This window comes from Ceratotherium simum, chromosome 29, assembly GCF_057802395.1.
Source record: "Ceratotherium simum simum isolate JZ-2026a chromosome 29, ASM5780239v1, whole genome shotgun sequence".
Taxonomy (NCBI): domain Eukaryota; kingdom Metazoa; phylum Chordata; class Mammalia; order Perissodactyla; family Rhinocerotidae; genus Ceratotherium; species Ceratotherium simum.
This window is the reverse complement of record NC_141928.1, coordinates 14661823-14782140: the sequence shown is the minus strand read 5'-3', so window position 1 is coordinate 14782140 and position 120318 is coordinate 14661823. Positions and strand designations below refer to the sequence as shown.

General features: G+C 44.9%; 2 protein-coding genes across 6 annotated transcripts; one reads left to right on the top strand and one right to left on the bottom strand.

Annotated features, from left to right (window-relative positions):
- The first annotated feature begins 22945 nt into the window (after positions 1 to 22945).
- PTGS1 (prostaglandin-endoperoxide synthase 1) lies at positions 22946 to 57192 on the top strand. 5 transcript variants are annotated; one of them, XM_087419152.1, is made up of 11 exons: positions 22946 to 23033; positions 35766 to 35861; positions 42550 to 42666; positions 43092 to 43232; positions 43428 to 43571; positions 45598 to 45779; positions 45905 to 45988; positions 48201 to 48447; positions 50938 to 51224; positions 54578 to 54725; positions 56061 to 57192. In XM_087419152.1, the coding sequence occupies exons 1-11, from the start codon at positions 23027 to 23029 to the stop codon at positions 56414 to 56416; spliced, it is 1809 nt and encodes a 602-aa protein (XP_087275278.1). In that variant the 5' UTR covers positions 22946 to 23026; the 3' UTR covers positions 56417 to 57192. The 5 variants fall into 5 exon arrangements, with proteins under 5 accessions (XP_087275278.1, XP_087275277.1, XP_087275280.1 ...); XM_087419151.1 differs by lacking the exon at positions 22946 to 23033 and adding an exon at positions 35605 to 35672; XM_087419154.1 differs by lacking the exon at positions 22946 to 23033 and adding an exon at positions 46070 to 46075 and having other exon boundaries at positions 35714 to 35861; positions 45905 to 46000.
- A 26767-nt stretch (positions 57193 to 83959) lies between these two features.
- Positions 83960 to 84892, bottom strand: LOC101387622 (olfactory receptor 1L1-like). The gene is given in 1 exon segment (XM_014782388.1): positions 83960 to 84892. A coding segment is annotated over 1 exon segment (933 nt).
- Between the last annotated feature and the right edge of the window lie 35426 nt (positions 84893 to 120318).

The following is a 120318-nucleotide window of genomic DNA, read 5'->3' as shown; positions in this document are numbered from 1 at the left end:
AACATAAAATTTACTGTCTTAACCATTTTTAAGTGTGCAGTTCAGTAGTATTAAGTACATTCACATTGTTGTGTAACCAATCTCCAGATCTCTTTTCACCTGGCAGAACTGAAACTGCCCGTTAAACAACATCCCATTGTCCTCTCCCCTCAGCGGCTGGCAGCCACATTCTACTTTGTGTCTCTATGAATTTGACCACTCTAAGTACTTCATATGGGTGGAATCATACAGTATTTGTCTTTTTGTGATTGGCTTATTTCACTTAGCATAATGTCCTCAAGTTTCATCCATGTTGTAGCATGTGTCAGAGTTTCCTTCCTTTTTAAGGCTGAATAATTTTCCATTGTCTGTATACATGAAACTCTTTTAATAGGTGACAGACTCATTTACATTTGTTGGTAATACTGATATGTTTAGTAGAACCCATTTACTCTTTCTTTACATGCAATATTAACACTAGGTGACTTGGTTTCTAAACCTTTAGCAGCTTAGGGACTAGCGATTAGATTGAGGAGAATGGTTTCTTCTGCAGAGAGGAAGTTCACTGTTCGCTGAATGAACAAATAAGTGATGGTCCCTGTCTCTTATAGTCCTTTCTGCTAGTCTCTGTTTCAGTCCATCCCGTGCTGTTAGGTGAACCTGAAACACAGCCGTTATCGTGTCACTCTTCTGCTCAGAAACCTTCAGTGGCTCCCCACTGCCTGCTGAATTATGTGCAGACTCTTCACCCTGGCATTCAGTAACTTCTGCAGTCAGGGCCCGATGGATCTCTTTAGTTGTGATATCTCTCACAACTACCCTGATGCAACCAGTGCTTAAGCTAAATGGAATTATTAGCTTTTCTGAAATTTTGTGCTGCTTTCTTCCACTTTCATGTCTTAGGCTATTTTCTTTGCTTGATATGTGCTCCCTTAAATGCCTGCCCCACCCAACAGGCAAAATTTATGTAGCCTTCAAAGCCCTTCTTGGTCCCACGTCCTTCTTGCACTACCTCATTCATTTCTTTGTCTTGACGTTTATCCTGATCCCCAGACCTGCATATGCCTATTGAGCATCTCCACTTGGATGTGCCTCAAGCCCCCCAGTCAGCCGGCCCCGCCTGGAGTACATGTCCCCCCAGGCCTGCTCACCCTCCTGCGTGTCCTCTCGGAATGGCGTCACCATCCACCCAGGTGCCAAGCCAGGACGTTGGGAGCCACAGGTACTTTCCTTTCGCCTCATCCAGTAAATCACCAGGTCCTGTAAGTTCTACCTGCAAAGTGCTCTCCTCTCCTTTAAGGCACAGCCTTGAGTGGTGCTTACCAGAGAACAGATGTGGCAGATGTTCCAGGCTGGCCTCGCCCGTGTCTCTGGCCTCACCTCAGAGGTAGAACACCACCAGCACTGGATAAGCCTTGTTGAAGTCCCTTGAAAGAATTCTCTTTTGATCTTTGCATCCGCTGACTAGCACAGTGCTTGGCCCAGAGCAGGTGTCAAGGAAACGTTTGTCCAGGTGTTAACAGGCCTGCCAGGCCTTGAATACAAATGAAGTCAATTTACATCAATAACCCCAAGTTTCTCTAATTACTGTCACCTGCTTGCTCAGACCTCCAAATTCATCTGCTAAGTCGGCTTCAGGAGTTTCTGGTCATCTAAAGACTGCCTCCCATGGTGTCCACAATCATTGGCATCTACCATCCTCCTCCTCTCCCACCTGGGCTCCCCCTCGCTGGTGTCTGTGGGCATGAATACCAGTTGAGGGAGCTTCACCTTTGCTCCTACTGAGTGTCAGTGTCTGTGACAAGAGTGCTGGTTCCTGGGCTTGCAATGCCTGAGCATGCTGGGTGGGGTCCCTGAAGAGGCAGGGAAACGGTCTCTTCCCTAGTCACATGCCACCCTTGGCCACCTGAGCTCCAGAGCATCCTTGCTGCGGTCCAAGTCCCTGAAGTCTCCCAGCACAGTGGCTCCTCCACAGGCTGACTGCTGCCCCTGACATGGGGTGCACAGCTGGCCCACGGGGCAGGGCACCTGTGCTTCTACTGTTCCTTCCAGGCTCTGGCCTCAGCCCAAATCACCCCCTCTTCACAGATGATAATAGTGGCTAGCAAGTCTCAGACCTTTGCTATGTATTAGGCAACTCCAGAAGCTAGTTATTGTTTTGCTCATTTTGCAAATGAAGAAACTGAAGCACAGAGAGATTAAACTACTTGTTCAAAGACACACGAGACCAGAGGAAGCCTTGGAACACAGGAGGTCTGGTGTCTGACTCCCAACTAGAAAGCCTTAACAACTTATTTTAACTAAGAGACCAGGGGGCTGGAAAAGGCCTTGTGAGGTGCTGAAGCGGCCCGTGAGAGCCATGGGCCCTGTTTTGTCCTTTCTCCCCGCAGTAAAGGTCAATCCGCGTCCCCATGGGTACCAAGGACAAGACTAGTGGTTTCCAACTGGGCCAGAGACCTTTGCTGGCTCCTGACGGCATCTTCACCCATTGGGGGCAAAATAGGTAGAAGAAAGACAATGTAGCAAATGTTTTCATAAAATTATTTAACTTAAAGGACTATTCTATATTCTTGTACTTTGCTCTTCCTATTTTTGTTTTTGGTGTTAAAACATTCTTTCTATTATGAAATCACAAGAAGTTGATGATTCTTAAAAATATCCTCATTTAGAAAGATAAATAGTTGGTGACCTTCTGTTGGTCCCCTCCATTTTTTTTTTTAACTTTACAGATGCGTGAATCCCAAAGTCTGGGAGCTGTGGGACCTCACGCCTACTCCCAGCGCTGATGTTCCCAAGGCTGTCATCCAAGGGGAGCTGGAGCTGTAACCAGGGAGAGATGCAAAGGAGGGAGGCGGTTTGACCTGTGTGGGTGTCAGGGACCCGGTGGGTGAGCAAGCCGTGGCAGTGAGGCAGGGGTTGGAAACAGGACAATAGTCAATCAGGAGGGTTCAGAGACCCACAAGGGAGGAGGGATGGGTAGGGAGAGGTGAGTCAGAGAGAGGAGAGAGGGAAACAGAGAGGGAGAGAGAGATACACACAGGGCCAGAGGGAGGGAGCAAGAAAGAGGCAGAAACAGAGACAAAGACAGAAATATACGTGCACACGTGCACACACGCATGCACACATACAAGCACAGAGATCAGCACGTAGAGACAGAGAGATGGAGACAGTCACAGAGACAGAAACGGGTGGTGACAGAGACAGTTACTCCGGAGAGATATTCTGAAAAAGACACCTAGAAAGAGAGACACTAAGATAGAGACAGAGGCACAGAGGGAGATAGATAAATACACAGAAAGAGAGAAAGGGACAGAAATCCAGGGAGAGAAACAGAGACAGTTTTTTTAAAAGGAAGAAAGAGGAGAGAGTGAGAGAAAGAAAAGAAAAATGGAAAGAGACACACATTTAGACGGGGACTGAGTGAAACAGACATGGAGGGAGGGAGCGAGCCAGGCTGATGGCTCTGCACAACCCCAGGTTCTGCAGGGGGCGCAGGGTGTGGGTGGAGGAAGAGGCAGCACCAGCTGGGGCCAGGGCTGCAGGGACCAGATAAGGACGCCTGCCAAAGGAAAGCAGGGGAAGGAAAGACGTTTACAAATCCCCCGGGGGAGAAAGCCAGGGAGGCTGCCCCAGGCCCTGAGAACAATGGGTACTTGACTTCAGTGGGTCATTAATGAGACAATTAATGGAAAGAGTAACATAGGCCTCCCCAGGGAGGACTTGGAGAGTGGAATTATTGTGGAGGGCGTGCGGGTGGTTCTAAGGGGGGGCCTCTCCCCACAATCCCAGATATCCAGCATGCTAACTGCAGATTCCTGGCCTGAGGCATGGGCCGTCCCCCCACCCACCACATGCCCTGCGCTCCCTCCACCCTGGCCCCTTGCCAGCCCCCAGATGCGTCCTCAGCTTTCCTATGTCCCTGCCTTTGCTGCTGCCGCTCCCTCTACCTGGAATGTCACCCCTTGATTATCTCCATCCGTGGAAACCCTACCCATTCCGGGGGTAAATAAATATGGTGCATCCATACGATGCAGTGGTGAGCCAGGGCCACATGTTTCAACAAGAACAGAGCCCCTGAAACATAATGGGCAGTGGAAAAAGCAAGTGGAGTCATATATAGAGTGTGACACCACTTATATAAATTAGAATGACACAAGCACAAGGCAATTGCTTAATTATTCTTGCCTCTGTTTTGCATTATAAAATTATTTTCTTAAAAGGGGGGGTTATGAAGGGCTGCTTACCACATTCATAATGGTGATTGTACATAAAGGTACCCTAAAGTCATTTCATATATCTGCATATCTATATCTATATATGAAAACTTGACAAAATGTTAATTTTGGGTCGTGAAAATAGGAGTGGTTGTTACCTTGTTTATTTTTTCTTTTTTTCCCCTATGCTTTAAAAATTTTTCCAGAGAGAGAGAGAAATATCCTAGCTATCCTCCAGACCCAGCTCAAAGGCCATCGCCTGTGGGAAGCCTTGCAGGAAAGCATCCACCAATGAGATGTGGTCTCCCTTTCTCCTGGTACCAAGCTCTCAGGGCTCAAAGCACTTTCCCGCATGTGTTTCCCTTTGTGATGTTCACGGACTGCTTCCCCTCTGGACGGGACCCCCTCGAGAACAGGGACTTCCAGCACAAGGCTGGCACAGAGATGGTGCCCAGGGGTGTCTGGGATGCTGAACTTACCTCTCCCATTCCACCACTGTAGGAGGCAAACTATGAAGGCTCTGATCACATCTCAGATCCAACACACACAATAATTATGAGGGAAGGGGGGAGTGGGCTCCTGAAATTCAAAGCATGGCTTCCAGAATGGGGATCTAGGTGTGGGGTGGATGGCAGCTTCTATTCAAAAATGTTCAGGGAACAAGGAGGAGGTCTTGTTTGTTGTGACCAGGAAATCACCTATTGCTAGTTAGCTGATTGGTTGTGGCAACCTTGCTAACCAAGTTTCATGCTAGAGTCCCAGCAGAGTTCCCCTCACCCACCCCAGTGGGGCAGAGAAGCAGGTAGCTCCTTCCACCCAAATCTACCTATTAAAAGAATCCTGAGGGCTGGGCCCGTGGCTTAGCGGTTAAGTGCGTGCGCTCCGATGCTGGCGGCCCGGGTTCAGATCCTGGGCGCGCACCAACGCACTGCTTCTCCGGCCATGCTGAGGCCGCGTCCCACATACAGCAACTAGAAGAATGTGCAACTATGACATACAACTGTCTACTGGGGCTTTGGGGGAAAAATAAATAAATAAATAAAATTAAAAAAAAAGAATCCTGAATCCCACTGGCCCCCAGTGAATCCCAGTTGTTTGTAAAATGGAGCCATTGTAGAGGTGGAAGGAAGAAGGACATCAGTCCTGGTCCACCTATCCAGGCAAGCATCGGGCCCATCTAGAACCACTTACTGAGCGTTTACTCGATGCCCTGCCCCCGAGCTACGTTATCTAGTTAATTCTCGCAATAGCCCCTATTTTATAGATGAGGACTCAGAGAGGCTCAGTGACATGCTCAAGGTCACAGGATGGCAGTAACTTGGAACTAGGTCTGACCTGTTTGCTGGTGGGCGTGTCTTGGGTTTGGGCTGTGGGATGCATGGCTCTCCTTCTAGGCAACTCCCCCATTGCACAAAAGGGGATACTGAGGCACACGGAGGGAAGAACTCATCCATTGACAACAAAAGTGAGTGGCAGAGCTGGGACTTGAACCCAGATTTCCAGGCTGCTTCCGGCTCCCCTGGCTGCCCAGTGGAGTCTACCACATGGCAGGGCAGACTTCTCACGACTTTTAATCCATGGGCCTCTGCGGTGTCTTATGCCTTCATAGGACATAAAACTGTAGGGTTTGGGGAGCAGGGAGGGAACTTAGAGATCGTAGAGATCGTCTCCTTGGGCTCCCTCTTTGTAGTGATGAGGAATTTAAGGCCTAAAGAAGGCAAATGACTCACAAGGCCCCTTTGATGTCAGGAAATCCAGGCCAAAAAAAGCAGCCTCCTGATCCACAGAGTTCCTTGGATTCTCAGATCCGATTGACTCCAACTTTAGAACCCATTTTAGTACTAGGTAACTTGGTAGGCAAACCCAGAGCAGAGTGGAGACTATAAATTAGAATGTAGAGAAGGGCAGCTTCTGTTGAATGCTGAATACACGAATGAATGAATGAATGAATGGCTGCCAGGTGGATTTTTGCTTCCTACCTGGTTTCCCTTCCTCTGCTCCATCTCATGCTGTCAGATTACTCCTCTGAAAACAGCCTTTGCCATGATGTGGCCCTGCTCAGTTGTGCCCAGGAGCTCCCCGTGGCCTGGAGAACTGAACAGCCTCCTAACCAATCTCCTTCCTCCATAGCTGGCCCCTCTGACCGCTTCTTCATATGGAGAACTCTTCAAAATGCAAATCATGCCACTCCCCTTCAAAGGCTCTCTGTCACTCCCAGGAAAAAGCCCCAAATTTGTACGTCAAGGTTTTAACTGTAAGGTTTGACCTGGACCACCTTTCCAACCTCATCTCACGCCAGGCTCTCCCTTGCTCTGGCTCCAGCCACACTGTCTTCTCTCAGGTCCCCACCTGTGTCTGTCACTTCAGGGACTTTGCACATGCTGTTCCCTCTGCCTGGGGCATTCCAGACCCTACTCTGCCTTGCTAACGCCTATACATCCTTTAGATCTCAACCTAACGTCACTGCTTCCAGGCAGCCTTCCCTGACCACCCTAGATTGGGTTGGCACCCTCTGTCAGCTGTTTCCACAGCCACTGGACTGCCCCCAGCATCGCACTGTCCCATTTGATTATGTGTAATGTCTTCAGTGTCTGTCTCCTGTCCAGACTGTGAGCTCCAAGGGGGCAGGGACGTCCTGTTCACCATCACAAGCTCAGTGCCTGGAACACAGCCTGGCACACACTATGTGGAGTGATTGAATAAATATATTTGGCTGCTCATTGAAATTGATTTATTCATTCAACAGGTATTTGTTGAGCATCTACTAGGTGTCAAGCCTGGCTCTCCACACTCCACAGTAGGGAACAAACCACCTCAAAGTCCCTGCCCTCATGGTGGTCACAGTCTACTTCACATTGAACGGATAAAGAAATACCACGATGCCAGGCATACCTATGAAGGACAAAAAAGCAGGGATAAGGGGTTAGAATATCGTGTGTGTGTGTGTGTGTGTGTGTGTGTGTGTGTGTGTGTGGTGCAGAGTTGCCAATTTAGATGGGGTAGTCAGGGAATGCCTCATGGAGGCTGTGACGTTTCAGTGATGAGCCAGGGTTCCTGAGGGACACAGACTCTCTCCCCTTCTTGGGCTGGCTGGGCCCTAGGTGTGCCCAGGTATGACAGTTCCAGATCCCCAAAGGGTCCCAGGATGGGAGAGCAAGGAACCCAGAAGAGGCCTTTGGCGAGGCTTTTGAGGCGGGTTCGAAAGCCTGAAGCTGCTCTTCACAAGAGCTGTGATTGGGTTTTTTCCGCATGGCGCCGGCGGCGATTGCTTTGTGCACGAGGACTCGGCTGATTGTGGCCGGGCGATTGGCACCCACAGACCGCGGCCGCCAGGGTTTACCGCGCACCCCCAGCGCCGCAGCGAGCCGTGCGCAACGCGCCAGCCCAATCTCGCCTCCTATATTCAGAGTTGATTAGACGCTATTTCTGCCTGGATTTTCAGAAGGCTCAAGAGCTTTTTTAATCACTACAGTGGCTCATTACGGTTTTGCAGTGACACTCATGTCCTTCAGTTCTCTTCTCAGATTAGATTCTATAGTCAGATGAATATTGGATGATTTCATTACATACAAATGCAATCAACAGTTTTGCATAAATTTCTTCTCTTTTCTTGAGTTTCAATTGACCCCAGCACCCATGGTGGCAGGCGCGATCCACATGCAAATGAGCTGGGTTTGCAGCCGCGAGAGGGCCCGGGAGGAGGCGGGCACTCGCACCAGCCCCTGGAGGGAGCCGGCCTTGATTGCTCAGGTTCGGGAGAGGGGCCTCGGAAGATGGGGCGCCGCCTCAGGGGGCAGCTCTGTGGCCGAGGGCACCCCCATTCGGCGTGGTGTTCCTGCAGGTGAACTGGCGCAGCGATGCTCCGAGTGGGGCAGACTCGCTGAGCAGACGGGACCGGGGAGTTTCAGCTCTGGCGGCTGGGCCGGGCGGAGTGTGCGCCGGACGCGTGGGACAGTGACTATTTAACAACTGGTGTGGACGCAGTCGATATTTTAACAACTGGGAGGTCCTTAGTGCATTCCTGCTGAATGTTAGCTCTGACCCGACAAGTGCCTTTTTGTTATTATTATCATACTCATCATTATTTCTTCTGGAGGGCTTCAGCTATGGCCATGACCACGATCAACAAAAGTCAAAAACCAGCCCGAGGCAGATGGGAAAGTTCGGAGCCTGGGGCAGTGGCTCTTGCCTCACTTTCTTGATTTCTTTTTCTGGTGGAGAGGCAGGACATTCTCAGAATTGGGCCTCAGAAGGCTCCTTATCCTCCTCTATCTGATGACTGAATCCTTCCCACCACATTCCTGCGGAGAGGATGGCAGCCCATGCTTGTTCTCCCTTGGGGGTGGGGAGCTCCCTCCCTACAGCCAGTCTCTTCTGGCTTACTCGGCTCCTTGCCCACAGCCCACCTCTGCTCCCTTGGCCCCATGACACCCACTGAGGTCCCTTGACCCCATGACACCCACTGAGGTCGGCAGTGGGGACGGTGCTCTGTCGAGTCTCCTTTCCTAGAGCTGGTCTTCTCCATTCCTGCAGCTTCTCCTCCCAGGAGGAGCCTCCCACCCGGATCTGTCCTCCAGATGCTCCTGGTGGCTGTCACTATCCATAGTCCAGTCCTGGGCTCAACACCAGGCATGAGGCTGGAGGGTAATGTGGGGAGTAAGCTGTGCGTGGTCAGGAGACCCAGGGCTAACAGCTGTGCACCTCCTGGCGGGCAGGAGCACCAGGACGGGGACAGTAGATCTGAGTCTGCTAGGACAGGGGTCTGTGCATCCCAAACTTCACTTCTTTCAGGCAGGTTCTTATAGAAGCTCCCCCTGTAGACACAGACATGACATTGTGTGGGTCAGGGACCCAGAGAGAGACATGTGGGTGCACAGGGAGTCAGGGACCCATCAGGGATGTGACCAGAGCTTCAGTTGTCATCATGGACACTTCAGAACCCTGAAGTGGATAGAGCCAGAGCCACAGCCATGGGCATGAATGAGACCCATCTGTGCTGCCACAGCCCAGGCCTCAGACCCGTGCGTCTCACTGCCCTTGGCTCCCTACATCAGGATTAGAGAGATCCAGGAATGTGAACTGAAGCAGGGGCACGGGGTATTGCTCCCACGTTGCTGGTGGGGCTACTGAGGTCCAGAGAGGGGAAGGTGGGGCAAAGAGCCACACAGCATTGAAGCCAGAGCTCCTGACACAGTCTGGGAGCTGCTTCCCTTTTCCTCTGGCTGTCCCTGAGGACCAGTCCCTCATCATTCTGTCCTTCTGTGTGCAGTCACAAAGGTCCCATCCTCCCAGCTGCATGGACCACCCCTCACTGCCTGTGTGGCTGCCTTCTGCTGCTTCTCAGGCTCCCCACACTCCTCTTTCTGTTTGCATCTTGTGTGCATTCCTTTTCACTGTCTCTCCCTGTCTCCATCCTTGAGTCTGTCTCTGTGTGCCTTCCTCTCCTCTCTCCCTCTCTGCCTCCCTGTCCCTCTCTCCATCTCTCTGTGTCTGACTGCCTGTTACCTTTGCCAGGCCACAAAACTCCTTTTCGCTCAGCTGCCTGTGTTACCAGAGCTGGCCTCTGTCTGAGACTGAGAGATCTGAGACTGCAGGGCTGCCCCCCTGAGAGCTGTGGCCCCTGGAAGGAGGAGGTTGGGCATGGGGGTTGGTTTCTGAACTCTGTGGAGCCTTCCTGCCGTGGGCAGCACGGGGCCATCCATTTTCTCCCCGAGTCAAGGACAGCAGGAAAACAGCCATCTCTCTGTCATCACAGACCAATCTCACACCGGCCTGGAAAAGGGGGCTGGGGGGGGCAGGGGTGAAGAGGGTTCCTATTGACTCCTCAAGCAGGCGGGGTCATCCTATCCAGGCCCCTGTCTTCAAGCCGGGTTCAAACCTGCTGCTGTCAGTGGCAGGTTCCCCCCAGGGGGCTCCCCTCCTGCCCCCCCCATTCTCCTCCTAGCAGAATGAACCTTTTCCCCTAACCCAGTCAAAATCTGGTCCCCACTCACCTCGCCACCTCCTTTCCTTTCCCTACTCACCTCTCTGTCGCCAGGCACAGAGGACTGCTTCCCCCTGGCTCCCCTGCTTTCTGACCCTGTGCCTTGGCACTCGCAGGTAGAGACCAAAGAGCTGGCCTCCAGAGGCTGGCAGGTCTGTGCCAAATTGCAGCTCTGCCACTTGCTAGCTGGGTGGTCTCAGGCAAGCGCCTTAACCTCTCTGAGCCCAGTTTCCTCCTCTGTAAAATGCAGATAATGCTCCTTCCCTTGCGAGGCTGGCATGAGGATTAAGTGTGATAACTTATGTGAAAGTAGCTGGCACAGATCTGGGCCCAAAGTAGGCGTGGGATAAAGCATTTGTGTTGAATAAATGAATGAGTAAATAATGAATGAATAGTAGCATTTAGACATGTATAAATGGGGCATGGAGAAGGAATGCTAAGTGTCAGAAATGACAGAAAGAAGGGCATGGAGATAAGAAATCTCAGAGGGGGAACAGGGAGCCATGAGGGCTCAGTATGAATGCAAAGTCTGGAACTCAAATAGGGGTCTCAGGAGGTGAGTCTAGATGGGCCTGGCAGTCTTGAGGGCCAGGCTCAGGGCTGTTTGTTTGTTTTCATGTTAAATTGAGCATCCCTGTAGCAGGGAAAGGAATGGCCAGAGGATAAGAAACTTATTGGGTGTCAACGATGCACCAGGCAGTGAAGAGTAATTGTAGCAGCAGGGGCCGGCCCAGTGGCACAAGCGGTTAAGTCCGCGCACTCCACTTCGGTGGCCCAGGGTTCGCCGGTTCAGATCCTGGGTGCGCACCAACGCACCACTTGTTAAGCCATGCTGTGGTGGCATCCCATATAAAGTAGAGGAAGATGGGCACGGATGTTAGCCCAGGGCCAGTCTTCCTCAGCAAAAAAGAGGAGGATTGGCATCGAATGTTAGCTCAGGGCTGGTCTTCCTCACAAAAAAAAAAAAACAAAAAAAAAGTGTAATTGTAGCAGCAGCTACTAGGAATAGAGCCCTGTGCTGAGGCATTTTACAGGCATTATCTCATTTATTCTTTCAGCAACCCTATGAGGGAGACACTATTATTATTCCCACTTTACTGATGAGAAAATTGAGACCTAGGAAAGTAAAGTGATTTTCCTGGGTCACGCAACTAGTAACTGTCCTAGCCAGGATTTGAACCCTGGTCTAGTCTGGCTCCAAAGCCAGCCCTCAGTCCCCTTCCAAAGGGAGGACCCCCGTTAATCTCTGGGCAGGTGGTGCCATGTGAACAAATGGCTTAAAAACACTTTCAGTTAGTGAAGGAGAGTCAAGAAGGCATGATTAGGGGCTGGCCCTGTGGCTTAGAGGTTAAGTGCACGTGCTTCACTACTGGCAGCCCAGGGTTCGGATCCCGGGTGCGCACTGATGTACCGCTTGTCCTGCTGTGCTGAGGCAGCGTCCCACATACAGCAACTAGAAGGATGTGCAACTATGACATACAACTATCTACTGGGGCTTTGTGGGGAAAAAGGGCGGAAAAAAAAGGAGGAGAATTGGCAATAGATGTTAGCTCAGGGCCGGTCTTCCTCAGCAAAAAGAGGAGGATTGGCATGGATGTTAGCTCAGGGCTGATATTCCACACACACACACACACACACACACACACACACACACAAAGAAGACATGATTGGAGGGCCCATATATCAAGAAGATAGAAGTAGAAGCTTGGCTCAGATGAATCAGGGAAAGCTTCCTGGAGGGGGCTGGGCATGGAGGCAGAGACACAGTCCAGAAGTGAGGCTGAGGCAGCCCTGGTGGGGGTGGAGGTGGGGTGGGGGTTGTCACTCCCGGGTGACACTGGGGTGCTGGGGCTCTTGACTTGGATCTGCCTTTTCCTGGGGTCCATTTCCTCGGCCCCACCTGGTGCAGCTAGTGACTTCTTCTTACCGGTCCCTAGAAAAGTGGGAAGGGCAGGTTTCCAGTGACTGCAGACCTGAGCCCCATTCCCAGCTCTGCTACCCTCTTGCTGCTGGACCTTGCCCAAAGATGACTGCCCTTTCTGATTTACTTTCCCCACCTGTGAAATGGGGCTAACAATGCCCACAAGCCAGGTGCAGCTGAAGGTCAGAGGCGAGCAGAGCTGGCACAGGGCCAGGTTCAGAGCACGTGCTGAGCAATGCCAGCTCCTTCTCTCTTCCCCAGGGCCCCCTTACACCTAAGGCAGGCCGGGACCCCCATCTCAGAGCATCAAAAGCCACAAGACAGCATGTGTGCTGCAGTGGTCGGACTCTGAAGCCAGACTGCCTGACTCCATCTTACTGTGTGATCTTGAGCGAGTGACTTAACCCAGCTCTGTAGTTTCCTCATCTGTAAATAAGGATTATGGTACCAGCCCAGAGTCCCTCATCTCAGACCTGTGAAGTCGGAAGGTTTCAGAGCTTTTCTGATTCTGAAGTCTAATACAATACATATCCTATATACTGTACAACCTCCCAGTGGGGGCATTTCTTATAATCAAACTCATGCATTTTTTTTTTCAACCAGACATACAAATATTCGCACCAGGTAGAGAAATGAAGACCGAAAACAGCTTCTTCTTAGTTCAGGTCAGTTTTGGCACCAAATAATTTGGCACCAACCTCTGTAAAACCTTTTGGTCCACCAAAGCTTTTAGGGTTCAGCACTGTGGGCCTGGAGTATTTGCCTCTTGGGGCTGACATGTGGATAAGATGAGTTACTACACACAGGCCTTCAGAACCACACCTGGCACACAGTGAGTGTTCAAAACATACGTGCCATACGATGGGTCCCTCCCCTGCTCAAAGCCCTCCCATGGCTCCCATGTCCTCAGGGTGAAGTGTAAGCAGTTTCCACTGAGGCCCTTTATGACCGGGGCCCTAACTCCAGTCTCAGGTCCTACCTCTGCCCTGCACGCTCTAAACTTCATTATCTTTTTTTAGTTCCTCAGACACACTGGGCTCTCTCTCTCTGTGGGCTGTTCCACTTGCTGTGTCTTCTGCCTGTAATGGCCCCTTTCCCCAACCTCCTTACTTTTTTTTTTTTTTTTATTATTTTTTTCCCCCCAAAGCCCCAGTAGATAGTTGTATGTCATAGCTGCACATCCTTCTAGTTGCTGTATGTGGGACATGGCCTCAGCATGGCCGGAGAAGCGGTGCGGTTATGCGTGCCCGGGATCCGAACCTGGGCCGCTAGCAGTGGAGCACAAGCACTTAACCACTAAGCCACGGGGCCGGCCTCCCAACCTCCTTTCTTAACTGCTTCATCCTATAAGTCTCATAGCCCTCACCTAAGCATAAATGATGGGCTAGGGAAATTTCTGGTCTCCCCCGCTACGCTGTGATCTCTGGGAAAGCAGTGGCCATGTGCATATTCTTCTCTGGCATCAGTCGGTGTTGAATGAGTGAAGGTCCTCACCCATCAATGGCGTTGCCATTCACTCCGGGACTGAATACAAGTTTGTTGAATGAATAAATGACACAGCTCTGGAAGGAGGATCCCACCCCCCCATGCACCCCTGGTGAAGGTTCTTGGAATGCTCTTCCCTCCCTCTCTCCCTCTCCAAATTCCTTAAGTGATTTTTTTTTTTTAAAAAAGAGACTCAGTCCATGCTGGGGGCCAGGGGGCCTCCAGGATCACAGGGCATGGGGGAAGTGGCTTCAGTACATTAGGCAGAAACCACTTGTCCGGGGTTGGTAGAGGCCTCTGGGGCCTGGGGAGCAGGGGGTAGGGCAAAGGGGGTCTCCAGCACTCTGGAGCAATTGCTATAAAATAAACTCCATAATCAGGTAAATGCGTTCGTGTGGGGGACGGTTCTCGTGCAGCTGCAGGCGTCCTCCTGGCCGGAGGGGACCTGTCTAATCTCAGGGTAATGAAAACGTGGGTCCAATTATGATGGAGGGCCGAGGGCTGGGCCATGGCCGGAGTTGGGGAGCTGGGCCCCTGGCAGCGGAATTAGAACATTTAAGCTGTCAGGCCGAATCCGGGTGAGGCCTGATTACCTGGTCCGCGAAGGGGCCGCTTTGGTTTGGTGTCGACTATAATTTCCTGGCCGCCAGCCGTGAAGCCAGGGGCCACCTTCTCTCCCCTGTGATGGGGGTCCAGGCCCTGCCTCTCGGACCTCCGCCCCTCTAGACCCACCCAGAGGGGCTGGCCTGGGCCTTCCAAGCTGCCCATGTGGGGCAGAGAGAGGAACAGGTACATGAGTGACGCATGCTGGGTATGTGTAATATGTGGACACAGGTAAGGAAAGTGTGTCCACTGACCATGTGTGAGTGACACGTGCACAGGAGGCGTATATGGTACATGTGGTACGAATATACTGGATGTGTGTAAATGATATAAGACGTGTCTATGTGGATTATGTGCTGCTGATTCAGCAATGAGGTGTGCGGTGGCTCAGGCACACGGGCTGTGTGTACAGACACCTGCGTTGGACATGTGCACATAGCGGGGCCGTGTGTATGCAGGTTATATGTGGTGTGTGTTCACAGTTGTGTGTGCTGGTCTGTAAGTGCCACGAGAGCAGGATCAAGTCCGCCTTGCTGACTGCTATACCCCTAGCATCTAGCTGGGTGCCTGGCTGGGGGGATAGGTGTTGATTATATAAATGTGGGATGAATTTACGTCTATGCAATAGGTACATGGGATGCATATATGAAAGGTAGGAGCATATGGAGTCTGCATGGAATGTGCCGGGTGTGTGTGTGTGTGTGTCACTGTCCCCCATTCTGTGATATGGGGGCATGAGTAGTGGAATGCTTCTAGGGCCTGAACTGTGTGGTCACACAGACCTGCGCTCGAGGCCTGCCTCCTCCACCCCCAGATTGTGCGACCTCAGGCAAGTCACTTAACCTCTCTGAGCCTGACTTTTCTCATCTGTAGGATAGATAATTGTAATAATCACAACTAACATTTATTGAGCACTTACTCTGTGCCTGGTTCTGTACTATATGCTTCTCATGCATTTTTATCTTACTGACTTTCCCCAATAACCCTGAAAGTAAGTACTACTCTCATCCCCATTTTACAGATGGGAAAACTGAAGCTCTCAGAGGTTAGATAATGGTGAAGCCAGGATTCAAATCTAGGCAGTCTGCCTGCTGTGTGAGCTTTTAGCTGCCAAGCTAAACGGATAGTACCTATTGCATAGGGTTGTCCTAAGGATTGAATGAGATAATCCAGGTAAAGACCCTAGCACTGTGTCTGGTGCATAGTAAGTACTCTGTAACTGTTATTACTATTATTTGCACACGATACATGTATATGGGCTGTATAAAACAGGTACAAGGGAATGTATGGGAAGTGTGGACATATTTTTGTGAGAGAGAAAGCCATGTGTAGGTGTGTTTGTGGGTGTGTATAGTACAGGCATATATTTATGCAAGGTTTATGATACCTGTACTTGGGTGTATGCATATATGATATATTTTACATAATGAATGCAACACAAGATGTAAATAAATGTATTAGGATGTACTATATTGACAAGTGGCTTATGAAATTAGAAAAAACACATACTTGAGGTATATGATATATATAAATCTGCACAGGGCTCTGCATTTGTGAATTGAAGAATATATGTATATGGGGTAATCGATATTGGAGGTGCAGGCATGGTCATAAATGTGCACATGTGTACACAGCATGGCACATTTGTGTGTGCATAGAGGTGATACATGTAATAAAAATAGACAGATATGCATGTAGTGGATATACATTCTGGACGTATACAATGCGTTATATGTGGTCTGGTGTGTGCACGGGTGTGAAGTGCTTATGCATGGGGTCTATATGGCCACATTGATGTAAACAGTGTGTGTTTGTGTAATGCATATACTTGGGGGTATGTTGCATATCCTTTTGAGACATATATATTTGTGATTCATGTTCTGTGTGTCTTTGCTCAAATGTCACCTTCTCAGTTAAAATACCCATTACCACTCTGTTTAAAACAGACCCAATTCCCCATCCCAGTCCCTTCTTGATTTTCTCCAAACAAGTATCACTTTTTCATATACTATATAATTCAGTATTTCTGATGTTCATTGTTTTCTCTCTCACTAGAACGTAAGCTTCAGGAGGCCAAGGGCCTGTCTCAGTTTTGTTCCCTGCCGAATCCCCAGCGCCTAGCACAGGGCCCGGCCCGTTGGAGAGGCCACCACAATTTGTCAAGTCAACAAGTGGCGTCTGCGCGCAGGCCGTGCAGCCGTGGGGCCCATGCAGGATGGAGAGGAGCTTTAGGTGCATGGCACGGCCAGGCGGGCGTGCGACCAGCCTAAGCCGCAGGCGCGCACGGTGGACACACGGACGCACGAGCTGAAACCGTGTGCCCTGTGCACGTGTGAATGACGGACGGACGCCAGCTGCCGCCGGGCCAGCGCTGGGTCACCTCCGCCCCTGCCGGGGCCCTGGGTCGGCACGGAGGCCGCTCCCGGCCCCTGCCGTCTCCCGGGGCCCGACCCGGTGTACCGGCGCGGCCGGCGGGGCTCCGGCCCATTTCCCGGCGGCCGCAGGGCGGGGAGCGCGAGCGGGGCCGCGGCCGGGCCGGGCGGCAGGAAGCGGCGCATTGTTCGCGGGCCGCGGCCCCGGGCAGGGAGTTCCCGGCCCCGCGCGGACATAAAAGGAGAAAGCAGTGCCCGCCGAGCGGCCGGCCGGCCGGTGGCCCCGCGCTCCGCCGACCCCGGCATCCGCTCGGCCGGCAGCCCGGGAAGGATCGCGCCCCGCCCCTGCGGCCCGGCAGACCCGGGTTCGAATCCCGGCTCGCCGCCTCCCCGAGATTGCGTTTCCTAGTGTTAAATTAAATTAGCTGCTGGGCTCCCACCTCAGTGAAAACCCCCACCGTTCCCTTCATCCTGCACCCCCCTCCAGTTTGCTTGTCCCATTAAAAGCCTAACCCTGTGCCGCAGTCCCTCGAGAAGAAAAGGGACCCAGTGAAATCCAGGCTGCAGGGGGCGTGTTTTACCTACTACAGGAAACCCGCCAGTGTAGCTTGAGCGACACCCCTTTGTGCAAACCGGGCTGCCCGTGGCCCGAAAAGACACTCTTCAGGGTGGACCTTTGGTTGCAGGCTCCGTTATGGATGGGGAAACTGAGGCCTCGAGGGGGAACCACTTGCTCAAGGTCGTCAATCACAAAAACCATATCATGCAGACTTTTTACAAATGCAGGTTTTTTCTTCCTATGCTTAGAAGTACCGCCATTTTTGTGCTTGTTGTTGATTGTAAAATTAATCAAATGAACACGGTTACTGGTGTGTATCTTTGTAAACCGGCCTTAGGCTTGTTGCTCATTTGATCCTCACCTCCCCTCTGGAGGTGGGCATGGGTAAACTGAGGCCCAGAGGTATCTGAGCAGGTCAAAGGTGAGGGGCTTATCCCTGGTCAGTTTTAGGAGATGTTCATCACGACAACTCTGGCACCATAATCTTGGGTGGGGATGTATTTGCAGGATGATTACAATCTAATCAAGGCAGGAAAGAGTAAGGGATTCGCAACCCCACCCCATTCCAGCCCAGCCCACCCCAGCCCACAGCACTGAGCCTTGCCCTTCAGGCCTGGAGGGTACTCTTGCCTCCACGGAAAGGAAAAGGAGAATCTTCACCATTTCCACAGGGGCCCAGAGAGGTTACCTGATTTACACCAGGTCGCACAGCAAAGTGGCTATGAAGCAGAGGCCCTCCACCCACAGCCTGCTAGACCTCTCCTTCTGGGGAGAGCCCCCTCCCTGAGTCCTGAAATTCTGGGGACCTGTCCTGGGGTGCCTTCACCCGCTGGGCCAGGAGATTCTGATTATGGAGAAATAGCCTTCCCTCCACCCTGGCCCCCGCCCAGCCCGGGAACCCTACACCCGGGGTAATTGAGATCAGATGCGGCTGTGACCCACAGAATGCTCTCCGGGAACCTGGAAGCATTTATTGTCTGGAAGAGAATCCAGGGCCCATTCTAGGCCGCCCTCCCTCCCTGGCTGTCTCTTCCCCAGGCGGCTGAAGGTGGATAGGGGCCCTGAGGAGCCTCTGGTGCTGCCCGCGGGTTAGTGCAGCCGGTCTTGATGAATACGACTGCTGAAAGCACCTTCCTGGCTTCCTCCTTCCTGGGGATATGGTTACAGGGGGCCAGACTTCCTGCCCAGCCCGCCCAACTTCGCAGGGTGGATCTGCAGCTCTCTAGGCCAGCAGCTCTGCCACCTGCCCCCCCTCTCAGCTGGGGGCATTGGCGGCCCCATCTCATTCAGGGCTCAGCGCAAATGTCACCTCCTCAGGGAGGCCCTCCGTGACCACCCTATATGAATTAGCCCACCCACCTGCAGGCTCTCTCTCTCACTCTGTTTAATTTTCTTTGTGTCACTTATCTCTAGCTGGTTGGTTCTTTATTTTTCATGTAATAATGTTTATTTCCTGACTGTCCCCTCCCCCCAAGAATGTGAGCCCTGTGAGGCCAGGGACTTTGTCTTGTCAATTCTGTATTCCAGAGCCTGGAACTGTGCCCGGCATTCGGTAGGTGCTCAGTAAATACCAACTGAATGAACAAAGCAATGAATGAACCCCTACCTTTGGCTTCTAAACTTGGAGCTTGACCTTGAACCTCTGCTCTGAGCTGGGATTTACCATCCCTGATCTCCATCCTCTGGTTAATCTCGCCTCCTCTGCCTTGATTTCATGTCTCTGGTATAAAACTCTGGTATAAAACTGATGCTCCCTCTTCTGCCTGTCTTTTATTGCCTCTCTCATCTGGGAGCTCCCAGCTGACTTCTGACCACACATCTCTGATCCCTCTTCTGTGCCCTCGTCTCCCTAGCCTGTGCTGTGTGACTCTGGGCAAGTCTCTTGCCCTTCCTGAGCCAGCAGAGTGCTTCTTCAAACAAAAGCTTACTTGAGAAACCCAGTATGTGAGACAGGTAAAAGGGTGAAAGGTGGGAAGGGGACCTGATCCCTGAGTGCCTGGCTTTTCCTGTGTCCCCTAGTGTTGTCCCCAACGCACCTTTAGGGCTGAAGAACATAGTTTGAAAACCCTAGATTTGATGATTTCTGTCTCTTTTAGCTCCGTAATTCCACAATGCCATTACTGAGAGGTTTGGTCTTAGCATTTACCTAGTCATTCATTTACTCGGTTATCCAGCATTAATAGGCCACAGTTGTGAGCCAGGCTTTCTCTCTGATTTCTTGTGTCCAATTTCTGGTGCCTCTTCCTCATTTGACAAGCAGTCCAGGAGCACATTTCTCTTGCCAGGACTTGAAATCTCAGAGAACTTGGGCAGGGTGGCTGCAGGCCAATGCCACACTTTTGTGTGACTTAGGAAAAGGCGCTCTAGAGCTTCTGGGTGAGTTCAGCCTTGCTTCTGGACCCCAGCTTCACCAGCAGAAAGTGCCCTTGAGTGAAGAAAAAGGTGACTATCTTGGCAGAGAAAGCCCCACATTTGGGCTCAGGCTGGCTGGATTTCAGACCCCTCGTGTAGTGCACAAACTTCAGGGTGGCTCCATGGGTGTGAGACCTGTGCTTGGTTTAATGTTCCACTATCATTGTCTCAAAATTAAAAAAAAATTTGAGCCAGGGTCTGCACATTTTCATTTTGCCCTGGGCCCTGCAAATTACATAGCCAGACCTGATCCTACACACAGTCCTGGTTAGATGATAGCAGCCCCCATTATACAGAGGGGAAAGCTGAGACCCAGGAAAGGTGAACCATCTCTTAATGTGTCTCAGTGAGGCCTGGTGGGGCAGAGGCTGGTCTGCCAGCTCCCGGTGGGGTGAGACGGGGCACACTTGGCTATGGGGGAATCAGCCATTGTCCCCACCTGCAGGCACTCAGGAGCAGTGGGGAGAGACGCCTGAGAGTGTATTTAGAACATGAGATCTGGGGAGCCAGAGGAAGTGCTGTTGGCTTGTTGGAAGCGCCTGACCATAGCAGGTGCTTAGTGACAGAGGTCTGGGGCAGTGCGGGGGAGAGAGTGACTCTTTCCATCAGGGGCTTTGGAGAAGGCTTCTGGAAGTTGGTTCCAAGGGACCTGACATTAAAGGATGAGTAGAGTTTGAATCAGGAGGGGAGGGAAAGGCAATCCCAAGGGAAAGTCCAGCACGCGCAAAGACAAGGACGCTGGTAGAGTGGTCCCAGTGGGAGAGTGGGGGCGGGGGAGTAGTGCCGAAGGCGCTGGACAGGTAGAGAGTGAGGGCCTCGAATGCCAGGGTGAGGAGTCTAGATTTTATCCTCTGTGTGGGCTTGGGAGTGTCCCCAACCTCCACACCAGCTGCAGCAGATCCATATAAATCTGTTCCCTGTTTCCTACGTGGGGTGGGGGCACTTAGGATTTTGCTTGTAAAAAAAGATGTTGCCTCTACAAATATGTTTGAAAGCCACAGCTATTAGGGGTGGAAAGCCGGAGAAGGGGTTAAAGTCCATCTGCCAGCTTCTGGCCCCTGGCAGGGCCTGCACTCTACAGGGGAGATACCTAAACCTCTGTGAGGGGCAGGCTCTGGCTTTGGGTCACAGGCAGAACCCAGGACTCCTGCATCCTAGATGGGGGCTCTTTTGAGGCTGTACCTGCAGGAACTCAGGTTCACAAGCCTCTGCGTGAGGTCCCTGGCCCACTTTCCGAGGTCTCCCCAGTGAGTCTGCTTCCCCAGCTGCAAGTTTCCCTTCCTCCTCCTCCAGCCAGCTGTCTTGGAAAAAGGTGGCCTATGCTGCCACCTGGTGGCAATTCTGAGGTAGGTGAGGGTGCCCCTTCTTGGTCCTGGAGCTAGCAGCGCTGTCCTGGTCCAGACAAGGGACCCTGTGCCCTGGGGTGAGGGCAGCCCTGATCGGAGGTATTGACCACTTTGGGACTCTGGGACCATTAATGGTGGTATAGCTCACCCTGAATCTGTTCCTCCTCTGTCTTCCCTGTCTCAAGGACTTAACACCCTGATTGTCTAATCCGGAAGCTTGGGTGTTACCCTTGCCTCCTCCTACTCCATTATGCCCTGAATCCAGTCTGTCCCCAGGTCCTGTCAAGTCTCCCTTGTAGGTAGACCTGGAACGTGTTCACTGCTCTCCATCCCCAAGACCACGGCTCAGGTCCAGCCGCCATCGTCCTCACCTGGTCTGCTGCGGTACCCTCACAAATTTGTTCTTCTCCCCACTTGGGCCCATTTGCAATCCACTCTCCATGCTGCATCCAGAGGGACCTTGCTAAAACCCACAGCATTCATGTTGCTCCCTGCTTAAAACCATCAATGGCTCCCCATTGACCCCAGGACAAAGCTCAGCCTCTTTACCAGGGAACCCCTCTGGGAACTGTCCCTGCAAACCCCCCAGTTCCATGTCTCATGGTCCCCTCTCTGCCTCCCCTAATTGGGATGGCACTATGCACAGTGGTTACAGGCACAGACGCTAGTACCTGGCTGCCTGCTTTCAAATTTCGCCTCTGTCATTTGCCAACTGTACGACCTCAGTCAGATTACTTAACTCAGTTTCCTAACCTCTAAAAAGGATGGATGGTAATGGTACCTACTTCAGGGGGTTATTGTGAGGGTGAGATGAAGGATCATGGAAGAAGTTGCTGTAAGTTGGGGTCACTGCAAGGTTAGAGGGCACAGTCTGCACACGAGACTGCCCTCACTTCTGACACCTCCTGCAAGTTCGAGAGGTGCCCAAAACAGCCCTCAGGTTTGATAATTCGCTGGAAAGACTCACAAAACTCACTAAAATCTCTTATACACATGGTTATGGTTCATTACAGGGAAGGGAGACAGATGAAGGTCAGCCAGAGGAAGAGTTATATAGGGCAGAGTTACACAGGTCACAGCGAGTAAGGGCTGAGGCAGGGCTCATGCCTGTTGGAGGAACTCACATGCGTATAGCCGCTTGAAGCAATCGTGCTGCCAGGGAACAAGCTTGCAGCTGACTTGTCTCTGAGGGGTCATGGGGCAGAGGAAGTGACCTGTGTGTGAGGCCCTGGAGGCAGCAGCAGGGCCAGCGGGGAAGCCAGGGAAGCAGATTTCGGTTTCATGTGTCCAATGACCTTCCAAGAATGAAGACGCTGGTGGGATGGCGTGAATGAGATCAAGCCCTGCAAGGTCTGCCGCAGCGATGGGGGCCTCGCTTGTCTTGAGGTCCAGGCAGGTGGGGGAGGGGGCAGAAGTAGGGGCTCAGAGCCCCCCTGCTGTCTACCTCCAGCTCTGCTGGGCCCAGGGTGGGGTGGGGAGAAGGGTGCTGGGGAAAGGGGAAGGAAGAGCCAGCCCAGGCGGAGGTCAGTGGGGCAGCAGCAGGAGGAGGGAAGGAGGGCCTTGCCTTCCCAAGGCCTCTCGGAGGGAGCTGGGCTTCAGGCTGAGCCATGGGTTCTGAGGAACAGGGCCCTTCCTGGGTTGGGACAATTCATGTGAGGTGTGAACTGCCTGAATTTGGCCTCTTGGGCAGATGGGGCAGGCTCAGGGCCCCAAAGGAACTCCATCCAGAGAGCCTGCTGGGGAAGGACCCAGGTCAGAGGCCAGGGGCCTGGATTCCAGCTCCCTCTCTGCTGTGTCTTTTTGGGCAAACTCCTTCCCGCTCTGGGCTGTAGTCTCCTGATCTGTTCTATGGAGGTTTGGGCCCAACAACTTGAGGCCCTTCTACAGAGAGGGAGGAAGCAGGGGCTAGAGAAGGCGTCAGGGGTACTGGAGGTCAGGACAGGACCGGTCCTGGTGGCATCTGTCCATGGGCCTAGAAACTAGCTCCTCCCCCACACTGCCCCTTCTCAGCTTCTCCTCAGCCCACTACACAGACCACAGGCTTCTCTTCTCCTTTTCTATTTTCAGACATCCTAGAGTTGTGAGGAAGGCCCAGGCTGGTGCCTGCCGAGGAACACGGAGCTGCTGACGGGGGCGTCTCCAGAGCGCTTAGATGGGCAGTGAGTCATGGGCTTAGGAGGAGATAGTGGGGGCCTCACTTCTGGGCTGGAGAAGGGGCCTTTTCCCTGGCCTAGCCTGGCCCAACCCCCCGGGGGCCCTGGTTCCTGCTGGGGCCCACACTGACCAGGAGGCTGGTGGTGGGTGGGGCAGGAAGGAATGCAGTCCTGGCCCTCGGCCGAGGGCTCACCCTGACCAAGACCAGGACAGTCTTGGGGGCTATGCCTGGCTGGGCAGGGAGCTGCGGCTGAGGGATCCATGGCTGGACTCTGGATTCGGTCTGGCTACAAGGCCAGCCTTGTCCCTCACAGCAGCCAGCCAAACCCTGGTTTCCTCCTCTCCCTGGGCCTATGAGGGCTGCCCTCTTGTGCTCTCAGAATTGTGCTTCCATGACGTGTTGGGTCCCGCCCCGAGAGGTGGGAAGGGTCAGGGTCAGTGGTGAATGACCCTCACCAGCGGGGTCCCAGAATGCTTCTTGTCTTCCCTCCTCCCCACTCCGCAGAGAATACGTTTTACTGTGAGAGAGACAGCTAGAGACAGGGAGGCACTGCTCTGAGATGCTGTGGCAAGGCAGGTAATTCCCTTGGTCATGGAGATGGCTTCTGGAGGCAGGTGCTATTGTTCTTCTATACATCTCCCAGCAGGCTGGTACCCAAACCTTCCTACTCTGTGTTCAGATTCTGGGGTCTCCAGCTTAGGAGGGCCTCCTTGTCACTTCACTAAACCTGAATGACCTTGGGCAAGCCCCCTACGGTGTGTGTGGCTCAGTTTCCCCATCCATAAAATGAGAAGATTGGCCTAAATTCCCTTCCAGCTGTAGTGTGTATCATTCTGATTTCCTGACTGGAGAAGAAGTTTTAGCTCTTGGGCTCGGGAGGCCTCAGGCCTGGTTCATCAGCCTCAGAGTGGTTGTCAGGCAGCCTGGGGTGCCTGTTGTTCTCCTGGTAGGAAAGAGGTAGAAGGGATGAAGGGATCGAGGCATCTCTGTTCAGAAGAAATAACTCCCCAGCCGGAGCTTGCAACATGAAGCAGATTGTGCCAGAAATAGAGACAGAGATGGAGAGGGCCAGAGTCAACAGGAGGGAGATAGCAACACAGAGATAATGAAAGAGGAAGAGAGTTTCCAAGACAGAGATGAAGAGACAGGGCCATCACAGACAGAGGCAGAGATAACAACAGACAGAGAAAGAGAGAGAAAGAGAGATATGAGACCCAGACGAGTGATAAAGGCGGGAAGAGGAGAGCAGGGCCAGAATACAGAGGAAGGAGACCAGGTGGATGGGGCAGAAAAGCCAGTGACAGAGCTTTCTGCTCTCTGGGGGTCAAGCCAGATCCTGCTTTTCCCTGCAAGGTGCCTGGGTCTGGTGGTCCCTCTTCTGCCCATCATATTTCCTCTGGGGCTGGGACCCACCTGCCCCACAATCGAAATGTCCTCTAGATCACCTCCCTGGGGGTAGTGTGTGCAGAGATGAGAGCTTGCACAGATTTCTTGGCCTCGAGGTTTCGTTCAAGGGTAGGTGTAAATGGTGGGGAGTCAGAGATGAATGAAGGTTATTACCTGTAGGGGGATGTGGTTACATCCCCTGTAGAGTTGGCAGAAGAGCAAGGAGGTGGAAAGTCCAAAGAAAAATTTCTCCCTCTATTTAGCTCAGGCATTAACTCTGTGCCTCACTATTTAGGGAATGATAGGGAATCTGACAGTGGGGGAGGGTTGGGAGGTAGGTACTTAGTGTTGGAAGGAAGGAGGAGATACAAAAGGAGAACTGAGCTGGGCAGGGATGGGTTTAGTTGAGTTGAATTATGTTGAGTTGGGTTGAGTGTAGCTGGTTTGGTTTGGGTAGAGTAGAGCAGAGTTGTGTTATGTCATGTTGGGATGGGTTGGGTTGAACAAAATTTAGTTTGGTTCTATTGAATGGAGTTGGATTTGGGAGTGGGCTGAGTTGAGCTGGTTTGCCTTGATTTGAAATTAGTAGAGTTGAACTTAGTTGGGTTGTGTTGAGATGGGTTAGGTTGGGTTGAGTGAAGTGGAGTTGAATTTGACTGAATTGGGTTAGGTTGGATTTGAGTGGGTTGAGTGGAAATAAGTTGAGCTGGGTTGACTTGAGCTGAATTTAGGAGAATTGAGGTGGATTGAGTTGAGTTGAGTTAGGTTGAGTTGCTCTGGATAAGAAAGTTATAAGACTCCAAGTAGACAGGAGTAAGGAAGAGCCCAGATCTGGCATAATCCAAATTATTTTGCCAGGGAAGGAAGATGGAGTGAGATACCAACAAGGAGAGACCTGGTGAGGGGAGATGTCCAAGGCTGAGATCTAAACAGATCTGTGAGTCTCAGATGGTTTGGCATATAAATGATCTAGCTCAGTGTTTCTCCATCTTTTTACCACTCTACATTTCCACTGGTATGGAGGCTCACTATGGCTGTGATTTGCATCTTGCCATCGGAAGAGGGAATATTAGAATCTCATTGCATGTGCTCACGTGTGTGTGTGTGTGTGTGCAATTTGAAAAAATACCTAAAGGTGATTCTTAAATTCTTCCCAAGGTAGAGCGTGCTCCAGTTGAGAATCAATATCCCATAGAATCTTTTTTCCCCAACTTTATTAAAATGTATTTGACATGTAACATTGTGTAAGTTTAAGGTGTACAACATGATGATTTGATACACATATATATTGTGAAATGATTCCCACAATAAGGTTAGTTAACACATCCATTACTTCACATAGTTACCTTTTGTGTGTGTGTTGAGAATATTTAAGATCTACTCTCTTAGCAACTTTCAAGTGTACAATATGGTATTATTAACTGTAGTCACCATGCTGTACATTAGATCCTCAGAACTTATTCATCTTATAACTGGAAGTTTGTACACTTTGACCACTGACCCTCATTTTCCCTCCCCACCAGCCCCTGGCAACCACCAATCTACTGTTTCTATGAGTTCAGTTTTTTAAGATTCTACATATAAGTGAGATCATACAATATTTGTCCTTTTCTGTCTGACTTATTTCACTTAGCATAATGCTCTCAATTGGGCATTATATTATAATGCCCAATGTTGTCACAAATGGCAGGATTTCCTTCTTTTTTATGGCTGAATAATATTCCATTGTGTATATACACCCGTAGAATCTTAACCTCTGCAGAGAAGGAGTTCTGTTTGGGCGAACCCCTGGCAGGAAGATCTTTTAAGGAGAAGGAAAGAGGAGAGAAAATCTGAGGTTTCCCCTTTTAGTCTCAGCCCAATTCTTTGGTGGCAGCCTTTGAGGAAAAGGAAATGTAGTGTTTATTGAGCATCACCTATGTGCTAAGTATTTTCACATCCATCAGTCTATTAAACCCTCACAAAATCCCTCCATTTTATAGGGAGAAACTGGCAAAGCAGCATAGCCAAGGTCACACAGCTAGTGTGAAGTAGGCCCAGGTCGGTATGTCTCTAAAGTCCATAACTTTTTCTTTATGCCAAGAGAGCGAGAGAAGGTCTAAAGGGCTTAGATGGGCAAAGGAGGTGAGCGGGAGTGAGAAGATAGAGCAGAGGTGGGGGATATACTGGGAGACTGAGAGTGAGGATCAGCGGAGGATGGGGTAGAGGAGGCAAGGTGGATTGAAGGGTTGGAGAAGAGGTGAGAAGCTGAGGGAGTGGGCAGCCCAGAGATGCCATGTTACTCAAAGCCTCAGCTCGGCAGCAGGGACAGGGCTGGTTTATGGGCCTTTGGCATTTGGGAATTGGGATCCTCCTAAGGATCTGGGCAGGTGGGGCCTTGCAAGGAGTTTCCCAGCACTCCTTCTCCATCCTTTGTCTTCTGTTCCTCTGAGGCTCACCGCATTGTCTGAGAGCTCCTTGAGAGCAGAAGTCTCCAGCAACCTGTCTGGAGGTTGGCCAAGATGCCATCTCACAAGTATTTGTAGGATGGGTGGAGTGGAATGGAAAGGAATCACAGAGCAGTGAGGTCACTCCTGTGTGCCATCCTGAGGGTGGCCTGGGGACGGGCTCAGGTTTGGGGGCTCTGGGGTGCCCACAGAGCCAGTGCTCCTCTTCTCAGAGAGTGGGCAGGCGGCTGACCAGCCCTCACTCACCACTCATTTCTCTCCTGTGGTCGTGTGGTCCTGGCTGCATGGCTGGGCCTCCTCCCTCCTCAACCCCTTGGTGACTCTCACACACACACGCTCCACACAGCACTGGGCAGCTCCAGGAGAGAGCTCCGGGTGGGATGGAGGAGCTTCACCAGCTGCGGGATCAGGACAGCCCCTCCCTGACCAGGTGGTCTGAGAGGTCCACCTCTCAGAAATCCCTCTAGCTCCTTTGTTCCTTCATTCTTGGCTTAAAAATGTCTATTTGCAGGGGATGGAAAATGCAGAGAAGCCATAGTCTGAAATTCTGGAGCTGTAGTTGAATAACCAGGAGACCCTAGCCAAGTCACTTCACCTCTCTGAGCCTGAGTTTCCTCATCTGTAAAATGGGCATAACGTTCTCTTACAGGGTAATGGAGATGGTCAAATGAGAAAACAAACATGAAAGTGTTAGTAAACTGTAAACTCCTGATTATGTGTGTATGTATAAATGATAGTCATGCATTCATTCATTTATTGGCTCATTTGTTTAAGAAACACTGACACAGTGTTTATTAAGCATCAGTCAATGTCCTAAGCATTTTACAAGAATTAACTCATTTAATCCTCATAACAACCCTGGGAGGATGGTGCTAATATTGTCTCATTTTACAGATAAGAAAACTGAGGCACAGAGGATTAAGTAACTTGCACAATGCCATCCAGCTGGTAATTGGTAGAGCTGGGATTTGCACCTAGTCCTGTTTGACTCCAGAGTATTTCATTTATTCATTCATCAAACATTTATTAAGTGCTTTCTCTATTTCAGGCCCTGGGTCCATAGAAAGGAGTCAGATTTGGTTGGCATGGTATTGTGGTTCTCATCCAGGGGCAGAGGTAGCCTCCTGGAGGGTGGAGGATGGAAGTGTATGGGACAATTTTGGGTTGTTGCCATGATTGAGCTTACTATTAGCTGGCTAAACTTCCTGCCCTGTGTGAGGCAATCCCACACAAAATGTCAATAGCGCCCAATTGAAACCATTCAAGAAAACAGCACAGGCTTTGGAGTCATTCCAGACTGGGACTGAGTCCCAGGCTTGCCACTCCAAGACCGCTTGACTTGGACAAGTAGCTTCACCACTCAGCCTCAGCTTACACTTCTGAGAAACACGGTTGGAGAGATTGTGAAATGCCCAGCAGTATCTGGCGTGCCCTGGTTGTTCGAAAAACACCAACATCCTTTCCTGCTCAAGCAAATACCAGGAAGTCCAGAGGAGAAGCAGTTTTGGATTCCAGCATCCCTCCAAACCCTTTTTCCTCCCTCTTGGGGAGACTCTGGACGCCTGCTAGGCTCCAGACAGGCAGAAGCCCTCTCACCCATGTAGCCCTTCACTCTTCTCTCCATCCAGGAGCACAGCCAACAGCAAGAGAGCCTCCCTTCCCGCCAGCCCTGAGGCTTCAGGCAAAAGCCAATTCACCTCTCTGAACCTTGGCTTCCCTGTCCGTCAAATGGAGAAATGCAGGGCTGAGTGACATCAGTTGTTTCTGCCTGTCGTGTGTCCCTTCCTTCTTCTTTTGAAAACAGCACCCAGTTTTCTTTTGGGGAACATCCCTCTCCCATTCTCAGTTCACGTGGGCACACGGTCTAGGACTGGCCAGTCAGAATCAGGACACTCCATCCTCCTGGTCATGGCATTTGGTTCAGGAATGGGCACATGAGCTAAGCCAGAGCAGTCAGAAGCATCCAGGAAAGAGGCATTCTCTTTTCCTCTGGGATTGGGGCACTAGGATGGTGTAAGCCTGGAGCTGCCCCAGTCCTTGGGGGAGCACCTGCTTGAGAGTGAAGCCAATAAGAGGAAAAAAAAGATCAGAGAGAGAGAGAGAACCTGACACCTGGATGCAGCCATACCTGTCCCCAGTTTTCAGCTTGGGAGCCAACACTTCCTTTTCTTTTGCCTACATCAATTGAAATTGGGTGTCCGTCATTTGTAATGGAGATAATCCTTATCTATTCAGAGGTTAAAAGCACATACGTCAAAAGATTGCTGTGTAGATCAAAAGAGAAGATGATGTAAGTGAAAATGTTTTTCTAAACTGGGTGTGGCTGAATGACGGTAAGTTATTAATCAAGCACTAAAGCAGGAACACAGATTCCATGAGCGATGAGTCAGGCCAGTTCTATCTGAAAGGCTTGAGAAAATGGACTTTCACGACTCTTGCCTGAGAACTGAAGAGTTGCTTGGAAGTACGAATTCTTGCCCCCTAAATTTTCTGTTCATTGGGTGCAGTTTTCAAAGGATGAGCGGTCCTTGTGTTGGGGCACGACTCTTTCTTATGTGATTTGTTCCAAGGTTAGTCATTTTACAAGAGGCCATAGGACACAGAGGAAAGAACCTGGCCTGTTTGGGCAAGTCCCTGCCTCGCTCTGAGTCTCTGAGTCTGTCACCTGAGGGGCTGGATTGGACCTTCGTGTAGGGAGCTCCTGGCTCTGACCCACTGTGGTCTTGCAATTCCTAGACCCTATCCTGGGACAAGACAAGTCTGCTCACCTCTGGAGCCTGCAGCGTATACTTGTTCCTGGATTCTCCAGGGAAGCCACACATCAAACCCACAGCCCAGGGGCTGGCCCGGTGGCGTAGTGGTTAAGTTCACGCGCTCCACTCCGGCGGCCTGGGGTTCACTGGTTTGGATCCTGGGCACGGACCTACGCGCCGCTCATCAAGCCATACTGAGGTGGCGTCCCACACAGAGCAACTAGAAGGATGTACAACTATGGCATACAACTATCTACGGGGGCTTTGGGGAGAAAAAAGGAAAAAAAAAAAAAAGAAGGAAGATTGGCAACAGATGTTAGCTCAGGGCCAATCTTCCTCAAAAAAAAAAATAAAACAAAACAAATAAAACCACAGCCCACACCAGAAAGAGACTCTCCCAAGTCTGGCAGACACTGGAGGTCAGCTGGCCCAGTCACCATTTCCCACTCCCTGTTCTTTCCTGCTTAATCCCCAAACTCAATCTCCCAATCTCCTTTGCTGCCAAGTGAGGTCACGTGACACAGCTCTGGTGCAAGAGATGTAGTGGAACTCTGTTGAGGCTGCCTCTTCCCTTTCTCTCCTTTTCCTGCCTGGAACAATGGCTCGAGGATGCAACCCATTCTGCGGGTGATGGAGCAGAGAGATGGAGAGAGCCTGGACTCTTGATGGCGTGACTGAGCAGTCACAGAGTCCTGGGTTGCGTATCTCCGGACTTCTTGTCATTTGAGAAGAAGAATCCCCCCTCCTTTTTTTTGTTTAAGCTTCCATGTTTGGGACTTGTTATATGTAGCCAAATGCGTTCTTGGTATACTAGGCTAGCACTTGTCTGCAACCATTCTCTCTTAAATTCTTTTGGGTGTCTGGTACAAGTTTTTTCACAGCTGACAGAATTGGATTAACTATATAATTATTAATTATAATAGTTCCAGCAGTAACGATCATTTACCAAGGGCCTCCTGAGTGCCAGGAATTGAGCTAAGTGGTCTTATCCTCACAATGGTCCCAGGAAATAGATATTATTATTATCCTTATGTTCAGATGAGGAAACGGAGACTCAGAGACGATATACGACTGGCTCCAAACCATACAGCTAGACTACTGAAGCTGGGCTACAAATCCAGTCCCAACTGACTCCATAACCCCTGCTCCCTACCTGCGACACATCTAATTCAACAGGCTTACTTAGCAAGTAGGGAAACTGAGGTCCAAGAGGGAGAGTGACTTGTTCAAGGTCACACAGTGAGTTCAGGGGGTCGTGTTACTAAAAAGATTTTCTGGGTTGGCATTCCAGGGCTTTCTCTGTGACATCCTGCTGTTCAGTGAGTGAGGAGACTTGAAGGCCAGGTTAAGGTCTGGGGGGCAGTGGGAGCTACTGAATGTTCTGAGCAGAGTTAGGAGGATATTTCACATACCAGTGGAGGGCCGTGGGAACAGTTCCTCTTCCTTCAACTCTGGTGGAGGGGGAGGGGGATGCAGAGACTGACATTTTACAGCCTCAGCAACCTCTAGACCAACTATTGTCCCTTGGTAAGATAATGGCTCTTTCCCCAGCTCCTCCGTCACAGGCGGCTGGGCCCTCAGATCCCAGGAGCTGATGTCTGATGCTCTGCAGATTACACTGCTGGTGGGGGCAGGCTGGGGAGGATGCCAGTGGCATGACCACTCGGCCATGCTGTGCCCATCAGATGGTATCAGCTGCCTAGTGGTGAGGGTCAGGAGACCCTGCAGTGGAAACTCCCCAGATGAGCCTGGGGACTCTCCACTAGCCAATGTCCTGCTTGTTTATCTGCCTTCTTGGCCTGCCTCTGCCAGAATTTGGGTGTTTGTTTTAAAGATTCTGGGTTTGGGATCCAAGACCACCAGGGATGGAGTGCAGCAGGGAGTTACGCTTGAAGACGTTGACATCAAACAGACCAGGGCTCGGATTCCAGCTGTACCACCTACTACCCCATGGCCTTTACCAAGTCAGTCTTCCTGTTTACAGAAATGGGGCAAGAAGAGAATCTATCTCATGGAGCTGTTATGAGTAATAAAGGAGATGATGCACCAAAACCCCTTAATATCATGTCTGCCACATAGCCGGTGTTCCAGTGGGCGGTTATAACTCCCTCTCCCCTTCCTCCTCACTCATGATCTAGGGACATCTTTGAGCCTCAGTTTCCTCTTTTGTGTAATGGGGATAATGATACCTTTCTCTTGGAACCGCTGTGAGGATTTCAATGAGAAAGAGATGTAAAAGCATTTTGTGAGTCTCAGTTCTTAGCTCCTCAGCTGAACTACGCGGCTGACATTGGCCCCCCCACCTCCACCCCTAGCTGACCACAGTGCATTTCTGTTTCCTCTTAACCAGCTCCAAAGACTGGCTGGCTATACTGGGGCTTAGTACATGGTACCTGGTATTCCAGAACAAAGGGATTGGGCCTTGAAACCTCATCCTTTTTAGTTGTGCAACCTTAGGCAAGTCACTTCAGCTCTCTGGACCTCGGTTTCTTTCTCTGTAGAATGGAGGTGACAATACTTTATAGGGCTGTTGAGAAAATTACATGTGATAGTGCATATAAAATGCACAGCCTCTGTCTGGCATGTAATAGATACTTGAGATATTAGCAATTATTATTATTACCACCAATGCCCAACCCTAGCCTGGCACTGAGTAGGTAAAGACGAAGAGGAAGAAAACTTTGCATAAGCCCTCCTGCTCAGGCAGAGAACAGAAGGGAGAGCAGGTGAAGAATTAACATTGAGCTCCTACTGGAGGCTGGGCATGCTCACATAGACCTTATTTTGTCCTCCCAATAACTCTTGCAAGAATGGAATCATGAACCTCATTTTACAGATGGGGAAACTGAGGCCCAAGATGGGCAGTTGTCTACCTAAGGTCACACTGAGAGCTGGTCGGGACTGGCAGGGGCTGGGATTTGAAGAGATGTTAGGTTCACTCCAGAGCTTTCCTGCCTGGCTGTGAAGCAGCCTCCAGAGGTGGGGCTGGGTGGGGCTGGGTCCCTGAGTGATTCAGGTGAGAGTCAGCTCTGGATTTCCAAATAGTGGGTGGCACTCAGCAGGGGTGAGACCTTTTGAGGGGCATTACAATCCAGGCCCTAGCTAGGGCCTCTGGTAGGGTTGCCAGGAGGGCATGTGATTGGTTTAGAGCCAGGGGTTGGGGTCTGCAGAGAGAGAAACCCCACCCCATGTCACCAGTGGTGTATAGGGAAGAAGGTCCTTGCTGCCTTAGCTAGGAGGGGCTCAGGGCCTGGGGTGGAGCTGGACCTGTGAGAGTGTTGGGGGTGCTGGCCAATGGGTCCAGCTGGGGAAGACAGGGAAACTGAGGCAGGGCAGTGACACACTTCTGGTGGTTGTCACAGCAGATGGATAGGGTGGCATTCACCTTCATCAGGCTGGCCCCTGGACCTTCACTCACTCATACAAGGTCCATATTTTAGCACACATTTGCTCACTCATACAGACACTCATTCATTTCTTCAATCAACCAACATTTGCCGGACGTCTTCTATATGCCAGATCTTGCACTTGGCCCTGGGGATACAAGAGTGATCAAGATGCTCGGAACCTAATAAGGGAGAGAGAGGGACAACACAATCCAGTGTGCTGCCTGCGGTGACCAGGCATGGCACAGGGGTTTCCTCAGAGGACAGAAAGAGGAGGAAGTGTGCCAGATGAGGCTTCCCAGGGGACTCTGGGGCTGGGCCTTTCCCAACGAGTGGAAGTTCACCATCCTGAGGATTAGGAAAACTTCCAGATGTTGAGGCTACAGGCTTTGGAGCAGGGAAAGGTGACCGTGTGCTGTGGCCCTTTCCCAGGGCTGGGGCAAGGGCTAGCGTAGAGCCCCCTACCGTGTATCCAGCTGCAGGCGGGACCCCGCTGCTGAGATGGACCAAACACAATGAGTCCAAATTCCAATGCCATCTATGCCAGCCTGCTCCCTGGCCCTGGTTTCTTCCCTGGGTATTATCAGCAACACCAAGCCGAAACCTAGGTGTGTTCCTCAGCACCTCTCTTTCCCTGAAGCTTCAGGGTCCATCAGTCACCAAGCCCTGGCACTTCATCTGCCACCATTTTTCTTGTCTTCCTCTCCCCACTCCACCCTCGTGGTACCATCCCGTCCCTGGAGGACTGCACTGGCACCGTGTCTGCCATCTTGCCTCTGGCCTCTCCTTCATTGCATCATCTCAGGATCTCCAGCACCAGTCACAGAGCCTGGCCACAGAGAGGACTCAATCACTCCATGCTGGGCCTGTTCTCAGAGACCATCTGATTTGACCTTTGTATTGTTTAAATGGGGAACCAGAGGCCAGGAGAGGTGCAGAGACTTGTCTCAGGTCACCTATGGAAGAACTGAGACTTGAACTCAGTTCTCCTGACTCCCAGCCTAAGACTCTTTCTCCCAATGCCCAGGGCCACACAAGTGCTTGCTCCTTTGAGAATGGGTGGGCAGCTTGGGAGTAAGGAGTCGGCAGGAGGGCCAGGCGTGGTAACTTCCTGGGCCCAGGGCCTGAAGGCAGGGAGGACCCGGGAGTGGAAGATGGGGCCCCATCCAAACCCTTCTCTCCTTTCTTCATCACCAGAAAGCCCCCTTTTCTTTAGGTAACTAGATGCCCAAATCTCCACCCATCCCTTTTGATGATAATCCATGACTTATGTCTTCTCGTCCTGTCTGGGTAGTTACCAGGAGGCCCTGGATCTGGGGTGCTGGGGAAAGCTGAAGCCTGTCCCAGCACCCGAGAGTCCCAGGCCCTCTGTCTGCCCTACTCCCTCCCCAGGTCTGCCCTGGCTTGCTCTGTCTCCCTGGGGCAGCTGGCTTTTGTCCTAGTGGAGCATGAGAACAGCTCGGGTGGGGACGTAGGAGGGGCTCCCAGCAGGCCTTACCTTTTCCACCCAGCACGGTTCCCACCCCACACCCAAGGATGCCTGGGACTCGGCACAAGGACCTCTGAGCCCTCCTGCCAGGCCTTCCCACTCTGGGGCCCACAGGATGGCTAGGTGTGCTGGGGAAATTGAGGGAGAAAACCTGTGGGTGTGGGGACCAGGAGACTTTGTGCGACCTAGGACCCATCCTCCTTCTGAGATCAGTTTCCCCAGCTATACAAAGGAGAAGCTGGATGCTGGGATTCTGTAAAGTCGGCAGGTAGATGTGAATCCAGCTAGAGCATCAACCTGGCCAGCTCTGGAATCTGAGTTAGGAGATCTTTGAAAGAAATGCCTCCTGATAACTGAGCGCCTAACAACTGAGCGCCTACTATGTGTTAGGCACTGCAGGAGATTTGTGTGCATTATCTCAGCAAATCTTACAACAATCCTCTGGGATGGTTCTTATTATTATCCCTATTTTATAGATGAGACTACTGAAGACCAGAGAGGGCAAGTACCAGGTTCAAGGTGACACAGCTAGTAAGCTGTAGAGTCTGGATTTGAACTCAGATCTCCTGGGCTTGGAGCCTGTGCTCTTCATTTCTGGTAGTAGAGGCTCAGACAGAGACGTGCAGCCTCAGGGGGCAGAGCCCAGCCCCTGGGGAAGCCAGTCCTCCATATTGGATCTGTCTGAGGGTAGTGGGTTTCCCATTCAGGAAAGGATGTGCCGGCAGGCCTGGACGGCTCGTTTTTGAGCCCCCTTTCTCTCTGGGGGGCAGGATGTGTGGTTCAGACCATCCCTTCTAGCCTGAGATGCTGCTCGCAGTTTTGCTCCGAAGCCCTGAGTGACCTCAGTATTGCACATCATTTCTGGGCTTCAGTTTCCCATTCACCAAATGGACACAGTTCTGGCGCCGCTGGGCTTTAAAAGCTCAGTGCCTCAGGATCTTGGGTGAAAAACTGCCTTAGTGGCAATCATAGAGTAATTAATAAAATGCCTTGGCTGGGGCAGGAGCAGAGGAAGTAAGTGGGCAGCGGCCGAGGTGACAGCTGGCTGGAGAGGTGGAGCCAGACACTGGGTGGGGAGGGGGCGGGCCAGGCGGGCCAGAGCTCCGGGCAGAGTTAGAGACAGCACAAAAGGAGCCGGCAGTCTGTATCCGGCACCCATCCTCCGCCTCCGCACCATGAGCCGTGAGTCCGGCCCCCGTGTCCCCAGGAATCCTCTTTGCCTCCCAGTGGAGCCTTGAATGCCAGGCTCAGCCCTTAATCTCTCTCCCTCTGCAGGGCAGAGTCTCTTGCACCGGTTCCCGCTGCTGCTGCTGGTGCTGCTGCTGCCGCCGTCCTTAGTCCTGCCTGCGGAGCCCGGGGCGCCGGCGCCTGGTAGGCGGCCCCCTCCCTGACCCCGAGAAGCCCCGGGTCCTGCGCCCCTGGCCTGGCTCTTCTCCCTCCTCTCCCCTCCGGCCCGCCTAGCTTCCCCTTTCTGCATTCGGTGCCTGGGGAGGGGGAGGGGGCTGAGTCTATTGGTGGGGCGGGGGCTCTGTGAAGACCCCCGGGGGGTGTGGCTTTGGCGAGGGCGCACAGGGCTCTGTTTTGGGGAAAGGGCAGACTGGGAATTCGTGCCGGCTTGGGGAGAAGGGACAGCCCCTCTCCAGCCTCTTCACCTGTTCTGGGCCCCCAGCGGTCCAAGCCCCCTCAACAACTCCGCTGTTTCCTGTGGGGCCCCCTTTCGGAGGAAGCAGCAGACGTCGAGGGGAAAGCGGGTTGGCGAATGAGTTCCCTTTCTCCAGCCTCTAACTTTCTGGGATCCTGTCGGGATTCCCAGCCTCGGCGGAGATCTCCCGTGGTGAGGACCCCGGTACACCAGCCACTCTGGGAAGACGGGAGGTGGAAATACATTTACAGAGCGAGGTTGCTTCCCTTGAGGTGGAAATCCTTACTCAAGAGGTCGCCATGGGGCAGATGAGGAAACTGAGGCTCAAGTAGACGCCATAACGCCCTCAAGCTCACACAGTACGTGGTGGGCTCAGGGTTTGAACTTGGATCTATCTGACTCTAGGCACTTTGCAAGGTTTTTCCACAGAGAGTGCCCCCACCCCCACACCCCAATGGACCCTGGTTTCATTACCCCAAAGGTGATGAGGAAAGTCAGATTCTGTAAAATTCCACCACCCCCGCCCCCTCCCATGCATGTACCCGCTTCCAGGTGAAGGAATTCAGCTCCTCCCTCAGCCAACCTCCCTCCCCCAGCTTACTGCTTCTGTGTGTGTGTGTGTGTGTGTGTGTGCGTGCATGAGTGTGTGTGCAAGGCCTGGACATAGCTTCCTTCACCACCTAGCTGTGGGATCCATCCCTGTCTGGGTCTCCGTATCTTATCTGTAAAATGGGGGCAAGAGAGGATGGGAGGGGGCCAAGGGGGTCTGGGCTTCCTTGATGCACTAGGGATTTGGTGCTCAGAGGAGAGAGTAAAGATACCTATGTGGACTGTGAATCAGACCAGGTTTCCTGGAGGAGAGAGTTTGAGTCGGTGGCATTTGGGGAAGCCAGGGAAATGATGGAGGGAGTTCCAGGCAAGAGTTTGGGTATGAGCAGAGACCTAGCTTAGGGGAAGAAGAGGAGGAAGACTCATGTGGCCAGCACTTTACAGTTTACAAATCCTGGCTGTGGGCGTCCACTTTGTTGGTGCTCACAACAGCCCTGCCAGGGAGATGTGACAGACTCATTCTACTGAAGGGAACTCTGAGGCCCAGAGCGGTGAGCCCGTTTGTCTGAGACCCTGATAGCAGAGCCAGGGCTGACCAGACCACCCCAGTGACCAGTCTTTTCAGCCCTTGGATCAGACCAGAATTTCCTCTGAGGCCCCATTCGGCCCCTTCCAGGCCCCTGGGGTGCCCAGAGCTCGCCCATCTGTCTTCCTGTGTCTGATCACTAATGCTCAGTGACCCGTGGTCTGTGCCATTTTGTGTTTTTGCCTTTTCTCCTTATCTTTATATCATTAAGTGTTTGAACGGAATTGTGTTTCTCACTACACAAACATTCCCAAGGGCTTGCTTTGTGCTAGTCCTTGGCTGGAGCCTGGAGACACAGAGCTAGGAGGAACTCAGTCTGATAGGGGAGAAAGAATGCCAACAGACCGTCATCCAAGGGGCTCAGGGCCGTGACTGAGGGCAGCACAGGGGTGTGTGGGGCTGGTGGGGGGAGCAGTTATCTGTCAAGTGTGAGGAATTGAGGAGGCTTCTTGGAGGTGGTGACATTTGACCTAGACCCTGAGGAGGTGGTGAGTGGGGAAAAATACTGTGAGACTTTACTATGAAACTGTGTAAGGGTCTTTCTGGTAGAAGCAATGGCATGAGCTGAAGCCTAGTCTGAACCACAGGCAGATGGGAGCATAGGGAGCAGCAGGCCGAGAGGCAGGTGCTGGTTAGCAAGGGCCCTTGAATGCAGAGTGAGGAGCCTGGACTTGGGTCTGAGGGTAACTGGGAGCGGGAGAGTAGTTGCAGGGATTACTTGGGGGTGAGACTGGAGGTGAGATACCATTAAGGAGGCTGCTGTAAGGGTCAAGGGAAGAGTTGATGACAAGTTGGGTGCAGGGGCAGAAGGTTTGGGCTGTACTTCCAAGTCTATGAGTGAACTGAGGTCCAAGATACCTGAGCATTTGCCCTGGGAAGCCAAAGCCTCTTTTTTGCCCCCAGAGGGGCAGCAAAGGCCAGTCCCCCAGGGAATGACGGCTGCAGACTCGCCTGACGGCAGGTGGCGGGGGAGAGTTTTGCTTCTGCCTCTCCTGTCGGCGAAGAGGTGGAGTCCAGCTTGGAGGGCAAGCCTGTGCCAGGGGATCCTTAATGCTCAAGTTCATCCCCTCCAGCTCCTGGACTTGGCTTCATACTCTCTCCTTGGCTAGGGCTAGGGCATGACTTGGCAGTCAGAGCTCCATACCAGGTGGAGGGGCCTGAGGCCAGCTAACCTCTGCACATGGGATGGGAACCCAGCCTGGGCCAAGGCCTCCCTGCCACCCGCCCCTGACCTGACCCCCCCAACCCCTGCTGCCTCCTATGTGCAGCACCAGCTGGGGCTGTGGGCTGAGAGGGGGCTTCGTCTCCAGCTGAGCTCTCCCAGCTTTGGGTCCAGCTATTGGGGCCTGGCCTGGTGGTGCCTGGCCTCTGGCTGCTGCCCTGGCTGGCTATAGGGCTGAGGCGCATGTCTGGCGAGTCAGGTTCCTTTTTTTCTCTTTGGCTGCCAAGGCCCTGAAGCTTGTCTAAATATTATTCTTATGGGACTTCAATCCAATCTCTTTAACAAGCCCTCTTGCTGCCTGGCACCTCTGCATCCTAGAGGACTTGGTGTTCCCCCACTGTGCCCGGAGCCCTGACTCCTGGGCTGGGGGACATTTCCTTGCCTGAATCCTTAGAAAGTTCTGGAGCCAGGTAGTCCTGGACAGTCCTTGTCTGCAGGAATGTGTACAGTATGGGCATGGTGATCAACCCCACCTCTGGGGTGGCTTGAAGACTCAGAGAGAGCAAGTTGCAAGGTTTTCTGCTGATGGGGCTGGGGAATCATACGGATGCAACTAATGGGTAGATGATCTCCACCCAGAGGAGAGAGGAAGGGGAGGCAGAGAGGGTCTCCTTAGAGCCTGTCTGCTCCATCCTCTTCCTGGGATGCACACACAAAAATGAGGCCCAGAGGGTGCAAGGGACTTGCCCAAGGACACACAGCCAGTAAACAGCAGACACTCTCTGATACATTTTTTCCCAGCACTTGCTTGCTACCTGGCCCTGTGCTGGGTGTGGGAACTCAATACGCATTAGACTTGGTGCCTGCTTCTCCCCATTCTCTTTCTTTGTGGTTTCTTATACAGGCTGTCCTCCACTGAGCACAGGACTGGGCTGGCATGAAAGCATGCAGGATTTCAGTTAGACTGAAGTAAGGCCTTCCTTTGTGAATAGTTCCCAGAGCTCTCGTTGTGACGGGGATGGTGATCCCTCTGGGGTCTTGGTTTCATTCATTCACGATTTTCAGGTCCACTTCAAAGGAAGGGTGACAAACCTACCTCACCTGGGGTCATTCCAAGCTTATGGATCAAAGTGACTGTTGCTCCCATCCCTTCCCCAAACCCAGGCCTGGGCACCTCCAGGAGGAGGAAAGGAGGGGAAGAGAAGGGGGTTCAAATCTTAGCTCTGCACCTTTGAAGCAGTGGGGCTTAAGTGAGTCTCCTGCCTTCTGAGCCTGGCATTGCTCTTCTGTGCCCTGGGGAGTCTCACCCACCGCTCCTGGGAGTGCTGAGAAGAGAAACGAGTGGTGGATATGCATAGCTGTGGAGTGGTCAGCTAGAGCCCTGGCTTCCCCGGCCAATGCTGATTGAGACAGTCCATCCGTGGTCAGGCTCACCCCTGGGGAAGCAGGATGCAGTTTCCTCTCTGCCCGCCCTGACACTCTGGGGCCCCAGCGGCAGCTGTCATCCTTGCTGGGGAGAACTTTTGCTGCCCCGGGGCAGCTGGTGTTTATGGAAAGATCATGGAGGAGGAGGGAGGGAAAGTTGGAGAGCTGGTTTGGAGGGAGGATCCTCCGCTCAGCATACAGCCTCTCTTGGCAGGAGAGGGATGCTGGCTCTCGGCTGCCTGCTGGGTAGAACCCTCGGGCTGCAGCAGGAAGCCTTCAAGCTAGACTTTGAAGCCAGCTGCCGAGGGCTGGGAAGACTAGAGGTCTTTTTGGCCAAGCTTGGGGTGGCCAGTCTCCTCATTTCATTTTATTAATTCCACAAACATTTCTTGAGCTCTGGCCACCATATCTGGATCCCCTGGGCAGCCGGATCTCTCCAGGACCTGCGTTGAGCCCGAGCTGTGCGCACAGCCTGTGTTACGGAGGAGAAAGTCGGGGAAAGCCTGGCCCCTGGTCTTGGGGCTTAGGGTGGAGAAGAGCTGGTCTAGCTGGAACACGGAGCCGGGGTGAGGGAGAGCAGAAGGAGTTAGAGTGTGGACATTCGGGGGAGGCTTCTGGCGGAGGCTAGGCGTGGGCTCAGGCAGGAGGGTCAGGTGGATTTGGAGGGAATTTATTAGGGAGAAGCAGCAGCGGTCTGGGTAGAGGAAGCGGAAGAGCTTCCAGCTTTGGGGCTAAGGGACCGGGCTGCCCCAGAGTGAGCCAGAAGGACCTCTTGCCATCCTTTTGAGATCCCTACCACAGATAGGGAAACTGGGCCCAGAGAAGGGGTGGGCTTGAGCCCCTGTGCCCGCTGAGTGGTAGCATTGATCCATCTGTGAGAGAGGGCCTGTGTGCCAGGGTTGGGAGCTGGGCAGAGGAGCTCCTGGGCAGGTGAATTAGGCAGGTGAGCAGAGTGTCCTGAGCAGGAGGGATCAATGAAGAGAGTTCCAGATCCCTGAGCCAGCCAGGGATGATCCTGAGGCTCCTTGGCTTTTCTGGGCCTGTGGCTGTGGGAGGGGCAGGCTGGGTCCTGCCAGGCCCCTGCCCTTGGTCCTGCCTGCTGGTCCTCCTGTGTCACTCTGATAAGGCCTTTTTGTCTAGGCTGCTTCCTGTTGGCCCCTCCTTCTAACACCCCTGCAGGGGCCACAAAGATGTCATTGTGGGGCTACAGGGAGTTGCTGGGACTTAAGCAAAACTATTTGCATGACCTTTGTGATTCTGCTTGCTTGCTTGTGTGTGTGTGTGTGTGAGTGTGGTGGTGCTGGAGTCCCCCTCTAAAGTGGGGCCCAGGAGGACCCTGCTGCCCAGACCCCATACTGTGAAGTGAGGAGACAAGACCAGAGGGGTCAGGCCTTGCCCAGGGTCATGCCCTCTGATCACAGCGCCCTGAAATGACTTCCCAGGCTTCTCTCACCTGTTGCTACCTCTTGACGCCCAAAATAGGAGTTCCTTGTAATGTTGGCTTTGAGTCCAGATAAGGAAGTATGTCTGCAGAGGGAAACCTGGCGCTTTCTGTGTAAGCCCGGGGAAGGAGCCCCTGCCAGGAGCCAGGAGTCCTAGGTCTGCAGGAGGCCCTGCTCTGTTCTGTGTCCTTGGCCAAGCCTCCACCTCTCTCTGAGCCTCAGGTTCCCTCACTGAGCAGTGAGTGAGCAGTGAGTGAGCTCTAAGGAGCCTCTGACTTTGCTGTTGAAGAGTCACCGAAGCAGTGCAGATTTGAGCAAGGGGGCTATGGTTGGTGAAATCTGAGTTAGACATAAGACGGGACTTCCTGGTAGGAGTTTCTCCAGGAGGCATGGGGGCTGATGCCAGAGCTCCATTCACCCTCTCAGGAGATTTTTCCAGCCACATCTCTCCTGTTCCCTTGGACCCTGACCTTCCTCAAGATCCTAGAGCCCAGACTCCACAGTGACATGGGCCAAGGCTGGGCCCATTAGGAACGGGAGCTGAGACAGACTCCCCTCAAACCCATACTATGTCTGCAGGGTTCTGGGAAGCTTCTTTCCTTGGACTTGATTGCCTAGTTTTTGGGGGTGGGGAGGAAGTGAAGGGATGGGCAGTTGGTCTGTTGTGACTTGCTGGGTGACCCATTTGGGTTTCCCATTATCTGGCCTCAGTTTCCCCATCTGCAAGTGGGGTTAGGATACCTGCTCTTCCTTCCCTTCCGTAAAAATGGAGAGATGGTGGGCGATCTCATCTTCCTAGTGTCCAGGTGCCCAGAGGTTGGGGGCTGGTCTGAGAGAATCCTCCATCCTTCTCCCTTTTCTGAACCCCACAAACCCTGCCCTTGGTGCTGGGCTCTGCCTTGGCAGGAAGTGAACGCTCTAGAAGCCTGTGGCTACAGCGTCTTATCAGCTGTTTCCTAGCCTTCAATGTCACAGCCTGTGGCCTGGACTCTTCCCTTTTCCCCTTTTGGTGGCAGCAGGGAGGGAGGGGGGACTTCCCCTGGGGGCCCCATGTGGGCGAGGCTGGAGATCCAGACCAGGCCTGGAAACGGAAGGGTGGGGGGCTTTCTGTTCACAGCTGTGGGAACAGAGAGGCCCTTAGGGGAACACTGAAGTCCAGTGAGTTAGGTCAGAGCTGCGACTTGAGTCTGCGCCTCTGCCCCCAACGAGAGGTCTCCCTAGAGTGGTCTCTGATCTCTGTCTCTCACCCACAGTGAACCCCTGTTGTTACTATCCATGCCAGCACCAGGGCATCTGTGTCCGCTTCGGCCTTGACCGCTACCAGTGTGACTGCACCCGCACGGGCTACTCCGGCCCCAACTGCACCATCCGTGAGCTGGGCCTCCAGCCCCATTCCTTCTGTCTTGGGCCCCTCCTGCTCCCCTGGGCCTGTCCTCCAAGACCCCCACTTCCTGCCCTTGTCTCTGGCCATGGCCCCATTCTTTCCTTGCCTGGCTCTGACCTCTGACACACTCCCTGGCCTGGCTCCAGCACAAGCTCTCACTCCTGGCACACCTCGCTCCCTGCTTCTGGGCTCTGTGGCGAGTCTTCACTGCCCAACCTGACCTCGTTCCATCCCTGTCCTCACTTGGTTCTGGCTCTGTCGTGTATCATCACCCCCAAGCTTCCATCCTCACCCCCACCTCGTAGGTTCTACCCTGTTCCATCCTGGCCCTTGTCCCAGTCCCCATCTTCCACTCTGGCTACTTCTGGTCCACCAGGAGGCCCCGACTGAGTGGCTCCACTGCCCCCGCAGCTGAACTATGGACCTGGCTCCGGAATTCATTGCGGCCCAGCCCCTCATTCCTCCACTTCCTGCTGACACACGGGCGCTGGTTCTGGGAGTTAGTCAATGCCACCTTCATCCGTGACATGCTCATGCGCCTGGTACTCACAGGTGGGTGGGGGGCAGGGCCCCTCTTGGGGAGCAAGAAATCCTGCCAGTTCTTGGAGTTCTTGGCATCTGATAAGGGCTGTGGGTGGGGAGACTCTATGATGCCAGATAAAACAAGTCTAACCCAAGAGGAGGCTGGGAAGGGGGTGTAACTGTGGGTGGGGACCCTCTTGTCACCACTATTTTCACTCTCTGCAGTGCGTTCCAACCTTATCCCCAGCCCCCCTACCTACAACTTAGCGTATGACTACATCAGCTGGGAGTCCTTCTCCAATGTGAGTTATTACACTCGTGTGCTGCCCTCTGTGCCCCAAGACTGCCCCACGCCCATGGGGACTAAAGGTAATGGAGACAGGGTGAGGGGGCTGGGCCTGGGGATCACAGGAGATGCTCAGTTCTCCTTTTTGGGAAAAAGCAGGCAGAAGAGCAATTATTGATCCATTTCACAGACGGATGGACCAAGGCAAGACATACGACATATCCAGAACCAGGGATGAAGACAGGGCTAGAGAATAAGGACAGGAAAGTGTGGTGGAGGGTATTGCTTGAGGTCGCCTAGAAAGTCAGTGGCAGAGTCAGACTAGTGTTTCCTTATTTCCAGGTGCCTCTGTGCCTGAACCTTGTCTGCTGAATGAGTGGGATCTTGTTGGGATGGGGGTGACTTAAAAGTTGAAATGTAGGAGGAAAGTAATCATGTGCTATTTATTGGGTGCTAATTCCATGTTTGGTTCTTTACTAATGTAAATAGTTTTCCAGGCTTCATCAATGTAGATTATACAAAAAGTCAGATTTTTTTCTTTAGTTGCCCAAGACCCCACTTGGTCTCATTGGCAGGGGTCTTCCTCCTAAGCCCTTCTTCCCACTGTATTCCTGGTTGTCCAAAAACCTGGGAGTTTACTCAGTCCAGAGTCATCAATTCAGCTTCACTTTCGGAGAGGACAAGAGAGGCATCAATCCTCCACTGCCATCACTTCAGTTCCCGCCACTGAACACTGGTCCTGTGTAGCCCCGTGGTTGTGTGCTTTTGCAGGTTCAGAACCTTGCATATGTATTGATGTCCTTAGCTGGGCCTCAAGGGCACTACTCTGATGGTTTGCATGCTCATGTATAGCTACTATTCCCAAAGCATAACCATTCTGCCAGGATAGCTGGGTCTCGTAGATCTTCTGGACTCTGCCAACACTTTGCTGGAACCAGTCCTTGCTCAGTGTGAATCTGAGTGATGATTCCAGGTCATGGGGTACAGATCACTCCCTCCAACTTCCCTTTTGGTGAGTTCCCTTTGGGGTGCTTGATGACTTTTCCTGCTAGAGGAAACCAGTCAGCCATTTCAATCCAAAGCGCTTTTCTATTGATCTTGAACCTTCAACACTGTTCCTCGCATGAGGTATTGTGAAAGGATGCCTTTACCAGAACACAAAAAGTCAACTCTTTCTTTCTGTGAGGGCATTGGGTACCAACTCATCTGACATTGACATAATTAAGAAAGGCCTCTTAATACTTATTCTCATAATGACAGACACATGCTTCAAGGTGACTTGTCTTGAATCCAGACAGAGAAAGACTAGCATCACTTAAAATAGGTTGGCAAACTCCAGCCTGCAGATCAAATTCAGCCCACCCCCTGTTTTGTAAATAAAGTTTTACTGGAACACAGTTACATTCATTACATATCATCCATGGCTGCTTTCTTGGTGTAACAGCAAAGCTGAGTAGATGTGACAGAGACCATATGTTGGCAAAGCCTACAATATTGACTCTCTGGCCTTTTACAGAAAAATTTTGCTGACCTTTGATTTAAAAGCTTTCTACCTCACCAGTTCTCTGTGATGCTTACGTTATCTCATTCACTACTCAAATCCACTGCATAAAATAAGTATCATTTGCTCTATTTTACAGATGAAGAAGTGGAGATTCAGAGAGATGAAATGACTTTCTGTGTTCACTTTGCTCCAGGGCTGGGGAGTCCAATTTCTTTTTCTCTTTTCTTTCTCCTTTCTTTTTGGTTAGCTTTTTCAAAGTTGTAAACATACACCAAAGTTGAGAGGAAAGTACAGTGATCTCCTATGTATCCATCTCTCGGTTTCAAGACTTATCCAAATTTACCAATCGTATTTCATCTGTCTCTTCTCACCTTATTTTTTATGGAATATTTTAAAGCAAATTCCGTATATCATGCCATTTCACCTATAAGTACTTCTAGGGTCTTTTGGTAGAGAAGGTGCAAGGGGCCATCTGGTGGGAGGTAGGTGGCCCTGCAGAGGTGGCTCTGGGCATGGACCAGTTTGGTCTGATGAGCCCAGAGGGCCCTGGGGCAGGAAGATCCAGACAGGAGGCAGCTACTGGTCTTTCCCACCTCTCCAACCAGGGAAGAAGCAGTTGCCAGATGCCCAGCTCCTGAGCCATCGCTTCCTACTCAGGAGGAAGTTCATACCTGACCCCCAAGGCACCAATCTCATGTTTGCCTTCTTTGCACAACATTTCACCCACCAGTTCTTCAAAACTTCTGGCAAAATGGGTCCTGGCTTCACCAAGGCCTTGGGCCATGGGGTGAGTAACTAGGAGGGGCTCAGGGCATCTCTAACCTAAGTTGGCAGGACCTAACTTGGCACATACACGTTGTTGCTGTTAGGGCAGGACCTGGTGATCTGAATGGACCCACCCTCTGTCCTCAGGTAGACCTCGGCCACATTTATGGAGACAATCTGGAACGTCAGTATCACCTGCGGCTCTTTAAGGATGGGAAACTCAAGTACCAGGTAGCGCCGGGCGTGGGGATGGGGCATTGGGAAGCACCTTCCGTGGTCTGGGTGGTGTCCTCAGAGGGCCAGCTGCAGGAGCTGGAGGTGTGTGTGAGGAGGAGAGACAATAAACTCTGGGAGAAGGTGCCAGGCAAGAGCAGCAGACGAGGAACAGACATAGTCTCTCATGTCTTCCTGGGAGGTGGATTTTGGGGCTCGACAGGAGATGGGCATGTCCAGTTTGCATTTGCTCATTTAATTATTCCATATTAATTGGGCACTACGATGTGTCTGGCGTAGGTGGTTGAGCAGTGACTGTCATAATTAGGGGCCCTGCACTCAAGAAACTCATAGTCATCAGGGGCCACAGATATAAACACCAGAATGCTAGTTCCACAGGGACTTGTTGTCTGAACTAACACCATCCAATAGAAATATAATGCAAACTACACATATAATTAAAATTTTTCTAGTGACCACATTAAAAAAAGGTAAAAAGAAACAGGTGAAATTGATTTTAATAATATATTTTGTTTCACCCAATATTTCCAGAATATTATCATTTCAACATGTAATCAGTACAAAAATCATTAATAAAATATCTCACATTCTTTTTTTTCATGCTAAATCATCTCAATCTGATCCTTATTTTACACTTACAGCACATCTCGATTTGGATGCCGAACTTTCATTGGAGATATCTGATCTGCATTTAGAGTTCATAAAATTTACAGTTGAAAACATGAATTTACATGCCCAAGTTGTTCTGAGTGTACTTAAAGATTTTCCAATAGCTGAAGTATCAGTTTTAAAATTAAAATCTAAATTAATTAAGTTAAAAATTCAGGGGCTGGGCCGGTCTGGTGGTGCAAGTGGTTAGGTGCGTGTACTCCGCTTCGGGGGCCGGGGGTTCACAGGTTCAGATCCCGGGCGCACACTGACGCACCGCTTGGTAAGCCATGCTGTGGTGGCGTCCCATATAAAGTAGAGGAAGATGGGCACAGATGTTAGCTCAGGGCCCCTCTTCCTCAAGAAAAAAGGGGAGGATTGTCACCGGATGTTAACACAGGGCTAGTCCTCCTCACAAAAAATAAATAAATAAATAAATAAATTCAGGGGCTGGCCTGGTGGTGTAGTGGTTAAGTTCATGTGCTCTGCTTCAACGGCCCAGGGTTCGCGGGTTCAGATCCCAGGCACGGACCTATGCACCACTCATCAAGCCATGCTGTGGTGGCGTCCCACGTACAAAATAGAGATGGGCACAGATGTTAGCTCAGGGCTAATCCTCCTCAGCAAAAAGAGGAGGATTGGCAATGGATGTTAGCTCAGAGCTGGTTTTCCCCACACACACAAAAAATTCAGTTTGTCCTTCACACCAGCCACATCTCTAGTGCTCAATAGCTACACGTGGCTGCTGGCTACCATATTGGACCCTGCAAATCTAAACAAACAAAAACCAAAACAAAAAGTTCACTGCTGACTCTTTAGGGCTAAGGACAGTACTTGGCGTATAGTAGGTCTCTGGTGTATATTTATTGAACGAATGAAGAAACTACCATATAATTTGTTATGCTTGTGATAACTAGCATGATAACTTCTCCACCAGGAAGAAGCCACGTGAGTATTCAGAGTGTGGGAAGTGTCCCTGGGAAGTGTGAATAAACCAAGAGTTGCATGAAGGATGAGGAGGTGTTGGGAGGCCCAGGAGGGGAAAGGGCTCTCTAGGTTAGCATGTGCCAGGGCTTGGAGAGGGGAAGCAGCTTGAGGGACATGCAGGGAAGATAGAAGGAAGGTGCTGCTGGGCACCTGAATGGTTCCAGGTAAGGGTGGAGACTCTGTGGGGCTCTGTTAAGGATTTCTGATTTCTACCAAAAGCAGAGAGAGGACTTAGAAGGGTTTTAAGCCAGGGCGTGAGGCTAAGTTTGGGTTTTTAAAAGGATTGCCGTGGTTGCAGAGACAAGAATGGACGGTCTGGGGTCAGGGGTGGGTGTAGGGAGCCACTTACAAGAGGAGGCGGGGTGGAAGATGAAGGTGGGTTGGAAGCGGGTGGTCGTAGTGGGGATAGAGAGAAAGGGACCCACTTTAAGAGAGATTTAGGAGATAGAATCAACAGGCCGTCGTCAGGGAGGATGTGCAGTTGCCCTGCCTGATTCAGGCAGCTGTAAGTAGGAATGAGAGGGTGTCAGCTGTGGCCCGTGTCCCCAGGTTGCCAGGCAATCCCATCCCGCAGGTGCTGAATGGAGAGGTGTACCCGCCGTCCGTGGAAGAGGCGCCTGTGTTGATGCACTACCCACAGGGCGTTCTGCCCCAGAGACAGATGGCCGTGGGTCAGGAGGTGTTTGGGCTGCTTCCTGGGCTCATGCTCTATGCCACGCTCTGGCTGCGCGAGCATAACCGTGTGTGTGACCTGCTGAAGACTGAGCACCCCACCTGGGGCGATGAGCAGCTCTTCCAGACGGCCCGCCTCATCCTCATCGGTGAGGACTCCAAACCAGCCCTGTCCTGGAAGGTCACAACCTCCATCCTGAGAAGCAGGGGGTGGAGGGCTTGGGGACGGAGAGCTGGGATTAGAATCCTAGCTCTTCTGTTTATTAGCTGTGAGAGCTTGAGCAGGCCCCTTCCCCTATATGAGCCTCACTCTCCAAATGTGGACGTTGAGGATAATGATGGTTTTAAGGATTTGTTGAGATGATGAATGAGAAAGCACTTAGCATATAGTAGGCCTTCAGAAAATGGATGGCTGTGATGGTTGATTATTAGCTGGGTGACTTGTAGCAAATTTGATCAGCCACCCCAAGTCTCAGTTTCCCCATTGTATTGCACGCAGAGGCACACAGGGACATGGCCAGCATATGCAGGTCAAACTCCACTTGCCCAGCTTTCAGGAATCCTCAGGTTTCCTGCCCTGCATGTATCTGCCTTCCTGAAGTTTGGTAGCTTCTAGGTGACTCAGGGACAGGATATTTCTGTGTCCCCTGTGGGGGCGAGTCTGCAGCCTAAAATGCCAGATGTTTCCTGCTTGTGAGCTTGGCACCTGACACCCCTGTCCAGACGGTCACTCTGAGTCACCAGTAACCCCCTTCCCCTGCCTCTGGGCATCACTGGGCATGGCTGGTCCCAATTATAGTGCCTGATTCCCTGGAGTCTGGAAGTGCCATGCATCAGGGATAGAAACAGTCTAAAGAAGGAGAAGGGGCTAGTTCTGAAGTCCCAGCATTGCAGAGACCTTGACCAGAGAGGGCAGGTCTGTGGCTGCAGGCTGCTCAGCACTGACTGGTGATAAAGCTGTGACCAAAGGCAGGACTCGTAGGGCAGTGCAAGTCCAATGCTTCATTTAACCCTCCCCAACAATCTTAGGAGCCAGATATCATTACCCTTGTGAAAACTGAGAGTCAGAGAGGTTAAGTGAATTCTCCAAGGCCACTCAACTGAAGGAGACTTGAATCAGGTCTGGCTGCCACCAAAGTTCATGCTACTTCCTCCACATCATGAGGGGGGCTGTTTCCTGAGTGGAGAGAGATTGTAAGGCTTGGTCTGACCGTTTTGTAATGTGCAAGTGTGGAGAGGGGTTTCTCCCTCATGCCTACACTTAATACGCCTGCTTCTCGCCTACATGTATCCACACTCCCTATTATGCCAGGAGCCAGCCCTAGTGGTCTAGTGGTTAAAATTTGGCACTCTCACCGCGACGGCCCAGGTTCATTTCCCTGTCAGGAAACCACACCACCCATCTGTCGGTTGTCACACTGTGGTGGCTGCGTGTTGCTGTGATTCTGAAAGCTGTGCCACTGGGATTTCAAATACCAGCAGGGTCCCCCATGGTGGACAGGTTTCAGCAGAGCTTCCAGACTAAGATAGACTAGGAAGTAGGACCTGGCTACATCCTTCTGAAAAAATTGGCCATGAAAACCCCTAAGAATAGCAGCAGAGCTATTCTGCTATGTCTGATATAGCACCAGAAGGTGAGATGATGGCACAAAAAGACTGGGCAGGGTTCTGCTCTGCTGTCCACAGGGTTGCTAGGAGTTGGAATCAACTCCATGGCACTAACAAAATTATGTCAAAATTGTGCCAAGCAGTTTATATGCATTCATCATCTATTCCTCCCATCGACCTTATGGATGTTATTATACTGATATTATTATAATACACATTTTACAGATAAGGAAAATGAGGTTCAGAGAGATTAAGTAACACAGCACAAGCTCAGATGGCTAGAAATGGTGAAGCCAGGATTTAGACTCAGGCCTGCTGATTGCAGATCCATTGGCTCCAGATCAATTTGCTAAAAGCCAATTTGTGTAATGGTTAATTGGCCAAAATATCAGTTTATTTTAACATCTAATTGACCAGTTTTCTTTTTTTTATGGAATGTTCAATTTGTTTCTTCCCTGGCTCTTTGCTTTGTAGCTGGTTACTGAGGGGACAGAGGAAAAATCTATTGTTAAGGATTCTGATGTATGAGGACAGATAAGAAATATATTTGGGACTAGGTTCACCTTATGTGCTCAGTGTCCCTCCTTTGCTGCAGCAGTAGGTCTCAGCATCTTCAAAGCCCTCTTCACCCACTGAGGGTGTCAGCATGCTGAGAGCCCTCACTAGGTCAGTCTCTGCTCTCCTGTCTTCTGTGGCCTCTCCACCCTCTTTTAATGGGCTGTGGGAGGGTGGTCACCCAAGGGTCACAAAACCGATTCTTGGATGCTTCCTTTGCATGACCTGCTTAGCTGGGCCTACAACCTCCCTTTGGAATATGGGGTAGCTGGTGGCTCTTGCCTCGGGACATCAGTCTAATTTGAGACAGAAAGTTCCATTTTCACACGTTGTTACAAAAAACATAGGAAAAGTGGCCAAATAAAATTAAACGACAATAACAACAATAAAGAGGCCAAAAGAAAATCCTTTTCGTGAACTGGCCTACTTCCCAAGCCCTGTGTTCTGCTGACCCTTCTCCCAATCCTCCCTCTCAGGGGAGACCATCAAGATTGTGATCGAGGAGTACGTGCAGCAGCTGAGTGGCTACTTCCTGCAGCTAAAGTTTGACCCGGAGCTGCTGTTTGGTGTCCAGTTCCAGTACCGCAACCGCATTTCCACGGAGTTCAACCACCTCTACCACTGGCACCCGCTCATGCCCGACTCCTTCAAGGTGGGCTCCCAGGAGTACAGCTACGAGCAGTTCCTATTCAACACCTCCATGCTGGTGGACTATGGGGTTGAGGCCCTGGTGGACGCCTTCTCTCGCCAGAGTGCTGGCCGGGTAAGTCTCGGAGGAGCATTGGTGAGGGCGGGTGGGCTCCGGGATCCAACAGACCTGGATCCAAATCCCAGTTTTGTTTTCTGTAAAATGGGGATAGTGTCACTCCCACAGTGCGATTGTGAGCATTTCTTCATTCATCCTCTTGTTCCTTTGTTCACTCAACCATACCAGGCATTACTCCAGGTGTTGGGAATACGGTGGTGAACAAGATCAATGTGGTTCTTGGGTCCTTGACTTTTGACATTTACACCCTAGAAAGGAACAATAGTCATATGACAGCTAACATCATCTGAGCGCTTATTAGGTGTTAGGCACCCCGCCAAGTGCTGTTCTGATGTTATCAGAATTATGAGAGCATGTTAAGAACCACAATATGGAAAGTCCACAGTGCTCTGGGGACTCAAAGAGGCGCTGCTGACCTAGAGTTGTGGGTTGTGGATAAGGAAGTGATGTCGGAGCAGAGATCTGAAAGATACATAGAGATTTCCCAGGGAAAGAGGTAGTGTTAATGGCAGGGGATGATTTGTTCCAGGTGGAGGGGACAGCATGGCAAAGGCCCGGAGGTCAGAGAGCGTAGCAATTTGAGGAAGGGGAGGACATTCAGGCTATGGTAATATATTGAAAGTGCCTGCACATAGTAGGTCTTTACTAAGTCATAGGCCTCTGTTATGAGCTGAATTGTCCCCACTCCCCAAATTCATATGTTGAAGTCCTAACCCCCAGTACCTTCGAATGTGACTATATTTGGAGACGGGGTCTTTAAAGAGGTCATTAAGGTTAAATGGGGTCATTGGGTGGGCCCTACTCTGACTGGTGTCCTCATAAGAAGAGGAGATTACGGTACAGACATGCAGAGGGAAGACATAGGGAGAAGATGGCCATCTATAAGCCAAAGAGAGAGGCCTCAGAATGAAACCAAGCGTGCCGACACCTTGATCTTGGACTTCCAGCCTCCAGAACTGTAAGGACATAAATGCCTCTTGTTTAAGCCCCCCAGTCTGTGGTACTTTCTTATGGCAGCCCTAGCAAACGAATACAGCTTCTTTCCCTGAAATTCCTAATCAACTCCCTCCTAAATCTCCCCTTCCCCCCATTTGGAAGCTCCCATCTCCTTCATCCCAGCTCTCTGACTGCCTCATCCCCTGCTTCTCTCTAATCCTTGTCCTTAAGCCCTATCATGAAGTTGTGGCACCATATGGATTTAGGTTTCCTCCTGGTAATTTGACTGAAATTAGCATATGCTGCCACCAGCGGGCAGCTGCTGGCTGGTTTATGGCCTGTGTTCTCTGTGAGGACACAGACGTGAATAGAGACAATAGCTTTTGGGTGGGGCTATTTGGTTTCCAAAGCATTTTCAAGGAATGACCATGATGATGTGTGTGAAAAGCTCTGGTGTTGTACTTGGCACAAGGCAGGAGGGTGACCGAAGTGTGTTGACTCTCAAGATATTACAAAGAGTGTGAGAAGTGATAAAATAGGGCTTCCCCTGATAATCACCGCACAAGGCTTCCATCTTGGGGTCACTATGTGACCAACACTACAGTAAGTGCTTTGCATGCTTTATCTCGCTTATTTCCCCACAACCATATCAGTGGATCCTCTTACCTTCCTCATTTTTAGATATGAGGAAACTGAGACTTGGCTTAAGTAACTTGCCCAAAGTCCCTGTATTAGTTTCCTAGGGTTGATCTAACAAAGGGCCACAGACCAGGTGGCTTTAAACAGCAGAAATTTATTCTTTCACATTTCTGGAGGGTAGAAGTCTAAAATCAAGGTTTCAGCAGGGTCATGCTCTCTCTGAAGGCTCCAGGGGAGAATCTGTTCCATGCCTTTCTCTTAGCTTCTGGTGGTTACCGACAATCCTTGGTGTTCCTTGGTTTGTAGAAGCATTGTTCCAACATGGTGTTCTCTCTGTTTTCTCTTTTTATTAGGACACCAGTCATTGGATTAGGATTGCCCCACCCTAATAGGGTATGACTTCATCTTAATTGATTACATCTATTTCCAAATAAGTTCACATTCACAGGTGCTGGGGGTTAGGACTTCAACATATCTCTTTGGGGAACATAAGTCAACTCACAACAGCCCCACAGCTTGTAAATGGCCGAGCTGAAATTGGCACTAGCCTGTGCTAGCTTTGCTCCAAGGGGTATGATTTCACCCAGCTATGCTTTTCCTCTTTCCCAGTCAATTATGCTTGTACTAAACACACAACACTCTTTCTTAAGCATTAACATTATCAATTCATTCCAAACAATGAAGTTTTCTCTAGACTAGTACTCCTTAACTGTTATGAGTTGGAATTTTTTTTCTGGAGACTTCTTTATCTCACCAGGTTACCTGGGCTTTGAACCCTATTTTCCCTCCCTTCAAAGAATATTACACCACCCATTGGTCTTGGAGTTAAACTCCAAGTTGAGTTAAGCTAAATTTGTGTATATATTATAGTTTTCATGGCGAGATCTTAGCTTGCTCCCTGCTTGTTTATGACCATTTCCCTCCCAGGAGGTTTGGCAGAAGGAAGAAGAAAGAACAGATGTAGTCACCTGCATTCTTGTGAGGGGCTTTATCTGACCTGCATGGAGTGACTTGATACCCTGTGTTCCTACCTTCTAGCTCTGAGTTTCTCTTTCCTAGTGGTAGCTGGTTACTAGGGATTCACTTTTTAATATTAGATGCTCAGTAAATTTTGTTGACTCTCAGCTAAGATACAGGGAATGAGACGCAATAAAAATAGATTCCTTAGCAGGATCACTTAAAAGCTTAAACATTTCTGTTCTATGATAAGAACTGATTTCAAGAGTGACAGACACATGTCAGTTCTTCCAGGAATAATTTAAAAAACATCTTAGGAAAGCCTGGCCCCCCCCAAACTAATATTCATCCATCCTTCTGTTTCTATCACTTCATGGCTCAGAAACACTTCTGCCCCTCCAAATTTCATTTCCAGAGCTGGGATGCCCTTTCTGTCTGCTTGAGCTCTTGGCTGTGGTCATCTCTTTTACAGAGTCCTAGTTGCTGAACCCAATAGTTCCAGAACCTTCCTTAACAAGATGTTGGGATTTCTCACCTGAATTCAAAGGGTTGGAGAACAGTGTGAGCTTGTGAGCCACTAGCGGGGTCCTCCTGGCCCCCTCCATACTTTAAAGATGAGGAAGCTGAGACTCTGAGTGGGTCCCTGAGAGAGCAGGGACAGAAGTGGCAGACCTGGGGCCAGATCCCCAGCATGGTGACTACTAGGCTGAGCCATGTTCTCTTTCTTGGCTGAGGAAGGACTCCTGACCTGAAGTTCATTTCCAGGACAGTGTGGCCTGGTTCTCAGATAAACCACAGCTGTGTTTATCTCTTGGCAGATCGGTGGAGGTAGGAACATGGACTACCACGTCCTGCATGTGGCTGTGGACGTCATCAAGGAATCCCGTGAACTGCGCCTGCGGCCGTTCAACGAGTACCGCAAGAGGTTTGGCATGAAGCCCTACACCTCCTTCCAGGAACTCACAGGTGAGCAGTTGTTTCCTGCCCTCGCGGGACTCGCAATCAAGTGAGGAAGACATCAAGGAAACAGAAATGGGGCAATACATGTGGTCAGCACTGTGACCGTGGGATTATAAGGGGTGTGGGAGCACCACGCCGGGGGTGGCGAGAAATGGCAAATAACCCTGCTTGGGGGAGAGAAAGTGGCTTCTCAGCTGAGTTTGAAGGATAAATAGGCATTTTCCAGGTGAAGAATACAGAGAAGAGCCTTCTAGGTAGAGAATCAGAAAGTACAAAGGCACAGAGGTTGTACAGAATAAGCCTAATCAGGAGAACAGTCGCAGGTGTGGCTGGAGCAAAGGGCTTATTTGGAGGGGGTAGTGATGGGAGGTTGGGACCAAATTGTATCTTGGATTCCATGCTAAAGATTTTGGGTTTTATTCTGTCTAGTGGTTCCTAAACACCCATTTATGGGCCAGCTACCTAAGAATCACTTAGAAAACTGATTAAAAATACCAAATCCTAGATGTCTCTCCCAGAGATTCTGATTCATTAGGCCTGGGTGGTGCCCAAGAATCTGTATGTATGTGTATATGTATACATGTGTGTATATGCATGTACTTATGTATATGTGTATATATATATTTTTGTATACATATACATATACGTATGTATGTATATATATATGTATATACATTTGTGTGTGTGTGTGTATATATATATTTGTTGTTGTTGTTCAAGATGCCCAGCTGTTGGGCAGCCAAGTTGGGGAGCACTTGTCACAGACAATGGGGAACCACTGAACTGTTTTGACCAGGGCATGGCATGACTCATAACTATGTATGAGTGCCCTACGGAGGTGGATTTGAGGAAATGGGTAGGGAAGCTCAATGTCTGTCTCCCGTGACAGCCCAGAGGGGCAGAAAGAACATTGTCGCTAAATCTCTGTGTGAGCTTGGACAAGCTACATTACATCTCTGAGCTCTAGTAGAATGCAAAGGTTGGACCACGATAAGGCCTTGAAATGTGCCTGTGAAGGAAACAAGATGGGTAGCTTCTCCTGGTTGTAATGATCAGGTAGTTAGGGCACAGAGAAGTGAGACAAGTTGCTCAAGGTCTCATGCTGTTTGGTGGCAGATCTAGGCCTTGACTCCTTCTTCAGTAGCAAATTCCTTCCCTAGATGCAGCCCTGGAGAAGGCTCAATCAGCTAGGCCAGATTTTAGGAGATGTGCTCAGCGCTCAGGTTGCTCTTCTGAAGTCCCTTATTCGCTCCAGAAAAAAGTGGACCTAGAAGATTCCCTCCCCAGATTAACCTTAATGGATGGCATCCTAATTCTGACTCTAGCTTCTCCCCCTTGTAGGAGAGAAGGAGATGGCTGCTGAGTTGGAGGAGCTATATGGAGACATCGATGCCTTGGAGTTCTACCCGGGGCTGCTTCTTGAGAAGTGCCATCCAAACTCCATCTTTGGGGAGAGTATGATAGAAATTGGGGCTCCCTTTTCCCTCAAAGGCCTCCTAGGGAATCCCATCTGTTCTCCGGAGTACTGGAAGCCGAGCACATTTGGTGGCGAGATGGGCTTCAACATTGTCAAGACGGCCACGCTGAAGAGGCTGGTCTGCCTCAACACCAACACTTGTCCCTATGTTTCCTTCCGCATTCCCAAGCCCCCCAAGGATGATGGACCCGGTGTGGAGCGGCCATCCGGAGAGCTCTGAGGGGGCCAGGCAGCAGCATTCTGGAGGGTAGAACTTTGTGCTTGTCATTGCAGAATGCTGAGGCCAGGGTTGATAGTCTTAAATGTTGGATTCCTGGTTTGGCGTCGAGAGTATCAGGGTTGACGCTTAGAACTTTGCATCTCTCACCCATTATCTGGAACATTGTGGCCTTGTTTGTCATACTGGAAGGCTGAATTCCTGGTTAACCATCTGGAATGTTAGGAGTGGTTCTCATTTGGCATGCCAGAACACTGGGTTCCTGGTTGACAGTGTAGAATGTCCAATTTCTGGTTGATTTGGGAATACAGGCATTCTAAAATGTGAAGCTCCTGATGAAATCGCCTAGAAAGTTAGGGGGTTCTCATTTTGCTTTTAGAATTCTGGGTGGCCCTCTAGAATGGTGACTTGCTGATTAGTGATTCAGAATGTTGTGTTCCTGGTTGCTGATCCAGAACAGTGGCTGGTATGCCAGATCGATCCTGATCTGACGGTCTAGAATGTTGATTTGATTCATTTTCCTGTTCAGTGAGATATCCATGGAGCAGGAGAATCTCATGTCTAACGAGAATGCGTGGCCTGAATCTGTGCCAGCACTGAGGGAGCAAGGAGGTGGGGCGTTCTTCTCGGGACCTCAACTTAGACCCTCGTCCGAGGATATACAGGGAACAGGTGGGCTTTTTCCAGGCCATTGGTTGGAAGCCGCCAGAGATCTATCCCCATCCAGGTCTTCACTCATGGCAGCTGTTTCTCATGAAACTAATAAAAGTCTTTTTCCAAATTGCCTGCTATGTATATCTTTTGATCCCTTCCCCAGAAGCAGAGGCAACACTGAAGTGACATTTCTCCTAGCCACAAGCTAGATGTGCTAGAGGTTGCAGCATGAGACTTTCCACTGAGATCCCTGGGGCTTGTCATTGCCTAGATATTCCTCCACTGATGTTTCATTTCCCCTGTGGGTTCGACATTACCTTTTCCAGGCTTCTCTCCTAAAACACACAACTCCCCAGGTCCAGGAGATGTAGCATTCAGTTCCCACCATCTGATTAGAACAACTTCCTCCCTTGCAGAGCATACAACAGAGATGAAGGGTATCTGGGGAGGAGAGCACTTACTGTGTGCCAATTTTCACATTTAATTCTCACTTATTCTCACCCCAACAGTGTGAAGTATGTGGTGTGATCCCCATTTCAAAACCGAGGAAATTGAGGCTCACGGTGGTGAAGTGACATGCCTCACAGATGCGAGAGGCAGGTTGGGACCAGGTCTGGCTGTCTACAGCTGTGCCCTTCCCCCCATCTGGCTTCCTCTTGCTTCATGGTTTGACTCAGTTCCAGGCCCAATCTTGCCTGTCTGGCTCAGAGCCAAAGGCAGCAGGTGGGGTGTAGCCTCCACCTGACTTGCATTCTAATTGTTCAGTCACAAATATTTACTTTCCCAACTGCTTGCTACATACCAGTTACTGTCACAGGCTTGGGGCTATGGCAGTGAGCGATCAAGACAGACGAGTCTTCTGCCTGTACGGAGCTCACATTCCAGTGCGGGTAGAGTAGACGATAAACAAGAAAACAATGAAATCAGAGAAATGCAAGGTGAGTGTGCTCTCCCTTCTAACTCTCTCTGTTCTGCCCTCCCCTGCTTGGTTCCCAAGCCCTGAGACCCTTTCCCCAGCCACACAGACTCTCATAGCCAGCAAAGAGAGAGGAGCTGTCAGAGGGTAAGGTAGGAGGCTAGGAAAGATCTCTTATGCTCCCCACTGTGGGCATAGAGTTCCTGGGGAGAACAATGGCCTAGAAACAGTAGGGGAAATTGGGGTCCAGGCTGAGGGTCCCTGGGGTTGGGCGTCTAGTCTTACTGTCCAGAAAGCCCTTGTTTCTCCTTAGCTGGTTGGGGACTGCTTTTACCGCTCCCTGCTGGCCCTGTTGAATGCAAACAATGGAATCCGTCCTGCTCCCTGAGTTGTTCTGATGTTGAGGGATCCTTCAGGTGCGGAGGTGGGCCTGGTGTGGCTATGTCTTGTCATGCTTGCCTAGTATCTATTTCCCCTCTGCCTCTAATTCCCCTACTTTGCCTGAGACTCCTCCCCCTCTCTGGTTAATTTCAGTCTTGGTGGTTCCATCACGGGCCCTCTTGTGACCAAGGGGTGGGTCTGTGAATCAATCCCAGCCAATCAGACACCCACTCCTTATAAATTGGCCCCTGAGGGGAGTTGCATGGAGATCAAGAGGACTGACTCTGATTCATCCCCACAGCTGGGCTGTGAAAAGACGGTCCATTAGTTCCTGCTTCAAAGATCACTAGGGAAGCCTGGATTTCTCAAGACCTTAGCTTTTCCTTCCATCCTGGGGACTGCTCCATGAATTCCTCTTTCACTTAAATCAGTCAGAGTTGCATTTGTTGCTTGTACCAAACCATAACGGCTGCTGGCCTGAGGAGACAGAAGCAGTGTAGTGGTTCTGGAGGGAATTTTAATCAGTGGAGACACACTCAGGCTAGTGTTTCATAAGGAGCACCCTTGTGTAGGATGGACAACAGACTAGAGCAGAAAGGGCTGGAGACTGGCAGAAGGATGAGGGGGGAGTGGCTGTGGTCCAGCTGAGAGATGATGGCAGCTGGGGCCAGGTGAAGGGCTGTAGGGGTGGGAGGATGGCCTGGATTCCAGGGATAGTCTTCTCTTCAATGCAGGTGCCTAGATTAGGTGGACTTTCTTTTGTATGAACAACTGTATATGATTTTTTTGCAAATGGAAACTTATGTCAAACGCACCAAGAAGTCTCCTTCAGAGTGAAGGATCTTAATGCTCATAATGTGAATGGTCATTCCAGGAATTTTGATTTGGTTGGATGTGTTGGTTAGTTTTATGTGTCAACTTGGCTGGGTTACAGTACCCAGTTATTTAATCAACACGAGTCTAGGTGTGGCTGTGAAAGTATTTTGCAGACATTGTTAACATCTACAATCAGTTCACTTTAGGAAAAAGAGATTACTGTTGATAACGTGGGTGGGTCTCATCCGATCAGTTGGAGGCCTTAAGAACAAAAACAGGTTTCCCAGAGGAGAAGAAATTCTGCTTCAAGACCGCAGCATCAACTCCTGCCTGAGTTTCCAGCGTACCAGCCTGCCCCATGGATTTCAGTCTTGCCAATCCTGACAATTGTGTGTGGCAATTCCTAAAAATAAAGCCATATATATGTATATATACATATGTCTCCCATATACATACATACATACAGATATATATATCTTATTGGTTCTGTTTCTCTGGAGAACATGAGCTGATGCAGTGGATAATTCATTCAAGGATCTTAGTGCAAACAACAGAACTCCCTTTAGCCAGTTTAAGCAGGAAGGAATTTATTATAGGACATTGCGTAGCTCATGGAAACATTGGCAGAACCAGAGAATTCATGCTCCAGAACATTGGCCACTGCTACCGTGAAGATGCCCCTGCTACTGCGGCTGGACTCAAGCATCTCAGATTGCACCTCTGCTGCCCAAACCCCACTACTGCTGCCCCTGAAAGCTGGCAGCTTCTACAGCCACCCTTGCCAAAAATGGATTCATTCTGCATGGTGCCTGCTTCTCCACTTTTCTCTACTTAGAATTAAAGTTGTCTTCATTTCACTTCTGATTGGTGGATCCTAGCTCACATGCCTGCACTCCAGCTCCAAGAGAAAGTGGGCAAGTGAATTTTTTGGCTTGTCCCTTGGGGAAGAGGCACCCATAACATGTGAAATTCTCCATATGTGAGAAGAGTATTCAAAGGGCCGAACATGGGTGGTCTACCTCAGTAGGTCTGAGTTTTTAGTTGTGTTTTGCCTCTGTGGGCCCCAGCCCTAGAACACTGCAGAGAATGTCACAACGGTACCACTTTTGACCTGGCAGCAGCTCAATATAATTGCAAGCAAAGAATTTAAGAAGTGAGATTACAGAAGTACGTAATAGCAGAGATGCAAAGACTGTCGAGTGTACATAGTCCACTCCTATCAAAATGTTAGCATGTTAGAGCACAAAATGTCAAAAATGTTAGAGCGCTATTAAGAAAACTACAGTGAAACACTTTCCTCACTGTCTTACCTATTATTCCTGTTTGATTTCCTCCCAGGCTAGGTTTAAATACTTTTTTTGCTCTCAATTTCTACACTTTTGGTCAAAAAGACTTTTGAACCATTTGCACAACTTCAGGTTTGGTATTTTGGGTTTCAGGACAATGTGACAAGACATTCTTGCAGACTTCTGTGGCAGGTCCCTACCCCTGCCCCCCGTCGGAGTATAACATACATACAAGAAAGTGCACAATCTTAGTGCATACCCCGCTGAATTTTACATATGTATAAACCCAAGTAACTACCCAAGAAATCAAGATATAGAACATTTCCAGCACTCTAGAAGGCTCTTTTGTGCCCCTTCCCAGTCAAAAGCCTCTGAAATGTAACCACTCTTCTGACTTCTGTCACCATCAATTAGTTTGTCTGCATATGAATTTCATTTGAACAGAGTCATAGGATGTGTGCTGTTTTGTGTCTGGCTTTGCTTAGTATGTCTGTTGACATCTGTGTTGCTGTGTGTATCAGCAGTTGGATATTCTTTATTGCTGTACAGATATTTAATGAATACCACAATTGATTTATCTAGGCAAGTGTCAGTGGACATTTGGATTGTTTCCATTTTTTGGCTATTATGAGTATAGCTGCCTCTATGGTAGATTTAACCCTTATAACCAGCACTGTATTTTGTTTTTTGTGAGGAAGATCAACCCTGAGCTAACATCCTATGCCAATCCTCCTCTCTCTCTCTCTTTTTTTTTACTGAGGAAGATTGGCCCTGAGGTAACATCCGTGCCCATCTTCCTCCACTTTATATGGGACGCTGCCACAGCACAGCTTGACAAGCGGTGTGTCGGCGCGCACCGGGGATCCGAACCTGCGAACCATGGGCTGCCCTTAACCGCTTGCACCACTGGGCTGGCCCGCAGTGCTCTATTTAAGGTGTCATCTTTCATACACATTTATTATGGGAAATGGTTCTTGTTTTCTATTCAAAATCCCCTGTTGTGTCTTCTCTTGCATTATGGCCTGATGGAAAGAGAAAATACATTCTTGAGAGTGACATGCACCATTAGAGAAGGGGAAGGGCAATGTATATTAATAAGGAGCCTACTCTGTGGCGTGTACTTTATCTGCCTACTTCATTAACTCTTACTAATAGCCCTATGAGTAGGTTTTCCTGTTTCACAGAGGAGGAAATTGAGATGCAGAAAATTAGGTGACTTGTCCAGAGTCATACAGCTGTGAAGTAGTGGGAGGCAGCAGTCAAATTCCAAAGTGTGGCCTATTTCCACCATGTGCCGGCTCAAGACCTCCAGAGCCAGAGTCACAGTGGGGCTGGGGGAATGGAGGGTGGAGAGTGTAGTGAGGTGGTGGGCACTGGTGATGTTAATAGACTTCCAGAGGATTCTGTTCATAAGCCTCGGATGGAGATCTTTGCACTGTATCGTGCTGCCTCTTGGTTATTCTTTTCCTCTTTAGATGAGTGACGTTTTCTTTCCTCTCCCCATGACTCACTTTTTCCAGGCTTGCTATCTCTTTTCTGATCTGTGATTTGCACTCTGTACCCTATGATGATGTTCACTGAAAACTGGTTCCCTGAAGTCTGAAAGGCCGTGTCCATTTATCTCCCCATCTGCTGCTGCCTTCCTTCCCTCCCTCCCTTCTAGCCACACTTGGTGAAGCTCCAACCCCGAGCTCCACTTTCCCCCGCCATGAAGATTCTCAAGGGCATCTTCTTGTCTTGGTTCTTGCCTCCGTGGGAAGAACTCAAGATAGATCCTAGTTGATTCCTGCTCCCTACTCACCCTATGGGGTGGAGAAGGAGGCTTGGCGGTTTTGTTTTACTGTGGTAAAATACATCTAACATAAAGTTGACCACTTTAACCGTTTTTAAGTGTACTGGTGAGTGGCAGTTGGTGCATTCACAATGTTGTACAACCATCACCAATATCTAGTTCCAGAACATTTTCATCATTCCAGAAGGAAGTCCTGTACCTGTTAAGCAGTCACTCCTCATTCCCTACTCCCCCCAGCCCCTGGCAACCATTCATCTGCTATCTGTCTGACAGTGTTTTGAGTGCTCACTACATGCCAGGAATTGTGCTAATCCCATCATACATAATATCTTATTAATTATCATGAAAGCAGCTCTGTGAAATTGGAGTTCTTCCTTGCATTTCCAGATGAGATGACTGAGGCTCAGAGAGAAGAGATTTCTGTGAGGTCATAAAGCCTATGAATGGCAGAATCTGGACCACAACCCACAGCTAAGTGCTATGTCCAACCTGTGCTGAACTGATGGCCAAGATCTACGAGGCCTTCCCTGTGATAAGGGTGACATAGGTCTGGGTGATGCCTAAGCCCCTATTCTTTCCATTCGGAAGGAATGCAGTTAGCACATGTTCAAATGACTTATGCTTTAGGAATTTTCTGGGATCTGGGATGCTGGGTTGAGGGAAGCAGCCCGATGGCAAGATCCCAGCTAATGTGACCCAAGGCACTGTCGGTTGCCTTCACAAATCTTGGGACGGCACGCAGGGCAGCAGAATCAGAAGAAATGGAGTGACTCCAGATGTGCCTCAGGGTGAGGGATCTCACGAAGGGAAAGGCTCTAACAAGAGCCAGATGGCTGGTTCTTGTCCATTGGTTATTTAGGAGTCTGTCTCCAAGAGCTTGGGCTCCTGGTTCCCGGGACCATGTAGACTGACTTCCTTTGTGATTCTGGAAATGAAAGAAGCAATTGCAATCTCCTTGTACATAAAAAGAAAGGACGGTTTATTAGACTTAATAGAAAAGTTATAATATGACATCAAGGCAATATTTTCCTGGCCTTCGTGCTAAGGCACATCTTTTTTTGATATCTCATCCTACATCATACCAAACATTAAAATGCATCCATATACCACATATAATATAATTTACACATTTATACTTTACATATATGTTGAGGTGGGTTTTAGTTAACTAGGTAGCGTATTACATTTTGTAGACATTTAATTAAACATTTATAGTTATAATTTTATCATTTTATTTTAGTATTTTGGAGAATACATTATTTCTTCTAAGTCTCAAATAATTCCATAAGCCCTTGAAAGGCTTGGTGACCATCAGGCACCGTGCCCATGGATTTATTGAGTAACCTGGCTTTGTGGGCCTCTCTGGATGATCCTGCATCATCGTTGTTGGGTAGCCTTCTTCTCGTTGATCTGAATCTGACCATTCTTATCCCACAAACAGACAGATCAGAGGTGAGTTCTCTGCTGATTTGGAAAAATATGGACATAAGTTACCCAACTAAGTGTCTCCAATGAAATGCTTCTACATATTCCGCTTTATAAATATAGCTGAACTGGTAGCTGCCATTCAAAATGGCAGCTATGTCTTATACATTAGCTGGTCTGGACACTTCTCATTGCTGTCAAACGAGGGAGAAAGTAGTGAATCTCATCACTGAATGGACTTTGAGCAGTATAAAAGTTGGCGAAGTAGCCGGGTACCTGTGGGCATAATCTTGCTAATGGAAAAGCAGGGAGAGATAAATCATCAAAGACATTACAGTGTGGTGGTTTAAAAATTATTTTACAGTACGTAATTGAGGTATATTTTACATATAAATGCACCCATTGAAATGCACCCATCTTCAGTGTACAGACTGAATTTTTTTACCCTCCAGCTGTAACTACTATTCTGACTTCTAGCACCATAGATTAGTTTAGTCTGTTCTTGAACTTCATATAAATGGCATCATGTTATATGTACTGTTTTGTTTCTTGCTTCCTTTGCTCAATGTAATATCTTGTAAAATTATCTATGTTGTTCTGTTTATCAGTAGTTTGTTCTTTTTTAATCCTGGGTAGCATTCCATTCCATATTATGTAAATATACAGCCATTTGTTTATCCTTTTTCTTGTTGATGGACATTTGGGTTGTTTCTAGTTTTTGCTATTATGAATACAATTGTTATGAACATTTGATACAAGTCACTTGTGGATATATTTCTTCATTTCTCTTGGACAAGTATTTGGAGTAGAATTTCTGGATCATGTGATAAAATGTATATTTAACTTTATAAGAAACTGCTAAATAGTTTTCCAAAGTGGTCGAACCGTGTTGCACTCCCATCAATGTGAGAGAGTTCTAATTGTTCTGCATCTTTGGCAACACTTGGTTACTATAAATCTTCTTAATTTTAGCCATTCTTCTGGTGGGTATTAATTAAAAGTGTAGTTTTAGTTTTCATTTTCTGATGACTAACGATGTTCAGGATCATTGGTTATTTGCATATCTTCTTTTATGATGTGTCTGTTCAAATCTTTTGCCCATTTTTTATTAGGTTGTCTTCTTATTGCTATTATAAGTTATAGGTATTGAAAATATTTTCCTCTCATCTGTGGTTTGCCCTTTCATTTTCCTAATATAATTTTGAAGAACGTATTTTAAAATATTTTGATAAAGTCCAACTTACCATTTTTTCTCTAAAGGTTAATGTTTTTTTTTCTATCTAAGAAATTTTGCTTACTGCAGAGTCATGAAGATATTCTCCTATTTTTTTATGGAAGCTTTATAGATTTTAGGTCTAAAATGCATTTTAACTTAAGTTTTGTGTATCATGTGAGACAGGATCAAGGTTTATTTTTTGCATTTTGACATCTAGTTGTTCTAGCATCATTTGTTGAACAAACTATTCTTTTCCCCACTGAATTGTGCTGGCACCTTTGTAAAGAATTAAGTGACTGCATGTGTGTGGATATATTTCTGAACTCTGTTATGTTTCCCTGATTTATCTATCATTATGACAACACCGTACTGGCTTGTAGTTTTATAGTAAGTAGCTTTTTACTAAGTCTTGAAATTTTTTAGTGCAAGTTCTCCTACTTTGTTTTTCTTTTTAAGATTATTTTTGCTTTTCTAGGTCCTTTGAATTTCCATTCATATCTTAGAATCACCTTGTTAATTTCTATAAAAACACCTGTTGGGATTTTGAGTGGAACAGTATTGAACCTATAGATCAGGTTGGGAAGAACTGACATCTTAATGTTGAACCTTTCAATTCAGGAGCATGGTGTATCTCTTCATTTATTTAGATCTTTAATTTCTCTAGCATTGTTTTGTACTGTTCAGTATACAGGTATTGCACGATTTTGTTGAATTCATTCAGAAGTATTTAAAGGTTTTGGATGATATTATAAATGGAATTATTTTTAAAATTTAATTTGGTTGGATTTTTTTCCCATTCATATGTGCTTTATTTATGACAAAATTGGTACTACAGAGTGGTGGTAATAGGACAGTATTTTTAATAAGTGATACTGGGCCAAATATACAATTTCATATCCATATGGAAAAAATGGAACTTCCCCCTACCTTGCACTATATAACAAACAATAAGTCCAGATAGATTGCAGATTTAATGGGAACGGTAAATCAATACAGCTTTGATTAAGGAAAGCTATCTTAAACAGAATATCAAAAGCATTAACCACAAAACAAAGATTGATGAATTGGGCTGTCTTAAAATTAAGAATTTCTGTCCATCAAATGACACATTCAGAGAATAAAAGGCACATCTTGATTTTTTTTTTTGCTAGTATATAGAAATACAACTGATTTTTGGATCCTGTAATCTTGCTAAATTCACATATTGGTTTTAGTAGATATTTTTGCAGATTCCTTGGGCTTTTCTATGTAGCTAATAGTGTTATCTTCCAATGAAAAGAATTTAACTTCTTCCTTTTCAATATATTTGCCTTTTATTTCTTTTTCTTGCCATGCTGTGTGGCTTGGACCTCTAGTACAATATTTAATAGAATCTGTAAAGGACAGCATCCTTCCCTTGTCCCCATCTTAGGGTGATTGCATTTAGTCTTTTCCATTAAATGTGATGTAAGCTGTAAGTATTTTGTGGAATTACTTCCGTCAGTTTGAAGAAGTTCCCTTCTATTCTGAGCTCGCTGAGAGTTCTTTTATTGAATTTGTTTTTGTCAAGTGCTTTTTCTGATCTATTGAGAAAATCATGTTTTTTCTTTTTTTTTGCTGAGGAAGAGTCACCCTGAGCTAACATCCAGTGCCAATCTTCCTCTCCTTTTTTTGTATGGGAGCTGCCACCACCGCATGGCCACTGACAGACGAGTGGCGTGGGTCTGTGCCCAGGAATTGAACCTGGGTCGCTGAAGCAGAGCACACCAAACTTAACTACTGGGCCACTGGGGCTCGCCCATGTTTTTTCTTTTTTATTCTGTTGATATGGTGAATTACACTGGTTGATTTTTGAATGCTAAACGAACTTTGCCTTCCTGGGTTAAACCACCCTTGGTCATGAGGTCTTATCTTTTTTATATAGTGTTGGATTCAAGTTGATAATATTTTATATGGATTTTTGTGTCTATATTAATGAGAGCTATTGGTCTGCAGATTTCTTTTATTGTAATATCTTTGGTTTTTGAATCAGGGTAATACTGGTCTCATAAAATGGATTGGGAAGTGGTCACACCTCTATTTTCTGAAAGAGTTAATGTAAGATTTGTATAATTTCTTATTTAAATGTTTAATAGAATTTACCAATGAAGCCATTTAGACTTGGAAGTTTTGCTTTGGGAATTTCTTAAATTATAAATTTAATTTTTAAAAGAGATATAGAGTTATTTAGATTTTCCGTTTTTTTTTCTTGCTTTCATAATTTGTGTCTTTCAAGGAATTTGTCCCTAGGTTGTTGAATTTATCAGCATAAAGTTGTTCATGATATTCCTTTACTACACTTTAATATCTGTAGGACGTGTAGTGATGTCTTATCTATCATTCTGGTTATTGACATATTGCCTGGTGCAATCTATAGGGTGTGCTCAGGAGCAAAGCCAATTAAATACAAATCTCACCCAATATGGTCCCTTCTTACAAGGTTAATTTCCCTTCATTTTCTACCTCCTTTTGTTTACACTCTAAAGTCTTCAAACAAATATATATTTTTTTTACCAGAGTTTCCTTCTCAATAATTTATAATTATTAATGTTGGAGGGTCACTGTGAGACAAGCTGCTTTGCCATTACTGGAATCAGAATTCTACCATCTTGCTATATATTTTCTATTTGTCCTGCCTGTTTTTTGTTCCTTTTTCTCTCTTTCCTTGTCTTCTTTTAAACTGATCATTTTTGTTATTTAATTTTTGTCCTTCTATTAGCTTGTTAGTTATAGATTTTAAACTATTCTCTTAGTGCTTACCTTAGACCTTACAATATACATCTTTTACTTATTAAAGTCCAGTATATATTAGTATTTTTTTCCCATCTCCTTGTGAAGGCAAGAACCCTAGAACACTTGAACCCTGTTTCCTCCCATCTTGCCTTTTGAGGTGTAGTTGTAATGTGTTTTAATTCAACATGTATTTTAAACCTCATAAGACATCCTTACTATTACTTTAAATAGGCAATATTCATTTAGATTTACCCATATTTTTACCATTTCCACTGCATTTCACTTCTTCCTGCATTTTGTGCTTTCATCTGGGATCATTTTCCTTCTCTCTTTAGTGTTTCCCTTTAGTGTGGGACTTCTAGAAATATATGATTATACTCTTCTCTTCACTGATTACTCACTCTGCTCTCAATATCCTGGGCTATTATGTAGCTAAACCCTTGTTGGTATCTTTAAGGGGGAGAGTCTCTCAATTTTTTGTTTTGGCTATTCTTATAGGTTCTGTTTTTTGTCTTCCTATCCCCCACATACGAATATCTCTACTCTTCTTGCTTTCCTTTTCCCACCAGAGAGTCACTACAAGTCTCCTTCACGGCCTGTCTTCTCAGCCCATCCACCAAGAACTTCTCTGTAGAAGTTATTCTAGCACAGCCCTCCAATTACCCAGATCAGTGCAATAATTGCAATGATAAGCTGATGTTAAAAGCACAGTGGAGAGAGTTATTAAGCCCATTTGGACCCAAGGATAAGGAAGAATGCCCACAGAAAGATATAGAGAAGTCAGGCCTTGAAGGATGACAACTAGGCGTTGACTGAGAGGAGAAGAGAGGCAAAGATATTATAATCACATAAGCAAATATGGATGTATGAAAAAGTGGTAAGTGTTTGGGGAATGAAGCTGGTTCAGGATTTGGTATAGGCATGGATGGTGAATATATAGCTTGCTTGGGACCATCTCCCCCATTCCATGTCCAAGGCACACATTTGCTAATCTATCACAGAGCATTATTTCTCACTGGGATTGAGAAGAGTCTTTGAATCATTCTCAAATTGGCACTCTAGGCAGCTACTGTTAATTAAATAGTAGTGGCATAAGAAATGAAACCTACTTGTTATTCTGGTAATAAGGAGAATGATAAGTCATGAAGAGAAATGAGGCTGGGGAGTTAGGCAGGACCCAGGCTGGGAAGATGCTTTTGGTAATGGCGTCAGTGATCATCACCTCATGAGGATTTGAGTGTGAAATATCAGAAAAGTTTCATTGGTTTTGGAGCCGCCTCTGTGGGACCTGGCCTATTCTATGACCTTGTTAACGAGGCCCCAGAGAAACTCCAGTTGAGAATCTCCTGGCTCCCCTGCTTTGGCATTAATAAGCCACTCAGGAAAGTTCTTCGTGGTTTAATTAAGTGACGTCTGTGGTTCAAAGTTTGGCTTCTCCTAAGTGAGCAATAATTAGGAATTAGGCCTGGTCACCAACTCAAAGTACTGTGGGAATAGAGATCCTTTCTCAGGCTCATCTGCCCCACTTCCCAATCAGACAAGCAGGGCCTACCTGGCTCTGGTCTGGAATTACATGTGGAATTGAGGCACCAAGTTCAAGGATGGGTCTTGCATGGCCATAGTCATCCTAGTAATTTCCTTTGTGTTGAAGGAGGTATGCAATTATAAAATGGGATTAGTGAAAGCCTAAGGCAGGAGGTGCCTGATGTGTTTGAGGAATAATAACAGGGCAAGTGGACTGGACTGAATGAGCAGAGAGAGGCAGGGAATGAGCCCAGAGAGCTCAGAGGGCCAGTGCATGTAGGGCCTTGTAGACCATTGCAAAGATTTTGGCTTTAATGCTGAGCCAGCTTTATCAATGTTTTGTTGTCAATGCATTTTGATTTTAGTTAAGAAATAGGTCCCTAGTCCAAGGTCTAAAATGTAACTACCTTTATTTTCTACCAAGTGTTTTATTTTTTAAAGTCAGGTTTTACTGTACATGAAGTATAATTTATGTACAATAAAATTTATCTATGTTAAGTTTTCTCTTCAATGAGTTTTGACAAATGTATGTTCTTATGTAACAATAACAATCAAGAAATAGAACATTTCCATCACTCTGGAAATTTCTCTCCTGCCTCTTTGTAGTCACTACCCTTCTCCCACTCCTGTCTCCAGGTAAACACTGATCTGATTTCCTGTTTCCTTTTCCTGAATGTCACATAAATAGAATCATACAATATGTAGCTTTTTTTTGGGTCTTCTTTCACTTAGCATACTGCTTTCGAGATTCATCCAAGTCATTGCACGTATCAATAGCTCATTCCTTTTTATTGTTGACTAATATTCCACGCATGGATGTACAACAATTTGTTTATCCATTCATCAGTTGATGGACTGTCTCCAATATTTGGCTACTGTGAATAAAGCTGCTATAAATGTTGGTGTACAGTTCTTTGCATAAAGATATGTTTTCATTTCTCTTGGGTAAATACCTAGGGCTGGGATTGCTGTGTTGTATGGTAGGTGTGTGTTAAATGTTTAAATAAACTGTCAAACCATTTTAAGCACCTGCCAAAATGGAAAGTGGTTGTTCCAATTTGCAATGGATAAGATTTTCAGGTGCTCCCCTCACCAGGACTTGGTATTGTCAGTCTTTTAAATTTTAGCCATTTTAGTGGATGTGTAGTGGTATCTCATTGTGGTTTTAATTTGCATTTCCCTAATGACTAATGACGTTGCACATCTTTTCATGTGCTTATTTGCCATCTGTATGTCTTCTTTGGTTAAATGTCTGTTCAGACCTTTTGCCCATTATTTAGTTGGGTTGTTTGTCTTATTATTAATTTTTAGAGTTCTTTATCTATTATGGATACAAGTCTTTATCAATATGTGTTTTGCAACCATTTCCTCCCAGCGTGTGCCTGTCTTTACATTCTATAAATGGTGTCTTTCAAATAGCAGAAGTTTTAAATTTTGATGAAGCTGAATTTATCATTTTTTTATTTATGGTTTGTACTTTTTGCTTCCTATTGAAAAAAATGTTTGCTTAATCCAAAGTTACAAAGCTTTTCTCTATGTTTTCTTTTAGAAGTCTTACAGATTGAGCTCTTAAATTTAAGTCTATGATCCACTTTGAATGAACTTTTTTTTATTGAGGTCATAATAGTTTATAATATTGTGAAATTTCAGTTGTACATTGTTATTCATCTGTCACCATATATTTGTACTCCTTTACCCCTTATGCCCACCCCCAACCCCCTTCCCCTCTGGTAACCACTAATAGTTCTCTTTCTTCACGTGTTTATCTTCCACATATGAGTGAAATCATACGGTGTTGTCTTTCTCTGTCTGGCTTATTTCAATTAATGTAATATCCTCAAGGTTATTGCAAATGGGACAATTTTGTCTTTTTTTTATGGCTGAGCAGTATTCCATTGTATATATATACCACATCTTCTTTATCCATTCATCAGTTGATGGGCACTTGGGTTTCTTCCACGACTTGGCTATTGTGAATAACGCTACAATGAACATGGGGGTGCATAAGTCTCTTTGAATTATTGATTTCAAGTTCTTTGGATAAATACCCAGTACTGGGATAGCTGGGTCATATGGTATTTCTATTTTTAATTTTTTGAGAAATCTCCATACTGTTTTCCATAGTGGCTGCACCAATTTGCATTCCCACCAGCAGTGTATGAGGGTTCGCTTTTCTCCACATCCTCTCCAACATTTGTTATTTTTTGTCTTGGTGATTATAACCATTCTAACGGGTGTAAGGTGATATCTCAGTGTAGTTTTGATTTGCATTTCCCTGACGATTAGTGATGTTGAGCATCTTTTCATGTGCCTCTTGGCCATCTGTATGTCTTCTTTGGGAAAAGGTCTGTTCATATCCTCTGCCCATTTTTTGTTGTTGTTGAGTTGTGTGAGTTCTTTATATATTTTAGAGATTAATTTTGGATATACGATTTGCAAATATTTTCTTCCAGATGGTGGGTTATCTTTTTGTTTTATTCCTGCTTTCCTTTGCATTGCAGAAGCTCTTTAGTCTGATGAAGTCCCAATTGTTTATTTTTTCTTTTGTTTTCCTTGCCTGAGTAGACCTAGTATTTGAAAAGACCCTTCTAAGACTGATGTCAAAGAGCATACTGCCTATATTTTCTTCTAGAAGTTTTATGGCCTCACATCTTACCTTCAAGTCTTTAATCCATTTTGAGTTAATTTTTGTATATGGTGAAAGATAATGGTCTACTTTCCTTCTGTTGCATGTGGCTGTCCAGTTTTCCCAACACCATTTATTGAGGAGACTTTCCTTTCTCCATTGTATGTTCTTGGCGCCTTTGTCGAATATTAGCTGTCTGTAGATGTGTGGTTTTATTTCTGGGCTGTCAATTCTGTTCCATTGATATGTGTGTCTGTTTTTGTACTAGGACCATGTTGTTTTGATTACTATAGCTTTGTAGTATATTTTGAGGTCAGGGATTGTGATGCCTCCGGCTTTGTTCTTTCTTCTCAGGATTGGTTTAGCTTTTTGGGATCTTTTGTTGCCCTATATAAATTTTAGGATTCTTTGTTCTATTTCTGTGAAGAATGTCATTGGGATTCTGATTGGGATTGCATTGAATCTGTAGATTGCTTTAGGTAAATATGGACATTTTAACTATGTTTATTCTTCCAATCCCTGTGCATGGAATATCATTCCATTTCTTTATGTCATCACTGATTTCTTTCAATAGTGTCTTATAGTTTTTTTCTTTTTTGGTGAGAAAGATTAGCCCTGAGCTAACTTCTGTTGCCAATCCTCCTCTTTTTACTGAGGAATATTGGCCCCGGGCTAACATCTATGCGCATCTTCCTCTACTTTACATGTGAGATGCCTGCCACAGCATGGCTTGATAAGTGGGGCATAGGTCTGTGCCTGGGATTGGAACCTGTGGACCTCGGGCCGCCAAAGCAGAGTGCACGAACTTAACCACTATGCCACCGCACTGACCCCCTATAGTTTTCATTGTAAAGCTCTTTCACCTCCTTGGTGAAATTTATTCCTAGATATTTTCTTCTTTTTGTTGGGATTGTAAATGGGATTATATTCTTGAATTCTCTGTTAGTTTGTTATTAGAGTATAGAAGTGCAACTGATTTTTGTAAGTTGATTTCATACCCTGCAACTTTGCTGTAGTTATTGATTATTTCTAATAGTTTTCTGAAGGATGATTTAGGGTTTTCTATATATAAAATCATGTCACCTGCAAACAGCAAGAGTTTTGCTTCTTCATTGCCAATTTGGATACTTTTTATTTCTTTTTCTTGTCTAATTGCCCTGACCAAAACCTCCAGTATTCTGTTGAATAAGAGTGTCAAGAGTGGGCGCCCTTGTCTTGTTCCTGTTCTCAGAGGGATGGCTTTCAGTTTTTCCCCACTGAGTACGATGTTGGCTGTGGGTTTGTCATATATGGCCTTTATTAAGTTGAGGTAGTTTCCTTCTATACCCATTTCATTGAGAGTTTTTATCATAAATGGATGTTGGATCTTGTCAAATGACTTCTCTGCGTCTATTGAGATGATCATGTGCTTTTTATTCCTCATTTTGTTAATGTGGTGTATCACATTGATTGATTTGCAGATGTTGAACCATCCCTGTGTCCCTGGTATAAAACCCACTTGATCATGGTGTATGATCTATTTAATGTATTTCTGTATTCTGTTTGCCAATATTTTGTTGAGGATTTTTACATCTGTGTTCATCAGTGGTATTGGCCTGTAATTTTCCTTCTTTGTATTGTCCTTGTCTGGTTTTGGTATCAGGGTGATGTGGGGCTTGTAGAATGTGTTAGGAAGTGTTCCATCTTCCTTTATTTTTTTGGAATAGTTTGAGAAGGATAGGTATTAAATCTCCTTTGAATGTTTGGTAAAATTCTCTGGAGAACCATCTGATCCTGGACTTTTATTTTTTGGGAGGTTTTCCTTACTGTTTCAATCTCTTTACTTGTGATTGGTCTATTCAGATTCTCTATTTCTTCTTGGTTCAGTTTTGGGAAGTTGTATGAGTCTACGACTTTATACATTTCTTCTGGATTTTCCATATAATGTTTCATAGTATTCTCTTATAATCCTTCGTATTTCTGTTGTATCCATTGTGATTTCTCCTCTTTCACTTCTAATTTTTATTTCTTTGAGCCTTCTCTCTTTTTTTCTTAGTGAATCTGGAAAAGGGTTTGTCAGTTTTGTTTATCTTCTCAAGGAACAAACTCTTAGTTTCATTGATCCTTTCTACTATTTTTTCATTTCAATTTCATTTATTTCTGCTCTAATTTTTATTATTTCCCTCCTTCTGCTGACTTTGTGCTTTGTTTGTTCTTCTTTTTCTAGTTCTGTTAGGTGTAATTTAAGATTGCTTATTTGGAATTTTTCTTGTTTGTTAAGGTGGGCCTGTATTGTTATGAATTTCCCTCTTAGGACTGCTTTTGCTGCATCCCACACGAGTTGGTATGGTGTATTTTCATTTTCATTTGTCTCCAGATATTTTTTGATTTCTCCTTTAATTTCTTCAGTGATCCATTGGTTGTTCAGTAACATGTTGTTTAGTCTCCACATATTTGTCACTTTCCCAGCTTTTTTCTTGTAGTTGATTTCTAGTTTCATAGCATTATGGTCAGAAAAGATGCTTGACATGATTTCAATCTTCTTAAGTGTATTGAGGCTTGCCTTGTTTCCCAATGTATGGTCTATCTTTGAGAACATTCCATGTATACTTGAGAAGAATGTGTATTCTGCTGTTTTTGGAAGGAGTATTCTATATATATCTATTAAGTCCTTCTTGTCTAGATTTCCATTTAATTCCACTATTTGCCTTTTGACTTTCTGTCTGGATGATCTATCCATTGATGTAAGTGGGGTGTTAAGGTCCCCTACTACTACTGTGTTGCTGTTAATATCTCCTTTTAGGTCTGTTAATAATTGCTTTACATACTTTGGTCTTCCTGTGTTAGGTACATATATAATTATAAGTGTTATGTCCTCTTGGTGGAGTGTCCCTTTTATCGTTATACTGCCCCTCTTTGTCTCTCATTGTCTTTTTTATCTTGAAGTCTATTTTGTCTGACATAAGCATGGCCACGCCTGCTTCCTTTTGTTTGCCATTAGCTTGGAGTATCGTCTTCCTTCCCTTCACTCTGAGTCTGTGGTTGTCTTTAGAGCTGAGCCGTATTTCCTGGAGGCAGCATATTGTTGGGTCTTGTTTTTCAATCCATCCAGCCACTGTGTCTTTTGATTGGAGAATTCAATCCATTTACATTTAGAGTGATTATTGGTATATGAGGGCTTAATGCTGTCATTTTATCACTTCTTTTCCAGTTGTTCTGTATTTCCCTTGTTTCTTGTCCCGTGTATTTTGGACTGCCAATTCAGTTTGGTGGTTCTCTGTGATGGTTTTCTCAGTTTTCTCTTTATTTATCATCTGCCTCTCTGTTCTGGTTTTTTGTTTAGAAGTTACCATGAGGTTTGTATAAAAGATCTCGTAGATGAGATAATCCATTTTCTGATAGCCTCTTATTTCATTGGTCTAAGCAGTTTCCATCCCTTTCCTCTTCCCTATCTAAGTTATTGTTGTCACAACTTATTTTCTTGTTGTGAGGTTTTGGTTAAAATGAAGTGATTATAGTTTTTTTTGATGTTTTCCTTCCCTTTATCTTTATAATATTATAATTAAGTGTTTGCTGACCTGTGTTCTGATATTGAGCTGCAATTTTTTGATTTTGTCTGCCTGTTTTGTAGACTCAAGGCTCAAGGCTTGCTCCTTGCTCAAGGCTTTGTAAACACTTTCTTTTTTTGTTCGTGTATGAGGGCCTTCTTGATCATTTCTGGTGGTGGGGATCTTGTGGCAATGAACTCCCTCAGCTTTTGTTTATCTGGGCAAGTTTTTATGTCTCCATTATATCTGAAGAATATTTTCACTGACTAGAGTGTTCTTGGCTGAGTTTTTGTCTTTCAGAATTTTGAATATATCATTCCACTCTCTCCTAGCCTGTAAGGTTTCTGCTGAGAAATCCTCTGAAAGCCTGATAGAGTTTTCTTGGTAGGTTATTTTATTCTGCCTTGCTGCCCTTAATATTTTTTCTTTGTCATTGACTTTTGCCAATTTTACTAATATATGCCTTGGAGAAGGTCTTTTTACTTTGATGTAATTGATGTAATTAGGAGTTCTATTAGCTTCTCTTACTTGTAATTCCAGCTCCTTCCCCAGTTTTGGGAAGTTCTCACGTATTATTTCTTTGAACAAGTTCTCTGCTCCTTTCTGCCTCCTTTCTCCCTCTGGAATACCTATAATCCTTGCATTTCCTAATTGAGTCAGATATTTCTTGGAGAATTTCTTCATTTCTTTTTCATCATAGTTCTCTCTCCCCCTCCATCTGGACTATTTCTCTATTCCTATCCTCACTGTTGATAATTCTTTCCTCCATATTATCAGCTTTGTTCTTTAAAGAGTCCAGACTTTTCTTTATCTCCTCCATTGTGTTTTTCATCTCCAACATTTCTGATTGGTTTTTCTTTATAGTTTCAATCTCCATTGTGAAGAATTCCCTCTGTTCATTAATTTTATTCCTGATTTAATTGAACTTTCTGAATTTTCTTGTAACTCGAGTTTTTTTATGATAACTATTTTGAATTCTCTGTCATGTAGATTGTAAATTTCTGTGCCCTCAGGATTGATTTCTGAGTGCTTGTCATTTTCTTTCTGGTCTGGAGGGTTAATATGCCTCTTCATACTATTTGATGGTGTGGATTCATGTCTGTGCATAGTGATAGTATCTGGTCACAGAGTCTACCTGCGGCCACTGGGAGGGGGCAGGAGCTGTGTATTCTGAGCCCACTGTAATCCCTGGCAGCTGTCCTGTTCTTTGGAAAGGATCCTGGCAAAGCCCCTCTGCATTTGTCTGCTGGCCGCTGCTGCTTTAATACATATGTGCCCTTGGGTGGAGGTCCCTTGCTTTGGCCATTTGGCTGAGCTAGTGTGCCAGGCATGGGGTGGGGTACTTTCTTTCAAGTGCACAGCCCTGGGGGGCGCTCCTGCTCTGCCCTCACTGACTGTTCTCCTTGCATGCTTGGCTTGGTGAATACACCCCTGCGACTGCTTAGCCTCCTTAGTGTGGAGCTTCCCATGGGCTGGGAGGCAACATGGACAGTGAAGGTATTCCTGAGGAGGACTGCCCCTTCTCCTCTCTCCTCTCAGAGCTGTGCATGGTCCCGCACCCTGGGTCACTGCCATTGGGGGAGAGAAAGGAGATCCTCTTACCTCCTTCCTCCCAGAGGGCCCACCACCTCCACCTTCAGACATATGGCTGCTTGTGTCTCTCAGACATCTGTTGTGTTGTGTGACTATCTTTTGTTGGTTTATTAGTGCCTTTTCATTGTGTCTGAGCAGGAAGAGTCTAAGGGAAGAGCTCACTCTGCCATGATGCTGATGTCACTCTGAATTAACTTTTGTATATGATGTCAGTTAAGGATTGAAGTCTTTTTTTTTTGACGTATGGATATCCAATTGTTCCAGCATGAATTGTTGATAAAACTACCCTTTATCTATTGAACTGCCTTGGCATCTTTGTCAAAAATCAATTGACCATATGTGTGTGGATCTATTTCTGAACTCTTCTGTTTCATTGACCTATAAAACCAATAGCACACTCTCTTGATTATTGTAGCTTAGTAAGTCTTGAAATTGGGTAGTGTAAGTTCTCTATTTTTTTTCAAATTTATTTTGGTTCTTCTAGGTTCTTTGGCATTTCCATATAAATTTTAGAATAAATTTTTCAATTTCTAAAAAAAAGCCTGTTGGAATTAAAATTTTTTTTGGCTTTTAATGTTTTTATTTAGTTATTTTTGACAAATAAAAATAGTATATATTTAAGGTGTACAACATGATAGAATTTTTGACTGAGATTGCATTAAATCAATAGATCAGGAACTGGCAAACTATGACCCATAGCCCAAATCTGGCCCACTCCTATTTTTGTTCACTTTGCAAGCTAAGAGTGGCTTTTACATTTTTAAATGGTTGAAAAACATCATAAGGAGAATAATATTTTTTAACACATGGAAACTGTATGAAATTCAAGTTTCAGTGTCCATAAAGTTTTATTGGTGCACAGTCCTGCTGATTTGTTTGTGTATTGTCTATGGCTGCTTTTGTGCTACAATGGCAGGATTGAGTAGTTGAGACAGAAATCATATGGACTACAAAGTCTAAAACATTTGTTCTGTAACTCTCTACAGAAAAAAAGGCTGACTCCTGCAATGGATCAACTAGAGAATAACTGAAATCTTAACAATATTGAGTCTTTAGATCTACGAACATGGACTATTTCTGTATTAGCAAGAGTTCTCCAGAGAAACAGAACCAACGGAATGTGTGTATATATGAGAAAGAGAGATTTATTTAAAAAAGATTTAAGAGAGATTTATTTATTTTAAGGAATTGGCTCATGTGATTGTGGAGGCTTGGTAAGTCCAAAATCTTCAGGGTAGACAGGCAGGCTGGAGACTGAGGGAATATTTGCAGTTCTAGTCCAAAGGCAGTCAGCTGACAGAATTCCTTTTTGCTCTGGGGAGGTCAGTCTTTGTTCTATTAAGATCTTGAAATAATTGGATGAGACTTATCCACATTACAGAGGGTAGCCTCCTTTACTCAAAGTCCAGCATTTAAATGTTAATCTCTTCCAAAAAATACCTTTGTAGAAACATCCAGAACAATGTTTGACCAAATATCTGGGCACCATAGCCCAGCTAAGTTGACACATAAAATTAACATCACATTCCCCCTCCTCACAAATATCTCCATCTTCACCTTCAACATTCACTAATAGTCTACACTTTTGCAAATATTCAAAATAAAAAAAATTAAATGGAATTTTACAGTTTACCTGTAAGTAAAAAATATATTTTCATACTTATAAAAGAAATAATGTTTGTGGTCAGAGAGTTGCGACCCTTTATGAAGAAGCAAATTTTAAAAGTCTATATTTCCACTACCCAAAGGTAACTACTGTTTCTACATTTTGTTAGATTTTCTTCTCTGACTTAAAATTATTTATATTTCTACTAAGTTTTATTTCTGAAGAGTTTAAGGAAGCTTATAAGAATGTATAAAATAGAGATAGGAGAAAATGAACAAGAGGTTAGAGAAGAACAAAAAAAAAAGAATAAACAAGGGTGGGGACATAAAATTGAGCCAGAAATGACTCTGAAAATGCGGATTGTACTGACCCTTGCTATGGGTGGGCCTCAGACTTGGCTCCAAGCTTTCTCGTCAGTCACAGAGTTCACAGTGACCAAAGATAAAATTAAACCAGTTGCTTGGGTGAAATACTAACATCTGAGTTTCTAAGAACAGACACGTTCCATGGACTTTCTTTTAATCAGCCTGAATATAGGCTTTTGGCAATCACCTTGGTGCATAAAAAGTCACTCTAAGCAATAATTTGGAGGCAAAAATAATGCTGTCTGGGTGCTCATGTCTTCAGTGGTCTGGGTTGACAATATATAGGATTTTGGATTTCTAGGGAAGTATGGATGAGCTGCATGTCCTCTGAGCAATCTTCTCTAAATAATTTTTCTTTTAGTTAAACTTTTGATAAACACTGAGTGTCAGTGAACTCCAAATATTATTCCCTTGTTAGTGCCTCAGCTATGACTGGTGTCTATTATCAATTGAGTATAGATGAGTCCTATTTAGAGTTGTCAATCATGTCTCACATTATAGCACTGAGAGCAGGGTTTTGGGTCAGACAGATATTTTAAATCCTAACTCCATAACTCAACTAACTGTGTGGTCCTAATAAAATTATAAAATTTCACTAAGTTTAAGGGTCCTCATATGTAAAATGGGAATAATATTAGTACCCATCTTGTAGGGTTCTTATAGAAATTAAAACAGATAATACATGTATAGTATTTAACACAACAGCTAGTGCATAGTAAGTGCTCAATAAATGATAGTAGTTATTATTATTATTACCCTTTATAAAGTGAAAGGTCTTAACAGGGATTTGTGCCAGGAAAAGAATGTTGTCAGACATCTGCTTCGAGGTGTGCTGAGGCAGCACCCATCAGATATGCTCCAGGACCGACATAAAATCCTAACCTTAGACTACATAACTTTTGAACTGCCTCCCAGGTTCTGATATATTCCAACACCAATTATTAAATGTTAGCCTGTAGACCAGTGTTGGTCCATGATGAAGCATTCATGGGTCTGCAGTAAAATGAAAAAAAAAAAAAAAAAGGAAATGCATATCTGCATTGGCTATATTCTTTTCTGTATCTTTATGTTTAAAGTGTTTCCTTTAAAAAGAATTTAGGTGGATCTCTTTAAAACCAGGCTGGCAATCTCTGTCTTTTAAATCTCTGGAAGGATGTGGTCAGTAAAATTACATGTAATGTAATTATTGATAGTTTTGGGTTTAAACCTACCATTCCATTTTGGTGTTTGTTTTCCATTTGTCCCATATTTGTTCTTTGGTTCATTTTTTCTTGCCTCCCTTTGGGTGGATTATTTTTTAGTATTCTGTTTCATTTCTTCTATTGACTCTTTAGTTATGCCTCTGTGTTTGTGGATACTCTAGAGATTACCATATGCTCTTTCACTTACCATGGTTTATCTTTCAAAGATATTCTACTACTTAACAAATAACATAAAAACCTCATAATAGTACATTTCCAATTCCTCCCCTATCCTTTGTAGTCTTGTCATATATTTTACCCCTACAAATGCTGTAAACCACATAATCCATTGTTATTATTTTTACTTTTAACAGCTGCCTAAAGAGACTTAAAGACTTTATATATAATTAACAGATTTATAATTTATCTCTATATAATTATATATATATTTTAAAAGTCCATTATATATTTACATACATTTTTATTATCTCTAGTGCCCTTCTTTCCTTCCTGTATATCCAGATTTCTGCCTGATGTCATTTCCCTTCAGCCTAATAAACTTCTTTTGACATTTCTTGTAGTGCAGGTCTGGTGGAGACAAATTATCTTCACCTTCATCTATCTAAAAATTTCTTCATTTGCCTTCAGTTTTGAGTGATATTTTTCCTAGATATAGAATTATAGGTTGATGGGTTTTTTTTTTTTTTAGCATTTTAAAGTTGATGACCCATTGTCTTCTGACTTTCAATGTTTCTGATAAAAACTCCGAGATTATTCTTATCTTCTTATTCTTTTTTTCTCTTGCATGGATTATGTCTTGTTTCCTCTGGTTGTTTTCAAGATTGTCTCCTTATCTTTGGTTTCCAGCAGTTTGACTATGATGTACATACATGTTGTTGTCTTTATGTTTATCCTACTTGGGTTGCATTGAGCTTTTTGAATCTGTTGGAGGGTTCTCTCTCAGCTTTTCAGCCTTTCTTCAGCTGAGACAGAAATATTGGACAAGGACAGATTCTAGAGATACTTACCTGTCTTAGTCTGTTTGGGCTGCTATAACAAAAATGCCATAGGCTGGATGGCCTAAACAACAAACATTTATTTCTCTTCTGGAGGCTAGGAAGTCCATGATCCATGTGGCAGCAGATTTGGTGTCTGGTGTTTGGTGAAGGCTGGCTTCCTGGTTCATAGATGGCTATCTTCTTGCTGTGTCCTCATGTAGTAGAAGGGGGAAGGAAGATCTCTCGGGGTCTCTTTTATAAAGTCACTAATCCCACTCATGAGGGCTTCACCCTCATGACCTACTCACCTCCCAATGGCCCCACCTCCAAATGCTATCACATTGAGGGTTAGGTTTCCAACATATGAATTTGAGGGGAACATAACCATTCAGTCCATTGCATTATCTGAGGCATGAGCTTGGTAGAGGCCCAGATCTCAGCTAACATCTAACATCTAGGTGGCTCACTTCAGCAAGCTATATAAAGCAAGGTCTCAGGAATTATTTACTAAAGTTTAAAATAGTCATACCCTCTGACCCAGAAAATCCACTCTTAGATATACAGCCAATAGAAATGTGTATATGTTTTCACCAAGAAATATGTCCAAGAAAGTTCATATCAGCATTATTCATAATAGCCAAAAACTGGACCAATCAAATGTTCATTAACAGGAGAATGGATAAATAAATTGTGATACAGATACAATTCTGAATACTCTACAGCAAGGAACATGAACAAATTATAGCTTTTGTAACAACATAAATGAGTCTCATAATATTGAGTGAAAGAAGACACATATATTTCTTCAGCTTAAATCCACACCCTCTGTACAATGTAAGGCACTGTTTCAAGCCCCTATATAGCAAGTAGCTTGAAAAATATTGAAGCAAAGTTGAGTCCAGGCTGAGTTCTGGCCTCTCTCCTCTGTTGCAATAGCTTTGAATAAAGTCTTCCTTGCCTTTTTAACTTTGCCTGGTGCAATTTTTGCTTTGATACCTGTCTAATATATGCTTCCCAAATTTACCAGTTGGATAAGACACTTATCTTCCCTGGGGTAGAAACAGTAATAGGGTAAAAAAAAAAAAAGCAAGAGTATTATATTAACTAAACTCTCTTCATGTGGAAGGAAAGATTGAGACTAGGAAGGAAGCATTCCCGCCAAACAATGATGTTTAACTTTTCTACTTTTATTTTATTTTTTAAATTTATTTTATTTTATTTTATTTTAGTGAGGAAGACCAGCCCTGAGCTAACATCTGATGCCAATCCTCCTCTTTTTCGCTGAGGAAGATTGGCTCTGGGCTAACATCCGTTCCCATCTTTCTCTACTTTATATGAGACACCACCACAGCATGGCTTGACAAGCGATGCGTCGGTGCAAGCCCAGATCGGAACCTGCGAACCCCGGGCCGCTGAAGCGGAGCGTGTGCACTTAACCGCTGCGACACAGGGACGGCCCATAACCTTTCTACTTTTAGATGTTCACATATAATATAAATTTTTCTACTACATTCTGATTATTCATTTCTTGCCACAGCATAAATATCTCCCCACCATGATTGAGAGAGTGATGTTTATGTTAAGCTCTATGGCCCAATAAAATATAACAAAATATCTAAAACTGGTACGTTTTTTGGAGTCTGTCTTACTGGGACATACACCTTATTACAAAAATCACTGTTGTCAGTTTTAAAGATGAGGAATCTGAAGCTCTTCAATATTAAATAATTTCTCTGAGTTGGAAGTGACCTTAAATATCATCAAGCTGACTTCCTTCCAGATATATGAACTGTCTTTGCAATACCTTCTCTAGGGAGGGTGGATGTCACCTTTCAACAACACTGACTTTTGAGTTTCTTCCTTATTCTGTGCCAGGAATTACTTTCTCAATTCTTACACATATTGGGTCTAGTTCTGTCTTCAAAAGCCACTCAGAATAAACCACATTACAGAGAAGTGATCTGTTCTTAAAAGATAGGCAGACTCATGGATGGTAATGATATTGGAAATATAGATACTTCTAGGGTAAATCACACCAAAAAGAGGTTCAGAAAGAGTGATGGACCAAGAACTGTCAGACAGACAAAGGGAAGAAAGCCAGAGCAGAGACACAGAAGCAAACCTTAGCTCCACTGCATATGGCTGGTCACCTAGAGTGATGGACCCCAGTTGCTAAGTCAACTAGCTCCTGAGTGCCAACTCTTGATTATATGCTGTGTTCAGGACTCAGGACACTGTGTTGAGTGAGATTCCAAAAAAGGAGGAGACATCATCTGTTCTCTGTGTGGTGGATAAGAAGCTGTCCTTGCTATTGGGGAGGTCCTAATCTTATGGGGAAGACAACATGTGCATGTACCTGCACACAGGTGCACACACACACACAGTTACACACACACACACACACACACTACCTCGTTAAGTAATTGCAGAGATGTTGAAACAGCTGCAAATTGAATAACTGATTGCAGCTGTTTCTTGGAATATGTAAGGATACTGGGAACTCAAAATTATTGAAAAAGGAGAATTTGGTCTATAAAAATTAGTGAAAACTATTAGTGTTCACCTGTACTTGAAAAGAGTGACTAGGAAAAGAGAATAGGAGACAGGAATGAAGAATGGGTGCAAAGCCCCTGGGTCAATTAGGGGACCCTAGTAAGGTGGCCTTTATTGGTGGGTACACACATAAGATATATATTATATTTATACGATATATATTCTAAATATATAAGCCTGGGTACAATATTCTAGTCCTGTCATCTATACAATTTCCTATGATCACTTGGCTTAGGTATACTAACCTCAAGTAGCTTGATATATACACCAGGATTCAGCAGAAATGAATGCTCACAGGAGAAGACTCACTCCTGTGCCTGCCCGTGAAGGTGCTGCCTAGGACTTCCTCCTGCTCATCAGCACCCTCAGGCCCCGCTTCATGTCTTTGCTCCTCAGGCTGTAGATCAAAGGATTCGACATGGAGGACAAAACTGTGTAGATGACTGTTGCCACCCGGTCCTTGATGGTGTAAGTGGACAGGGGTCGGAAATAAATGTAGATAATGCTTCCGTAAAAGAGGGTCACCATGGTGAGGTGGGAGCCACAGGTAGAGAAAGCTTTACTCTTTCCAGCAGCTGAGGGGATCTTAAGAACAGTAATGAGGATTTGTAGGTAAGAAATGATAACACATATAAAGGGGGTTACCAAGGTTATCAATCCTTCTGTGTTAATTACAATTTCATTGACAAAAGTGGAGGAGCAGGATAATTTCAGCAGAGGATTGATGTCACAGAGGAAGTGGTGGATGACATTAGTGTCACAAAAGAGAAGACGATTTATCAGGAGAACTAGTAAGAGGGACTAGAGGTGAGAGATGGAACAGGAGAAGGCCAGCAGCAGGACACAGCGGCGGTGGCTCATGGTGGTGACATAGTGGAAAGGATCACAGATGGCCACATAACGGTCAATGGCCATGGCTGCCAAGAGGTAACTTCCTGTGTTGGCAAAAGCCAAGAAGAAATACATCTGGGTCATACACTCAGCATAGGAGATGGACTTTTTCTTTGACAGAAAGTTCACCAGCTTCTTGGGAACGATGGTTGTTGTGTAACAAACATCGATGAAGGATAAGATGCTGAGGAAAAAATACATGGGTGTCTGGAGCTGAGTGTCAGAGCGGATGACCAGGATAATGAGCAAGATTCCCACCACAGTGACCGCGTACATGGTGAAGAACAGGGCAAAGAGTGGCTTCTGGTCCTCGGGCCGGGAGGAGAGTCCCAGGAGGATGAACTCAGAGACACTGCTGGTTTGATTTACCCTCTCCATGATCCTGCATACACCAATGAATATAGAAAATTCTAGAATTTTCAATTCAACAAGTTTCAATTTATTCCTGTCTCCCCCAGGATTACTATAAATGGTCCATGATTCTGTTCCCTTCCACAGTCCATAAAAATAAGTTGAACAATAAAAAAGTTTAACCTGTGTTAAATGAAGGGACACCAGAGAGTGGATTTCCTTTCAGAAAGAATCCCAGGTGAACCTCAGTGATGCATATTTCTCTAGTTCCCCATAAGTACTTATTAAGGTATGTCAGGTTGAGGCTCATTTCTCTACTATCCTTGCAAACAAAACAAAACAAATAAACAAAAAACCCAAACGACTAAGTGGATCAGGTAAATAAGATGAACACAGGCACACAGTGTTTAGTCACCATTTTGGAGCCAACACTTTCATTAAAACCTGGCAAAATGCTACGTTATGTATGAACCTCTTTATTAATAAACACTCCTAGACGTTGGGGATTTATGCTTTCACAATTATTCAATATATTCTTGTATTAAATACTCATTGGGAACCCAACACTGATATTACGAAGATGAGTGATTCTCAGTTCCTTTTCTGAAGGTGGATATAGGCAAATGGATAAGCTAAACTTTTAAATAAATAAGTAAAAGCAATAAATCACTACAGGTATAGTGATAGATGCACTGGAAAGCGACAAGCATAGTGTGGTGCCTTTGCTAAGAGCACACATTTTGAAATAAGCTCCTTCACTTTCTGGCTGTGTGGTCTTAGGCTGATTACCAAGACCTTGATTGCTAGAGTCCCCATCTGTAACACAGGGATAGCAAATACTTCCCTGCCCCAACTCTCCTTCTCCTCCTTCACCAACACTTGCTTTACTTCTTGCCCAAATCCTCTTCTCTGTCAGGTGTTCCTAGATGCTCTTGAAAGCAATGATTCTGTATTTCTTTGCAAAATTTTATAATTTTCATTCTTTGACCACACTTCACCTGAGTTTATGAGATTTTGTAGGAGACATATTTATTTGTATGATTTGAAAATGGGTATATAACTAAGGCAAATCATAGTTATGCCTAAGACATATTGAGCCCTTACTAGGTATTAGGCACCGTGAACTAAATACTTTATGTGTATTACACAAAACAGCTCTCTGATCTGGCTATCAACAGCATTCCCTTTAAACAGATAAGAAAGTTGAGGTTAAAGGTGTTAAGTGCTTTTCTCAATATGCAGCCCAGAAGGGCCAGAGCCTGGATCCCAGCCAGGATGGTTTTAGACACAAAACACCTCTTCATGCTTTAGTAAAGCTTCAAAAGTTTATGCCAGAAACAATTGTGCAGGGGTGTTACTTTTCACTATGGAAACTTTCTACCTTAACATCTTTATTGTAGTGACTGACAGGCTTTCAAAATCAGTGTTGCGTGTAGTCTCTTACTTTAATTGCTAGAGGCAGGAACTCGCAAGCCTCTTGTTGATTGGGGGCTGAGTTTTCCTGGAGCTGTGGCAGGCAGGGCAGAGGACAACACTCCAGATGTAGAGACAGAAGATGTGGCTTTGAATCCTGCCTCTCCTATTTACTCACAATGTCTTTAGCAAAATCCCTTCACTACTCTGAGTTTCACTTTCCTCATACGTAAGACAAAATAAAACCTGCTCTCAAGAGAAAAGTGAGGAACATATATGCAAAAGTGGTTTGTAAACTACAAACAATATATATCAGAGAGGTGACGGAAAGTGCCTGATAAAGAAGCAAGCAGTGGGGAAGGAGAGGTGAAGCTAGACTAAAGGCAGAGATAAGGGAAAGGACTTTGGGCTATGAAAACAGGAAGCTAGGGCTAGGAGCATGCAGGGGGTGGTGTTGCTGGAATCAGAGTGATTTTTTTCATTTTTTTTTCCCAGTCTTTCTAGTACCCATCATCATGGGCTCTGTTTCTTCAAGGATCTTCATGGTTTTATCTCCTAAATATCTCTTGAATCTTGCAACTCTTCACCTTCCCCACCAGCACTCTGGTGAAAGCCATAATTTCCCACCTAGATTATTGCAGGATCATCCCAATGATGTGTTTGGTTCCCACATCCCCTCTTAACACCTCCTTCTCCATCCATCCCTGCACTGCAGTCACAGTGATCTTTTAACAATAGAAATTTGGTCACCTAACTCTTTAGGTTAAAGTCTGTGTTAGTTTCTTAGGTCTGCCATAGCAAAGTACTACGCACTGGCTGGCTTAAAACAATAGATATATATTTTCTTGCAGTTCTTGAGGCTAGAAGTCCACAATCAAGATGTTGGCAGGGTCAGTTCTTTCTGGAGGTTCTGACGGACAATCTGTTTCAGGTGTCTCACCTAGCTTCTGGTGGTTGCTGCTAATACTCAGTGTTCCTTGGTTTGTAGATGCACCACTTCAATCTTTGCCTCTGTCTTCACACGGCCATCTTTCCTCTGTCTTCCCTCCGTGTCTGTCTCTCTATCTTCACATGGCATTCTCCTCTGTGTGTGTGTTCAAATTTCTCTCTTCTTATAAGGGTAACAGTCATTGGATTAGGGCCCCTTTGAATCCAGTACGACCTCATCTTAACTTGCTTATGATGACCATATAGCCAAATAAGGTCACATTCTGAGGTTCTGGGTGAGTGTGCTCTTTGTGTGGGGGGGTACTTCTCCACCCAGCACAAAGTCTCTCTTCATTTAATATTTATTGATTCCCAACTCCTCTCCAGCCTCATCTCATGCTTACTTTCCTCAGGGGCTTCATCCAGTTGCTCAACTGTTTCAGGCTCCTTCCTACATTGGCTCATGATGGTCCTTGTCCTGCATACTTTTCCTCTATATCTTTTGTCCTTTGGATATCAGTTCAACCAATACTTTTCCAGATCAGGTCACCCTGTTTTATGCTCTTATAGAACTCTTTTCCCTTCCTTTATAGTACTTATCATGGCCTGTAATTATTCATTTATTTGTGTGATTAATACTTGTCTTCTTCTTGACGTAATATATACGAATCCTGTTTCCTTTACCTCACCATTGTATCCCCAGAGCTTGTACAGTGTCTGGCACATTGTGGGTAGTCAATAAATATTTGTGGGGAAAATGAAGTCACACTTGGCATTGAAGCTGGGGGCATCTCAAGATAAAAGTTGGAACTATATGTTAAGCTGAAAAGGATGACTCTTCAGCATGTTCCTAAGTTGCCTGTATGTGTGGAACTTGTGCCTGTGATTCCCGATTGGGTGGTTGACTAGACTTTGCTCCGGCCATGTGTTTACCTGAGTTACAAACACGGACCAGATACTGCCCTCGATTCCTCATTTTCTCTCATCTCTAATACCCCAACCTGTGATCATGTCCTGGAGATTTTGCCTCTACAAAGTCTCGGCCTCTCTCCATCTCTGCCATCACTGCCCTCACAGAGACTTTTATCATCTCCTGCCTCCAAAATAGCCTCCTTGCAGCCATTCTTGTCCCCTTCAATTTATTTTCTACAATATAGGCAGATCAAATTTTCTAAAATACCAATTTGAATAAGTCACTGTATTAATTTACTAGGGGTACAGTAACAAAGTACCACAAATTCAGTGGCATAAACAACGGAGATTTATTTTCTCACAGTTCTGGAGGCTAGAAGTCCACAATCAAGGTGTTGGCAGGATTGGTTCCTTTTGAGGGCTTTGAGGGAAGGGTCTGTTCCAAGCCTCTCTCCTTGGCTTGTAGATGGTGGTCTTCTCCCTGTGTCTCTTTACATCCTCTTCCACTATGATGTGTGTTCCTGTGTCTAAATTTCCCCTTTTATGAGGACATCAGTCATGTTGGATTAGGACCCATCTCTTGCTCCCTCCCAGCCCTCTTGTATTCCAGCATTTCTTGCTTCTTCTTGACTTAGGGACTTACTGTTCCATCTCTCTGAAGCGCTCCCTGTCTGTTAGTCCTGGTGATTAGTCCTCACTCTTCAGGCTCACGATAGATATCACATCCTTTCGGAAACCTGGCCTGCTATTCTTCCACCGATTCTGGGCTAGGTGCATCTCTCACACACAATACAGGGAACCAAATCTTAGTACTTACAAAACTGTCTTCCCCACTTGAGCTGCACAAGTGTGAGGACTGCATCTGGATCTTTGTTACACCACCCCGCCTGGCGCAGTGCCCAGAACAAAATAGTCCCTTGATAAATATTTGTTGAATGAAAGAATGCCTGGATGGTCACTTTGGATTCTGAACAGATGTAAGGAAGAAATTTGGTGGAGCTCAAGTCTCTGTCTAAAGGGCAGCACTCCATTTAATTCACTGCAGGCAGGGCAGAGAGACCAACCAGGAATGTTAGGAGCCTTCTCTCCTAGAAGGTGTCTCTTGGTTTCTTATTGCTTTAACTTTAAAATAACTCATAGGAGCTCTGGGCTGGAGAAACTCTTAGAGATCATGTATTCCAATTCCCTCATTTTAAAGAAGGGAGAGATTGAGGTCTGGTGGGAAGAAGGACCTTAATTATCATGACATTTTTATTGTTAGAACTAAGACTGGAATCCAGGCCTCTTAGCTTCTCCCTGAAGAGAGGAAATGCTTTGTCTGCTATGGAGGTCACACTGCATGGAGGCAAGGAGCATGGGCTCTGGCCCACTTTCTAGGTGTGGGATCCTGTCCCTTATCAGGTAAGTGGTCTAGGGCCAGTTACTTAATCTCTCTGTGACACAGTATCTCCATTCATAAAGTGGGGGCAATGGGAGTACCTATCTCAGAGTTGTTGGGAGGACTCAATGAACTAAAGCATGTAAAAGCACAATGCCTGGCAAGTGGTCAGCACCCCCACCCCCAAAGTTAGCTATTTATGAGGCAGAGAAAAATATTTTGGTAAAGTAAGTAACCAGACATGGTTAAATTTTGGAAGTCTGCCTGATATGCACTTAGGTTAACCAAACAAGTGAAAACCGGAGGCTTAGTCATAGTGACCCTGCATTCCTTTTTGTATACATAGATAGAAATTGATTTCGTTGGGGTGATTTTGGCAATAACACATGGATAACCCTTTCCTGATTCACTGATATCTTATAAAAACACTCAAAATAATTTTTGACAAGGTTTGAGTCACGGATTCTTTGGAACTCACTGTTCTCAGATGGCAGGCAGGGAGGAAGGCATACCTGATAGGTGTGGACTGTAAACATGGACTATTGAGTCCTGGTTGCTTCCCACTTCCAGATGTTCTCTCTCCACTGCAGTCTCTCCAGACACAGAAGACTTGTCTGCACCATGTCTGCAAATTTATTCAAAATCTACACTTCAGCTAAAGGCTCCAGCCTCCTTACATTGCCCCCTCACCTCTGCCAGAGCAAATGAAGAACAAGGAGGGGCAGCACACAGGGTACCCAGGGGTAACAGATATCCCCAACACTGTTTCAGATTCCTTTCTCATTCCCCACCTCTGGTCCCCAGCCCTCATTGCAGAAGGCAGAGTTGCCCAGAGTCACCGAGATGAGGACTTATGTGTCCTGAGACCTCTCCCAGCCCGTAATGGTTTGACCTCCCTTTGCAGGCCTCCTTGGGACCCCTTGTGCTCTGAGGGAACAGGGAATTATCTCTCCCTGCTATTCCCTCAGGGAACTCTGCTCTGTGCCTTCTCCAAGTTTAGAAAGCAACACACAGCCCAAGGGGATGGAGAATGTCAGGTGCCTCATACTTGGTGTTGGGAATATTCTCAGAGCCTTCTCGGATTCATGGTCATGTTTCATAGGTGTGAACTCAGATTCCCCATTTGTAGGTAAGTAAGGATTTAGCAACACTGGTGGATATTTTGGAAGAGGGGGATGTCAATAGCAGTGAATTTTTATTACTATTTTTTGGGTATGGATGGCATAGATTAATATGGAAGAACAACAGTTTTCAGGCAACGGAAAGGTGTGGTTGTGGGGGGTGTGTGTGTGTATGTGTGCTAGTCCGGGAACAAGTGATGAAGGTAGATTAGAGTTTTATGTTGGTTTAAGAGGTAGTATCAGGTTCTTTGGGTTCAAGGGATGTTTATGTTAGGGCTCCTTAGAGTTGGACTTTCAGTATGGTGTCAGAATAATGTTTTATACGGTTTATCCATTGGGAAGGCTCTTAGAATTGTTCAAGTTTCAGCTGCAACAGTGCCCCAGCAGCTCCTACCAGTTACTGACCTCTGTTAGCTGTTGTGGAGTCATCTGTCCTTCAGGGAGCACCTCTGGCTGGTGGGTCAAGGAGGATAATGCAGGCCTCGCTGATACGATCCTGGGAAGCATTCTCAAAAATTTCTATACATGTCAAAGGAGATGGAGGCATGTTCATAAGAGAGGCTAGACTTTCTGTTAATCTATATTTTAGATTCCTGCAAGTTATACTCTGAGATACCCCACATTCACATGAAAAAGAACTAGCCAAGTGCTTGGCTGGCTGGGTTTCTTCTTTCCACTCCTTTTGTTACCGCATACATACCCAGGTCCTTTACCCATCACACAAGAGGGGCCAAATAAAAACTGGAATGCCAGGATTATGGCAAGGAAATAATTTTTATTTTGGGTGACGTCAGCCAGGAGAAGAGAGCTCTAAAATTTGTCTCATCTCCCTGAAAGATGAGAGGCAAGGGGTTTTAAAGGTTGTGAGGGAGAGCATGTGATGGGGTTTTAGGTAAGGGAGGGAGAGCATGTGGACATGCTGGTTGGCACCTTCCCACCAGCTTGCATTTGGCCTTTAAGTGTGAATTTCTTTCCCTTGACTGTCTAGACTTTTCTAGTTAGTTTTCATCTTCAGCCTGCGTTTGGCCTTGTGAGGCTGAATCTTGATGTTTGGACCTTGATTTCCTGGGAAAGACAGTTCACTCATATACTAAGGAGGGACAGAAAGACCTGGTTAGTTTTAAACAACAGTTGATTATGCTGAATATGCACAGGTGCAGTTAGCAAAGCTTATCTCAAAGTTTTTGCTCTCTTCTTCTAGCCCAGGGAAGAGTTTTTAACCTCTTCATGCTCAATTTCAATCCCCACTGTCTCATAATCATTCCTCAATCTTGGGGAATGGGGGCGAAGACTGCTCTAGCTACTTCTTGCTGTAAAAGGGCGAAGATCAGTATCAGAGGAATGAAACTATTTTATCTTTATTTTTAAATATTATGGGGTATCAGGTGGGGAGAGTGAGATATGCTTTGCATGACTAACATTTTAGTACTCTGATCAACGGCTTTGGAACAACACTTAAGTTTACATTTTATAATTGCATGACCACACATATTAGTAAAATAGACATCCCAAATTTTAGTATCCCCTCCATAATGGACTTCAATCCTTGGGGAATCTAGGAAAAGAGGCCTGTAAATCAATCAAGGTTAGCTCCTAGAACCCCAAACGAAATCTAATGTGACCAAGTAGCCTATTGTCTATAGTCCAACAAATAAGGTAAGAACCTGGGAGTTATTTATTACTTATATTTAGAAGACCGTTTTCTTTCTTTTTTTGTGTGAGGAAGATCAGCCCTGAGCTAACATCCATGCTAATCCTCCTCTTTTTGCTGAGGAAGACCAGCTCTGAGCTAACATCTATTGCCAATCCTCCTCCTTTTTTTTCCCCCCAAAGCCCCAGTAGATAGTTGTATGTCATAGTTGCACATCCTTCTAGTTGCTGTATGTGGGACGCGGCCTCAGCGTGGCCAGAGAAGCGGTGTATCGGTGTGTGCCCGGGATCCAAACCCGGGCCGCCAGTAGCGGAGCACACGTGCTCAACCGTTAAGCCATGGGGCCGGCCCCAGAAGACCGTTTTCTGAACAGCAACTTGCAGTCTGTTAGGGATTCACCTGACCATTTAGAGAAGTCAGTGTCTAGAGTATGAAGTCACCGAAGGTTTGGGTGATTCCAGTTGTGATGTTTTCCCATGGCATGGTTCATATTTCCCATGGCATTTCTCATGTGTTCCCATCCAGCAGGGATGAAGTCCAGGATTTCAATAGGACCCAGTCTCCATGACAAAGATGCTGCAGAGAAACATCTGACAGTGTTTTCCTTAGTTCAAGTTCCCTCCAGGTCTTTTGGATCATATCTAGAACATAGAAAGGGTCTCTCCAAGTTAGGCCTACATTGTGTAAGCAGGTAACCAGATATTTAATAAGAAGCATTTCTGAAGAAACAAAAATAAAAACAAGGTTAATGATTAGAGAAAATTATAAACCAATTTCTGAGCTCAGAGGATGGCCAGTCAAGAAGATCTCTAGATGTCAGGTTGATGCATCCCTTGCAGTCTAAAATGTCTCCAATGATGTCATCAGGCGTTCAGGTAAACCTTTTAAGTGGCTTACACAGCAACAGGCATGAAGATTCTCCAAACATGGGCTATCATGGTGCCCTCGCTTAGGTTTATAACAAGTTATTCAGCTTCAGTTTGCAGGCCTTCAGGAAAAAGGATAGTTTTAGTTCTTAATGATTCCAAATGAAAAGGACAGAAAAAAAAACATTGAAAATGTTAATTTGGAGATCTACACCAGATATTTGAGGAAACGAGAATTCAGGATCCAGTCCAGTTTATAGACAGAAAACAAAAACCTTGAAGACAATTAACAGAACCAGAATCCAACATCTACAAGTACGTATTATAGTTTCTGTTGAAACATAATTTTTCTCTCTAAAATCATCTTCATTTTTACCAAAGATAACCAAATTAAACCTCACTGGTTTGCAAAATAAGTCTAATTTTAATAAACTTGGCCCAATTATTTACATAAGTACAGCAAGAATAGCAATTGATCATACAGGCTCTTTTAAATCTTTGTTGGAACTCTTTATAAGGAATCTCAGATCGAACTTTAAAGGCCTCTCAAGGCCAGAAAAGCCAAGCCAAGGACTTATCATCAGACTCCACCTGCAATGCCTACAGATTTGTGTGAATTCCTCTCTTCTTTTGAGGTTCCCCAAAATACTGAGCTTCCAGGCACCTGCCAGATAAGTGACCTTCCTTACTTATCCATAAGGTTGCTGTTTGGGAATGCTGTAAATAAGGTACCAGGCCAATATTTCCAAGTGGCTTTATTTCATAAAGTCCAATCTTCATTCCTGAAAAGCTGTCTAGTCATATCAGAGCCTGCATATGTTTTTTAAATATGGTGTTCCAGTCAAAGCCTTGATAATATAACCAATGTTTCCAATTGTGTCTAGTTGTAAGAACAGATTCTTAGTGAACTTATGCAAATAACTATATTGCCATGAAATAAGAACATTTATTTACTAAAAGTTTCCAAATTCTGGAGGGATCAAGTAGGGAGAAAAAAAAATAAGAGCTTCAATTCTGCTTACAAATTGCTATAAGTCATGGTTTCTTAAGAGAAAAGAGAAAAATTTTCCTTAAACCTGGAACAATGCCTAGTTATCCATTTAATCAAGGTGACAACAGAAACAGTCAAAGGCAAACAGAGTTAAAACAGGCAAAAAATAAAAACAAAAACTTTAGTAGAGAGACCTTAGTCCTTTTGAACATAGGAAATTATTTTAACAAGACATGGATGTTTTGTCCTTTACATAGACTTACTCAAAGGAACACCTTTTTAACCTCTATATAAAGAGCAGACCAAAAGTTTAAGAAATTTACCTTTATAAGAGAGAAAGCCAAATCCTAATTTTCCACCAGTTTACTTCAGCCAACTTGACCATGTACAAAACTCCTCAGGGTTTTACTTCTACAAACCTTCTGCCACTTACTTTTTCCATTCAGAATTTGTCCCATGCCTTCTTTCCTTTTTTCTTCCCTAGTACTTTAGGACAAATTTATCTTTCTTAACAAAATAAGCAAAAATATCTCTATTCTTTATACCTTCTTTATGGACAACATACATTTTACTTTTCTTGTATACAGACTTTCCAGAAATATGTACTTTCTCGCAGAAAATGTTTCAACATGCACAAAACATGTTTGTCAATATACCCAAGCATCTTTCAGTTTCTCTGAGATAAGAAACCAAAGGCAGACAAATCTATGCTTAGCAATCTATTTTTAGTGTTTTATCTTAAGTGGAAATGACCCAGATACTCAATAAATTTTTATCATTTAACTTAATTTAGCAAAACTTTAAAGTTTCAAGTTATCAAAAAGATTCTGGAACCTGTTTTTCTAGTACACAGACCATAAAACATAATTATCTTACCCCAAAATTTTTACCCATTTTTATCCATCTAAATTATTTATTTTTTTTATTATTTTTTATTTTATTTATTTTTTTTTTAATTTTTTGTTTATTGCAGTAACATTGGTTTATAACATTGTAAAAATTTCAGGTGTACATCATTGTACTTCTATTTCTGCATAGATTACATCATGTTCACCACCAAAATACTAATTACAACCCATCACCACACACATTTACCGAATTATCCCTTTCACCCTCCTCCCTCCCCCCTTCCCCTCTGGTAACCACCAATCCAATCTCTGTCCCTATGTGTTTGTTTATTGTTGTTATTATCTACTACTTAATGAAGGAAATCATACGGTATTTGACCTTCTCCCTCTGACTTATTTCACTTTGCATCATGCCCTCAATGTCCATCCATGTTGTCACAAATGGCTGGATTTCATCGTTTCTTATGGCTGAGTAGTATTCCATTGTGTATATATACCACAGCTTTTTTATCCATTCGTCCCTTGATGGGCACTTAGGTTGCTTCCAAGTCTTGGCTATTGTGAATAAGGCTGCAATGAACACAGGGGTGCATGTACCTTTGCAACTTGGTGTTTTCAAGTTCTTTGGATAAATACCCAACAGTGGAATAGCTGGATCATATGGTAGTTCTATCGTTGATTTTTTGAGGAATCTCCATACTGTTTTCCATAGTGGCTGCACCAGTTTGCACTCCCACCAGCAGTGTATGAGTGTTCCCTTCTCTCCACAACCTCTCCAACACATGTTGTTTCCTGTCTTGTTAATTATAGCCATTCTGACGGGCGTGAGGTGATGTCTCATTGTAGTTTTGATTTGCATTTCCCTGATAGTTAGTGATTTTGAACATCTTTTCATGTGTCTGTTGGCCATCTGTATATCTTCTTTGGAGAAATGTCTGTTCAGGTCTTTTGCCCATTTTTTAATTGGGTTGTTAGTTTTTTGTTGTTGAGATGCATGAGTTCTTTATATATTTTGGAGATTAAGCCCTTATCAGATGTATGGTTTGCAAATATCTTCTCCCAATTGTTAGGTTGTCTTTTCGTTTTGTTGATGGTTTCCTTTGCTGTGCAGAAGCTTTTTAGTTTGATGTAGTCCCATTTGTTTATTTTTTCTATTGTTTCTCTTGCCCGGTCAGATGTGGTGTTTGAAAAGATGTTGCTAAGACTGATGTCGAAGAGCGTACTGCCTATGTTTTCTTCTAGAACTTTCACAGTTTCAGGTCTTACATTCAAGTCTTTAATCCATTTGGAGTTAATTTTTGTGTATGGTGTAAGGTAAGAGTCTACTTTCATTTTTTTGCATATGGCTATCCAGTTTTCCCAACACCATTTGTTGAAGAGACTTTCTTTTCCCCATTGTATGTTCTTGGCTCCTTTGTCAAAGATTAGCTGTCCATAGATGTGTGGGTTTATTTCTGGGCTTTTGATTCTATTCCATTGATCTGTGTGTCTGTTTTTGTGCCAGTACCATGCTGTTTTGGTTACTATAGCTTTGTAGTATATTTTGAAATCAGGGAGTGTGATACCTCCAGCTTTGTTCTTTTTTCTCAGGATTCCTTTAGCTATTCGGGGTCTTTTGTTGTTCCATATAAATTTTAGGATTCTTTGTTCTATTTCTGTGAAAAATGTTGTTGGAACTTTGACAGGGATTGCATTGAATCTATAGATGGCTTTAGGAAGTATGGACATCTTAACTATGTTAATTCTTCCAATCCAAGAGCATGGAATATCTTTCCATTTCTTTGTGTCTTCTTCAATTTCTTTCAGAAATGTTTTATAGTTTTCGGTGTACAGATCTTTCACCTCTTTGGTTAAGTTTATTCCTAGGTATTTTATTCTTTTTGTTGCAATTGTAAATGGGATGGTATTCTTAGTTTCTCTTTCTGCTACTTCGTTGTTAGTGTACAGAAATGCAACTGATTTTTGTATGTTGATTTTGTATCCTGCAACTTTCCCATATTCGTTTATTACTTCTAAAAGTTTTCTGGTGGATTCTTTAGGGTTTTCTATATATAAAATCATGTCATCTGCAAATAGTGACAGTTTCACTTCTTCCTTTCCAATTTGGATCCCTTTTATTTCTTTCTCTTGCCTGATTGCTCTGGCTAGGACTTCCAGTACTATGTTAAATAGGAGTGGTGACAGTGGGCATCCTTGTCTGGTTCCTGTTCTTAGAGGGATAGCTTTCAGTTTTTCACCATTGAGGATGATATTAGCTGTGGGTTTCTCATATATGGTCTTTATTATGTTGAGGTACTTTCCTTCTATACCCATTTTATTCAGAGTTTTTATCATAAATGGATGCTGTATCTTGTCAAATGCTTTCTCTGCATCTATTGAGATGATCATGTGATTTTTGTTCTTCATTTTATTAATGTGGTGTATTACGTTGATTGATTTGCGAATGTTAAACCATCCCTGCATACCTGGAATAAATCCCACTTGATCATGGTGTATAATCTTTTTAACGTATTGTTGTATGCGATTTGCTAGTATTTTGTTGAGGATTTTCGCATCGATGTTCATCAGTGATATTGGCCTGTAATTTTCTTTTTTTGTGTTGTCCTTGTCTGGTTTTGGTATCAGGGTAATGTCAGCTTCGTAGAATGAGTTAGGGAGCTTCCCCTCCTCAATTTTTTGGAAGAGTTTGAGAAGGATAGGTATTAAGTCTTCTTTGAATGTTTGGTAGAATTCACCAGGGAAGCCGTCTGGTCCTGGACTTTTACTTTTGGGGAGGTTTTTGATTACTGTTTCGATCTCCTTACTGGTGATTGGTCTATTCAAATTCTCTACTTCTTCTTGATCCAGTTTTGGAAGGTTGTATGATTCTAAGAATTTATCCATTTCTTCCAGATTGTCGAATTGGTTGGCATATAGTTTTTCATAGTATTCTCTTATAATCTTTTGTATTTCTGAGGTGTCTGTTGTAACCACTCCTTTTTCATTTCTGATTTTACTTATTTGTGCCTTCTCTCTTTTTTTCTTGGTGAGTCTAGCTAAAGGTTTGTCTATTTTGTTGATCTTTTCAAAGAACCAGCTCTTGGTTTTATTAATTTTTCTATTGTTTTTTGGTCTCTATTTCATTTATTTCTGCTCTGATTTTTATTATTTCCCTTCTTCTACTGATTTTGGGCTTTGTTTGTTCTTCTTTTTCCAGTTCCTTTAGGTGCATTGTTAGATTGTTTATTTGAGATTTTTCTTGTTTGTTGAGATAGGCCTGTATTGCTATAAACTTCCCTCTTAGAACCGCTTTTGCAGTATCCCATAAATTCTGGTATGTCGTATTTTCATTTTCATTTGTCTCCAGGTATTTTTTGATTTCTTCTTTGATTTCTTCATTAACCCAGTCGTTGTTCAGTAGCATTTTGTTTAATCTCCATGTATTTGTGGCTTTTCTGATTTTCTTCCTATAGTTGATTTCTAGTTTCATGCCTTTGTGGTCAGAAAAGATGCTTGGTATTATTTCAATCTTTTTAAATTTATGGAGACTTGTTTTGTGGCCTAATATGTGATCAATCCTGGAGAACGTTCCATGTGCATTTGAAAAGAACGTGTATTCTTCGGTTTTTGGATGGAATGCTCTGTATATATCTACTAGGTCCATCTGTTCTAGTGTGTCGTTTAAGGCCAATGTTTCCTTATTGATCTTCTGTTTGGATGATCTATCCGTTGGTGTAAGTGGAGTGTTAAAGTCCCCTACTATTATTGTGTTACTGTCTATTTCTGTTTTTATGTCTGTTAATAATTGCTTTATATATTTAGGTGCACCTACATTGGGTGCGTAGATATTTACAAGTGTTATATCCTCTTGTTGGATTGTTCCCTTGATCATTATGTAATGCCCTTCTTTGTCTCGTTTTACAGTTTTTGTTTTAAAGTCTATTTTGTCTGATATGAGTACTGCTACCCCAGCTTTCTTTTCATTGCCATTTGCGTGGAGTATCTTTTTCCATCCCTTCACTTTCAGTTTGTGAGTGTCTTTAGGTCTGAAGTGTGTCTCTTGTATGCAGCATATATATGGGTCTTGTTTTTATCCAGTCAGCCACCGTATGCCTTTTAATTGGAGCATTTAGTCCATTGACGTTTAAAGTAGCTATTGATAAGTATGTACTTACTGCCATTTTTAACTTTTTTTTTTCCTCAGTGTTTTAGTAGTCCTTCTCTGTTCCTTTCTTCTTCTATACAGAATTGATGGTCACTTTAGTTTGACCTCTGTCTGAAAGCTGTACTCTTTAACTACCCTCCTCCCTCCTTTTATGTTTTTGATATCATATCCAACCTCTTTTTGTGCATTTGTATCCATTACGTTCTAATCGTGGAAATAGATAATTTTTCCTATTTGTGGTCTTCTCTTTTCCCCTTAAATCAGTCCCTTTAACATTTCTTGTAACACTGGTTTCTTGGTGACAAACTCCTTTAATTTTTGCTTATCTGGGAAAATTTTGATCTCTCCTTCCATTTTGAACGATAACCTTGCTGGGTAGAGTATTCTTGGCTGTAAGTTTTTTCCTTTTAGCACTTTAAATATATCATGCCATTCTCTTCTAGCCTGTAAGGTTTCTGCTGAGAAGTCAGCTGATAGCCTTATGGGGTTTCCTTTGTATGTAACTTGACATTCTCTTGCGGCTTTTAGGATTCTCTCTTTATCTTTAATTCTGGACATTCTGATTATGATGTGTCTTGGTGTGGGCCTCTTTGGGTTTATCTTGTTTGGGGCTCTCTGTGCCTCCTGTACCTGGATGTCTGTTTCCTTCCTTAGGTTAGGGAAGTTTTCATCTATTATTTCTTGAAATAGATTCTCTGCCCCCTTGTCTCGCTCTTCTCCTTCCGGGACACCTATAACACGGATGTTAGTGCGCTTGATGTTGTCCCAGAGGTCCCTTAGACTGTCCTCACTCTTTTTAATTCTTTTCTCTTTTACCTGTTCACCTTGGGTAATTTCTTCTAGTCTTTCTTCCAGCTCACAGATCCGTTCTTCTGTATCCTCTACTCTGCTTTTGAGTCCCTCTAATGAGTTTTTCATTTCCAGTATTGTATTCTTCATTTCTGATTGGTTCTTTTTTATATCTTCCATTTCTTTGTTGACATTCTCACTGAGTCCATCTATTCTTCTCCCCAGATCAGTGAGCATCCTTAACACTCTTAGTTTGAACTCTCTGTTGGGTAGGTTGCTCATTTCTGTTTCACTAAGTTCCTTTTCTGGGGTTTTGTCCTGTTCCCTTACTTGGAATGTATTCTTTTGCCTCTTCATTTTGCCTCTTTCCCTGTGCTTGTGTCTACGTATTAGGTAGGTCAGCTACGTCTCCTGCTCTTGGATAGGTGACCTTATGTAAGTGATGGCTTAGGAGGCTTCCAGTGTGCTTCCCTCAGTTCTCAATGTTCCAGGGGTGACCCCTATGTGGGCTACGTGTATCTTTCTGCTGTGGCCTGTTTGCTCTCCCCGTAGGCGCCCAGGGAGGCTGAGTTATGCTCCTGGCCAGCTGTTGTAATGCTCAGCTGCTTGTAGTTGTTGTGGGCCCTTCAGTCTCTTTATCAGCTGTGGGGAGCCCCAGCACAGTTGGCTGCAAGTTCTAATACCACATTTGTGTTGCAGTATTTCTTTTAAGTGAGTAGGCCCCCACCGTGGCAGGTTGTTAGGCTCAGGGCCTTACAATTGCTGTAAGTCTCTAGCCTATTAGGTCTCTTGTCAGCTCTCTGAGGATTGCAGCTGGGTGGGGCTGGCCTCAGGCACAGGAGCACCCAATTGTTTCAGGTTTTGGAAGGTGGAGCAAACCTCCTATGTGGGTCTTTGAGAAGTACAAGTCTTCTGTGGCTGAAAAGCCCTGCCGCCCACAGGTCCACACACACAGTCAACACAGTCCTGCCGCGTGTGAGTGCCCCGACCTCCCCAAGTGGACCCAGTCTCTCCACGGCGGGAGCCCCACACACTCTGCCACCGCCCCACACTCTCCACCCGCTCCTTGTGCACACCCTGCCCCTCTCAAGTCAGCTCAGTTGCCAGGCTGCAGAAAATCCAGTCACCAATCTATGCAGGCCCACACGTTGCCTGAGGGCTTGTTGTTGGGTGGGGCTAGTCTCTAGGGTGGGCTGCCTGCCCTGGCTGAGCTGGATTAAATCGGTGCTCTAGCGGGTGGAGCAGACCCTGGGCTAGCAGGTCTCAGGGAGAACTCCAATGGCGTCTGTGTCAGCACGCTCACACCAGGCCACAACAATGGCCGCCGCCAATGTCCCAGTCCCTGGAGAGGTCTCACCCCTCACCGAGATGCACTCAGGGCCTATTAGGTGAGTCTCTTGTCACCGAAGCACTGTGCACCTTTCTTTCTGGTGATTTTAGGATGCTTTCTGGAACGGGTGAGTTTGTGCGCGGGCCCTTTAAGAGCCAGTTTTAGTTTCTTTGTGAACCGGGTTTTCTGGGGGTGCTACCCAATGCTTTAGTAGCAGGCAAAGTCAGATATTATGCTGCTGGTCTCAATTGTGCTGGGTCCACAAAATGCCCACAGCGGGGGTGCTCCCGGCTCAGAGCCCCGCGCCTCCAGGGAGGGTGCGTACCTGTGAGCTGCTCCCGGCGGCCGTGACGCTGGCGGCTTGTGAAGGTGGCGTTTTTCCTCTCCAGAAGGGAGTCTCTGCCTCTTCTACCCCAGTTGGGATTGTCCGTTGTTGCAGGAGTTCCTCTTATCCAGTTTTCAGTTCTGTCTCAGGGGTAATTTTTCCACGAGTAGTTGTAAATTGGCTGTGTCCATGGGAGGAGGTGAGTTCAGAGTCTGCCTACGCCGCCATCTTGACTCCGCCCTATTTTTTTTATTTTTTTAATTTTTTGTTTATTGCAGTAACATTGGTTTATAACATTGTAAAAATTTCAGGTGTACATCATTGTACTTCTATTTCTGCATAGATTACATCATGTTCACGATGAAATCCAGCCATTTGTGACAACATGGATGGACATTGAGGGTATAATGCAAAGTGAAATAAGTCAGAGGGAGAAGGTCAAATACCGTATGATTTCCTTCATTAAGTAGTAGATAATAACAAAAATAAACAAACACATAGGGACAGAGATTGGATTGGTGGTTACCAGAGGGGAAGGGGGGAGGGAGGAGGGTGAAAGGGATAATTCGGTAAATGTGTGTGGTGATGGGTTGTAATTAGTATTTTGGTGGTAAATTATTTATTTTTAACAATTATGTTTACAGTACTCACAAAAACTTTATATGAAATTAAAGCAGTTAGCCATCATCTTGACTTGTTTTACATACATACACCATAACACATAATTATTATTAAAAGATTCCCCCAAAAACTTTCATCCTTTTCACATTTACTTTGTTTATTTGTTCCCAATAATTATGTTTAAATTGCCTACAAACACCTTATGAGACATCAGACAGAAACAGTTATTATTCTGTTATTACCTTTGCTGACAAATTTTGCAACAGAAATAACATGTTTGTATCATATCCAATGTTGATAACTCTGAAAACATATTTATTTCAATTAAATCAACAAAATTAAATAAGCTTTTCATTTACTAAAGGTCATTTTATATCATGTTAACTTGAAAGACATCTAGGCTAGCTCTATTATATTTAGAAATAACTTGTAAAAATATTTACTCCAAGCCAATTAAATAGAGCTCCTTTAGAAACTGTACCATCCAGGACATTGAGGGTATAATGCAAAGTGAAATAAATCAGAGGGAGAAGGTCAAATACCGTATGATTTCCTTCATTAAGTAGTAGATAATAACAACAATAAACAAACACATAGAGACAGAGATTGGATTGGTGGTTACCAGAGGGGAAGGGGGGAGGGGAGGGAGGAGGGTGAAAGGGATAATTCGGTACATGTGTGTGGTGATGGGTTGTAATTAGCATTTTGGTGGTGAACATGATGTAATCTATGCAGAAATAGAAGTATAATGATGGACATCTGAAATTTTTACAATGTCATAAACCAATGTTACTGCAATAAACAAAAAATTAAAAAAAAAAAAAAGAAACTGTACCATCCAGAGGCAGACAAATACATATAGAGACAGATAAACACAAAGTTCTTCAAAATTTTAGCCAGGTCTCAGGTACAAAACTCAAAAGAATAGTTAGATCCAAACAGTTTTTCTAGCAGGTAGATCTGCTCAGATGGCCAACAATATTTACTAAATATTTTTTCCTTTTTGTTGTAAGAACTTTTTACAGATGTTTTTGAAATAACTTTGTTTTTTAGAAGTTTCTGTCTATTAATCAAAGATTGTATCCTATCGTGAGAGGTTTTGAATCCTCTCTTTTAAGGGTGACCCTTAAGGTGAACTTGCCTGAAACAGAGGTTCCCCAGAATGACCATTATAATTCCCAATTATCTCAAAAGTGTAATTAATTTCACTTGCTTAATTTTAGATCAGGAATTTTGGGGAAGTTTAAGTGGGGAAGCTCAGCAAGAGAGGAGAGAGGAGCAGCGGATTCAACTTCTTCTGCTGCTGGCATGTTTCATTATTTTCCTTTAAAGAGGCAGTACAGTATACCTGATTTCATGTAGAAGCCTCAAAAAAATTAAAATAGGCTTCCCGTTGGTTGTTTAACTCTGTAGCTGGCTTTTTCCAATTTCATAAGCAAATAGACCAGTTTGAGTAAACTGAAATTGTCCCATTTTGTCCATTTTACAGTGAGATCTCCTTTAGCATGTTTAACTAACATTGCCTGAAGGGATTTATATGCTCTTACAATATCAGGCAGGGAAACGTTCCCCTTCCCCAGTAAGACACAACGTCTCTCCCATAATATAATACAATCAGACAAAAGAGAGGTAATCTTTTTACATAAAGCCCATTAAATATACCAACTTTTATAAAACATCATCATAATTTTATCACGCATATACCTCTAATTACCACTTTTATTAAGATTCCATTAACAAGTTTCGCTATTACAATACTGTGTAGGGGAAACATTCCCAGCCAGACATAACATTTATTTCCAAAAAAACATACAGGCAAAGTTGACATAACCTCTTCATATGACATGAGCTTAAACACTTTAATCTTTATAGTTTTATCAACCTGAGCAGCCTAACTGTTGCCCCAAACAGTTGTTGGTGAGGTTTCTCACTGTGATTTCTGCCTACTGGCTTTTTAAATTTTTTAAACTGGGGAGAATAGAACAGGCCTGTCTGAGGTCCTTTAATGTTGGGGGGGGCAATAGGGAGTCCTTTTTAGCCCATCCAACCTTAGGCAGTGTTTTATTAAAACCTTTGTTTTAATTTCATTCATGTCCATTCAATTCATCCCATTTTCCTTTCTAATAACTAGTTAAAGATTTCCATCGTGTTGAGATCAGTCCTGTGACTCTTCCCTTTTTGATTCCTCTTTGCTTTTTCCCCTTTTAATAGTTGTCTTATTTACGCCACTGTCTTATTTACCTTATTATTATGTTTTAACTCCTCTAAAAATTGCCACGATGTTCAGGAGTCCCTTTTTTCCTCTCCAGGCTTCCCTTCACTCCTCTGTTAACTCAATGCCTTTATTAACATTTGTAAAACTGAAAGGAAGCTGAAAACCCGAGTTTAATTAAGTTTTTAAGACCAGTCATTGTATTTTCTTTTCATAGGTACCAATAAAACAGTTGTTTATGACGAGAGCTCTCTAAAACTTTGCCAACTTAAGGATTCACTGTTGGGCCATGTTTTTCTCTCTGGACTCTAAAGAATATTGTGGCCGTGTGGTGTTACAAAAGAAAATTATCTTCTTCTTGGACATGGGCTCACAGGTGAATACAGCCCATTTAGCCAAGAGGTGGCCCAGACGGCTTTTCTTGGGGACAGATGGAGTTCCCCCTCTTTCAGAATTACTGACATACAGAACAGACAGCCAGATGGGATCCCAAACAGAACAGACAGGTGCACCCAACAGATTGCATGTAAAAGTCCTAAAACTATTCCCATTCTGGTAGGGTGCCTTATTAACCAGATGGCCCTGCCTCTCAAAGAGATAGGACCCCAGATGGAGGGGAAGGGAGTTCTCGGTGTACATCCCAGGTGACTTACCCTACTCCAGAATGAGTCTGTCTACTCACCAGAAGCAAAAACAAACAAACAAACAATTCGAGAACCTGTTTCCTTGCTGTAAGAAAATGAGCCTAGGGCCAGCAGTGCCGGGTTAGATGGAAAGTACTGGGGGCAGTCCCTAGGGTAATTCACCTAGGCGGCTGCTGGACTGCTTCCCAGGAAATCCCAGTTGGCCCAGGGCCGCAGAGCCACGGGCAAAGAGCCTCCTGGCTGGCTCGCCAAATTGTTGCCGCATACATACCCAGGTCCTTTACCTGCTGCACAAGAGGGGCCAAATAAAAACTGGAATGCCAGGCTTATGGCAAGGAAAGAGTTTTTATTTCTGGTGACGTCAGCCGGGAGATGAGAGTTCTCAAATTTGTCCCATCTCCCTGAAAGATGGGAGGCAAGCGGTTTTAAAGGTTGTGAGGGAGAGCATGTGCTGGGGTTTTAGGTAAGGGAGGGGAAGCATGTGGCCATGCTGGTTGGCACCTTCCCACCAGCTTGTGTTTGGCCTTGAAGACAGTTTCTTTCTCTTGACTGTCTAGATTTTTCTAGTTAGTTCTCATCTTCAGCCTGCGTTTGGCCTTGTGAGGCTGAATCTTGATGTCTGGACCTTGATTTCCTGGGAAAGACAGCTCACTCATATACTAAGGAGGGACAGGAAGACCTGGTTAGTTTTAAACAACAGTTGATTATGCTGAATATGCACAGCTGCAGTGAGCAAAGCTTATCTCAAAATTTTTGCTCTCTTCTTCTAGCCCGGGGAAGAGTTTTTAACCTCTTCGTGCTCGGTTTCATTTCTTCCTCCTTCCTTCCTTCTTTGCTCTCTCCTTCCTTTCCTCCCTTCCTTCTTTTTCTTGCCTTTTTTCTACTTTATCTCCTCCTAAAAAGAATCGAGTTGTTTAATGATATACACCTGAAATTTATACAATGTTATAAACGATTGTTACCACAATAAAAAAAAGAAAAAGGCCCCAAAAAACAAAACAAACAAACAAAAAGAATGGGGTTGTTTAGAAAGATAGATACAACAAACAAGATAAAATAAATTAAAAATAGCTAAGGGACAAGAAGCAAAAAAAGTAAGACGTTAGGAAGAAGATGATGGTGAGTGTGAGGCGAGCGCACAAAATCAGTAGGAAGTTCTGATCCTTTGCTAGAAGCTCCTTTAACTCTGAGCCCACTAATAACCAAAGGGAAGAGGGCAAGAAGGTCATTTATATGGTTCTCAGTATCCAAGAGATAAAAACAAATCGGTTATTTAGGAGATAAGGCTACCAGTTCTGGCTCTGCGATCTGAGAGAAATATCTCTTGTGGGTTTCACGAAGAGATTACTGTGTAATAGAGATAAAAGCCTTCTCAACAAGGTCCTTAGAGGAAACATAGCAAATTCTTCTAAAGGTCCTCGGTGGAGGCCTAGAGGGCATCCCTCCAAGATCCAGTTTAGTCGAAGTGATCCTAAGGGGGCCCATAGTACATGGAGGTATGCAGCTCTCTGATGGTCTGGCTTACTTCAATGTTAGTCTTTACTTAAGGACAGTGGTTCTTAATGTAGAGACACCCCTGACCCTCCTATAGCATTGTATGATGGGATACAGGGGACTATGCACCCTCTGACATGGCATGTACTTTTTGCATGTACGTAGAAATGTGTTTTTTTTCTTCTTCTGGGAATGATATACATTGATTTCATTAGATTCTATGTGGATCTTTGATCTAAAATAGATTGAGCTATCTATGCAAAGGACTGGTGCTTAGGAAGTCCTCTGTGAATGTCATTTATCTCCATTAGGTTTTGATAGTTGTGTCAATGGTGATGAGCTCTGGATTAGCAAGTGCTCAGAAGTCACTCCTTGAGTGCCTTGTAAGGGCAGAGCAATTGCTTTCACTGGCAGCCACACTGGGCTAGAAGCGGGATCTGCCTGGGGAGGTTGATGAGCCTAATGAAGGCAGAGTTCTTTGCACTTTCTAGTTCATGCAGTTGGCATCCTGGAGTGGGATGGTGCACCCCTGCTGCTTAGGAGGTTAGCTCACCTCTGCTTGGATGTGAACCTGGAAAGCTCCCTGGGTAAATCCAAGCATCCCATAGAAAAGGCCCCTGGAATCTGCTCTAACACAATGATCAAGGCCACCAAATTTCTATGCCAAAGAGCAGGGCCACCATAATTTTAGCCTGGAACTTTCCTTTTATAGTTCTGTTTTTAAATTTACAAAGTAGTATATGCTCATTGCAAAATATTCAAATAATTCAGATCTTTACTTAGCAACAGTGAAAGTCTCCCCTCCCACTACCAATAGAACTCTTTCATTTGTATACAAATAAGTGCATACATAAATGAAGCCATGATATTTGTATTGTTCTGCAACTTGGTCACCCTGTGGAATATTGTATCAGTGCATATAGACAGCACTGACATTAAAAATATTTAACAACTAGAATACTAACATAAATTAATTTATAAATATAAAATAAATACAAAAAATAAACAAATGGGACTACATCAAACTAAAAAGCTTCTGCACAGCAAAAGAAACCATCAACAAAATGAAAAGACAGCCTAACAATTGGGAGAAGATATTTTCAAACCATACATCTGATAAAGGATTAATTTCCAAAATATGTAAAGAACTCATGCATCTCAACAACAAAAAACTAACAACCCAATTAAAAAATGGGCAAAAGATTTGAACAGACATTTTTCCAAGGAAGATATACAGATGGCCAACAGGCACATGAAAAGATGTTCAACATCATTAACTATCAGGGAAATGCAAGTCAAAACTACAATGAGATATCACCTCACACCCGTCAGAATGGCTATAATTAACAAGACTGGAAGCAACAAGTGTTGGCGAGGATGTGGAGAGAAGGGAATGCTTATACACTGCTGGTGGGAGTGCAAACTGGTGCAGCCACTATGGAAAACAGTATGGAGATTCCTCAAAAAATTAAGGATAGAACTACCATACGATCCAGCTATTCCACTGCTGGGTATTTATCCAAAGAATATGAAATCACCAATGCGTAAAGATACATGCATCCCTGTGTTCATCACAGCATTATTCACAATAGCCAAGACTTGGAAGCAACCTAAGCACCCACCAAGGGATGAATGGATAAAGAAGATGTGGTATATATACACAGTGGAATACTACTCAGCCATAAGAAACGATGAAATCCAGCCATTTGTGACAACATGGATGGACATTGAGGATATTATGCAAAGTGAAATAAGTCAGAAGGAGAAGGTCAAATACCGTATGATCTTCACTCACTAAGTAGTAGATAATAACAATAACAAACAAACACGTAGACACTGAGATTGGATTGGTGGTTACCAGAGGGGAAGGGGGCAGGGAGGAGAGTGAAAGGGATAATTAGGCACATGTGTGTGGTGATAGATTGTAATTAGCATTTGGGTGTCGAACATGAGAACATGGTGTAATCCAGGCAGAAATAGAAGTATAATGATGTACACCTGAAATTTATACAATGTTATAAACCAATGTTACTGCAATAAACAAACAAAAAATATAAAATACATTTTCACTTAGTGTCTAACTCAAGTGAACTGTATACATCAGAGATCTGTAAACTATGGCCTCCTGGCCAAATCAGGTCCACCACCTGTTTTTGTAATAAAGTTTTTAAAAAATTTTTTCATTGTGGTAACATTGGTTTACAACATTATGTAAATTTCGGATGTACATTATTATATTTCAATATCTGTGTAGATTACATCATGTTCACTACCCAACGACTAATTACAATCCATCACCACACACATGTGCCTAATTACCCCTTTCACTCTCCTCCCTCCCCCCTTCCCCTCTGGTAACCACCAATCCAATCTCAGGCTCTATGTGTTTGTTTGTTGTTGTTCTTATCATCTGTTTATGAGTGAGATCATATGGTATTTGACCTTCTTCCCCTGATTTATTTCGCCTAGCATAATACTCTCACGGTCCATCCATGTTGTCACAAATGGCAAGATTTCATCCTTTTTTATGGCTGAGTGGTGTTCCATTCTCTCTATATACCACATCTTTGTCCATTAGCCCCTCCATGGGCACCTAAGTTGTTTTCAAGTCTTGGCTATTGTGAATAATGCAGCAATGAACATAGGGGTGCATGATCTTTATGTATTCATGTTCTCATGTTCCTTGGATAAATACCCAGCAGTGGAATAGCTGGATCGTATGGTAGTTCTATTCTTAATTTTTTAAGGAACCTCCATACTGTTTGCCATAGTGGCTGCACCACTCTGCACTCCCACCAGCAGTGTATGAGTGTTCCCTTTTCTCCACATCCTCTCCAAAACTTGTTATTTCCTGTCTTGTTAACTAAAGCCACTCTGACAGGCGTGAAGTGATATCTCATTGTAGTTTTGACTTGCATTTCCCTGAGAGTTAATGATGTTGAACATCTTTTCATGTGCCTGTTGGCCATCTGTATATCTTCCTTGGAAAAATGTCTGTTCAAATCTTTTGCCCATTTTTTAATTGGGTTGCTAGTTTTTTGTTGTTGATGAGATGTTTGAGTTCTTTATCTATTTTGGAGATTAACCCCTTATCAGATGTATGGTTTGCAAATATCTTCTCCCAATTGTTAGGCTGTGTTTTCATTTTGTTGATGGTTTCCTTTGCTGTGCAGAAGCTTTTTAGTTTGATGTAGTCCCATTTGTTTACTTTTTCTATTGTTTCCCTCGCCCGATCAGACATGATACTTGGAAATATGCTGCTAAGACCGATGTCGAAGAGCGTACTGCCTATGTTTTCTTCTAGAAGTTCCATGGTTTCAGGTCTTACATTCAAGTCTTTAATCCATTTGGAGTTAATTTTTGTGTATGGTGTAAGGTAATGGTCTGCTCTCATCCTTTTGCACGTGGCTGTCCATTTTTCCCAACACCATTTATTGAAGAGACTTTCCTTTCTCCATGGTATGTTCTTGGCTGCTTGGTCCAAGATTAGCTGTCCACAGATGTGTGGGTTTATTTCTGGACTCTCGATTCTGTTCCATTGATCTATGTGTCTGTTTTCATGCCAGTACCATGCTGTTTTGTTACTATAGCTTTGTAGCATATTTTGAAATCAGGGAGTGTGATACCTCCCGCTTTGTTCTTTTTTCTCAGGATTCCTTTGGCTAATCGGGGTCTTTTGGTGTTCCATATAAATTTTAGCATTCTTGTTCTATTTGTGTGAAAAATGTCATTGGAACGTTGACATGGATGACATTGAATCTGTAGATTGCTTTAGGAAGCGTGGACATTTTAACTACGTTAATTCTTCCAATCCAAGAGCACGGAATATCTTTCCATTTCTTTGCGTCTTCTTCAATTTCTTTCAACAATGTTTTATAGTTTTTAGTGTACAGGTCTTTTACCTCCTTGGTTAAGTTTATTCCTAAGTATTTTATTCTTTTTGTTGCAATTGAAAATTGGATTGTATTCTTAATTTCTCTTTCTGCTACTTCGTTGTTAGTGCACAGAAATGCAACTGATTTTTGTATGTTGATTTTGTATCCTGCAACTTTACCATAATCATTTATTACTTTTAAATTTTTTTGCTGGATTCTTTAGGGTTTTCTATATATAAAATCATGTCATCTGAAAATAGTGACAGTTTCACTTCTTCCTTTCTGATTTGGATCCCTTTTATTTCCATTTCTTGCCTGCTTGCTTTGGCTAGGACTCCCAATACTATGTTAAATAGGAGTGGTGACAGTGGGCATCCTTGTCTGGTTCCTGTTCTTAGGGGGATAGCTTTCAGTTTTTCACCATTGAGGATGATATTAGCTGTGTGTTTGTCATATAAGGCCTTTGTTATGTTGAGGTACTTTCCTTCTACCCGTTTTATTCAGGGTTTTTTATTATAAATGGATGCTGTATTTTGTCAAATGCTCTCTCTGCATCTATTGAGATGATCATGTGATTTTCATTCTTCATTTTGTTAGGGTGGTATATCACATTGATTAATTTGCAGATGTTGAACCATCCCTGCATCCCTGAAATAAATCCTACTTGATGGTGGTGTATGATCTTTCTAATGTATTCTTCTGTTCGATTTGCTAGTATTTTGTTGAGGATTTTTGCATCAATGTTCATCAGTAATATTGACCTGCAATTTTCTTTTTATGTTGTCCTTGTCTAGTTTTGGTATCAGGGTAATGTTGGCTTCATAGAATGAGTTAGGAAGAGCCCCTTCTCTTCAATTTTTTGGAAGAGTTTGAGAAGGATAGGTATTAAGTCTTTGAATGTTTTGTAGAATTCACCAGGGAAGCCATCTAGTACTGGACTTTTATTTTTTGGGAGGTATTTGATTACCTTGTTTTGATGTCCTTACTGGTGATTAGTCTATACAAGTTGTCTATTTCTTCTTGATTCAATTTTGGAAGGTTGTAGAATTCTAAGAATTTATCCATTTCTTCTAGATTATCCAGTTTGTTGGCATATAGCTTTTTGTAGTATTCTCTTATAATCTTTTATATTTATGAGGTGTCCATTGTAATTTCTCCTCTTTCATTTCTGATTTTATTTATCTGAGCCTTCTCTCTTTTTCTGTTGGGAGTCTAACTAAAGATTTGTCAATTTTCTTTATCTTTTCAAAGAAACAGCTTTTAGTTTCATGGAGTTTTCCTGTTGTTTTTTTTAGTCTCTATTTCATTTATTTCTGCTCTGATCTTTATTATTTCCTTCCTTCTACTGATCTTGGGCTTTGTTTATTCTTCTTTTTCCAGTTGCTTTAGGTCCACTGTTAGATTGTTTATTTGAGATTTTTCTTGTTTGCTGAGGGAGGCCTGTATTGCTATAAACTTCCCTCTTAGAACTGCTTTTGCTGTATCCCATTAATTTTGACATGTTGTATATTCACTTTCATTTGTCTCCAGGTATTTTTTGATTTCTCCTTTGATTTTTTCATTGACCCAATCGTTTTTCAATAGCATTTTGTTTAATCTCCACATACTTGTGGCTATTCCAATTTTCTTCCTGTAGCCGATTTGTAGTTTCATGCTGTTATGGTCACAAAAGATGCTTAGTATTATTTCAATCTTCTTAAATTTATAAATAAATTTATAAATTTTCATTAATTTATGTGATCTATCCTGGAGAATGTTCCATGTGCATTGGAAAAGAATGTGTATTCTTCCATTTTTGGATGGAATATTCTATATATATCTACTAAGTTCATCTGGTCTAAGGTGTTATTTAAGGCTAATCTTTCCTTATTGATATTCTGTTTGGATGATCTATCCATTGGTGTAAGTGGAGTGTTAAAGTCCCCTGCTATTATTGTGTTGTTGTCTATTTCTCTTTTTATGTCTGTTAATAATTGCTTTATATATTTAGGTGCTCCTATGTTGGGTGCTTAGATATTTACAAATGTTATATCCTCTTGTTGGATTGTTCCATTTATCACTACGTAGTGCCCTTGTTTGTCTCTTGTTACAGTTTTTGTTTTAAAATCTATTTTGTCTGAGATAAGTATTGCTACCTCAGCTTTCTTTTCATTGCCATTTGCATGGAGTATCTTTTTCCATCCCTTCAATTTCAGTTTGTGATTGTCTTGAGGTCTGAAGTGTGTCTCTTTTATGCAGCATGTGTATGGACTTTGTTTTTATATCCATTCAGCCACCCTATGCCTTTAGATTGGAACATTTAGTCCAATGACATTTAAAGTAGCTATTGATAAGAATGTACTTATTGCTGTTTTGTTACTTTTTTTTCTGGGTGTTTTAGTAGTTCTTCTCCTCTTACTCCCTTCCCTTGTGGTTTGATGGCTTTCTTTAGTATTATGTTTGGGTTCCTTTCTCTTAATTTTTTGTGTATTTATTATAGGTTTCTGGTTTGTGATTACCATGAGGTTCATATATAGTAACCTACATATATAGCAATCTTTATTTAGTTGATGGTCTCTTTAGTTTGACCTCTTGCTAAAATTTCTACTCTTTTACTCCCCTCCTCCCACATTTTATGTTTTTAATATCATACCTAACCTCTTTTTTTTTGTGTATGTATATCCATTACCCTCTTATCATGGAAATAGATAATTTTGGTACTTTTGTCTTTTGCCCTTCGTATTAGCTTCATAGGTGATTGATCAGCTACCTTTATTGTATATTTGCCTTAACCAGTGGTTTTATTGCTTTTTTTTTTTATAATTTTCTTATTCCTATCTGTGGTCTCCTCTTTTCCAGTTAAAGAAGCCCCTTTAGCATTTCTTGTAAACCTCGTTTCTTGGTGATAAACTCCTTTAATTTTTGCTTGTCTGGGAAACTCTTTCTCCTTCCACTCTGAATGTTAAATTTGCCAGGTAGATATTCTTGGGTGTAGGATTTTTCATTTCAGCACTTTAAATATATCATGCCAGTCTCCTCAAGCCTGTAAGATTTCTGCTGAGAAGTCAGCAGATAGACTTATGGGGTTTCCTTTGTATGTAACTTTTGCTTTTCTCTTGCAGCTTTTAGGATTCTCTCTTTATCTTTAATTCTTTTTTTTTTTTTGTGAGGAAGATCAGCCCTGAGCTAACATCCATGCTAATCCTCCTCTTTTTTTTGCTAAGACTGGCTCTGAGCTGACATCTATTGCCAATCCTCCTCCTTTTGTTTCCCAAAGCCCCAGTAGATAGTTGTATGTCAGAGTTGCACATCCTTCTAGTTGCTGTATGTGGGATGTGGCCTCAGCACGGCCAGAGGAGCGGTGCATCGGTGCGCGCCCGGGATCCGAACTTGGGACGCCAGTAGCGGAGCGCCCACACTTGACTGCTAAGCCACGGGGCTGGCTCCTATCTTTAATTCTTAACATTTTAATTATAATGTGTCTTGGTGTGGGCCTCTTTGGGTTTATCTTGTTTGGTGCTCTCTGTGCTTTCTGTACCCAGATGTCTGTTACCCTCCATAAGTTAGGAAAGTTTTCAGCTATTGTTTATTCAAATAGATTCTCTGCTCCTTTGTCTTGCTCTTCTCCTTCTGGGACACCGATAACAGGGATATTAGTTCACTTGTCCTAGAGGTCCCTTAGACTGTCCTCGTTCTTTTTTAATTATTTTTTCTTTTATCTGTTCACATAAATCTGGGTGATTTCCTCTAGTCTTTTGTCCAACTTGCTGATCCATTCTTCTGTATCATCTTCTGTTATTGGGTCCCTCTAGTGAATTTTTCATTTCCAGTATTGTATGCTTCATTTCTGATTGGTCTTTTTTATATTTCCCAATTCTTTGTTGAAGTTCTCACTTAGTGCATCCATTCTTCTCCCAAGATCAGTGAGCACCGTTATGACTCTTTGTTTGAACTCTTTGTCAGGTAGATTGTTTATTTCTGTTTCATTTAGTTCTTTTTATGGGGTTTTGTCCTGTTCCCTTACTTGAAATGTATTCCTTTGTCTCCACATTTTGCCTCTTTCTCTGTGCTTATATCTATGTATTAAGTAGGTTAGCTATGTCTCCTGATCTTGGAGAGGCAGGCTTGTGTAAGAGATGCCTTATGAGGCCTTGCAGTGTGCTTCTCTGTCATCACTAGTTCCAAATGTTCTAGGAGTGTCCCCTGTGTGGGCTTCGTGTGTCCTTCTGTTATGGCAGGGTTGCTCTTGCTGCAGGTGCCCAGGGAGGCTAGCCTGTCCCTGTGACTGGCTGGTTGTAATGCTCAGCTGCATGTGGCTGCTATGGTCATTTCAGTCACTTTATCAGGTGTGGGGATCCCCAGCACAGTTGGCTGCAAAGTCTAATAGCAGATTCCCATTGCAGTTTTTCTATGTGAGTAGGCCCTCAGTGTGGCTGGTTGCTAGTCTCAGGGGCTTACAATTGCTGTAGGCCTCTGGCCTGCAAGGCTATTGTCAGCTCTCTCAGCGTTGCAGCTGAGTGGGGTTGGCCCCTGCATGGGAGCACCCAGTTGTTTCAGACTTTGGAAGGTGAAGCAGATCCCCTATGTGGCTGTTTGAGAGGCACAAATCTGCTGCAGCTGACAGGCCCCACTGCCCACAGGGCCACACACCCCACGAACACAGTCCTGCTCCATGCACGCACCCTGACCCACTGAAGTGGACTGAGTCATCACACTGCAGAGGCCCCACACACTCCACCAATGCAGGCCTGCCCCTCACATGTGCCCTGCCCCACAGATGTGGACCCACTCATCCAGTTGCAGAGGTTCTAGGCACCCCACCTATGTGAGCCCACAAGTTGCCTGAGGGCTTGCTGTTGGGTGGGGCCAGTCCCTAGGTTGTGCTGCCTGCCCTGGCTGAGCTGGATTGAATTGGTACTCTAGTGAGTGGGGCAGACTCCTGCGCTAACAGACCAGGGGAAGAACTCCAATGGCTTCTGCCAGCGTCTGTGTCAGCATACCTGTACTAGGTCACAATAATGGCTGCCGCCACTGTCTCAGTTCCTGGAGAGGTCTCTTCTCTCACCGAGATGCACCCAGAACCTATCAGGTGAGTCTCTTTTGACCAAAGGACTGTGTACCATTCTTTCTGATGATTTTAGGTTGCTTTCTAAAAGGGTGAATTTATGTATGGGCCCTTTAAGAGCAGGCTTTTTTCCCCCTTATGTCCAGTAGGTTTTCTCGGGGTATTCCCCATGGTAGTTAATAGCCAGCAAAGCCAGGTATTATGACACGTCTTGGTTGTGCTGCATACAATAGCTGCTTATTGTTGTAAGGTTCCCTGGCTCAGATCCCCCACTACCCCAGGGAAGGGTTCATACCTTAAGGTTGCTCCTGGCTAGCTGTGAAGTGTCACAGCTAGAAGGTAGCTTTTTTCTCTCTAGAAAGGAATTTCTGACTCTTCCACCTCAGTCAGCACTGTCTCTTTTTGTGGGGGTTCTTTTTATCCAGTTTTCAGTTCTCTCTTAAAGGTAATTGTTCCAAGAGTAGCTGTAAATTCATTGTGTCCATGGGAGGAGGTGAGTTCAGAGTCTGTTTATGCCGCCATCTTGACTCCGTCTTCTGTAATAAAGTTTTATTGGACCACAGCACACTCATTCGCTCATGTATTGTTTATGCCTGCTTTTACACTACAATGGCAGAGCTCTGTGGTTGTGACAGAGACTATATGGCCTGCAAAGCATTTACTAGCTGGCCCTTTACAGAAAAAGTTTGCTGACCCCTGATAAATATCATAGCATTGCTTAACAAATCATTACAAGCTGAAAGGCAAATACTCTGTCAAATTATTTTAATAATTTCCCCAAAATTTGTTGATTTAAAAAGATTTTATGGACGTGTGAGACACATACAGAAAATTATGCAAGTCACAAGAGACTTGTGTTGCCACAAAATGAAAACACCCATTCAACCACTACTGAACTCTTACCAGCCCCTCAGAAACCCCTCCTTCCCATACCCCTTCTCATCACTATCCTTCCCCCCTCCCTCTCTCCTGACTTCTAATACTATAGATTAGGTTTTCCTAGTTTTGATCTTTATATAAATGAAATCATATGACATGCATTCTTTTGTGCTTGGCCTTTTTTGTTCAAGATTATGTTTCAGAGATTTTAGTAGAGATTTCTTTTTCAGAGATTTTTCCTTTTTGTGGCTGTAGCTTTCATTTTCATTGTTTTATAGTATTCTCTTACATTGCTATATTTAAATATAATTAATGATTGTATTGTTAATGTACATTTGGATTGTTTTTCAGTTTTTGGTTCTTCTGAGTAATGCTTCTATAAATATTCATGTAAATGTTTGGAACACATTTATACACCTTTGTGTTGGGCATATACCAGGGTCATAGGATATGCATGTATTCAATTATAACAGACAGTGCCAAATCATTTTTCCAATGTGCTTGTTTCCATTTGCCTCCCACCAGTAGCATTTGAGTTCTAGTGCTCTCTCTTCACCAACGTATGTGGTTTTATTTTCCATTCTCTGAGGACTAATGAGATGGGGCCCCTTTTCATTTGTTTCTTAACCATTTGCAAATCCTCCTTTGTGAAGTTCCTGTTGAAGTCCCTTGCCCGTTTTCCTATTGGGTGGCCTGTCTTTTTCTAAGCGGTTTGAGTTTTTTAAAAACTCTATTATGCATAAAATATATTCATAGCTCTGTTGTAGTTACATGTAATACAAATAATTTCTTCTACTTTGTGGTTTGCCATTTCATTTTCTCAGTGGTATCTTTTGATCAACAGAAGTTCTCAATTTTAATACAGAGTAATTTGTCATTTTTCCCCCTTTGTGGTGACTCCATTTTGTATCTTATTTAAGAAAAAATTTCCTATTCCAAGGTCATAAAGATATTCTTTCATGATATTTTCTAGAAAATTTGTTGTTTTACCTTTTACACTTAGGTTTACAAGTGTGAATTAATTATTTTATATGGTGTGAGGTAGGGTTCTGCCCACCTACATGGATATCCAAGTAACCCAGAACAACTTCTTGTAAAGATATCCTCTCACCATTGTTTTGCAGGGCCACCTCTGTCATGATCAAGCATGTATATATGTGAGGGTCTGTTTGGGGTGTCTCTATTTTATTCCTTTAGTCTATTTGACTACCTTTGAGCCAGTATCACTCTAATTTAATGATTGTCATTTTATATAGTAAGCCTCAATCTTCTGTGGAATAAGTTTCCCACCTTGTCATTCTCTTTTCAATCAGTTTTGGCTAATCTTGGCTTTTTGTCTTTCCATATAAGTTTATGAATCAGCCTACCAACTCCTCCAAAAATACCTGCTTGGGTTTTGGATGGGATTTTACTGAATCTATGGTTTAATTTGGAGAGAATAGGATCATTAAAATACCTTAGGTTCTAATCTGTGAACTTGTGTATCTCCTTCCATCTATTTATGTCTTATTAAATTTCACTCAATCATGTTTTATAATTATCTGTGTAGAGGTCTTTCACATCGTCATTTGATTTATCTTTAAGTATTTGGTTTTTAGTGCTAATTTAAATGAGATCTTTTAAAAAGTTATTTTTATAGCTTTAATGGAAATACAATAGATTTTTGCACATTGGTCTTGTATCCAGCAATGCTGCTAAACTTTGCTAAGATGTGGAACCAGGAGTCAAATACTCAGAGTTTCTGGAAGATGAAGAAATGATTATAGTCCACCTGTTAACTCTTCCTTCCAGTTTACCTCTGACCATTGTCAGTACTTCCTTGCCATATATTCTTTAGGCATTTAAAAAATAATTCTTACTATAGTAACTTCTACAATATTTGAGGTACAAAAATAGATGTTTCAAAACTCCACAACACTAGGACCTCTATCATCCAATTAAGAATTGGAATTCCTTCCCAATAATCACATCAAACCAGCACTATATTCCCTCACAAGTTTTCTGATATACCTTTTTCAGTCAGACTATTTGTCTCTTTCTTTTTTTCCCACTATCACCTGCATTTTTTATAGGCTTCAACAGAGACATTCAGTTGCATATATCACTTTTCTAAAGCTAAATTTTCTCCTTTTTCTGGCCAATAACTCTCCCTGAGTATTACATCAATTGGAAATTTTAGTCTGACGTCCCAAAAGATCTTTTAATTCTGGCAAACATTTCATACCTATGTTCCATTTTCATTTATTTTTATAACTTAGTCTTACAGTTCTTTACTATGCCATATAGCTGTGGCAGAGAGACTAATGTTTAACACATCTACATTAGTTATTATAACAATGCCAATTTCCTATTCTTCCCAGTAAAAATACCGTTTTCTCATATAACATTCATTTCCCATAACAGATATAATCGCTAAAGGTCATTGCTCAAGAAACTCTAGGTTCCATTTGGTCTGGGGGCACAATTATACTTCATCCGTGAAAGAACAAGTTTTATATTAACTCAAGATTTAGGTATCATTGTGGAGCACTGCCCATCTGCTTCCCATGGGGATGATCTAAGCCTGATCCTTAACCTGTTCAAGCTCTATCAATTGTATCGTGGAGAGCTAAAGTTCCTTTCTACTTTTTGACACTGTGGCTCTGGGAGAGTATCAGTAAATACCATGCTTACCACTAAAATCTAGCCATAGTTTAGGCTGGCCACAGTGTTCCCTCCACTTGCCTGAGCCTGTAGCACAACTGGCCACTGCTGTTTAAATATATCAGATGCTATTGGTATCAACATGGAAATTGTTCCTTTCTGGGTGAGCGTATGTGTTCTCTCCCATAGTTATTGACAAGCAAGATGCTGAGTCAATTTAGTAAATGCATAGTTCATTCAAATATTGCTTCATCATATTTCTGGGCCAAATGCCAATTTCAGCCAGTTTCCTGGAAGAAGACTCCCTCTAGTGACAATTCAAATTATAATAGTGAGTCTCCAGGAAAGTGATTTCTACTTTACTCAGCACGCTTAATCAAGTTCCCAAGTCCCTAAGTCCTTTTTAGTCCTTTGGGCCAATGTCATGTGATCAAAGTTTTATTGCCATGAGTATCAGGGGCATGAGACGAATTCAAGTACACTATATGCACCAAAAACATTTTGTGTTCCTCAAGAGATTGCCAAGTGAGCATATTCACTTAGCAAATGCAGTTCTGCTCAAGTATGCCAAAGCCTTCCCATAATCATTTTTTTCTTGTCTGTGGAAATTTCAGAGTGAAATCATCATTGACATGTGACAATTCTGTCATGCCAACATTCCCATCTTGGACATCATTGTGATTCCTTGAATGCCTGCTGGTATAGTTTTACATCCGCATTTGTATATGGTGTAGTTAAAAGAGCAAATTAGATTCCAACATACTAGGCAGATGACAGCAATGTGTCTCCCTTATACCCAGGTACTTGCTTTAACCAGGGTGTCATCCTGGTTTACAGAAACATAACATAGCAGTTGTTAGCTGACAGTCACAGTATATCCAGTGAGGCTCAAAGGCAGGAATCCTCTTAGGTCTACAGAGAATCAGCATGATAAACACAACAACAAAACGTGACTAAAATGATAATCCCAATCTACTATTATCTAGGCAGGTCATCTAGGAACTTTGACGCATGTCTTCCCTCTAAATTATGTATGTAAGGTCTTAGGAAATTGTTTAGTTGGCTTTGGTCTAATTCTCCTTCTCAGGGGAAAATAAATGCTGGGGCATCTTCTTGTATTGGCCATGACTCAGCACCCCATGTGAGAGAAACAGTTAAGAATATTACTCTCTTGCTCTGAGGTGGTTTCTTAAGAAAAGAATGATGACTCCCTTTTCTGCCTTTATTTCTCATTCTGTGATCTCTTTTCAACTGCCACACTACTTCCACTTTTTCCAATTACTTCCTGTCTTAACCCAGACTGGGCTTCCCTGGATGGACATCTTTGGGTCAGCTATATTGCCCTC

What these genes read in the sequence shown, in the direction of transcription:
- PTGS1 (XM_087419154.1), top strand. Translation starts at nt 35,729, where the DNA reads ATGCCAGGCTCAGCCCTTAATCTCTCTCCCTCTGCAGGGCAGAGTCTC. An exon ending in CCAAGGCCTTGGGCCATGGG is followed by an intron (nt 45,780 to 45,904) that starts GTGAGTAACTAG and finishes CTCTGTCCTCAG; the next exon opens with GTAGACCTCGGCCACATTTA. An exon ending in CTCCTTCCAGGAACTCACAG is followed by an intron (nt 54,726 to 56,060) that starts GTGAGCAGTTGT and finishes TCCCCCTTGTAG; the next exon opens with GAGAGAAGGAGATGGCTGCT.